This window comes from Opisthocomus hoazin, chromosome 8 (genome assembly GCF_030867145.1).
Source record: "Opisthocomus hoazin isolate bOpiHoa1 chromosome 8, bOpiHoa1.hap1, whole genome shotgun sequence".
In the NCBI taxonomy this organism is placed as follows: Eukaryota; Metazoa; Chordata; class Aves; order Opisthocomiformes; family Opisthocomidae; genus Opisthocomus; species Opisthocomus hoazin.
Window position 1 is genome coordinate 25182962 of NC_134421.1, and position 144179 is coordinate 25327140.

General features: G+C 38.7%; 3 protein-coding genes across 13 annotated transcripts; 1 reads left to right on the top strand and 2 right to left on the bottom strand.

Moving 5' to 3' along the window:
• Positions 1 to 5397: 5397 nt before the first annotated feature.
• TMTC3 (transmembrane O-mannosyltransferase targeting cadherins 3) lies at positions 5398 to 42133 on the bottom strand. Of its 3 annotated transcripts, XM_075427778.1 has the most exons (17): positions 42053 to 42128; positions 38848 to 38978; positions 34970 to 35069; positions 34024 to 34134; positions 32620 to 32836; positions 30799 to 31017; positions 26629 to 26728; positions 25830 to 25945; positions 22468 to 22640; positions 21416 to 21668; positions 16084 to 16232; positions 13610 to 13730; positions 12778 to 12889; positions 11944 to 12047; positions 10580 to 10749; positions 9264 to 9490; positions 5398 to 8205 (listed from the first exon to the last, which is right to left on the bottom strand). In XM_075427778.1, exons 5-17 carry the CDS (start codon positions 32806 to 32808, stop codon positions 7385 to 7387), a joined length of 2754 nt encoding a protein of 917 aa, XP_075283893.1. In that variant the 5' UTR covers positions 32809 to 32836; positions 34024 to 34134; positions 34970 to 35069; positions 38848 to 38978; positions 42053 to 42128; the 3' UTR covers positions 5398 to 7384. The 3 variants fall into 3 exon arrangements, with proteins under 3 accessions (XP_075283893.1, XP_075283892.1, XP_075283894.1); XM_075427777.1 differs by lacking the exon at positions 38848 to 38978 and having other exon boundaries at positions 42053 to 42133; XM_075427779.1 differs by lacking the exons at positions 25830 to 25945; positions 26629 to 26728; positions 30799 to 31017; ... (3 more) ...; positions 38848 to 38978; positions 42053 to 42128 and adding an exon at positions 22973 to 23076.
• Positions 42134 to 42296: 163 nt separating this feature from the next.
• CEP290 (centrosomal protein 290) lies at positions 42297 to 95498 on the top strand. Of its 9 annotated transcripts, none has more exons than XM_075429354.1 (57): positions 42297 to 42515; positions 43338 to 43449; positions 44731 to 44787; positions 45409 to 45529; positions 45678 to 45755; positions 46532 to 46601; positions 46814 to 46860; positions 47236 to 47379; positions 47575 to 47628; positions 48421 to 48441; positions 48591 to 48743; positions 49107 to 49289; positions 49645 to 49734; positions 49809 to 49931; positions 50861 to 50984; positions 51537 to 51709; positions 52235 to 52397; positions 53030 to 53130; positions 53220 to 53307; positions 53773 to 53885; positions 56960 to 57044; positions 58410 to 58552; positions 59132 to 59296; positions 59936 to 60085; positions 61098 to 61213; positions 63078 to 63180; positions 65890 to 66120; positions 66675 to 66848; positions 68057 to 68168; positions 68998 to 69206; positions 71155 to 71306; positions 72270 to 72381; positions 73137 to 73592; positions 74647 to 74811; positions 75050 to 75157; positions 75245 to 75379; positions 76047 to 76310; positions 77439 to 77546; positions 78134 to 78333; positions 79009 to 79222; positions 79421 to 79558; positions 79653 to 79874; positions 80422 to 80538; positions 81947 to 82092; positions 82967 to 83122; positions 83735 to 83858; positions 84393 to 85043; positions 86069 to 86203; positions 86479 to 86565; positions 87779 to 87943; positions 88283 to 88405; positions 88707 to 88870; positions 91762 to 91903; positions 93138 to 93211; positions 93356 to 93459; positions 94301 to 94404; positions 94697 to 95498. In XM_075429354.1, exons 4-57 carry the CDS (start codon positions 45428 to 45430, stop codon positions 94883 to 94885), a joined length of 8070 nt encoding a protein of 2689 aa, XP_075285469.1. In that variant the 5' UTR covers positions 42297 to 42515; positions 43338 to 43449; positions 44731 to 44787; positions 45409 to 45427; the 3' UTR covers positions 94886 to 95498. The 9 variants fall into 9 exon arrangements, with proteins under 9 accessions (XP_075285469.1, XP_075285468.1, XP_075285467.1 ...); XM_075429353.1 differs by having other exon boundaries at positions 43342 to 43449; XM_075429352.1 differs by lacking the exon at positions 43338 to 43449.
• RLIG1 (RNA 5'-phosphate and 3'-OH ligase 1) lies at positions 95467 to 104077 on the bottom strand. The gene is made up of 7 exons (XM_075429361.1): positions 103957 to 104077; positions 102597 to 102714; positions 101905 to 102000; positions 98906 to 99022; positions 98312 to 98506; positions 96990 to 97159; positions 95467 to 96399 (listed from the first exon to the last, which is right to left on the bottom strand). The coding sequence occupies exons 1-7, from the start codon at positions 104044 to 104046 to the stop codon at positions 96211 to 96213; spliced, it is 975 nt and encodes a 324-aa protein (XP_075285476.1). The 5' UTR covers positions 104047 to 104077; the 3' UTR covers positions 95467 to 96210.
• Between the last annotated feature and the right edge of the window lie 40102 nt (positions 104078 to 144179).

The following is a 144179-nucleotide window of genomic DNA, read 5'->3' on the forward strand; positions in this document are numbered from 1 at the left end:
AGAAATACAGAGACTGTACAACTGAAATTCAATCTCACCTTCAATCCCTTTATACCATTTCATCTAGAGCTGAAGAAGGAACAATATACTACTAAAAACAACTGTATGAAATGTTTTTTGAACTCTTTCGTCGAGATGGTCAGTAATCAATGAGTTAAAGTTTGCTCTGTTTTCCCTGTTCTTTAGGGGCAGAGGTTGTACAGACAGTAAGAATATCAAAAGGTAAAGGAAGTCAATGGAAACAATCTTCCTTTTGTTATTTTTATTACAAGATAAACCAGTGCAAATAATTGGAAAATCCTTATGCATCATTTTAATTTCTTAATCTTTGTAATTTCAGTGCTGCTTTTACCCTTGTGCAATGCACAATATTTTTGTTCAAATCTATACTTTTTGATGTATATTGATCAGAAGGAAGTTACTTCCAAAACTTTATAATGTTTCTTATTTTTGCTTTTCATTAATATTCTAGCAAAACAGTTCTTTTGCAATATCTGTAAAAACTGCTGAAGAAATATCTCTGGAAAGGTAAATTAAACCTAAATTTAAACCTAAATATTTGTACTAGCACCTTGACTATATTCACCCAAGTAAGGGGCAGAAATAAAATATGACTCATCCAAATAATCCTCATGCAGCTCATACTTTAAATTGATGCAAACCCACTCATATAAATACACCTAAAGATGTACTACCCATTCAGCTTCTTTTATGTTTCTGCACAGCATTTGAATTTCACAAGCTTTAGGCTTTCACACACCTTTCATTGTCTCTATCTATTTGTTTGTAGCTATTTATACTGGAAAAGTGATAAAAGTTTATGTATAGAGTTGAAGAAAACCCACCATTTCAGACCTGTTTAAAACTTGTTCAAGGGGGTAGAAAGGGTGTTCAGAAGCTCCTTTTAAACTTCTTAATTGTTGTCTTTGTTTGTTTAAACTGGATAAGACTTAATCATATTTTTGCATAGCTTCAGAGCACAGCAGTTATCACATACCTTCTATCTTATGAGATTTCAATAACATTTAACATTTCTTTTAATCTGGCTTCCCTCACTTGCTCCCTCCACAGCTTTCAGGTGGGCCCAATATCATCATGCCATCTTTGTCTGCTAATGGGGAGGCACACATTCAGAGAAATTATGGTATCTTGCAAACTGAGATAGTCATCCCTAACTTCTGATGTTCCTGTAGCTGAAACAAGCAGTGCGCCCAAACAAACAAGCCAACCTCAATTATTCCGCTTGAGGCTGAGGAGAGCTAACAACTAATCCCCCATTCCGTGATCATCAGTTGTCACCACCTCCTCTGAGCTCGCAGTACCGGGGAGTCAGCGCTACAGCATCGCCCTCGAATGATGATCACGTACAACAAAAGCACAGGACTGGGTTAACAATTGCAAATGAAATAAAGGTGAGTGCATGTGTTCAACATGGTATTTTAAAATTCAAGTTTTATGACTTCTACTTTCGGTAAGACATCCTGTAATTGTTGTATTTTCCTCCTCCACCTACCCTCATTGTGTGTGGATGAATACACATATAATTAAAAATACCTTACTATGTGTATTTAAAAAAACCCTGATAATTACATGTAAGAAAGAAATGTATATGCTGAATAGGTAGGAAGTCTGAACTACATGCTATATTTTAATGCTCACTTTTATTCTACCTGGAATCCTTCATGGCTTTACAGTCATAACAGTTACAGCATAGAAAAGACACAGTGAATTCATAACCTCATATAAAGTTGGTAAATTGTATCACCCTCCAAAACTGTATCAAATACACCAATTTGTCTGCTATGCTGACCTACCAGTAACTAAAATTTTGGAAAATATATATACAGTTTTTCACAATGCCGAGGTGTAGCCTGGCATGCAAAGCCCCACAAACACAAGCATTTCATTTCTTTCTTTTCTGTCCACATCTGGGAAAGGCTGAGCTCACCCAAACAAGCACGTAACCTCTAAACTCGCTATAAAGAAAGTTACTGCCTCTGCATGGACATTTAACAGAAGACATTTACAGTTCCGTAAGCACCGGTGAAGACACCAGCTGAACAGGGACTTATTACTTTTTTGGGATAGTATATTTCTTATACTTGTAAAGATGCAGCAGCTAATGGTTGTTTGCACTAGGCTGGAGTATTAACATTATATTAATATTTTATTTTAAACAGACTTCCTTAGTTCAGAGTGCATGGTATCCATAAAGTCCAATTCACTTTCTAGCAATTTTTGAAAATATGACACTGTGCCAGGGAAGGTTAAACATGTTTTTCTGGACCTGTTTCCTAGCCCTAGAAAGTTACATGGCTTATTATGTTGTTCCCGTCCCAGGATAATTACCTGGAAAGTTCTGTGATGTTGTCTTGTTTTGGCTTGGGGTGTTTTGTGTTTTGTTTTTGCTTCATTTTTGTCATCACTGCTTTGTTTGTTGATGTGTGTATACAATTTCTTCTGGCTGTTCGCAAAAACGACATATATCCTGCATGCAGGACCACCAGCTTGTAGACAGGCACTAAACATTAAGACTGCAGAAAGCAGGCAGTTTTTAAGCTTTCAAAGAATACTAGATGCGCTACCACTCACTGAATGCTATAAAAATAACATGATCTCTATATCAAGGATTATTTAAAATAAAAAAAAAAAGGTAGCATAGTAATGTATGCAACATAGCAAGCTATGTTATTTTGATCCCAGGCAGGAATGTCTTACCTTTTCATAAGCTATGCTGGAGGTTTGGGGGACAGATTCTTCTTGATCAGTTGAAACACTATACAAAGTGTTAGTTTTGTATGGAGAGCAAGTGAGGTGAAGGACAGGTGGAAGGAGAGGTGTCCTCCAGCCTTTCCATTCCCAAGCTTTCTGTCTAAGCAAAGCAGGATTCCTAGGCTGAAGTCGGAGAAGCATAATTTTGGTTACAGGGCAGCAGCTGAAGGAGGACTTTACAGGAGTAGCAGGTTCTGCTGCAGTTCCAGACATTTGCCAGGCAGAGGTGGGTTACAGAGCCTCTGCAAGCAGAAGCCCAGCCACATACACTCATCCAAACTGGGACTCTTCCTGGTGCTTCTGTGTGATGCAAAGTTCGCAGGAGCCTGGGGCAAGCAGCCAACTTCCCAGAATTGTTTTGATCTTGAGTCTTTCCAAGGGAAATTTCAGGAAGGAACAAATGCTTGCATATTCAGCCCAAAGCTCCACACCCTGGCAGCAGGTATATGAGCAGCTTTACAGCTACAAGGCTTGCCTCCATCTTGCAAAAACCTCGCCTGGCAATGCAGTGTCATACGGCTGGATGGTTGCACCTAAAGAGCTGCCCTCTGTGCCCCTTAGGCTTGGAATGCCCAACAGCTGTGAGCAAGGGAAAGCTGCTGAGAAGCTGTGCTGGACAACCCACATTCACAGTGCCAAAAGGTTTCAGCAGCTTTTGTTCCGGGAGAGCACTTACTCCTCTCAGCAAACTGACATTGCTCGCAGGTCAGTGCTTTGCTCTGAAGTCACACAAGGCTGCCTGCCCCACAGGCCTATGGTTCAGCCAGCTGTGCTCAATGAAGGCTGAGCAATAAACATACTGTTGTTGGCAGTTTAAACCCATTTAGGGGGAACTCTGTAACCACACTGTCACACCTCCTGGAAAACAAAGCACATACACATCTTTCGCATCCCACGGGGAACAGAACAAACCTGTGTCCCCTTCAGAGCAGGGGGAATCTTCTGAGCCCATCTGCTTCACGCCAGAGAGCCAGCAGGGAATGAGGACCTGGACGAGAAGTTGCTGTAGGTGTAACAGCTATGCAGGTATTCTTTCACAGGCTGAAGCCAAGACTCACTCACCCAAGAATTCAGCATGTAATTTTCCTTTTAAATATACTGAAATCGCTGTTATCTTCCAAGTAAGGTGCAGTTCAGCAAGTCTCACAACTGAGCAGAAACCTAAGGCTTCCTCCCTCCTTCAGTTAAAGGCTCTGGCAGCACGCTTGTTGCATGCTTTCTTGCTTTTCTTTGGATGAAACCCTCCATCCACAGCAATATTCCTGTATGTTTACTCCTAGCTCAACTTTCTCTCTTCCAGTATTGCCTAATCAAGGCACAAACTGCACTGCACACTGAAAATAATTTTTGCCCCACTTCATTATTTGTGACTTCAGTCTCCAACAGTTGGTACGTGCCTGTTTGTAGGAAAATGTTTCCTATTCTTCACAACACCTGACTATTGCCCTGACAGAGCTGATAAAAACCAACAGACTAAAAAAAAAAAGAAATCAGATCTGAACAATCATGTTTTTAACTGGTTGTAATGCAAAGAATAATACTTCGAAAATAAAGAATACTTGCAATACTTCGAAAATGAAGTCCTAGGACAGACATATTGTGCAAAACAAAAAAATTTCTATACTCAATGATTAACGTACAAATTGCACGTTGTCCTTCTGCAACTGCACAAGCCGTAAGCATCCAGTTGTCCCAACTATATGCATGCATATCCAGTTAATCCTTGTTTATCTGTATTTACCTCTAACTCTTTATGCATATACTCACCTGCAAATTACCTAAAAATTAAATCTGATAAATGCATGAGTCTTCACTGAAATTATATGCACAAATGTGTATAACACAATGCCTACTGCAGCTGTACATGTTAAGTTTGAACAATTTGTGTATGTATGCAAAGATGGTGTAAGACATCTCTAGGTTTCTTCGGCAACCACAGCAATTGCATTGTAGGAGAAGGCAGCTACACATTATTTCAGTATGCCTCTTCTTGCGTATTAGTGAAATTGGGAGTTCTGAAAAGGGATGACGTTTATGGTGTTCTTGCACATGAGGACAGCAGGGAGAGGAGAAAAGATAGGTTCAATTGAAAGGGGAAAAACACCTGTTGATTACTCTGTTCCATCTGCAAGGATACAAAGCCAACGTTATTATCTCTGATAGTTTTCCTATGAGCAAATGCTATTTTTGTTATTTTTCAGAAGTTACGCCACTTCAATTTATTGAACCATTTATCTCATGACAGTCTAATTTTAAAACGGCTGACATCCTAATAGGGTAAATACAACTCAGCACACTGAAATTAGTCAAAATACTTGTTTTTAGTAAAATTCCTTTAAAAGAGACAAAGGGGCATAGTACCTGATAGCAGACTGAAAGACATGTCCAGCATCCTTCAGTTTACATCAGTCTGCTGATCTTAGTCAGTTAAACCTGATGGCATCTCTTAGCATCAATAAATCTAAAAATTTTTGCTCATCCCTAAAGAAGAGCTACTTGGACAGTCAAGATGAGAGCAGCGTGGCAAAGGCTCAACTACATAAATCAAGAACATGCCTTTCCTCCCCTCTTCAATTCACAGACCGAATGAAAGCGGTGTGGACGGGATTCTAGGAGCTCTTAATATAAAAGTGAGGAGAGTCTTGGCCTGCTCCATTAGAAAGTACCTTTTCTTACTACTTCATTCCCTCCACTTTCAAATGAATGCTCCTTTGTATTGCCCAGAACAATGACTAATTCTTTCATAAAACAAGAGTTTGCAGGGAACACTTAATACGCACATTAAAGTTTCTACAAAGGTCAACATACCAGCTCTTTTGGCTACAAGTATCTGAGTTATTCACAGACAAGATAAAACAGCGATTTTCAAGGTGTGGTCAACAGATCCCTGGGAGCACTTCACTACAAGCAGCACTTCAAATTTTTGTATAAAGAACGGCTGCACACCACGTCCCTATTCCTGTCTGCAGCTTTTGAAATCATGCTTTTAAACCCCCACTTTTTTCCCCTCTTAATCATTACCATGCAAGCAATTGTTGTGGTAACATTACAAGAATACAGAATAAAGAAAAGTTCCATGCGAGGCCTTCAACCATTTAAGCTCCCTCCCACAGAGATAAATATTACATCTTACAACTGGATTACTGCCAAGGCAGAAAGTTGAGCAGTTACGGAAAGGATTATGTTTAAACAGTAGAGTTGCTAAGGAATACTTCCACATCATGAAATAACGAAAAAACATGAAGGGTAAGAGTTAGATTTAATGATTAATTAAATTATTACTGAACCCAGCTCTTACACTTCTTTTCTTTCTCACAATTAAGGAAAAGATCGGGTTTAGGTAATCAGTAGTACATTTAAACAAAAGTGTATGCGTTGCAAAAGGATAATAGCAACACTGAAATTGCAGAGATTTTCATTTCCTGTAAGAAATTAAAATAATCCATTAGTGGAAAAGTATAAATGGGAATATTTTAGTAGTCAAAATAAATATTTAATAAAAACCACACACCCATGAGAAAGTATCAAAACAACAGAACTCAGTATCTGGAAGGATACTATCTACATTTCCTTGTGTTAAACATTGCTAAATTCGGTGGCTTAATTATTATCACAATGCCTTCAGCAATCATTGCTTATATTAGTGTTGTAAAAAGTCATGAGAATAGAAATACCGTTCCAATAACAGAAATAATAAAGCCAGTTTGCTATAAACAAGGAAGAATTTACTACACCAAGAGTCGATCCACAGCCATTGATACAAAGTCAACAAGGACTACTGCATAGCATACTGGTTAACTGTACCAAAAGTGCATTTATCAGCATTCAATGAACTGGGGAAAAAGTGAGAAAACCACCCTTTTTTATATACTTTTTAAAAACAACCAGATGATTGACAGTTGAATAAAAAACATACATTTCCTTTAAAAGTAAAAGCATAGTCTAAAGATCTTAAGAGCACCATAAGATTTCTACCAGGTAAAATAGTACAAACCACTAGCATTGTAAGTAAAGAACAATTTAAAGGTTATTGTATCATTCCACATTTAGAACACAACTGAAAATTTTAGTGTGCTGTTGCATCGTTCCATACTACAACCAGTGGCATTTTGATGACTTTTTGTTAAGTCCTGGAAACAGATAATGCAAAGACAAACTATTTTTCATGTATAGCAGAGATCTATAAAGATTAAAACCGACGATGTGTAAACTGAAATGTAGATAATGTTAATATAAACAGTTTTATATAGGGGAGAGCAGCAGTGCCTGGCTTATCCCATTGATTGTTCATTCAGTTCTGACACTGATTCTTTGAAAGTAGCATTACTGAACATCCTTGACTATCAATGATATTTGATATTTTCTCACTATTAGGATTCTGCATTTAAGATTAACCCCGATCCTTTGATTCCCATCCAACCCCCACATCATATTTAAAAGTTGCAGTTTTCTCACATAAAGCATTGTTAATGCCTTTTGCTGCTTGCTAAGTGATACGCAGTCAATATAATTTCTGTTTTCAAAGCACTGAGACCACTTTCCATTTGGATCACATACTAAACAATAACTAAAGATAGTATCCTCCCCTTAATCTGTTGTGACATGATAAAGACTATTCACCACTTAATATACGTTCAATCTCTTCTAGTCTTTTCAAAGCAGCAACTCTCTTTTTCTCAATGTCTTTGATTTCTTTTGTAGATTTTTTGGGAGTCTCTTTGTCCATATTATTTTTCTCTGTTCGTTTCCTATTTTTTGAGTGCCCTTTATTGTTATCAACTGTTGTGTGTGGGGCGGTCTGCTTAGTTTTTACTTCTTTCAAATTCTGAAATTTTTTTTTTTTTTCTTCTGCAGCTTCAGTTGCAGTCCCATATGCTGGAAGTGATGACTGTTCCGTAGCACTGAGTGATGCAATTTTACTCCTAACTATGTTTAGATGACGATGAATATACTCTTCATGAGGTGCCAGTGCCAGCGTCTCAACCAAACATTTTTCTGCTTTTATTAAGTCTCGCTCTTCGAAGTAAACCACACAAAGATTATGTTTTCCCTGTACGTTGTTGGGATCCAGTTTCAAAATTTTTTCAAAACACATTTTTGCTCCAACGATATCCTTCTTTTGGTTCATAAGGATATCTCCTTTCAAAATCAGACCTTTGGTATGATCAGGGTAGTATCTTAGCAGGTCTTCCAGGACGGGCAAAGCCATCAATTCTTTCGCTGTCTGAGAATACAGCAGTGCCAAATTGAACAGAGCACTTCGGAAGTTTGGCTGTAACCTTATGGCTTTCTTCATCCAAGCCTCTGCTTCCGTATCTTTTTTGTCATCCATTGCCAGCATACCCAAATTGAAGTACCCATTTGCATCGTGAGGTTCTTCTTTTACATAATGTAACAGTCTTTGTTTAGCTTCAGGTCTAAGCCTAGCATCACCTAAATGACAGAAAACGCGTTTAATTCTAGATCGAAGGATTTTTAGACCAGGCCTATAAAATGCTAATTTTTATACAAATTAAAACGCAACATCTTTAACATTAACTGTAAAAGACAAAGGGTTTAAAATGCTACTTTTTATCATTGCTGTGTAACAGCCAAATTAAATGACATCTACCTTCTTTACAAAATGAAACTACTTACAGTGGACTTGTAGCCAAAGTCAACATCATTATTCTATTATCTGTTGAATTGTATTTAGGTTCGGTATAACAGATACAAAAGGTGTCTCTACAAGTTTAAGAGAAGTTATTTTCATGTATGGATGAGCAAAGGGAATGCAGAAAAGACATCTGTTCTGTCAAACTAGCTCTTACAGAGGCAAACTCGGGAGTGGAAGATCTCATTTTGTTAAAGGTAGATTGAAAGAATTTAAAGACAGGGCCACAGAGGGTGACTTCAGATGTAGCCAGGCTAAAGTATCTTCTAACATCAAAACAATAAAATCTGTAACTCCCATATTTTAATTTGCATCCAAGTTTGAAAAAGATATCTGATAATACCAGGATTAGCTAGACTGGCTTGTAGCCTGTGTTATTTTTCCAAATACCCAAATGAACGTATTTTAGTAAGGAATTCCAGGCACAGACCTGCACCTTCCAGTATGAATAACTGAATACTAGATAGCTAATGCTTCTGCTTGTTTGAAGCCTCTAAATACAAAACATAGATATTACACATATTTTACTAAATATGAATGTTTTTAATATTATATAGGCACAGTTTTGAAGATGTTTGTGTAACACTTCCTCATATGTATAAGATGTTATATTGTAAAATAGTACTTGTATTAAAGATGCTGATCAGCTAAGGTATATGTAGACTTTGCACAAACTCCATACACTACCAATAAATTACAAAGCTGGCTACTACAATAAACAGCTTCTTCTTTGATGATGCTATGAACTTCTGCTTTCCAAAAACTAAAGAGTTCATAAAAAAAAATATATATCCCATAATGCAAACACAAATATTTATATAACGGACAACTAACATACCAGATTCCTGCATTAGCAGTGCTGAGTTGAATAATGCCAGTTTATGTGTTGGGTTGAGTTCCAGCGCTCGATTGAAATTCTTTAGGGCTTCTGTTGGATCTTTCAGTTCAATGTAAACGATCGCCAAGTTGTACCACAGGTCTGCATTGGTTCTGTCTAGTTCTAGAGCTCTAAGATAAGCTTCCTTAGCTTTCAGAGGTTTGTTCATTTTTAAGAGTAATTCTCCCCTGTTGAAGAATCAAGATTCAAACTTCAACTTTTATTCACACTAGTATGAAAATAATTGACAGGTTTTTTTTCAAAATTTGCCTTCCTACAGACAGTAGATATGAGATAACATTCTTTTTTTCTCCTTTTTTTTGTTAATTTGTTTTACACACAGAACAATACAGGGCCTTTTGACATACCTTTCCCAAAGCTTTCAGCTCTCAAAAGTCTGTATACAACACACACATCAAGGACAAAAACCATAAAAGAAATTATCAAGGGTTCCTGATACTGGCTTGGTAATTACACTGCAACAGCGATAGTTCAGGCATCTTTGCACCCCATGAAGTCCCAACAGCAATCACAACTAACAAAATAGTGAACAGAAGCCTCAATACCCACAGTCACATACTCTTATCTATTTAGCTGACATTTATGTTAAGTCTTGCATTTTCTGGACCACCTTTAACAAAAAAGGAAAAGAAAGCTCCATGATTCAGACTAACCAAAAGCTTTTGAGTTCAAAATTAAACTAGGAGATTAGAAACTTGAGTTTGAGATTCATTAAGAACTCTAATGGAAGCACCCTGCTATAAAATGTCTGAATATACAGCCTATGTGGAAACACACCATTTGAAGCAGGAATTAAAAGAACAGGGCTTGTAACGAATAATTGCTTATTACAGAATCACAGAATGGTAGGGGTTGGAAGGGACCTCTGTGGGTCATCTAGTCCAACCCCCCTGCCAAAGCAGGGTCACCTACAGCAGGCTGCACAGGACCACATCTAGGCGAGTCTTGAATATCTCTACAGAAGGAGAATCCACAGCCTCCCTGGGTAACCTGTTCCAGTGCTCCGTCACCCTCACAGTGAAGAAGTTCTTCCTCATGTTCAGATGGAACTTCCTATGCTTCAATTTGTGCCCGTTGCCCCTTGTCCTGTCACTGGGCACCACTGAAAAAAGTTTGCCCCAAATCTTTACCTTCTCATTTGGAAATTCATCAATTCCAGCAGCTAATTCACCTGTATGAACTAAATACTGCTCATAGCACTGCAAATACATAAATATTTACCTAAGAGTATGTATTTCTAAAATTAGAAAAGATACCTGCTGATGTAAGCCTGCTTGAAATCTGGCCTCATACTAATTGCCTGTCGATATAATTGATCAGCTTCTTCAAGGCGAGATTCATTTGCTCGAATTAAGTTTGCAAGATTGATATAAACATTCAGATGGTTAGGAGCAACTCTTGCTGCATATTTTTTACCTGGAATAATCTGTCAAATAGAATACATGTACCAAACACAGATGAGTAAAAGTATGAAAGACAATCAGTACAGATCTCCTCTTCACTCTTCCACATTTGTTTCAGGGTATCAACGGACATTAGTGAGTAGGCTCTTAATGATTACAAATAGCAATTCTTCTTTCCCAGAAAATCATACCAAAATAAAAACAGAGTATTTTTTTCTTCTTTAATTCTATGAAGTTGTAGATAACTTTTACATTATATTTAAAATATCAGACAATTAAGCTCTGCTAATACCCAACTGGGCTAATCCAGATAGCCATTAGAAACCAAACAGACCTTGCAAAACTTCCCCCATTCAGACAAAGAATATTTCTTAAAGCCTACACTGACATTCTATGAGATATTTTCATTCCTTTTTAACCCTCCAGCCTAAGACAAGTGTAAATAAGATTTTACCAGCCACTCACACAGCAGAAGAAAAGTAGTCAGGAAAGATGAAAATGCTATAACACTGTAACTGTTGCAATGTTCATACTTTTTTTGTCTAAAACCTTCATTATGTTCCACAATACAAACTTTATAGTTTCACACTTCTACTCAACAGACTGCTGATTTTCGTGGTCAATCTTATTTTACCCACAGCTTTTGTTACCTTTGTATGTTGTCCAAAATATTCCTCTCTCTTTCTCCTAAAGTGCTAGAATAAGCAGTATTTGCTAGGTATGAATGTAACTTAACAAATGCTAAAGATAACCAAGCACATGTTTTTAAAAGTACGTTCAGGCAAAGATTTTTTTGTTGCTACTGCAACTACTTTCTCCCACCTCCAATGCTGCATTTAAGTGTTCTCTTGAGGGCTCAAACTCAGACACCATCAGTGTACTAGATGTAAATCAAAATAAACCCACTGTGACTAGAAACTGTAGATGTACATTTTTAACTGCTGCTTTCTTTTACATTCTCAATTTCAGAAAAAAAAAACCCCACAGCAGTACAAAAAGTAACTTAAAATAGCTTTAACAAAGAAGGTCCAACAAAGAAGTTTTTTAACAGACATGACTGTATACAACCCACTCTTTCAACAGGTTTTAAAAAAACCCTAACAACTTTAAAGTATACGGCAACACAGAGTTTCAGGAAAAATACAAAAAAAATATCACGAATATAGGTCTGAAAGAGTTCCCTCCTGTGGTGGTATATAAAATAAAGTTATAATTACCTGTGGCATCAATGATTTAGCAATCATATATGATTCTTCTGCTTCTTTAGTTTTGTTCAAGTTTTTGTAAGTTCTTCCTACATTCATGTGGGCACCAATATCATCTTAATAAAGAAAAGAATGAAGTTTTGAATACTTTCATGCACTGAGTATCATGAAAATAAATACCTATGCCTTCAGAGTAGTGTGAAGTACAGGTACTGCATAAAGACCACCACCACCACCAAGCAATTCTATATTACTTTTCATCTTAATTATGAAGCCAATAATTTAACCATGAACAAAAGATGGATTATAAAGTTACTTTGGAAATGGTAAAAAATTGGAGGTCACACTACTAGATATCTATCTTTAATCTCTTCCTATAGCAGAGGTGCATAAATTGAAGGTTATTTCTTAGGCTTCTGAAAGGCAAAAGGAAGGTTTTCCGGTACTACTTAGAACTTCTTTTGCAATAATATGTAAAATAGAGTAAATGTGCACTTTGATACTATCTAGATTTTTAATTTTTTTATACATCTTTAGTTTTAAATAAGAAAACTAAATAATGATTGTTTCATAAGAAATTACAGTTTAAGTTAATTCAGAAAGAATATCAACCAAATAACAGTTTTAAAATTGAAAGTCTTTTCATCTTTTTATAGACAGAAACTTTTCTGGAGGCCTTTTTGGAACTTATTTCCAAAAACAATGGATCAATTTAGCGTATGACATTGTTTGATGTTCAGCTGGAGAAAAACAGGTCATTGAGAAGACATTGTTAGGTAAGCTAAGCATACTGAAATACTAGGAGTGCGGAGACACCACTCAACGGCAACTAGTCAAAGCTTTTACCTGGTTGCACTTGTGTGGCTTGTATAAAGAACTGCAGAGCTCTTTCAAAATTCTTTTCATTTTCTAATGCATGCCCCACATTGTTCCAAAGTTTCGCATTGTTCTTATTTACCTAAAACCAGAAAAAAAGGTATTAAGTTGAAATTACCTAACAACTGATTTTCTTGTAACTGTCTTAAAGAGGTAAAACCACACAGCAAGTGACAGATTTCATCAAGCTGCTATATGTAAGGAATAACAAAAGTCTGAATACAGAATGATCACATTGAATTTGTTGCTCACCATCCATTTATTTTAGTTATTTGCCCCTAGAAATACCAAACGTTTTAAAATTCATTATAATTTTTATGGGATGTTGTACAAACTATCCTATCATGCCATATGCACACTGAAGAAGTCACAGAATCATAGAATGTTTGGGGTTGGAAGGGACCTCTGTGGGTCATCTAGTCCAACCCCCCTGCTGAAGCAGGGTCACCTACAGCAGGATGCACAGGACCTTGTCCAGGCAAAATTACTCTATGAATCAAGCTTTTTGTAGATTTATGTACTGAAACATATTGTGCCTTCATCCAGGTAAGAGAATACATTCAACTTCCTGAACACAAGAAAAAACTATCATTTATTTCTTGCACATGAATTCCCATGTGTGCATCACACTACTTTTAAAGCATTCCCAAAAGCAGTTAATAGAGGTTAATACTGTCAATGAAGAAATAAAAGTGGCAAAACAAGCAACATCTCTCTGCATTTTTATCATGCCCTACTGCAGCTTTTTGAGATGAACAGCAACACAAGCTTTCCATTATCCTTTTCAAATAGGATACAGTACCTTTAAAGCTGACATAAACAACGTGTACTCTGACTCCCAATCCCAGTTTCTGTGCAGTGTTTTTAAGGCATGAGTGAACAGTACCGCAACCAAACAAACCCAAGAAATTTTTCTTAGCACGCTATTAAATAAAACAAAGAAAGATTTGTTATAATTACACAAACAAATCTAATTCATACTATAAGAAGTATCTCATATGCTAGGGGGCAAATAAACTAAGGACCATATTAATGAATGTTATATTCCAATTTATTTGCCTCATCACCGAACAGTGCACTCCAAAATTTGACAGGAAATAATGTTCAATTTCAAGTTAATTTTGTTATTTACCTGTTTTTTTTGCTATCGCAATACACTTCACTTGAGAACAAAAGCAATCTACATAACATAATGTAAACAAAAAATACACAAAAATTATAGTTCTGTTAGAGCCTATCTGTAACTTAAGGCAATGCAAATGATCACGATGTCCAACAGTAAGGTTCTTCAAAACACTGTATAAAATGTTAAAAAATGAAAAGAGCAAATAAAATATCATCCCATCCTTTTGTCTCATATTAGACAATTCCACACAAATTCTTTACTGCACACATCACCTATATTTGCCACACTGTAGAACACATCTTGACAGAGAGGCCTGCTGTGGAGACTACCCAATCTTCCATAAGCAAATAAAATCCAAGTGCTACTGTAACATCTAAATAGGAGAAAGGTTTAGCATCTTTGTAGCAATTATACTTATAAAGCTGCAAACTGGGGCAGCAGCCACTCTGTCACAAGCTTGTCAGGAACAATCTTCTAAATTTTGTGCAGTTTATTTTTCTGGAGTTTAAACATGACTGACTTTAAATAGAACAGATATAAAACATACGCTTTAACATGCTGGTCATTGGTCTCTGAATTCCAATTTAATTATGAAAAAACATGTTAAACACTCAGCAGCCTTCCAACAATTACGAGTATTTTTTTGTTTTTAAAAATCTCCTTCCTGAGCAGACATAAAGCTGTTCACCATTGCCAGATATTTCTTATACTTGACTTACGCAACAGCTGTTCACACCTCTATGTACTTCACAGGGGTTCGCTAAAAACCGAAAGGTTTTTTTTCACCCCCTTTTTCAAGATCTACAAAATGCTGTGCAGATTTAGACTACCGTGTGCTTGGTTTTAAAAAAACAGAATTGAAAGAAATTCTAAAACATTAGCAAAGCGACTAGCGAGAACTGACATATACAGTAATCTGTATCTCCACCAGCCTTATGAAGAAGTTTATTCTTTCCACGTATTTCTAAAGCAAGGAAGCTTCTCTCTCATAACACTTCTTAGAGTGCTGATTCCCAATATTTTTGTAGTAAACGACACTGCTGCCTAATTTTACTCCCCAACCATCCTCTCCTGGTTCCTTGCTTTCTTTCATATCACTTCTGTTTTTACTGCCTCGTAGTGGGATTTGTGATAATACTTTCTCCTGACTCCCACAAGGTATCACTGATTTCTCATTATCCAGTGCTGTCAGCTTTGGCAGCACCAGTTAGCATAAGTTATACTGCAAGGCTTCACCTCTAATGATAGCAGACAACACAGACTGGGAATTGCTGCCTTTCCGTTTGTCTGAACTAGCATTAGTATTCCACCGGGCTAACAAGGGTAAAGCATCCAGGTGAGAAGGAGGTATGTGCAGTTCAATGTAGAAGACAGCAGAAAAAACAAAGGTGCACACTAAACATGCTTTTAAAGCACAATTTCCTAAGCAGAAATTGGTATCCAAAAAATTCTTTAGTTTAACAAATACTGAATGGCTCTGATGTCCATTCCTAGCATGGCATTTCTGCAAATGTAATCAGTAAAAAGATATTTTAATATGCTGCAGACTGATATACATGCATTATATAAACTTGAGTCTGTAATCACCTTTGAATAAACTACAAACCAAATCTGGCCAAGAAATTTTTTTGCCTAATCCTTAAAAACTTCTAGGATTTCAACAGAAAACATTTGTGTTTCTTTACACAAAAGAGCTGAGTTATACTACTAGGCTCATAGGTAAAGTCCATTTTGTAGTAATGTGTAATGTAAGCTACACCACATTACAAGAATGTTTGTTGCAGTCTGAGGCTTTTTTTAAATATACACACACATGCTTTTACGTACCTAAAAAATGAAAAATGTATAAAATATATGTGTATACATGTATGTGTGTGTATATGTATGTATTTTAAATAAATGTTCTAACACCCTCAGAATAATCCACTGGTCTCCTAAGAACTTCCTTGTTGTAATTTGTTCACATGAATGCCAAATGGTTTCTTGGTCATTACTCTGTGTTCATTAAGAACTTGAAACAGAATAAGAGCTATAATGTAATAAATTCATACTGGTAAAAGCTCTACTTGGAAAGCTTGCAGTTATAAATATGGTTATCTTGTATGAAATTCAGAGATGAGTTAAACCAGTCACAGGTAACACTACCTTACCTTTTACTCGATAGTTTCTTCCATCCATGTGCTACTAAAATGCAGAATCCCATGCTAGGAACATACAACACTCGTTCTGCTACTACAAATCCAACAGGAAAAAAGAGGTTTGATGCAGGAATGAATGGTAGCACTATTAAACAGAGTGCCTAGAAAAGAAATGCAAATGAATTAGTAATCAAGATTAGAGACTTAAGAACTAAACTTAAGATTTATTTCTTAACTGCTTAAGAAATAAATTATGAAGAGATTACAAAAATGAACCCAGAAAAACATACATATGTAGTAGATCTTTGGGTTTTTGTTTTGTTCTTTTAAACATTAAAACCTGTTTTACATTGAGACCACTGTAAGTGAATTTGCTTTTCTATACTACAGAAAGGAGCAGTATATGACAAAACACTAGGATCAAAGGATCAAATTCAAAACAATGTTTTAATAAAGAGTTCCACATACAAAACCATGACAGTCTGAGAACCTTGGACATTATCTTTTATAACAACTAAAAATTTATACCAGGTTGCACGATGCATAAACCAGTTATTTCTACAAAACAATGAAGTCCATTTTTAGTTTCTGTAAAAAAATGTGAAGAAATAACATGAAAGCCAGACTCAGCCAATGAATAAACATCAGCATTTAGATAGTGCAATAAGGGCACCCTGAAATATTTAAAATTACAATTAACTTAAGAACTGCATAACTGCAGCTTTTAGGTTGGTGACAGACACCTTAACAAAAGCTGTGTTTACTCAAAGACAGAGAAATCCATCTGCTGCAAAGAAAGTGGACCTGACCGTGAAGTCATAGGTGACTGTTAAGTAGCAACTTTACAATCTCTGGTACCAGAAAAGGCTTAAATAATTATTTCAAAATATCTGACCTCCAAGTTACAAAAAACAAAATCCTTACAGAAACAGAATGTTTCTTTGAAGAAAAAAAGATAAATTCTCAAGAAATTTTCAATACAGCTAGCTGTCACATTCTGTCTAGATTTAAGCATAATTATAACTGCCTTTTCCATGCTAAAATAGTTAAGACATCCAGTTTGAAAGTCAGTCTAGGATTTCATATACAAAAATGCAATACTGATTTAAACCTTCAAGTAAGGTTTTCGCTTATATTTCTAGGGGTTAACACGGTTCAGCCGATCCACAGCAATTCAGTAAGCTACACAAAAGTGCATACATAACTGAGCCTCAAAGAAATCACAAGCACAATATAGAGAATATGTTGATTACTTGGGGACAAAATTTGATTTAATGCCATTTCACATTCCTCTCCCTTTCTCCTTTACATTTTTATGGTACGTGCTCCTTATAGAGCACCTACCAATCTGTAAAAGTAAAAGCCTCAACACAGAACTCTATTACAGATTTCTGTAACCCACTTTGAAATGCAGGATTCATCATGCTATCCCCAAGCCAGTCGTCTGTATCAGTTTTTAATTTAGTTATAGCAAATACCTTCACCTTTGGAGGTGATAATGAGAAGCAAGGGTATCATTCTGTATTTCATTCTGTTTTGAGCAGCCAAAAGCATTTGTGAGTACAAAAGCAAATGCACAAAAGCACACTGAAAATGTGCTTTAGCAAACAACATGCTGTTTTGCAAATGTTTTTACTGCAATGTGAATAACCTGTATTTAGCTTTATAATGTATGTAAGGCTTGTACACAGGCTTAAATAAATTAACTTTTTTAAAAATCTTCTGCTAAACTGATTCAAAGAAATCACCTCTTATGATTGTAAAAAACTATTGTTTTATATTATTGTCCAAAAAATACAGGTTTTTTGGTTTGTTTTGATATAGCATGGCACCAATCCCACAGGCCCACAACGTCAACATATGTATAGCGAAAGCCAATTCTTTCCAATGGGCTTGAGTGGAAAGGATTCTGCAGCTGATAAAGCAAGTGCTTGGTCTCCACTAAACACTTCTGAGCTAGACATCTAATAAAAAGGTTTTTGCATGTTCTTCTCTGTGCAATTCCTCTGATGACAAACATTACACAATGTTTTGCTGAACTTCTCTTTAGATCCTTTTGCCTCTCCGTAGTACACTGTCCTTCAAATGCAATTTCTTGGGCAATAGACTCCAAGCCCTAGTGCAGATAAAAATGTAATTTCTGTTCACTTCTTCCTTCTTTTTCTCACTGTCTAAATAATATCCTGGCCAAAGCAACTGAAAAACAAAAACAAGACAGAAATCATTAAAGTATGCAGGAAGAAAAAAAATCATATGACAAAACTCTAAAATACAACCTTAAGTTACGAAGAGTGAACTGCTAAGTACCCAGTCAAAAGTTCACAAGGAAACATTTCAAGGCCTAAGTGAGGTGCAAGCACAGGGACTAGAGAGATAAATACTGTTAAATTTAGAAGTAGTGATGCCTTGGCACAACACTTAAAAAAAGCGTTAAAAGCTCACTCCAAGAAGTCTAAGGATACCTGTCTGTTCCTGACATTTGCACAGTAACAAGTCACCAAAGCTTGCGGCTGAATAGCATGAAGTGCTGTCTTCTCAGAAGGGAGGTGAAGTACCCTTGTTTGGTACACTTAGCAAATATCAAAAGACACTAAAAAGCTTTTATTAAATTTCATGATCCAACGAAGGAATGTCTATACCCAAGAAATTCCATGAACAAACAAGGGCCATGATCACAGCTTGATTCTGAAACCTACTGAAAAGCCAGTATTCTTAGTACTCAACATTTTCAATATGTATAGCATAACGTATTTATAAAGGTAACTTGACTGTTATAAGTGATCTGACTGTTCACAGGGCTAAAGTAAACAGAAAATATAAGAGAATTTAACAGCTTATACATTGTTTCCAGGGCATGTCCTTTATTAATGTAAGAATAATTGATTACTTCAAGCACCATAATGACATCAACCTGCCAAAGCATGTGTTCTGATTTACAATATACAATCCCATTTTTTGTTAGTTTAATATTGTCAGGTGCTAAAAAAATAAGAAGCAATTTATCTGTTTTGTCCTCTCCTAATTCTGTTATTTTGAAAAGACAATTTTAGAACCTATCGCAAAAATTCAAATAAGACAAAATGAAACACAATGTACCCACTTACCAAAGTTATTTTTCCTTGGAGGTGACTGGCATCAAACAGATGAAAACTGACTGAAAATGAGTCCTTCAGGTTTTTCATCTCCCAGTAATGAGTTCATCCTGTGAGACTGTGGAACGTCCACTGGCACTTGAGGAAGTGGGAGAATGAATCCCTTCTTCCGTCTTGTCCCTCAAGCAGTACAGCACCAAATCCATATCCACATCAGCAAATACAGAAAGGTATGTTCAGACATACTTGCGACCTCCTTTCTCCTTTGCATTTTCGATCCCTCTCTTTTGCATTTTTTTTTGCAAAGTCCAAATAAACATTTTTAATTCTTGCAGCAGGTCTAAAGTTGTACCTTTTCTGATCTCATAAAGAAAAGTAACTTGTATTACTAAATAAAAATTTACTTTCCTCACTTTAAAGATGGTACTATGAATTCTCTAGTCAGTCAGACTGAGAAGCCATCAGAAAGAAGTTGCTGTCTCTCCCTCTCTCCCTTGGCAGACTATCCAGTCTGCATCAGGACACTAATGGCCTACTGGAAGGCAGAAATAGGCTTTGGCCTACAGTGTCATTGCACGTTACAGTACATAACAATTAATTTTTAATATAAAATACTGCATTCTCATTTCCTAAGAAATTAGCTTCCAGGCACTTAGACATTATGTCTGAAAAAAATTAGCATCGTACTGAAGGTTATATACACAACATAGTTATATATTAAAGGAAAACAACTTCCATTAAACAAGGATTATACTGTATTAGGTGACATTAAGGCTCATATGCTGGAGTGAATGATCTCAGAACACCCCTCCTACAAAAAAAACTTGTAATAATACAAACAAATATAAAAAACCCATCCTCAAACAAAAAACAACTGACTTACAACAAGGTATGCTAACAATTCCATTAACCCTTTCCTCTTCTGCACTTTCTAGGGTACGAAGTAAACAGAAATGTAGGGAAATGAAGGGCCTTAAAGTTCAAGAGCTGTCCTATGAACAAAAGTGAACCACTCCCACACACATTTCTACTGCTATTGGTGCACTACAGAAAACTTGTTTCAGCTTAGGGAAAAAGGAAAATTTAACTACTCCCTCACATTTTTTAAATGCTGTAAAACTATAACACTTTTTTTTCTGGGTATGTCACCTTGCATATTTATTGTATGAATAAGCTAAGTTTCTTTTCTTCATACACAGTTTCCAAAAGCTGGACAAGAGGCTTAATCAGCAATACTACAGATCATTTCCACAGATTTTCTAGTGAAAGAAACTGCCTCGCTCCAGTGACAAGACAAGAAAAAACATGAGTCAGAACTATAATGTTAAGTCTCTTTGAAGCGAATCAAAGTTTGTCAGCTGATTAGCAAAGAAACCCTTAGTCTTAAATTGTGCATAAATATTCCCACCCATCTGAAACTTTTGCTGGCTAAGTTACGTATCAGTAAAATACAGTATTTCTGAAGCAGACTAAGATCTATGCATGCAGGTTTGTTGTACGCATAATTACACCACTGATTTAACAGAAAACATGGCACCAGGTAATCATTAATCTTGTGAAACTTGCAATGGAAACAATCAAAAAGACGACTGGGTTTGGACGAAAAAAATACAAGCTCATTTTCTCCTTTCCATTTGCTCCAAAATATTCTTTCCTGTTAATCCATTTCAGTTTTAAGGTCATATACTACTACTCAAAAAAAGCAACTGATCTTACAGGTTGACAAAAGCAGCTTTTCCTTAGCATATGGAAAAGACTACAGAAGAGTGCCTTTTTGTTAAAAGAACAACGAGGAAAACTTCTATTCCTAAACATGTCTTTTATACCTCTGAGAAAGAAAATCAAGTCACTTGTTAAATATGCAGCACGTACTGGCATTTAAATAAGGTAGACAGTTTGCAGGAATGGAAATGCATTCCGATCCTTAAAACATATTTAAATTCTACTGAAAACCCCCATTTGCTAGTTGAGTTCTGAATACCTGAGAAAGGCCGCAATACAGTTTGCAAATACATAACAAGGGGCATATTTCTCATCTCTTGTATATTCTTCTCCATCTCATCCCTGACAGTCACATACTTAACTACAATTTAACAGCTTTGTTGCTACAACAATTTTCCTCTTACGTGTTCATTCTAGCCCACAAGGAGACGCATGTAGTATTTCCAGATCACAGCAGACTAGACATGTGACCAAACAACCTGAGACACACTCTTAAAAAACGGAAAAAAACCCCAATGCATCATTCATACCATCAATACAGTCTTGGAGGAATCCCCAGGATATCGGAGACTGAAGACAATCAAAGATCCCAGAAAGCAAAAGAAGGTAAGGGTGGCAACATTTCTAACATCTAACAAAGACTCCACGAGAGGAATAGTTCCCATTGTCCAGTCACAGCATAACTCTGAGGGGTTGAGAAGAAGCCAAGCATTTACAGGGAGGAGGTAGTTGAAAGTCAGCTGTCTTGCTGGGGATGGACTAACAGCAGCTGGGTTATCAAACCTAAAGCAAAAGAAAGGAGAGAAAGGAGGTTTTAATGAAAAGATATAATCTTGATCCACTCTGTGCTCATAAACCAGCAAACTTTAGATTCATAGGTAGAACCACCCATTACAGACATGTAGAATATCCTAATCTTCCTGCATTTGTCAGGTGTGTAACTTGGGAACCATGCACAATGATTCATCTTAGCACGGGACGGAGCTTCCTCCAAGTTTAAGTAACTGGTTTGGTCTTTTTTCATGCTTTTAATAGTTTGCCTCATATTTCAGGGAAAATATTAGATTCCTGTATTTCTACATTGCTCACACTTTTAAGACAAACTACAGTTTTTCAGTTCAGTATTCATGTACACTCGTCTTCAAGCACTGTATCTTAAGTCAACCATGCTTTCTCCATAGTACGTACCTAAAACAAAAAAAAGTATTTTGTATGTAGAAGAGCAAAAACTTATGAAGAGGTTTGGAGTATTCAGCCAAGGTTCAAACACATAGCCACTAAAAACTACTTCAGTAACAAAACAGTTAATTTCTGAATTACTAAGATGAACGAACAACCTTAAGTTTTCAAAAAATAATGCCTGCTCAGGTAGATCAATATTTTGGACATTCTTGTCAACAGCTACTTAAATATACCATTTATCAATTTCACAAAAAATGTTATATTGTACAGTCACTGCCCACCAATATTAAAATAAGTTAATAAACACTTAAGTTGATGTATTTCTGGACATTTCACTCAGACCTCATTAAGACACATTTTATTGATCAATGTCTGTAAATAAGGCACACTTTACGATTACCTTGTAAACACCGGAAGGTGAGACTGGATAACCTGAACTCTGACAACTACAAGCAGCAGCGTACTGAACATTAGGACTATGAGCTTCAACAGTGTTTGGAGCATAGAGAAAGGAATACTGCCCTTCCCTCGAAGAATCTGTACAGCTGTGTCCAACAACACTGGCAAGGTGTACTGCAAAGGAAGAAAGTGTTTGCAATCAGACAGCGTACTTGTTAATCCTTTAGATAAATACGAGCTACTTAATCTTTTTTTTTCTCTTGGTTTTCTCTAAATGCTTGCTCCCAATAGCTACTTAACTCAGCTTCTTAGACCTTTCATGACAACCCCCAAAAAGAAGTCTACCATTCTAATGAAAATGACTTTATTCAAATATTCTTGCTAACACTATCATAGCTGAACTTGTATGTCTGCAGTTCCATATTTTGCAGACAGATTAAAAAATTTGTGCCATCTTCAGAGACTTCAATCAAGTATGACCATGAAATAAATTTTGAAGAAATCACCATTTTCTGCTGGCGGATGTCATTGCTGAGCCACTCTCCATCATCTTTGAGAGGTCCTGGAGGACAGGAGAGGTGCGCGAGGACTGGAGAAAGGCCAATGTCACTCCAATCTTCAAAAAGGGCAAGAAGGAGGACCCAGGGAACTACAGGCCGGTCAGCCTCACCTCCATCCCAGGAAAGGTGATGGAGCAGCTTATCCTGGAGGCCATCATCAAGCAAGTGGAAGAAAAGAAGGTTATCAGGAGTAGTCAGCATGGATTCACCAAGGGGAAATCATGCCTGACCAATCTGATAGCTTTCTACAATGACATGACTGGCTGGGTAGACGAAGGGAGAACCGTGGATGTTGTCTACATTGACTTCAGCAAGGCTTTCGACACAGTCTCCCATGATATCCTCCTAGGGAAGCTGAGGAAGTGTGGGCTGGATGAGTGGTCGGTGAAGTGGATAGAGAACTGGCTGAATGGCAGAACTCAGAGGGTTGTCATCAGCGGCGCTGAGTCTAGTTGGAGGCCGGTAACTAGTGGTGTCCCCCAGGGGTCAGTACTGGGCCCAGTCTTGTTTAACTTCTTCATCAATGACCTGGATGAAGAGTCAGAGTGTACCCTCAGCAAGTTTGCTGATGACACCAAACTGGGAGGCGTGGTAGATACACCAGAAGGCTGTGCTGCCATTCAGCGTGACCTGGATAGGCTGGAAAGTTGGGCAGAGAGGAACCTGATGAGGTTCAACAAGGGCAAATGCAGGGTCCTGCACCTGGGGAGGAACAAGCCCATGCACCAGTACAGGCTTGGGGTGGACCTGCTGGAGAGCAGCTCTGCGGAGAGGGACCTGGGTGTCCTGGTGGACGACAGGTTAACCATGAGCCAGCAGTGTGCCCTGGCTGCCAAGAAAGCCAATGGGATCCTGGGGTGCATCAAGAAGAGTGTGGCCAGCAGGTCGAGGGAGGTTCTCCTTCCCCTCTACACTGCCCTAGTGAGGCCTCATCTAGAGTACTGTGTCCAGTTCTGGGCTCCCCAGTTCAAGAAAGATGAAGAGCTACTGGAGAGAGTCCAGCGGAGGGCTACAAGGATGATGAGGGGACTGGAACATCTCCCCTACGAGGAGAGGTTGAGGGAACTGGGCTTGTTCAGCCTGAAGAAGAGAAGGCTGCGAGGGGACCTTATAAATGCTTACAAATATCTAAAGGGTGGGTGTCAGGAGGATGGGGCCAAGCTCTTTTCAGTGGTGCCCAGTGACAGGACAAGGGGCAATGGGCACAAACTGAGGCACAGGAAGTTCCGTCTGAACATGAGGAAGAACTTCTTGCCTCTGAGGGTGACGGAGCACTGGAACAGGCTGCCCAGGGAGGTTGTGGAGTCTCCTTCTCTGGAGATATTCAAGACCCGCCTGGACAAGGTCCTGTGCAGCTTGCTGTAGGTGACCCTGCTTCGGCAGGAGGCTTGGACTAAATGACCCACAGAGGTCCCTTCCAACCCCTACTATTCTGTGATTCTGTGATTTTTAGAATTATCAGCCCCTCTGAAACCTTATCCTATAAACAAGACTCCTTAAGAACAGCAGAAATACTACTCACTTCCAGATTAGCCCTGGATTTCTATTATATGCCTCTGCTGCAGTAACCCACTTTTCCCTGCCTCATGAACATTATGATCTTGCACAGTTCCCCCTTACATACCCTAATTTCTTCCTTGTACACTTCCTATGTCTTCATGTCTTGTGTTGGGGATGATTTATTGCTTTACATGTACTGGTGAGGTGAACTACATGTATTGATAGGTTTTTGAGAACTGGTCAAACTTAGTTCATGCTACACCTGTGCCCTCAGAAGAAGCCTCAGTTTGGATTTTATCTTTTCTACTCAGTTGACTTACACATACTTGTTAAACTTTCATGACATTGAGGATCAGATTGAAAGGTACTAAAAGAAAGAAAGAGTAGATTGAAAAGTATGGTCACACACTGCTGATTTCCTCAGAAATCCAGTTTGAAAATGATATGCTTATTCACCAGACTTGCAAACACAATAGTTCAAAACGTATGTATTTCTGCATGCACAAAAAAAAGTAATTTTGGTGTTTTCGCCTTGAATATGTATCCCCAAGACAGGCAACCTTTTGGCTTTTACTGGTGCAGTTTTTGCAAAATATTCCTTGCAGTAATTAAGGAACAGTAAAACAGAACATTTTTTTAGAATATGTAATCACACATTTTTAAATTGCATATGGTTTGACTATTAAAAAGCCAAGAATTATTTCACTGCAGGAACATCTTGATCTCTAAACAAAAGAAAATTTACTGTTAACTTAAAGTCTTATCAATGCTTAAGAAGAAACCTACCAGATTAGAAATTCAATTTAAAGGTATTGTTAGAATAACAAATTTTGTAAGAATATTACTGATTCAAATAAGACTACTCCAAAATGTCTGGTTATTCATCAGAATGTGATGAAATGCATTTGTATATAGTACGTTTTCTATTTTTACTACAGTAATCAAATAATCTCCCATCTTTATGCACCCCAGACTTTAATCAAGACTGTTACATGCTAGTCTTTGCAAACCTCAGTCAACTAAACCCTTAGGTTTCCACTAAGACATATTAACTCTTTATTGAGTATATTTGGTAACATGTCTGTATGGCATGTAAAGGACAACTTAAAAGTCATGGGATTCCCTTACCATGAACCATGTACATTAAGCATTAGTTGAGTCAAAAAAATCTGGAAAATGTAACAGAACTATGAAGTTAACCTGAACTGGCAAAAGTAACTGCTGAAATATGACACTTCAATGTACTTAATGTCTCATTACAGAATTCCTGAGAAGAAACCTCATTTACTTTTCAACAGCTTACCCCTTGAGCAATAAATACTTCATAGACACAGCATATCCCCACCACTGTTATTCCTTGTTCTTTACACAGTGTTGCAACAGCTACTAGAAAAACAGTCACTGCAATTGGAGTCCATACTGCAAATAAAGAAAACATTACTGAAAATGTTCCATCTTACAACAAACATTTATTAAATTAACTTAAAAAATGAAGACTTTGGCTCTTCATGTTTGAACGTGTTATGTCTATAAAATTATTCAGTATGCCATTTGTTATTAAAGGGAAGATTACCAATTTTACTCTGTAGAAAATAATATATATGTATCAGTTTTAAAACTGCCTCCCTTTAATTGAAAGAACTAAATGGAAGGCAAAAGACATCCATGATACGAAAACAAAAAACCCAATATTAATTCACCAGAACACTTCTTCAAATGGAACGTTTTATAGGGAGCATGAATTTTCAGGTCAATTTGACTTTGTAAAAGAGGCAAGCCTCCTACATCTCTACTAAAACTTTGCAGCGTACTTGCAACTGACTGAGGCGTCTCAGCATACTCCCACTTACTTCAGTAATAAGAGTCAGTGCAAGAGTTCCCTACTCTAGGTGTTACAAAACAACTGAAAAAGTGCTTAAGTCTTGAATAAAATAATAAAAAGGCAATTTATAATAGAAAGTACTATCACATGGGTATCTTGAGGCTGAAGGGTTTTTTTGTACACACTTGCTGAATAACCAATATACCCACATTACCATTTTAAGACCTCTATTATTACTGATACAGGAATTAAGTTATGTACATAGTCGTTGATCATTTACCTATGGTATTATCTGGCCCTTTAGATTTTGTGTATGACAAAAAAGCAGCTAGAAAAAAGATAGATGATAAAAGCTCTGCTCTGCCCACAACTCCAGTTACCTGAAAAGAAAAAGAAGAAAAAACAAGATCATTCTTCCAGTGACTATTCTAGTACTAGAGTAGTGCATTACTGATATACTACCAGGATATGGATAAACAAGATACGCAAACCAAGAAAAAAAGGGTAAGAAGAGTAAGGTTGCTTTCACTTCAGTCAGTACTGAATTCAAGAACAGGATGGTACAGGTGACTAGTGGCCACCTGTGGCTGATATACCCCTAAGTATCACCATTAACAAGACAAGTGAGAAATACTGCACTTTCTTCTATCTTTAGTAACACCAGCCACAAATAGCATTTGAAGCAGAATTTGGGCATGATAGAAACTGCTTTCTTCATAATATTTGGAAGAAGATAGCTTTCATGCACAGGAGCTTTAAGTGAAGCCTGACAAGGACTGTTGTACATATACATCCTGCAGACAGTGGCATATAGAAACCAAGGTTGCTGTTTTTGTTCACACCTTTTCTGACTGACTGAACAGATCTGAATCTGAAAGCAGCATTCCCTTGACTGGTGCTATGGCAGCTCTTAGCTGACCAGTCCAGAGTTACAAATAAATTGAGGGCAAGCTCTGCAATGGAGTTAAAGAATCACTTGGGACTTACTACAGGTCTGGCAATTTTATGAACGATAATTTGCTTGGCAATATTAAAATTGCAGGTAATGACCCCTTTGGTAGCAAGACAGAGAGGAATGGATTTTATGAAAATTTGGAGAAGTGCCAAATTCCATAGGGCACAGGTTGTTTCGGAATTCCCAGTGAAATACAGATTAATTTCCATTTCAGGAGCTCTCTTCAAAAAACCCTAAGGTGCAACCAACAACCAGAGACAGAAGACAGGTCACTATGTTAATGGTTACCGCATTACCATTTAGGATTGCCTTTCTTCCTCATCTGTCCTTCTGTAATGCCTCTGATTACATCCAGATTTTTGCAAGTAAGCCGAAAAACGGCATGCCTATCCTGAGGCAGATGGTCATATTTAGCTAAGAAAACCTCATAGCTCACTATTTAATTATGATGATGCTAAAAACTGACTTTCAGTCATCCAGACCCAGCTAGAAGTTTTTGCTGCTAGGTACATTCTTGGTCAAGCATGACTGATCCAGCACAGCATAAAAAGAGAAAGTAACTCAATATCCAAGGTCACAGTGCAAACAAGGTATTCACATCTGAATTTGAAATCATGCGCTGGCGCTTCCGTTGGGAGCAGTGTACGTTTACCAAAGAATTCACTGAATCATGCACAGACAAAGCATGTTTCACAACTGATAAGACATCAGATTTTGCGTTAATGTTTTGGATAGCATACAGGTGTTTGTTTCCAGAATGTCTTAAGATGTTTCAAGGATTACAGGTCTGGATCTCAAAACTGTCCAGTATTAGAACAGAAATTAAAGACAGCTTTGTCTGTGGATCAATTGAAAGAGATCATTAGTAAAGCAAGTGTGCTGGTGTACCTTCACAGGTACAACAAAAGAGAGATTCTATTTCTGGACACAAAGGTGACTTATGACAGAGAATTCCAGCATTCACAAGGTTAGCTCACATCCTGTAGCTGTAAAGGTGGTCAACATGCCTCTAGCCAGAACAGTAGGGAAGCAGGTAGAAAGACTGAACTGGAATTCTAAAGACAAGTACAAATGAAACTGTGATGCTGTTATTCAACCCATTTGCTCAAAAATTCTTCCTCAGAAAATTGTATCTTACCACTGCAAGAGCCTAGCTTCTCTCTGAAGTCAAGCAGAAAATTATTTTCTATTTATTCTGCTCTGCTAACTCTTCCAGGAAAAATCTGTTTGTCCTAAGATAGGTAAAGGTTGGAAACATTTATGTATTGCATCTGCTGTTTCAAGCTCTGGTGCAGGGGAGCAGTAAGTAGGAGACTAATTTGAAGAAATTCAAATCAGGTACATTTCATTTATAAGAGATATAAAAGGTACCATCAAATAATATACAAACTGGGAATGAGACCAGTTTTGGAGTTTTCATTAAAGTTTGAATAAGTTAGCACCCAAGTCACCAGTTCTAAAATACAGCTCATTATTACCTCCTCTTTTCCATGTACAGAAATTTCCAGTTGTTTTGTCTTTTATACATGTGTACAAGTCTAAACAACCAACTCTAAGAATTCTCTTGGTTGCATATTAGGCAGAATTCAGAATTCTTAATGCAAACTCTTAAAAGGATAAAATGCACTATTTCTCAAAAACAGAAGGTGGAGGGAAGAGGAAGAAAATCCCTTAACTGATTCTTCACTGAGTACCTAAGTACAACAGCAGGGGAATTCAATTACAATTGCACTAAAATCTCAGAGCCTCTAAGTGTTCGAAGTACAGCACCAAGTTCCACCAGTCCTACAGTCTCACAGTGCCCTCACGTGGCTAGTATCATAAATGACACACGTATTACTAAACTGCTTCATAACCGTACTTCATAACTTTGTAATACATTCCCTTACACAATAAGCTTTCATTACACAATGTTCTGTAGGATTTGTATGATACTTTCTGCTAACTTTGTTGCACAGTACTAAAAGCAACTGTGCTACTGTCATCTCATACAGAATATGACATTTCAAGCACGACAAAGAATCGTATTTGGAATGAAAGTAGTAAAATTGCGCAGGATGATCTAAGCCATGAACCACTTATGTAAGTCACTAGCAACTTGCTAACGGTCCTGTAAAGCTACTGTCACATTTACCACAAAGATACAAAGCCAAACTTTGAAATTTAAAGCATGCTTTTTTCAAAGAAACAGAAAAACAAATGAAATTAACAAATTATTGTTTTAACCCCTATTTTACCCAAGATTTAGTGGGGGTTTGTGCTTTCGAGCACAAAAGCAAGCAAAAAATTTAGGTGTTTAACTTTTGCATTTTTAAACATGCCACTAACTTCTAGTAAGGACACACTTGTAGCTCAAATAGCAGCCAATTATAAACCCCATGAACTTAATTCCTATAAAGATTTGCTCACAATACACAGATGCAGGGTACTGAATTGCTGCTGACAGGGAATTGTGTCTTTAGAGAGCAAGAGATGCAAAATCTTTACTCAAAAAAAGGTAAGAGCAAACCCTTCTCATTTTCTTAGTATCAAAAGACATACCCCCTCCCTCCAAAAAAACACATTAAAAAAAAAAAAAGGGGGGAGGGTAACACCTCCAAAAAAACAAAAGGTTTAAACATTTTCAGTTTTCTGAAAATCAGCTAATACTATAAGAAAAAAGAGACTGAGAATGGCTTTGTGACATGTGTCAACTGGAATCTATGAAAGCAAATTTAAGTGGTGCAGAGGTAACAGCAGAGAATTCCACAGATCTGCTTTATCAGTGTTTCTGATGGAAACAAATCTAATGAACAGTGATCACAAGACTCCTTTTACTCCACAACAATGCAAGCCTGGTTGACCATTAAAAGGTATATAATCAGACAGCTTGTATAAATAATGCTTTCCATAGCAGTGCAAAACTCCTTCAGAATCAAAGGAAAGGTAAATACGAGAGGCAAGAAATGTATTTTCTCTTTCTTGTATCGGGTGTGTTCAAAAATGGAAGGTTCAAACAGAATGGCCTTAAGCTGGATGTAGCATAGCAATACCAATCCTAGAAAAAGCCCTGTGGAGATAGATACATTGAGATAAAAGAAAGAGCACAGAACAGACCTGGTGATTAGCTACACAGGAGCGCTTAGCAATTCTGGAAATTAATTAAGCAGTATTCACAGCATTTGCAAAATATGATACTGGATTAATCATCATAGAACACAAGTACCTATGTAAGCTAAAGTAGCCATCATCATAAAAGCCAATGTTCATAGCAGAGACTGAAGTTATTTAATAATTAAATTAATGTTTCCTTAATTATTTTTCAGTTGCTGCACAGACTACCAAACAACTCTGAGCATTAAAATTTGTCACCTTCACCACTCATTGCAAAGGGCAGAGTAAGTACAAGTAAAATCACACACTTTTTGGAGTTACAATATATAAACAGATACAAAACCCATGAAATTTAAGGCTAACACAGCCTGAACAAATTAAGCACGTCACAGCTATACTTACTGCTTCAGTATGTATCGGGTGCACTGCAAAGAGCAAGGATGCAACCATGCTGCTCCTGTTGTCCAGAAAAAGCTTACAGACCTTGAGGAAGACTACACAAACCACCACGTGAAAGACCAGATTTAGGAAGTGGTAGGAAACTGCATTTAACTCGCTGAACAAGTAGTTTAAGCGAAATGTAAGAACTGTAAGAGGACGGTAAGATTTATGACTCCTCTCCTAAAAGAAAGTAAATTAATCAATTAGTCACCACCAACTGACAAAGGGACTTTTACTCCAAAATAGCTTTCTAAAAATCTATGCATACGTGATTCCCCTCTCTATTCTCAGGCATCTACCTTAAAAACAAAGACCTGAAAATCAGTACTACTAAAAAAAACCCACAAAACCCAGTGAATGAAATGAAAACTCAATTTAAAACTAAAATGTTAAACAAAGAAGTTAATTCTGACTGTTTTCTCCTACTTCCACATGGTTTTACTGTATTATTCAAGTATTTTAATTACTCTATTTCACGTTTTAGATCAGGATTTTATAAAATAAAATTTTGATGCGCTCAGCTAAATGTATTATCTACATATTTTCAGTATGTCTACCAGTCAATATGTCTATGTTGCCAGTTACTTCATCCATAAACCCTTTTAAAAACTACACTTAACACCATCTTCCTGTTGCAAAATACATTTGTCAATCCGCAGTCTGTTGATAGTTTGCTGAGTATGTCCATAAAACAAAGGAATAAAATCTAACAAAAAACTGGGAGGTGGTGGGGTAGAGGTGGGACAGGGCGCCAAATTACTCATACAGACAGAAACACAAAATAGGAAAAAATATTTTAAAAGCTGTGAAAAATCAAATTAATCTGACTTCACTTAGTTAAAATTAACCTGACTTTCAGGTGATTTTCAGTGCAAAAATCAACACTGAATGAGATGGCTTCCTGTCACTCCACATGGTTAAGGTTTCTCTGGAGTAAAAGCATGTTGAAAAATACTGCTTGAAATTTTATTGGGGTGAATTTCGGAATCCACTTACTCTCAATGACTACAGGACTAGATCGCACCTGAAAAAGAGTCTGAGCTATATTAAAATTATGTATCAAAATCTATTTGTAGAGCTAGCAATCAGTATCTCACAAGGAGCTAACCTGTATGTTATGGACATTAGAAAATAGAAGATTACAAGGCAGAATGCCTTGACAGGCAAAAAAACTGTGACCGTCAGAGAATTTTTATTCATTTGTTCAGCAATGGTCTAAACTATATGTAAATCCTTTAGCCATTGCCATTCAACAATGTTTATCAACAACTTTAATGCCAATGCAGCTTTTCAGATAAAAACATAGCCACTCTACATGGGCTACAAATCAAAAACTCTGAATTCACATAAACACAGTGACTCAAACTACAAAGCAAGGGGTTAGAGAATGCATATTGAATCCATTAAATTTGTTTAATAGTGTTAATCTTTCCTTCCAGACTGTGATTAGAAATAAATACCCTTGTATGTCAATGTCTAGCTTTTGCAGGAGGAGAAGGGAAAAATGGTCAGTTGTCCAATTTCGATACTGGAATGAGGTAACACACAGCACCTTGAAGCGTGATATATGACTTTATTTTCTTACAAATTCTTTTACTGAACAAGGTGAAAATATAAGTGACATCCATTCCTGATCTTACAGTACAAAACACTAAAACTACCAAATCTCATCAGAAACAACCTATTCTGTTAAAATCACATTAAGGAAAAAAAGTGTAGAAACTCTCTGCAAGGTTTTTTCCCATTTCCTAAATGCCTCAAAGTGTTTCGCAAACAGTTTACCTCAGACATCGGAGTGCCCCAGAAGTCATTCTGAAACAGATTTTTTAACGGTGTAGAAGGATGCAAATCTTTATTGTCCAAAATTGCTGAAACATCATCAAAAACAAAGCCACAAAAGAGACTGTTCCAGTAGCAGGCTGCCACCACACCAACTATTAGTGCTGCTTCCTTCAGGTTTACATCAGCCATCTTCTCTAAGAGTTTTCATGGAAAAAAGCTGAAATATAAGGGCAGAAACTTGAGTAGTTTTACTGACTAAAACCTAAGGTTGATAAAGTCAAATTAAGACATGCAATATTTCAGAAGTTAATGACATTATTTATCTAAAAATCAGTAAGACAAAAAGCTTTCCTCAAGTCTCATCCATCTTAGAAAATTTAGTGCTTAAAAGAAATAGTCTCATTAAAAAGTCTCACCCCTAAAAAGCCCTCCCACAAGCTGGACACACTGCTACACTTTGTGTTTTACTAAAAAAAAAAAGAAGATTGATGATAAATTGTGACATAGTTTTTAGCAGACAGTTATGCAGTTCAAGTGAATGCTGCAAACTGAAGAACTACAAAAATTAAGCTCTCTAGAACCCCAAGTAATTTTACATACTGACACAGAATACTAAGTTATCAAAAGTCAGACAGTGTGTTAATTATTCATGTTTTTTAGGTTTAAACGAGTTTCCAAAATAGTTCAAAAGCAACTAAAGAAACAAATTCCAAACATTCTCAAGAACAAACAGGAAACCTCAAGAACTTCATAAATACAGGTGTTCAAAAACAGGTAAAGAAGGACATTAGCGATAATAAAAAGTTTATGGTGAGTTGACCTTGTCTGGACACCAGGTACCCACCAACCCACTCTATCACTCCCCTCTGCAGCAGGACAGGGGGGAAGAAAATAAGATGGAAAAAACTCGTGGCTCAAGATCGAGGCAGGTAATAAAAGCAAAAGCAAAGACCACATGCGGAAGCAAAGGAAAACAAAAGATTTATTCTCTACTCCCCATCAGCAGGCCACGTCTATCCACTTCCCAGGAAGCAGGGCTTCAGTATGTGTAGCAGTGGCTCCAGAAGACAAACACTGTAAATAAATGTCGTCCCCCTTTCCCCTTTCTCCTAGCTTTTACTGCTAAGTCAACCTCATATGGTATGGAATTTCCCTTTCCTTAGTTTGTGTCAGCTGTCCTGGCTGTGTCCCCTCCCAAGATCTTGTCCACCCCCAGCCTACTGGTGAGGGGGGACTGTTGGAGAGACAGCCTGGATGTTGTGGGAGCACTGCTCTGCAGTAACCAAAACACTAGTGTGTCATCAACACCTTTCCAGCTACCAATAAAAAAAACACAGCATTCTGAGGGCTCCATGGGGAAAATTAACTCCATCTCAGCCAGACCCAATACAAAGTTAAGCTTACCATTGAAGCTCACACTTTGCTCATTTGCATTCTTCACAGAAGTTCATGAAAACGTCATTTTTTTCCCAACTCTGCCAACTGCTCCGATGTCACCGAATGTTCGAGTCCCATCTAAAGAAAAACGGCACGCAAGAAAACACTAGAAATGAACTTTATCTTACATTACTTTCTGTCATCTTGCATAAACTTCCTAAGCCCTAGAAATTATTAAACATCAGTTTTATGATTATTTTAAAAATATTATACAGGTGACCTGATCAAAAGGTGGAATTACTATGTATTGGGTTGTCTGAAAACACTGTTCTGCTTTGGATGAATAAGAAGGGAACTACAAGTCAAAGGCATTCTTTTTGACCACTGATTGACACAGTGTGGATTACTGCCAATTGCTGGCACCAAAGATACTGAAAAGCTACAGACAGTTAACACTGATCTAGTTTTGAAAAAATAGAGATATGACTGAACAAAATACACAGCATTTTCCCCAAAACTAGAGAGGGGTAACACCTGCAAGGACACAGAACAGCTAACATTAGCTGGATAATGTGGATCCATAAATACGTAAAACCATCAGCCTTATGTCTATCAGGGTTCACACAACAAAGCTGACAAGTTATTTGGAAACTATGGTCTGTTCTATTGTCCTAAACTCTGAAATGCTGGTGACTTTTTTTTTGCTTCAGTTTGTTGGGTTTTTTTAATCATGTTCAGGTTTAAGTATATTATGCTCCAAAAACAGTCTATGGAAATCTCATCGAGACAGGTAATGTCAGTTGTTTTTGCAGCCTGGGCCTGAGAGCACGACAATCACCTACCACAACTAGTGGCAAAGGAGCAATGGTACAGGAATGAATACATGTGCAACAAATGCATGTGCAATTTAACTAAAAACCAAGACAAAGATCATTTAAAAGGAATCAAAACCAATCCATTCAGTGTTACTCACATAATGGCAGTGAATGGTTTTCTTCTTTTGTAGTACTTGAAGTACTGACTATTGGCGTTACTTCAACCAAGAAATAGTCTTTCTTCAAAGCTGCCACTACCTTTGTAACAAAAAAAAAAAAAAGGGGGGGAAAAAAAACTCCAATGTTAAATGTTAAAGGATGCTGCTACGTCTTTTTGCCAGGCTGGATCAGAGTACTTTAAAACAGCGTACTTTAAGTCTGAAAATATTTATGGTCTTCTTGGCAGCCAGGGAAATCTTACTAAAATAAGAAAACAAAACATGTTGCAGGAACACAGGAAAAGAAAGCCCACTTTTGAACTTCAACTCAAAGTTTTTCAGTTCCCCCCCTCAAACAATCTGAAGAGAAGAAACTGCTGTTTATCACCCTGCTAGAAACAGAGTTTGAAACTTCTTGTTTGCAACAGCTTCTGAATTGTGCACTTCCTACTTCCTGAAGTTCACTAGTTCTACTGAAAAGCAGTGACATCTGAAAAGGACCTACAACAAACATATAGTGATTTTCCAACATAAAAGCCTACATTTTTTAAATATAGTGTTCCAACAATTAACAAGACAATATTGCCATACAGAACCAACCGTAAGATTAAAGTTTGCCCTTTAAGAAAAAGCATCACAAGCTGAGTAGGGTTTTGGTGACAGTTTTTTTGGTGACTTGGAGACAGTGTAAGTTTACTGCATTGGTTGAAGCAGTAAGCCCTTGCAGACACTGCTTTCAGTATCAAAAAGTAACTCTGAGCTAATTCTTCGACAAATCTATTTCAGAAACACCTACTGCTACACAAATAGGAAAAAAAAATACATTCCTAAGTATAGCCTCCTATCCAAAAGAAAAAGCTTAACCAATCTTAATTGCTAGCTTCTCGATAAATTTTTGTAGGTTTTTACTGTTCTTTTCCCTACACAGAATATACGTCAAGACAGTTACTTTATTCCTTAAATCCTAGGCAATTCTGATGCTTTCACAAGCCTTTCTATTTGCTCTGAATGTCTAGTATTTCCTCCACCCAGAACTCTAATTTTACACCGCTACTGACCTTGCTGTTCCCTGACAAAGCTACGCTTACCTACATGCCAACTGTAGGGAAAATACAGTTTTCATTTGAATGAAAGGGAACTCTTAGGCATAAAGAAATTAAGATTTTGGCTACATCCAACATCAGGTTTAAGCAGCTAGCCCACCAGAGAAACCTGTTTGAGAATTCCAGAAAAAATTCACCTTTAACATCACAATTTTTTAATTTGCTATTCACCCTCTGCTTTACAGCACGTTTCAATCACAGATATGACTGCAAATACATGACTATAGTTTGGTCTTTCTAGACAAGTATTTGAGCTCCAGGAAATTCTGAACAGCTTACTAAATTCACTTTAAGGGATGAACATATGCTACAAAATGCATTGTTCTGGTTTTAGCAGCAAGACACACAACACACTGCTTGAGCTGTGCCAAGCTTGGTAACCTCAAATGCATCACAACATATCCCTCTACAATTTTTGTTGCGTGCAAAAGCACTACTAGGTCTTGGCAACAAACGGGTACAATGGAAATCTGGAAAAGCCACCATTTTCCAGCAATCTGCTTCCAGGGCAAGCACAAAAATAGGAAATGCAAGGCAACATATAATCTATAGATCACACAAAACTGTAGCACAGATACTTTACTACTTCTAACTTGCATTCTGGCATTCTAAGGTCTTATTTTCCTGAAATATACTGTAAAGACACATAAAGTTAGGAAAACTACTTTTTCCACCTGGTCTGATTACAGGGTAGTTTAATGTTTTCGTTGAATTAAAGCATAAATATGGAAAAGATGTTTTTGCAGTCCTTTACGTTAGCATAACAAGGCAGATTTTCAGGAAGGCTCACCATCAGAACTACTACTTCCTATGTCTACTACAGCTGGGTCCACCACCAGACTCCAAGCTTCAAACGTGGAATGATCATCAACGTGTTGAGAACACAAGACTAAAATAGAAGGAGGCTTACAAAAGCTCATCTGTACATGGTAAGCCAGGCAAAAGCATGTCTGCCATTAATCTCAGTGCAAAACGACAATTGCAATTTGGCAGCCAACACCCATTTCACATCAACTAATCTGATGTGGGAAAGTAAGAAGCCATGTCAGCAGCATGCAAGACTGAGAACTTCATAGATCACAGATGTGCAAGAGGCTGCTGAAGGTCTGGTATGACTGGGTGCCTCAAGTGAGTCACAGTCAGTGGATACATTCCCCTTCTTGTCCAATAAACACGTTGAGATTTGCTATTAACCCAAGTACGGTCTTGAAAGTGCCAGTACTTCACCACTCCCAGTGATGGGTGTAGTGTTAAATGCCTGTAAAGCATGCTGCCTAACAACTCATTTGTTTAATACAGGCTTGCTGTGACGGAGACCCACACCACTGACTGCTCCAACACATGTAAACAGATTGACTGTTTCATCTCACTTATCCCCTACTTTCACAGCTTGTAAAACTGCCCATCAGATACCTTAACCACCCCTTTGGCTGTATGACTGCCACTTCGTGGTCTATGGAACAGCCACAGAGCACCCATTTGACTGGATGAAATCAGGACAGACACACACTTTATTTCACTTTTAGAAAAATAGGAAAACAAAATATTTCTCTACAATCACTACCAAATCCATGACACTACAGATGGTTTAGCACCGCATACTGCAAAATATAGGAGTCTGCACAGTAAAATTCAACACAAATAAAAATGCGTAATGATGTTCTAAGAATATCCTCAGTCGGGAGATTTGGGAGTGTGGAAGCCATTTTCTGCCCACATGATTTAGGAAAAATCAGGAAGCACGTATTTAGGCAGGAATACAGCTGCAACAGCTATTTAGCATTCCACAATTAGCTATCACCCAATAAACATGCTATCTGCCACCTTACACCAACAACAGACCCTTGCAGGAGCAAATATACTTGTGCTGATTAGATCAATCTTACTACCTAACTTTAGAAACTTACAACACACATTTAAATTTTTTCTTTTACTGCGTAATGGCACTTTTACATCCTGAAGGGCATTCATAACGACTTCTGTTCCAATCAATCCTAGAAAATGTTCTATGCAAGTCACTTGTGTCTTCTTTACAAAAAAAAGACATGGTTAGTGGCAGTAATAGAGAATTCGAAACCACGGCACTTCCATATGGGAAAAAGCTTGTACAAACCGCCTAATCCTGCTCAGGATTTCCACTGAAATTGAGAGGAACAAATGTGATCATTAAAATGCATCTCAAACAGATGTCACAACTTCAAAATTTCAGCCTGTTCCAGCTTCTGTATGAAAACTCTTACTACTCTTGAAAATAACACAGCATAATTGACGTATTGGTATTTGCAGCTTTTGATACAGTCAGCATTTTGAAAGTCAGGTCATGCTGTCAGAAACCTTTTTTAAAAAGTCACCTTATCCACTGTCCATAACAGAACGTTAGTTCCTACAATCTAAAGATTGATACTTTTTTTTAATCTCAAATTTGGAGAGTATTTTAATTCTTACTTCATTAAATACTCATAGCTATTAAAAATACACCTTACACTTTTCAGTCATACCAAGATGTTAGCATTTTCAACTATAATCAAACTGCAGCTGTCCTCTGGAGATGACAATGTAAGCATCAGTGAGGCAACAATCTGTAACTCCACAGAGACACTTTGATAAACAGCACTCTGCATGTGCAATGTGAAGCATAATTATTATGTAAATCTCAAGGAACTTAATTTTGTGTTATATTAATTAGGCTGCTGGAAACAAAAACAGGCAATTTGCATATGGATCAGACAGTTTCTTGAAAAGCTTTGATAAACTAATGAGCCTTTATGCACATACCTAATCGTAAAGTGTAGGCTTCCACCCTTGTAAAGCCAGTGAAGAGATAGACACACGTGAAGCAGTTGCCAAAAAATAGTCATGCATCTCATTTACTCTGGAGACACGTGCTTTGATAACCATTGAAGGTCCTGAATTATTTAAAACATATTTACAGTTCACACAGAAAACAGTCAAATTACCAAAGGTGGAAGAAAACAAAGAACAGTTAAAACCACTTCTAGATTTATTTTTATTTTTAAACAGGTGAGCAACAAGTTCATCTAAGAGCTGGTGGACAAATTGATGAATATGAGTAGAGATACACACAACAGATTACTAAACCCAGTAGTATAGTCACTTAAAAATGGCATTTTAATTCAGCTTCTGAGGCTCTGCTAACGTCCTAATTTGCTTTGTCTACTTGCTACCCTTTCTGTATTTTTATTTTTGGCTAAATTGAATATTCTTTCAGCTGACTCACGACTGGTGTTTAACGACATAAAGAAATCATTTCGTTTGTTGCGCCTTTTCAACACAGCCTTTACATTTATCTTCTTCTAAAAACATCACTCCAAGGTACAACTCCAGTATGAAACAATGCACAGCTGAGATTTAAATGATTGGGCTTGAATGTCATATAGAAGGTGGCAAGCAGTATTTGGAAAGATGGGATGAGGACGAATGCAAAACATGTCTGGATTTCCCTTTCATCTTGCTGAGATTCTAGAGCAGAATAAATATAACAAGAAAAGTTTCATTGTGACAACCTTCCTCTGGAAATACTACAGGATCAAGAGGAATGGGACTAATATGAAGTACTCTTCACTCCCCAGCAAGGCAATGGCCTCCAGCCTTCTCTTCATACAGTTCTGAAGGATCAACTAGATGAGGAATGGCCGCTCTGACGTGGAGTCAGAACACGTGCTGCAGGCCAGAGGAAAGAATTCCCTGAGTGAAGAGCGTAAAGAGCTTGCTGGCAACCAAGAAGCTGAACCAACACTTGCAACATTTTAGGGTACTCTGGTACAAACAAGGATAAAAACATAAAACAATTTAAAAAAGGGTGAGATGAAGATACCGGTTTAGCTGGTGGTTTAGCTTCAATTTGTTTAATGCAACTGGTGCAACAGTCAGTTAAAATACAAACCACACAGATATGGGTTTGTATTTTAATGAATTTTGTAGCTTCACATGATTAACAGGATCTGACACTACAAAGTCAAACCTTTAAAGGTTTTATTTTGTTGAGAGTTTTTTTCTACATTCAAACAATAACAAAATAGTACCTTTTATATTTCGAATAACTACATAAAATGTGATGTTTCCTCACAGGACACTGATGCAAAAATAGTGTCTCTAAAATAACGCTGATCAACACCCTCAATGTTCTAGAAATACAACAGTAGAAAATGCATGTTTGTTAACTCCAAAGAATAAACAAGTAAAAGCTACATGGGTGGCCTACGCTGAAAAGACAGCCTTTAGACTCTGCTATGCATGTCCTTATTTAGTACGCTTGGTCTGCGTATGACTTCTTGCGGTATTTTTTATAACAGTCCACTAGGTCTTTCATACTGCAGTTTTTCTGTTAGGTCTCCTAAATGGCATACTGTTATCAAAACCGTGGTTTAACATGAACACCTAACTCTTCTAAGAGGGTAGGTCAAGCTGTGTACTATGGAGCTAAAATGCCCTTTTGGTTCAAAACTACAAGTATGTATTCCCACTAAAAGAAGATCCACTTACACAAAGTTTGTCATGCGATTAGATGTGACAGAATCAACGAAAAACTAATTCTTTTGCTCTAAGCCATTCTGTATTTTAAACCTTTCCTATTTTGTGTGGGGTTAATATGTCCATTCTTTTCGCTTTTGGAAGTTTTCATGCCCACCTCAAAATCACTTTTAGTTCTGCATCAATCTTCTTACTAGCTGCACTACACAATTATAACAGACGTAGTTTCATTACCAGTATACATAATGGTGTATTTTCTGTTGCTTCTGTAACTCAACAACATTCAAAAAATGCTGAAACACATTAAATAAAGCACATTAAATATATTAAATAGCTACACTGGCCTTGACAGCTTGTTAGCCTCATGAAGAGGATTAAAAAAAGAGTTCCTATTCAGAAGGATCAATGCATTATTTTATTCCTGTAGCAAGGCAGCATTATTCTCTACGGATCGCTTGCTCCACCTATAAAAGTCCCTCCTGCTAAGAAATCAGTTTTACACTTAATCACAATAAATTTTATTTTTAGTAACATTCCCCATTCATGAAATATAATCTGGTCTCTTTCCCTTCCCTAACTACACAGTTTGCTTTTCTTACCAAATATGAAGCTGTAATTAATCCACCTCTGGCTGGGGTATAAAAGCCTTTATGTTCAATTAAGAACTGAGATTATGCCATGACTAGAATAAGTTACATAACTATAAGGAGTGCCAAACGTGTTGCATCTTGTCAGCCTTCGTTAAATATCAACACTAATCAACAGATAGCACAGAAAAAGAAAACGGTGAATAATCCAGAAAAAAGCAAGAGTCCTGAGATGACATTATCATCACCCTTCTCCTTCCATTAAGAAAGAAAAATCCTCTCCAGCTCTCCACCGCTGCTGAATACAAGGACATACGCCCCTCCTTTTTCCTTTTTTATTTGAAAAGACGTGTTCGCAGCCATTTAGCTAGAACACAGGATCCCAAACATTTTGGGCCACCAGACCACAGCCAACGCTCACACTTCCTCGCTGGCCACCAGCGCACAACGGATCCGAGCAGCGCACAGCCGCGACCTCTTCCCATACCGCTCCGCAAGCGACCTGCCGGGCCCCGACTACCGCGCACTCCCGCCCAGCGCACACGCGCACCGGGGCAGCGCCGCGGCCCCCCCGCCCGACGCTCCGGCGGGAAGGAGCGCGGTGCCCGCAGCCCTGGGGCGAGGCAGGGAACGGAGGGCCATGGCGGGGGGAGGGCGGAGGGGGCCGGGCGAGCGGCCGTGGGAAGCGAGCGGGCCCGGGCCTGGGCCCTGGCCCCGCTCCAGCGGCGCGGGAGCGCGACCGGAGAGAGGCCGCACCGCAGCCCGGCCCTCTGCAGGCGCGGAGGGCTCCACGGCTGAGGCACGGCCAGGAGAGAGAGGACTGCAGGCGGACCCAGCCCTCCCGCCTACCCGAATCCAATCTAAGGGGGAACGGCCCCACAGCCCGCCACTACCCGCCCTACCTGAGGCCGCTTCCTCCGCGGCCTCACCGCTACAGCCGCCGGCAGACACAGCGCATGCGCAGAGCTCATCCCCCGCCCTCCGCGCAGCAAAGGCTGTCGGGAAACCGCCCCTTCCCCCCGGGCGGCAGGCCCCGAGGCACGCCGGGAGCTGTGGTCCCGGAGGAGCCGCGCGGCACGCTGGGACGCGCAGTCCGTCGCCAGCGGCCTGGGCTCGCGGCTCGGCGCCGTTGCCCCGGGAACCGCGGCTTGGCCGGGGGGATCGCGCCCCGCGTCTCCTCGCCGCCTGGCCGAGCGGCACCTCGGAGCTGGGAGCGCCCGGCTGGCACCGCGGGGCTCGTCGTGCCGCGGGAGCGCGGACCTTCCCCGCGCCTACGAGTATCCGGGTCCCCGGGAGCTGCGCCGGCGGGAGAGTTTGATGGCGTCGCCTAGCAGCGGCATCCGCCGCCGCCGTCCTCGGGGAGCGGTGAGGGCAAGGGGCGGGGGTGCTCTGAGGAAGGAGGCCGCGACCGCTGCGCCGCGGAGAGCGGGCTGCCGGGCCGGGGCGGGCCGGGCCGGGGGCGGTGGCGGGTCCCAGGCAGAAGCGGCCGGGCGCAGGCACGGTCGCGGTGCCGGGAGGAGGTGACAGCCCGCCGTGTCGGCTCTCGGCGGGTGCCTCAGCCGGGCCCCGCGATGAAGGCAGGCGCAAGATAAAGCAGTTTGTTAATTCGGCGGAGTCAGGTGGAGCGGGAGCAGAGCCGTCCCTCAGGAGCAGCCTGGAGGGATGGCGGTCCGGCGCTGCGTCCTTCCCGGGGCCGGGATACACAAACGGGAAGTGAACAGGGACCCTCCACACGATCCCGTTTTGGCTGTGGCTTTGTAGTTACAATGTAGTGCTGCGTGGAGCTGGTAGATGAGAGCCAGTCTGGGTAATGTAGTTTTAAAATCAGAAGTAGCTTAAGCTAGGTTAGTCCTGGTAAACTAATACAAAGTTATTAGAGTGCATCTCCTGCGTGACTGTGCTGCTTCTTGATGTTGAGCCTTGCTCAAGTAGACAGCCCTCTGTGCTACACATTGAACACACCGTTACGGAAAAAGAACAGCTGTTCCTGCTGGTACTTAATCTCACTGTGGTGGTAAGGTATCTCCGTGGTAGCTTGGATGCCTCTTGACATGGTTTCCTGTAGGCAGCAGAGGACGTTATTGTTGTTCTGACAGTACTTAAACATGCCCACCAGACCTCCTTTTCTATCTGGCCTTGCTGAGCTTTGTAACACCTGCCCATTTTATGTGTGTTTGATTCCTTGAGGAAGTCAAGAAGATCTTGTGATAACTGACAAGGTCCTCCACGTCGGTCGGAGCAATCACAAGCACAAATACCAAAATAAGGTCCTTTCCAACTCAAACTACTCTATGATTCTGTGAGTCTATATTAATGTCAAATGCACATCTATTTCATGCTTTTTGTAGAGCCATGATCTCAGTGTCTCACCACACAGATCATCTGTCAAAGCACTGGTTCTAGTTGAGGGGAAGGCATCAGCTAAATTTTGTGATGAAAAGCTCCTCAATTAAATAAGTTTTTTCTTGTTGTCCTTAAGTATGTGTATACTGTGGAACATACTGCATGCTTAGGTTGTGCCCCCCAACCTTACTGTAGCTGGTCCCCCAATAAGCTAGATTACTTTGTTTATGTACAGATACCTCTCCTTTTGGATACAGTTTTTAGACTGATACTTTCTTAAGAAGTTATTTTGTAAGTTAAGAGAAAAAGAGATTTGAAAGATGGAAGGTAGGAAAAGATTGACAGTAGTAAGGTTGTGCATTATCTTTCAGAATATGTATTTTGTATATATTTTGATTGTTGGGCATTTCATACCTGTAATTCCTACATCTCATCGTTTAAGAAAAAATTTGTATTTAAAAAAACCCAACCCTTAAGCAAGTATGTGAATGGAATCAAGTAGTATTCAATTAGCTGAAGAAGTAAGAGTGCCAAAATCAGTATGTGCCTGTGTGTGTTTGTCTCATATTTTCCTTTGCCGTCTGTGACAAAGCAGAAAAGCAAAAATGTATATATGATGTCATCTTTATGAAGTTATGGATTATATGGAATGTGTGTTTTCTAAAACGTTTAGCGAACACTGAAGAAATGTTAAATAGAGGGGAACACTCAATTAGTTTATGTGTTCAAAAAAGATGAGGAAATGTTGATTTTTATGCTCCCTTAAGCATACAGCTGGATTTCAAAGTCTTAACAGCTTGTCTTTCAGACTGCTTAGGCATACTTTTTGGGAAAGTAATACCAGTTCAGCCTTTCATTAGGGAAGGAGGTTTCAGTTGTTGAGTCTTCAAACTGCTGAATGATGAACAGGGGGCATGATAGAACAGATCTCAAAATATCATGCTCAGCATAGAGCATTATTGGAGTTATTGATTGAGCTTGATTTTTTTTCTATAAAATAATCCCTGCTGTGTCATAAGTTTTTTGAATAATAATGAATTTAATATTCTAGTTAGTTTTATTTCTTTCTAAATTTTCTTAACCATTTCCATGCCATATTCAGAGTTTAGGGCAATAAGTAGATTTAAAAATGTTCGGTTTTAAACTTGGCAGAATCAAATTTTTTGAAATATTGATCATAAAGGCGTTCCAGAGAATAGACTAATCCAAGATTTCCAATGTCTTCTGCCTTTTTCAGATACTGCATTGACTTTCAGGTGTATGAGAAGTCACTGTGGCCCTGAGCAACCAGTAGGTAAGCAATAGAACAAAACTTTGCACCACTTTCTGATTAGATATTTGTCAGTTTCCAGGTTGTTTACTGTACTTTATCAGTTCAAGTATTCTGATCAAAAGGAAAGGATATTTAATAGCAAAGTTTAATATCTTAGAAATGAATGTCAAGAAATGGATGCTTATAGTATCAAACTAAAACAGGTATTGGTTGTGTTTTAAATATTAGAAAAATTGATTTTGTGACTCTAAGGAGATGTTTGTCCTACAAGGGCTGGTTCAAAGGGCATCCAGTTGTGTTTGTTCATTAACTTCAAAATACTGCGTTGAGAGGTGGGGAGAAAAAGAAGGGTGTTTAAGTTAAAACAGAGGTTTAACGTGTGTCCTGATCTTCACTGTTAGTGTCACAAATTCCTTAAGTATGCATGATCTAATTTTTAACTTAAAGAAAAACTGGTTTTACTACAGTCTTCTTGTTTGCAGTACACCAAAATATGAACACAATGTTAATCTGTGTTGCAAAATTGATGCTTATTAGAATCATCTTGTGTGGTTCAGCGGCCAGCCTCCTTTCAGTTGTTTAACATAAAATTGGTTAGCACTGATAATGCCTGATAATTGTTATTTTATTTTTTTTTTCCAGGAAAAATTATAAATTCAATATGGCACCCATTTTAGATTGGAAGAAGCTTATGAAAGTTGATCCAGATGCTCTGCCTCATCAGGAGAAACTAGCGGACAGATTGCTGGAGACCATGTCCAAGGTACTCAAGGGGAAAACAGCACCTGAGGGGTTTGTTATGCATTATGTATTCTTCCCTAAACTGTCTCTGGTCCTTCACATACGTAAATGATTTATTTTGTGGATTTCATTGATATTTGTACAAAAAAACCTGTTGTCTCTTTCATTAGGTTGATGGGAAAGACTTGAAAACTCAAACTCCGGAACAACTGATACACCTTTTTAAAATTACTCAGTCACTAATGAAGGTTTGTATTAATCCTCACTTTCTACAATTCTGCAGATGCATTTGTTTAATTTTTGTTTAAATGAAAGCATCGTTACTCTCTTCTTTTTTTTTTTTTTTTCCTTTTCCTGCATTGAACACACTGGTTACTCCTAAGACCTTTTATATGCTAAATGTATGCTTGCACCAGAGTATCTGCTTGGGGCTGTTGGGACTATGGCAGTGAGAAGTAAATAGGACTCACATAGTTGTACAGTTAAGGAGCCTTAGTTTTACAGATGGAAAATGCAAACAAATATCTCAAAAATAGATTAGAATTTTTAAGTTATTGGTAGTGATTTTAACTTTAATAGAAGTTTTTGTGATAGGTTGATGGTTTAGAGTAAATAAAAACACCACCATGAATGAAGAAACACTGCCATCCTGAAACCGATCCTATAAATCTGTCATGCTTTCTTGTACTTACTCATAAATGTGCTGAAAGCAAGAAATAACAGCAGTGTAGGTTAGCACACTGGTTTTAGAGAGGCTTTTTTACTGTTTTTGTTTCTCGGCAGTATGCTTTTCAATGTTTAGATAGCCCTGTAGAATAAATTACTGAAGAAGATATTTCAACAATCTGAACTTTTTAATTGTCAGCATGGGAAAAATGGGACTGGTTTCATTTGTTTAAAGAGAGAAAATCAGTGTTCTTTTGTAAATATTTTCATAATTTTAAACATGAGCTCTATGGAGCAGTCTTTTAATTTACGTTAATAGTAAAAATTTCGTCTTTGTTTGCTATGCTTTTTTTCGCAGATGAAAGCTCAAGAGGTGGAACTGGCACTAGAAGAAGTAGAAAAAGCTGGGGAAGAGCAAGCCAAATGTGGTAACCCAGCCTTTTTGTGCTCTTCCTGAATGGTTTGTTAAGTGTATTCTTTTTTTTTTTTTTTTAAGTTTGGGGAACTGGATAAAATACCAACTGCTCTGAAGTCAGTTGCTTCAGTGAAGCCAAATATTTAAAGACTAAGGTTAACCATTGTTGTTTTAGGTACTTTTTACCTTGTTGGGTAATTTACTGTATCTATTCTATTTTAACAGAAAATCAATTTAAAACAAAAGTGATGAAACTTGAAAATGAATTACAGGTATGTTTTAAAATTTTGTTAGTTTATAGAGTGCAGTTTGGTGGGGTTTTTAAAATGAGTTTTTTTAGGCTAGTATTTTACCCTAGTAAAGAGGTCTAATAGGCCTACATTTTAGCTACTACTTTTTATTGGCTTTTGAATATACACTAGCCCCAGGTTTGCAAAAAGCTGTATGTGCTATGAATTTTTTTTTTTACTTGAATAAATCCCATTTATTTTTAGAGATTTCTGGCTTTTGTTGAAAGAAGCTAGTGAGCCCTTCCTGTTGCTTTTCTGGACATGAGGAACGTTAGTCTTAGCATCTGCTTTTTTTTTTAGTTCTTTCTATTTTGAAGAACTCTACTATATTTATAATGTTATTTGAATGCTTTTAAGATGGCACAAAGGTCTGCTGGTGGTCCTGATACTTGTTTTTTGCGTGATGAGATCTGTCAACTGGAAAAACAATTGGAACAAAAAGAGAGACAGTTAACAGATATAGAAAAAGAATTGGAAAAAGAGAAGAAAGTCAATGAACAGGTAAGAAGGACTTGAGCTTGACATCTCCAAAAGCTATTCTGGCACATCTTTTAAAAAGAGCCTCTGAAATTAAAAAAAACAACACCGATGAAATAGGACTGCTGTGCATTTGTATTCTGTTTTGTTTCTGGAGTTCTTTGTTTTTGTAGTTTGTGGTGTTGGTGATACATATAAAGGTTTTCCATCTTGTTCTAGCTTGCTCTTCGAAATGAAGATGCCGAAAATGAAAACATCAAATTAAAGAGAGAGGTTAGTAAAGAATTATTGCTGATTTACTGTATTTTTAACTTCATTTATAAATATTTTATTAGCTTTCTGTATTTATAATCTTTGTTGTGGCATAATGTTTAATTCTGTTTTAGAACGTTTCATGGTTACTGGTACAAAGTAAATATGGAATTGTAATGACATTTAGCAAATATATAGTACATCTGCTCCAATGAAATTTAATTGAGATCAGGAAGTGTCTACATTTGAATTCATATAGTCCTACTGTGCATTAATGTTGTCTGGGCTTTGTGTTTCGAATTTTTAGTATTTTTCTTAAATACTATTGACAAATAGATTTGGTGTATATTTGGATTTGGTTTATGCTTGCTGCTTTTGCTAGGATTGTCTCATTCGTCAAAATAAAGTTATAAAATCTCAAAAGTTAATATAAGAATAAATGCAAAGATAGAGTTAACAGTCTTTATTGCTAGAAATTTTTTTATTCATTGTCTTGAAACATTTTTTCTAACTATTTTTAGGGAAAAATGCATGTTTTATAGCATTTAATACTTGTAATCTTGGCCTGTAGGAGAACAAAAACAGACAGTAAAAGTTACATTAATGTCCTGGGGGGCAACATTGAGAATCATTCCTCAAAATGCCCTTCTACTTGTGTGTGTGTTTGTATGTACATGGATGCATAGATATATAGAAAACTCTATTTTATTTTGTCTTTATGTTGATTCCCATTTAGTCTTCCTAAAGCAAAGATAATTTCTAATATTTCTCATGCTTTCTTCTTTTGGTCTTATTCTCCTTTTTAATCTGAAGAAAAAACACATAAAGAAAAAGGTGAGGCTTCTAAGTTTTTTTTTAAAAGAAGATTGTAGGAATTTGGATGGGCTTGGGCTGTTTTAGCTCTATGCTAGCTTACTAGAAAAGCAAAAACTTTGTCTTCAACTCTTCAAAATACATTTATGTTTGGATTGCTTTCTGTCTAGAATGAACAATTGCGTCAGGATGTAGTTGACTATCAGAGGCAAATAGATTCTCAGAAAGAAACAATTCTGTTTCAAAGAGGAGAGGATTTGGATCACAGATCGCAGTTGTCCAGAAAGAACTTTGAGCTTGTCCAGTATTTGGATGAAATTCAGGTAAAATCTATGCATGCTATTGAGTATTCATTAGACTGTTACTGACAGTAATGTTTTTCACAAAGCTATGTCAATTTCCAGATCAGGTCATGTGGAGTAAGGGAATTCATAGTGTAGTTGGGTTCTGTGATGCATATAGTCTGCATCTGTGAATCATGCAGAGCTAATGAAGTTACTGGCACTGGGAAGTGTGTCTTTTATTTGCTGTGAGGATTTATTGAAATTGATGATCTAGAGGCAAAATACTTTCCTCTATGCTAGTTTACACTTTCAAGTTTTGCATTTAAGGTACCTATCAATTACTGGTTATTCAGTTATTTAGATGTGCACTTTTTAAAAGCCTCTTTTTCTTTAATTTTGCAGAATTTGACTGAAGCTAATGAGAAGTTAGACATTCAAAACCAAGAAATGAGGAAGAATCTCGAGGAATCAGTGCAAGAAATGGAGAGGATGACTGATGAATATAACAAAATGAAAGTGATGGCGCAACAATCTGATATTTTTATGGATCAGTTAAGAAAAGAGAAAGAACTGTACAAATTGCAAGTAAGAACTGACTTTTATGTTACTGAATGTAATTTTTTTAGGTTTATACCGTATTATCATATTTCAGCTTAAATTAAAAAACATTCAACATATCCAGTTGAAAACACATGCTCTATACTCTCTAAAAGTAGTGTGATCTTTAAATTCGGTGCAAATTTTAAAACTGGACTGCAGATCACCAAATTTTTTTGCACAAAATGTTAGTCATGCTCCATTCTTAAGAGTCATGACCTTCCCTTGCTGCTGTAATGCTAATCTGTTAAATTGTGTGTGGTTGATGTAGTGTGTTTGTACATATACATTGGTTAAGCAAAACGTTTTCGTGATACGATGTTCATCCAAATGGCATTTCTAGGTTCAGGAGCTTTCAGACCAGCTGAAAGCAAAGAATGAGGAAGACGATCCACTCATGGCAGCTGTAAATGCAAAAGTTGAAGAATGGAAGGTACTTTTTAATACTTTTTTATTATTTTTAGGAATTATTTCAAGTGTTCTGATGGTATTTTATCTTCTTTTCAGAAAATCTTAGCTTCGAAAGATGTTGAACTCCGAGAGTATCAGCAAATGTTGTTTAACTTGAAAGAGAAAATGAAAATGGCCCAACTTGATGTAGACAAAAACAGTATGATGGCCCTTCAGCAGGTACAATCTGTGTGAGAAATTACAAACATAGAAATCGTCATTCACTACATATACCAGTGACCAAATAATTATTTAGACTGTCATAGTTTGCAAATACCACAATATGTGTTACTGATAAGCTCTAAGCTCTTTGCCTTTAGATTTGAAACATGGTTCTGTATGTCCACTAAGCAAGCCTGAGCTTTTGTTTTTCGTAACATTGGTATAAAGTAAGATTGGCAGCTCTTGAGATTTTTACATTACAGTTACTTTCTGTAACTTTTTTCCAAGTCTGTTTTTTATTTTTCCTCTTTTTTTTTGTTCATCACAATAAAAACAACATAAAGCTTTCTGTGATATGTCTACAGTTCATGTATAAGCACAGAAACAGTATAATATGAATGGAAGTTACTTTCACAGCCTGTGTGTACTTATGGATGTATACATATGCAAAAACAAGGTATTATATGAATTTTTAGAAGTTGGATGACTTGCTGAAAGGCAGTCTGCAATACAGGTGTCATGTATCATGGATTGTTAGTTCTCCCAATCTTGAAGGTGTACCTCTTGGGTCACACTGGCAATTGTTTATGAGAAAGCTGTAAGAAACCAGTATCACCTGAAACTTTTTATCATACATTGGCTTAACTTTTAGAGAACTGTTCCATTTAAAATTCATATACTAAAATACTGCTTCTCTGTTTTTTTGTTTGTTTGTTTGAATGCTTTATTTTTACTCTTTTATTTTTCTTGCTTTGCCTTTATATACTCAACTTCTAGATAATATCTGACCTCTATGTTGTAAGTACAGTATATTTGCTTGTTGTATAAATTGTTTTGTATTAGCTACTTTTAATTTCTCCATTTACTGTGTGTTGTTCTGTATTGGTAGTTTGCCTCTCAGTAAAGAAGAATTCTTTAATGGAGTTTCTTTTTTTTGGTGTGTGTAGGGAGTGCAAGAGCGAGATGCTCGGATAAGATTGCTAACTGAGCAAGTTGAAGAGTATACCAAAGAAATGGAACAAAATGCATTTATTATTGAGAAATTAAAAAATGAGCTCCAAAAAGATAAAGGTAACATGACTGTTTTGTTTTAAGGTCTATGAAAAGTAATATAAGAAACCACAATTTTACTGTGTATTCTTTATTCTCTAGAAATACAGAAGAAATATTTGCAGTATTTGAGTAATATTAGTCTCTATTTTTTTTTGTTCGTTTCCATTTATTCAACATTTGAGAAGAGTTTAAATTTATTCACAGTACTTCAGTGGGTATTGTGGGTAATAATATGCCTAATAAAACTATTCCTGGTCTGTAAAGGTTAAAGCATAACACGTAAAGTCTCATCTCTATCAAGAATTGCAAATGAGTAAATGAGTAGTAGCATGTAATCCAAAATAAATTCTGATGTCCTTTACATGCACTTATTCTTGTAAATATTGTTTGAATGAATGATTGAGAACCAAAAAAAAAACCTCTCGTAGTCTTTTGTAATTACTTTCATTAAAAAGAGAAGAAAATTAAGATCTCCTTTATAACATCATCTGAAGTATTTCTTTCTTGCTTAATGGCTGATAGCAAGAACTCCTAGTTGAACTGTAAACAGATCAAGGTTTTTCTTTCCAGGTGACTCATCTCTTGCTCAGCAGAATTGGATTGGGGAAATGCAAGAAAAGTTAAAAATGCTAGAAGAGAGAGCTAAGGAGGCTGAGAAATCAGCAGAATTAGCAGAAGCAGATGCTAGAGAAAAGGACAAAGAGCTTGTTGATGTGCTGAAACGAGTGAGAGACTATGAACTGGTAAACAATTTGTGAGAGTGGACAGGGTATTTCATCATATTTTTAGGCAATGATTTTGTCCTTCCATTTTTTGTGGACCATGTTCTAATTAGAAATGAAATTGATGACTTGTGAAGCTGAGGGTTTTTTCTTTTCTTTCACAGTAACATTTAGTGGTCACTGACTGCGTGCAGTTTGTTAGCCATACTTAACAATTTTTACAAGTTGTCAGTTTTAATATATTCGTATGGGCTTCTGAAGTCCATTGAATGGTAAGTGAACAGTCAAGACATGATTCTTCGAAGGATCATGTAGTACGAAGACTCAATTTTGAAATATGCAGAGACTCCTCTGTAGTCAAAAGATGGATTTGTAGAATCTGCTTTTTGTCAGTAACTTTTTTCACTAAGCATAATGCAGAAAGGTGATACAGGTTGAAAAGCATTTTTTTCTTATCTGTGTAATGATAAAATAGAGATTCATAATTTATTTTCTTCCATCTTCTGTTGGTTGTTTTGTTTTTAATTCCCATTTGGGTTTTTACAGGGTACGTATGGTTTGGAAGAGGCAGTTGCTGAAATAAAAGATTTTAAAAAGCAAATCAAAATACGAGATCGTGAGATTGAAACGTTAATTAAGGAAGTCAATAAACTTGAACTTAAAATGAATGATTTTCTTGATGAAAATGAAGAATTAAGAGAGCGTTTAGGTATGCTGTATCCATTATGTTTTCAGTTATTTGTTGTGTAAGAATTGTCATGGAAGTCTTCTACTATACCGAGTAACTACATGGAAATAATTTTGTACATTCTGCTAATATTTGCAAGTAGTTTTAGTTAGTTAGGACAAACTGCGTTAATGTATATGGCTAAACTTGACTTGTGGGTTGCTTTGGCTGAAGAAAGTAGGAGAATCGGTTTTGTAGTGCTTTTTTGGTTTTGATTCCTCTTTGAATGTACACTGCATAATTAATTTCATAACATGGTGTTCAGAATCCGTAACATGCTGAAGTTGTAATGCTACACTGAAAAACACAGAGAAAACTTTGGACAGGCTTATTTTTACATAGAAGAATCTAAACATAAATATAGTTAATATTAAGTATCATTTTATAGCATTTTGTTTTTTGAGTAACTGAAGTAAAATTATGCTTTCTTCTGGTGTTATTACATGGAGTATAAGATGTGTGTACATATATAGAAATACATATATTCAGCTATCAACATTTTTTTAGTTCTACTTGACTAGTCAAGTTCTTATTTAAATAAACTGCATTCTAATGATTACTAACATTAAGGTTCCTCCTTAATGAATAATTATACAGTGTATACTGTGTTTTAGGTCTTGAGCCAAAGGCAATTATTGATTTAAACAGATTGAGAAACAGCAAAGCACTGAAGCAGCAGCAACATAGAGCTGAAAACCAGATTCTTTTGCAAGAGGCAAGTGATAAATCCGATTTTTGTGTAAGGGCTACATAATAAAAATGTATTTGAATAAAATGAAATACTCATCTGTGAACAATACGCAGATTGAACGACTAGAAGAGGAAAGAATTGAACTGAAAAAACAGGTTCGTAAGTTGGCTCAGGAGAAAGGAAGAAGAGTTGCAACCATAGGTAGGATTTTTCTTGTTATAAACTGTCCTTTCAAAAACATGCTGTCTATACTTATTAATATAGCTATGTTATATTTACCCATTTGTTTAAATTAAAAGGCTAAATGCATTTCGTTGAATCTGTAGGAAGAGGTGAGTGGTTGTTTTGTTTCTGTAGTCTTACAGCCCAGTAGCTTTTTGTCTTGTGATGGTTAGTAATGCATCACGGAGAGTTGCGTCATTGGCTTGCAGATGATCTTGCCATCATTTCCAGTAAATCTGTATAATGTATGTGTTTTAAAAAGCTTATAATTTCAATTCTGTTCCACCCAGAGAAGCATAATGTGCTCAGATGGAAAGGTTTACAGCTCCTTACTTTGAAGTTAGAAAACTAGAACTCAGATATACTGAATGGAATATATTCCCTTGCTTGGAGACCAATTAAAAATTCATAATCATTTATTACTGTACATTTACTTGCAATTAGGATTGGATGCTTGTGATGTGCAGGTAACTGATAGCTTTACTGAAGAGAAGGGAATGAATGAGAGGAAGTTGGATTTCTTGCACAGACATGATATTGCTGAAGTAAAAGCAAAGGTAGGTTCATAAAGCAACTTCATAAACATTGTATTTCTCTTTCAAAATGAAAATTATTTTATTTTGTAAACACCTGTTCAAATATTTCTCTAGGTGCTTTTATTAACTGCTTTTAAAAAATAAAAAAAATCAATAATCTGTAATTTGTTTAGAAGACTAATGAATATTCTGTATTTTTTATGAATATAGGCTAGTAGCTTGCGTAACGTGGAAGGGAGAAACACACTTGCAGATACAGAAGCACCAGTTAGACTTCTGAAGTCAGAGAAAGATATAGCTGAAAACAGTAAGGCTCTGGGAAAACTACCTACAAGAACTTCTCAGGCGTGCCTGAGAATTTAGATCACTTGGAAAAAAATAGAAATACTTCTGTTGATTTAGGTTCAAAACATTTGACAACGTGGCAACTGGTTAAAGACAACTGTAATTCTGAAACTTTTAGTATAAAAAAGCTTTTTGTATCACCAGAGCTGCAATTTACACAGACATCAGGGATAACAGATTCTACAGACAATAGAGAGATGTCAAAAGACTTAAAATCAGACTACACAGGTTCGTTTTCTGCTTGTCAACAAGTGGGTCAGACCTCAGAGGTCAATAACGAAAATCACAGAAACAAACCATCTTTTCAGAATCAAGGGTCTGTAACTTTTAATTCAGACCAAACAGATCAGGAAAATTTTTGCCCAGAACTATGTCTCAGCAAAATCTCTCTGATTCCTTGTGCATCTGCTCTTGGAAAGCCAGTAATGCACAAACCACGAATAATGACATTGAAGGATAAATAAGCAAGACTATTCACAAGTAATATTTTCTGATTTAACTACCTTTCAAGAAGACAGAGAAGGGAAGAAATACCTGGCAGATTAGTTGCAAGTAAAAACTTTGGAAAGTGGACTTAAAAATGGACAGTCAGCACACTCAGGTCAGGTAGATCCTGTTGAATATCTCGTAGAGCAATTGAGGAGAGAATTAGCCCTTCTTAGATCAGTGGTGAGACACCTTTATAATATGTGTATATTTATAGCTATTGGAGTTATTTAGAAGATAAATTCAAAAAATAAAGGTGTGTTTACCTTCATCTTTATTAATTAAAGCTATAGGATAGTTCTAATAGAATTGGAAGTGTTTTCTTCTAATAAAAAAGTGCCAAGTCATTAATTTGCAGTTTATTTGTTGACATAAGATTGAAAAATGTGGCATATATTTTTACTGTCAGTGGAAAAAGTTTGCACAACACCCGTGCACACACACATAAATGGATATGGAGAACAGTTTTTATGCTAAGACCTTACACATGTCTGTGTAAGCAAAGTACTCATCACTTGTCTTATTAATGCCTACAGCCTTGCATCTCATACAAATCAATTGTTGTAACTGTATTTTGAACAACATAGTTCGAGGATTATTTTAAAAAATTGTTCTAAATAAATACAGAGAAATACAAATGGGAGTTTACAAGCGTTAGTTGAATAAAGTAGGGACTGAATCAGTCCTTTGGTATGAAACATAGAGGATGAGATTTCTGCTAAAAGACACAGATGTTATTTGACTAGAGGACATGTCCCACCTCCAGATGGTGTGAAGTTAGACTTTTGGAATGAGAAAGGCTTTTCCTTCTGGGAAACACGAAAGAAGTTCCTGAGTTGGTTCTTCTGGCCTTTTATCCATTTCCCTGCCAGCTGACAAAATAATGTATATCTGTTGTCAGAAGAAAAGATTTCAAATGAAAAAATCCATTATTTATTAAAATGATCTCCAATGATAAAATCTTTTAGGTTCTCAGAAGGGATTTTGAAAACTTTTTATAATCGGTGAAAGAAGAGGTTGATTTCTGGACGGTTGCTGTGGTTTCTTCTATTCACATGATAAATCATATAAAAAAAATTATTCACTGGTAGCTTCCTATATTGGTACCTTGAAATTCTGTATTCGGTATCTGTATAGTGGAGGACATCGCTTTGGTTGCTAGAGATACATTTGTGGCATGCATCAAGCCAGCTCCTCAGTGTCTCACAGAGTTTTGGTCTGTATCAGACTGTTGCTCCAGCTGCTACATGACCCAAGAATACATGTCTCTCTAGATAGCGTTGTATGAGATACACCTTGTGTAATTCTTCACGTGAATTCATCTCTGTTGCTGTTGCATTTCAGGCAGGAGATTTGTATGTGGTCTGGGAGATTTTCATGAAGGCATACTCTAAATTTTAAAAAAAGCTGGGACTAGAACATTAGATTGCTAAAATTAGAATCTGTGTGTTTTTTGTCTGGGAAAAACCATCTAAGAATGTGATGAGGAAACATCACAGTTACATTGTCTAAGATAAGCAAATAAATCTTTCCTGTCTCTAACTGAAATGTTTTGGAACTCATGGCGTTTCTGTTGAGCCCTTTGAGCTACATAATTGATCAATGGAAAGTACAAGTTTATATACATCAGGCTTTTTGAATTATACAACAGTTTTTCCATGCTACAGAAGTATGCTTTGCTGTTGTGATTTCTCTTAAAATACTGTGTTATCCAAGCTTTGGAATAAATAATGCCTACTAAATGCATTTTCAGTAGAAGAGAAGAAATGGTGGGTTTTTATATTTTGGAAGATAAGTCTTGGACGTATAATTTTTTTGTATGTAAGTGGAGATAGAATCCTATATTAATAACTTACTGTTGGGGTTTTTTTAGAATGAGCAGATATCCAGAGATTTGTTGATAAAGAGTATGCTAAATAGTTATACAGAATTAAATCCTGAAAGATGCAGAAGCTATGCAGTGCAGGTAGTAGGAGGTTTTAAAAAAATCAAAACAGGATAGATATTTATATAAATTTTATTCACTGTTTAAATAACTTTTTCCTGATAATTTTGTTTCTGTGAAGTTCAGGCTATTTCTTTGATTGTTGCCTTCTATATTACACTTTATTCTGATTTGCATATTATGTAATTTCGCTGTTGTATATATGGATTAGCAATGTTTTAAAGCATTTATTCTCATATAACCACAGAGTCTTAATGAAAATTCTAATACTAAAATTCCTAAATTACAATTTTTGAGTCTTCTTTGTTATTTTCTTCAGAATGAATATCTTGCAAATGAATTAAGTGTGAGAGAGAGAGATTTGGAGAAGAACAAGACTGTAATAGCCAAATTTCAGTCGAAGTGTAAGTTGCAACCTGTTTTAAAACTAGCGAATATTATCAGGTACCTGCAGATAGTTTGCTTATTTAGTTGTTCTGTTTCTGTGATTTGACCACAAATATCTGTCTTTACAGTTTCTGTTTTAAATGCAGTTTACTTTGGTATCTTTCACAAAGGTTGAATTTGCTGTGTATATAGAAGGTTATTATACAATCATTCTGATATAATTCTGAACTGTGGATATTATGGCTGTGAATTGGTCCGGGTGTGAACACAATGATTACAAAACAATGAATGTAAATGACGTTTATCAAATTGGAATTTCTTTGAATCGTCATTAATGATTTTTTTTGTTGTTTATATTAGTGTATATCTTTGGGTGCATGTGTATAAATACGTATGTAGTGTTGCTAATTTCAAACTTAAATTAGTGATAGTACATGAAACATAGTTTATTCATGCTAACTACATTAAACTAGGATCTCTCGTATTTTTTCTTCCCGAATGAGACCTAATAAGGGCTTTAAGTCTGTGACTGATTCTAATTATAACAATTATATAATCTACTTGTGTAATTGTAGTGCTTTTCTGGCTCAGAGGAAGTGTTGGGCAATTAAACCCACTGACTGCTTGCGTATATATGTATGGTAGCTGAAGCGCACCGATTGCAAATAAAAATTATGCTCATTTCTCTAGGCAAGAATCTTAATTTTTTATGTGAATTCTAAAAATTCTTTTTGACTTTTCAAAATAGACTTGGTGAAACTGCTCAAACTGCTCCAAATTTTGCAGTTCACTTCTGTCTTCAGGACAGTTAGCCATATTGTTAAGATGCAGAGAATGTCCTGATGGGTTTGTTGTTTTTTTCAAAGTTTCCAGACTTCTTGCTCTGTGCTGGAAACTCTGGAATTCCAGTGAGAAATTAATGGTGGCAGGAAAATTGTATATCTTGAGAGTCCTTACTACAGCCAAATAATTTCAATGTTCTTTTTTCCCAGTCTGCAGCAGGAATTCAGGCAGTTCCTATATACTTCATTGTTACAGCCAAACATTTCCAATGTAGCCATGTTTCTGGATCTGTGAAAGCCAGTCAGACAGGCTACTAAAGAAGTGAAAAAAGTGGCAGAAAACATTGAAGGCTGGAAGGTTCACTAAAGTCAAATGCGTTCCCATGAATCATTGTTGTTTTGTTGGCGTTTCTTCAGCAAAATACACTCTCCAGCTGTTACTAGCAGCCCTACTTTTAACTTCCTAGTTGGTTATGCCTATATATAATATGAACATTCTATTTATGTATCTCAAATTGGTAAGTATTATGATGAAATGTCCTAGGAAGTCTTAACTCATTTTTTCAGAGCTTTTAGACACATTTACAATTTTTATTACAGTAAAAGCATTATCAGAAGAAAACAAACAACTTGAACAAGGAATGAAAGAAATATTGCAAGCTGTCAAGGAAATGCAGAAGGATCCTACTGTGAAGGGTGGAGAAACAGCCTTAATAATCCCTAGTCTGGATCGTTTAGTTAATGTAAGCTTGCTTTCTAAAGTATTATTTAGCTTTATAGGATTTGCAGGCTTTTTTTTCCCTCCTCAATTATTGTGTTATTGTATAATTAAATAGTAGCTTCCTTACACATATGCTTCCTTAGTTACAAGTAGGAATACATAGTGTGATACTCCTTTAAAAATGCAAATTGAAAATGTGCAGCAACAAGAGACTGCCAATAAAAATTAAAAAAAAAAACTTCAGCTGGATAGTGTAAAACTGTCTTCGGCATGTTTAGTGTCCCAGACATAAAGCTTAGGTAAAAGTTCATTTGCATGTCTTTTATCTCTATGGAATCTGCAGGAAATGTTTAAGAAAAGTTCTTTATTCAAATATCTTACCAAAAAAATTAGTGTTTTTACAGGAAAATTTAACCATTTAAATCACAGTGTATGGCAAATATACCATTAGGAAATTGATAAGTAGATTTTAAAACATGAAAATTTCATGCTTTTTGCTAATTTCACGTAGTCTAAACTTGAGGCTTCCAGTTTATTATGAAAAAAACAAAGCTTTTCTGCACTTTTGCTCTGTTTTGTAATTAAATGTTTACTGCATTAGGCAATGGAGTTAAAGAATTCAGAGGGAGTCTTTGATGCTAGTGTGCACTTGAAAGCTCAGGCTGATCAGCTTACCGGACGAAATGAAGAATTAAGACAGGAACTGAAGCAGACTCAGAAGGAGGCAACAAATTTGTCTAATCAGCTGGCAAATGCAAATGAAAAGGTATACAGTTTATTTTATATGACTTATTTTGTACTTGAAAAGTGGCTGCTCTTATAATTTAGAACTAAACCACACAATCTATAAGATACTGAATTAACTTATGTGAACAGTGTAATTATACAAATCTTAATTTGATTTGTGTATTAGATCCACCAATTTGTCCATTTTAAGTTCAAATCTTAACTCTTCTTAATGTTACTTTATCCTTGGAATATCCTATCATGTTAAACACCAAGCATGCTTAGCATGGGGGACAGCTGTACCCAAAAACGTTCACAGATTTCTTTCGTCAAAAAAAAACGATAATCTTGCATTTCTTACTTAGAAATAAGTAACAGAGATTAAGTGTTCTAAAATTTGGAATAAAACTGTGGTGAATCCTCAGGTATGTGAAGCTGCCCTGATTGCTGGAGTAATTTGATAAATTTAGCTTAAGATACTATGCATTTAATGACTTATGGAATCACAGCATTTTTAGAGGTTACTTTAAAGAGTGTGTGAATGCTTTAGAATATAAGTGGAAGTAAATTAAGTTGTTAATAACAACTGATGTAGCACAGGAAAACAATATATTTTCCATCATTTTTTTAATTGAAGAGCAAGAGCTACTGCTGTATGGTTTTATTTCTTTTCTTTTAGATTGCACAACTGAAAAATGAAAATTGCTTATTACGTCAGTCAGAAGGTGCCAATATTTTCTTCCAAACAGTGAATCTTCCAGAAGGAATGGTTCCTTCAAGTGTTAATATGATTAATTCTCTGAATGAATATTTAATACGTCTTATACAGGTAACTAATTCTTGATATCAAGAATATTTGTAACATATAGCCAATTCCTCCAAAATCTAGTACCATGCCACATATGGACATGGGGGAGCTCATCAAAATTATTTTGAAGTTCTGACATCCAATAAACTCTCTGGGCTATTTTGTTTTTTTTGAAGCTGTAAGTATTTTGCTGTGTTGTAAACCTGGAAGGTAATACTTAATTAAATTTTTGACAACAACTCAGATTTTTTTGTTTGAAATCTGAATTTTGGTCTAAATATTTGCCCACTCTTCCTTCTGCTTCTGCAGTTGCACTCTTTCTATGAGAAATTCTCTCTTACTACTGTCTGGATTCCACACCAGAGTCTGCATGTGCAAATCCTACTCTGAACAGTTTTTCTCTATACAGCAAAGGTCTCTATTTACGTACTATATGAATTTTCATTCCATCGTTTGTCAAAAATATGTCAACATTTTTAAAAAGAGGCATAAATATGTTGAAACTGAAGCGAGTGATTCCCAAGGGAAGCATAGCAGACAAGCATAAAGAAGAACCGACTCTTTGAGAATTAGACTGAAAAGAACTTACCTTTTTATTATTATTAAATTCTTTTGTTCTGTCTTTGGTCACTTTGCTTTTGCTGGTTAGAGAATATTTTTCAACTGTATATGATTATAAAGTAGAAGAGTATTTGGGAACATGAGAAGAAAACATGCCTTTCCAGTTAGGCATTCCATTAGTATTCTTTTTGGGCTAGCAACATGTCATGGTGTTCTGAACCTTGAGCGCTGTAATCCACAGTGAAATTGTGCACTATTTCATGCCTATTAATATGAATGCCAAAATTTATTGGACTTTTTTTGATCTGTTGTTTCTAAAGAAAATACACATTTCATATCTGCAGTGCACACAGTTCATGACAGAAGCATCTATCATGAAAAACACAAGGGAGAACTGGCATTTTCTTTAATACTTTCTGTTTAAAACCTATATTAATCACTTCAATATTTTTATTTGAAAAATATTTATTAGGAACTGGAAAATAAAGAACAGTTACTTAAACAATTGGAAGATGCAGTAGAGGACTACAAGCGAAAATTTGTAGTAATTCGTCATCAGCAAGGCTTGCTGTATAAAGAATATCGAAGGTATAGTACTCTTCTGAATTACGAAAGTTCAGCTGTCTAAATATTCAAGAATTTTGAATGCAAGATTTGCTGCTGTGTTGAAGTAGTTCTTTGGTTAATGTCATAAATTCTGCTGCTCTTGGATATGGACTCCATATATTTTATTTAGTCCTGTAAAGATTCAGAAAACTCTTACAAAAACATTTTCTGCTGGACTTCTTTCTTATTATGTACTTTATAATGAGGATTGCATTGTGCTTTCTGCATCCGTTATCTTTTATTTTATTAGAACCTTGTATTATGGACTCCTCAATCTCATTTTCTTTTGCTTTCAAGTATGGGTTCTAACAGTTTTTCTGAGGGGGGAGAACTGTTATCCAAATACAGTCAGAGTTCTCTGTTTCAAGATTTCAGATTGTCAGGACTTTGTAGCTGGTTTTCTTTCAGACTCTTAGTTCTTTTATATGCTTCATTGAATCTAATTTCTATAAAGTGTTTTGTATGGTCAAAAAATCAAAGATTTTCACCTTTTAGGAGCATAGGGATGAATATGATGATTTGGGTCCTTTATTTAACAGACTGTTAGTTTTGTCCTCTCTATCTTTGGACTGGAATGAACAGTCACTGGCTTTTGGAATAAGGATGTCTTATCTTTTAGGACCTTCTGTTGGTTCTTTGAATCAGTTAAGACTTCCCAGATAACATTATCTCTGTTTAAGGCATTAAAGCTATAGCTTTTTGAAAATATTAAAGGCTATAATATGCTGCCTCATTTACTACTAGGTTACATATCTCCGGTGACAGGGATGAGATCAGTGATTCAAGGCTCCTTCTCCAAACCTGTTACAAACTGAAGTTAGGGGAGGAGATTCTTTGATTTGGCATCCTGTAATGACTCACTTTCAGAGCATTTTCTTTCATTTTCCTCTGTTTTCTTCCTTTATGGAAGAATATATAGTGCAGAATTTGGATATGGGAAACCTACGTTTAATTCTCTCCTCTTCCTGAGGGAAATTTGAATTGACATCCTTTAAAGAAAAGCCAACTACTATGCTGTGAGGGATTCTCAGAGGATCAGCGAGTAATCTTTTCCTTATGATACTGTACCATTCTGTATGATTAATTTAAAATACTTCAAAATCCACTTAGGTATTCTGTCTCTCAGGAACTGCAGAAACCTTGTTCCCCTTGCAAGCTGTCTCTCTTAGCTAATGACTGTGCAAGTGCTTCTTGCAAAGGAAACAGTTATGGAGAGAGTCATTGATTATTTGCCAGACCATTTTATCTGGCTGTAAATCTTATCAGCCAAATTTCTGGGCACAATAGTGAATACCTGCTGAAATCTGCTGGGCCTAGTCTGCTTCAAAAAGAAAAGGCCCATTTCCAGGCTCACAGCATGGTAAGTGCCAGTAGTATGATTTTTGTCTCCCTTCCTATAAAAGGGAGACCTGGATTTTCCAGAGAAGTATTTAAAGTGGAAAGTTTTTATCCACAAAGTTTTAAACTTCATCTGGTTTTACAAAGACATGTGCAAGAAAGTAATGAATTTGAAATACAAGTGTGTAATTTAGAGTAGATTAAATCCCATGTGTGTACATTTTTGGGAGTACGGCATATCTATCTTTGCACTGTAGTACACATGTCAAGAAGAGATAAGACACTTTAAATGAAGAATTGTTTTCACTGTTAAACCAGCCTCAGCCTAAACAGAGGGAACAGTTTTTCAGTAATCCATCTACAATTCATAATGTCTCTTTCAAATTACATTGCTGCTAAAAATAAGTATCTTGATTTGCAATATTTCAGGGTTGTTGTTCTAGTTACAGTTTTAAAAATCATCAAGTATTTAATCATTCTAAATGAAAATATTTAATTACTATTTTAGTCAAAAGGAAAGCTGGCAGAAAGAATCAGAAGATATGAAAGAGGAAAAGAAAAAGCTAGAAGAGCAAAAAGAACAGGATGCTACAAAAATAAAGGCATATTCTGTAAGTAATTTGGTTGCTTTCGTTTTTCAAAAAAGTTTTAATACATAGAACACATAGAGGTTTTAATACGGTACCATAATTTGTTAGGTAGAGAAAATGTTGCAGGGAAAAACTGCTCAATTCAAATCAGAAGGGAAGTGGTTTATTGATTTATTAGTGGAATGTAAATAACTGGCAGTCAATGAACTATACATTCAGAATCTGTATCAACAACACAAAAGTGAAATCACAATATTAAGACACAAACAGAATGTTACTGTAGACCTAAAAATCTTTAAGCACCATTCGGGAATTAATCCTAAATATGTCTGATCCCACACACCCACCTTTGCACAGTTATATTCACTCCCTGGTCCCTTCAGGTTACCAGCACACACCCCCTCTCCTGAGAGCACACGTTCATGTATGCACACACCGCTTGTGTATGCTCCGGGGTGCTGTGCACATATGGGGGTGCTCCGGTGTTATGTGTACACGTGCACCTCCCTGCAGTTTGCTAATCCATGCACTGGTGAGAAACCGCCCCAGGAGGTCACATGCACACACCCGAGGTGTGGGTCCCTGCTTGTTGCTCTTGTATGGCCAGTCCATCAGCTGGAGTGCCGAGGCTCATGGTGTCCAGCGGGGAGGAAGTGCTCACGTCTGCACAGAGGATGCAGGGGCAGCGGGGAAACTTCTGAAGCTGAACTAAGTTGTGAGTGCTGCATTATAACTCTCTCTGCACCCACTCTTAGAAGTTTTTGTGCTTCCTTTATACTAATTTTCAAGCTGACTACTTCTTTATTTCAAGTCTCCAATTTTATGGTTACTGTTCACTCTGATTGAAGGTTGTCTTCCTCTTTAATATTATCAGTTTTGAGCAAATGCCCTCTCAGACAGTCTCAGGTATTCTGGTCACACACACTGTGTACACTCACGGTGCTTTCTTAACAGCAGTTGTTATCCACACAGTTTCATTGAAAGGAGGAGCAGAACAGGCACCCCCATAGAATACAGATTAATTTATACTAAGAACTAAGTTTATTACTTTGAATTACATCTTGTTTATATATACATGTTAATGTATGTGTATCAGTATTTCACAAAAACAGGAAACAGAATTCATTTTTCTACTTTGATTTACTTCCACCAAGAATGAATTCAATATTCTGTTAAGAAAAGTGAAAAATAACTTTTTAAGAAGGTGGTATTTAAACATTTGTGGAATTGATGCGGGTGCCTAATCACAGGCATAGTGCAATTTTAGATGGCTTCGGGTGTCTTTGGGCAGATACCAAAAGCTGCCAAATACAACAGAAGACATATGGGGGACACATATCCTTTTAGAGAAGCAGACACAAGGCAAGGATACCACAAGGTGTTGAAAATGACTGTGGATGCCTAAGTTCAGACAGCTGAGTTCTAACCCTTTTCTTCTGCTGACGTGTGACTGTAGTGGTATGTGGTCCTCCTTATAATCATGTTCATTTGTAATTGATTTGCAAAATAATTGTATCCTGAGGCAATTAAGTCTAAATACATTTCCAGGAAAATGAAATTGAAATTGTTTTGTAGGTGTTTCTACTGTACGTTTAAAAAAATGGTGGGGAGGGTGAGCAAGTGCCATCTTACTTAATTTGTTCAGTATCTTATTCTGCATTTGCAGAGTCACAGGAGTAGATTGTAATGGAGTTTTATGATGTTAGTAGTGCTAGTTAGTATTGCTGAGATCTTCTAAGAAATTACTGTTCTCCAGTAGCTTTTGTTTCCAGAAACACATCCTATCCAAAGATAAGAAATAAGTACTATTATTTTTTGATAGTATGTAATTTTGATTAGAGTTAGGTGAACATTTTCAGATTAAATATTTCACTGAAATTAATTCACTGTGAATGATCAATGAAAATGTATTGCTTGCTCTTAAAATCTTAAGAAAAATCGGCTGCTTGATCAGAAAAGCCAAATCTTTGCCAGTTGTCACGGAACTGGATTTTTTTCATGTCTTCAGGCTTCCTGGACTCTGGAGTTTATTCTAGCTACCTGCTTGCTCTTCTTCATGAGGCTTATAGGAATCTGGGATTTTACAGGTCCAATTTGTACTCCCTGTCTCCTTGGCAATGTGTGCGACAGCAAAGCTAAAGCTCACATGCCTTCTGTGACCTGAGTTGCTGTAGTTCCCTCTCCCTGCACCTCATCCCTCCTCAGATTTATACATGCGTGCAGACACGTGTGTGCACACATACACAAACACACATATGTTTCCATAGGAGAGGTCCTGTGGTTAATTTATGAAAACTGGTTTGGTCCTCAAAGTAGGATGTTATTAGTGTTTGTTAGAAATCACAGAGTTTCTATTTGGTTTAGAAAATTGTTCGAATACATTTGTTTTGATTCTAGTAAAAGGGGAGAAGATGGATGACAATGAATGCAGAGAATTATTTTTGTATAAATTTTGAAAATGTCAGCATGAACTAAAATTCCAGTTAGTCAGATTTATTTAACTTCTGTTTCTCAGAAACTAATGATTTTTAAGATTTTTTCTTAAAATAAAATACGATATGCTTAGGTATGTGTTGACTGCATGTATATGTTTTGTTAGCAAAAAGGAATTATTTCAGACATTAGCGGAATTTTTACACCTGGATTAAAAAATGTGCAAGAAAGCTTGTCTACGTAGTTGAGTCTTACCAGGTTTCTGTACAAGGTTGTTTTAAAAAAAATGTTTTACAGAATTTACTCAGTGCACTTCAGCTGGGTCCTGATGAAACAAAAAAAGTACTTGCTGAAAATAATAGAAAAATAACTGTTTTACAAGTTAATGAAAGGTCACTAACAAGGCGGTATACCACTTTACTTGAAACGGAGCGGCATCTGAGAAAAGAAAATGAGAAGCTGAAGGGTGAAATAACACATATGGAGACTGCAGTTATAGGGAAGATTGGAAACTTGCAACGATTCAAGGTATAGTTTACAGTAGTAGTAGTACACGTTTTTATTTTTACAATTTGCCAATAAATACACTTTTTAAAATGGAGGCAGTACTAGTTTCTTGAAAGCATTACCCAACTGCTTATTAAATGCTGTTGTAAATTTTTTAAAAACATTCTTTGTATTTAAATAAGCATCGTAATATGAAACCTGTCAGTTTTCCCTTCTGAAGTTGCTGTAACAAGTTCTTGTTATTAAAAGTCATATGAAACCAAGTCTTACTTTTTGTCCTTGCAGGTTGCTAGGGCCTGTGTTAACTCATCTTTATCAAATATGTTTTTGACAGTGCCTTAAGACTGAGAGCCAACTATTGTTAAAATTACCCAGAGAGTTGGAATACCAGAGAAATTTTGTCAATTTTTATTGCAAGCAATCTATAAAGGTGGACAATAATTTAGTAAAATGAACCAGTATCAAGTTCTAAAGCATTATATTAAGTGGCATTCTTTTTCCATGGGCTAATTTTAATTTTTCTATTTAAGGATCCAGCAGACTGTAGTAACCCATTGTGTTGATTATTTTCATAGGAAATGGCTAGCTTTAAGATTGCAGCTCTGCAAAAAGCGTTGGATGGCAGCGTACCATTGTCTGAGCTAGAGCTGGCTAATAAGCAGTATAATGCATTAACTGCTAAATACAGAGATATGTTACAAAAAGATAACTTGCTCGTCCAGCGGACAACAAACATGGAACACATGGAGGTAATATTTGTGTTATGTTTGAATCCTGAGGGGGAAAAAAACCTCTTTATACATCTGTTCTGCATTGGTTTTTGTTCTTACTTAGTTAGAAAGATAGAACAGAAGTCCCAGTGCTAGAACTGCTTGTTATAACAGTTTCATAGTGGGTATGAGATGTTGGAGTCAGTGTTACTGTTTCTATCGAATTTTAATTTGCGTAACTGGTATTTTTCAGTGGATTAAGAAACATACACAAAGTCCCACATTTTGTTTCAATGGGCATACATAAAAGCATTTTGTTTAATTGTTTTGGTGGTTTTGGTTGTTTGGGTTGTTTGTTTGTTTGCTTTTTAAGTTAAGCTCTAGGTATGTTCCCTCACAAAATATTTTTAGTTCTTTGAGTACCAAAACTTGGATGGAATATTTGCCATCATCTTCAGTTTTGGAAGTCATAAGGAAGGTAGAATGAGTGTAAAAACTTTAAAAGCTCTCTCTCACAAAGTAAGTGCTCTTACTAATTCCTGATTTACAAGAATGACCTGGTCAGTTCCAAAAGACAGTATACCTTTGTAAATTTACTTCCTTCTCTATTTTTTGAAATTTTGTGTGTACAAAGACTTGCATTGGCTGTTTCAGCAATTTCATAGAGCTAGAGCATCATTTATCAATAGCAAACTAAAAACATGTTTAGAAAACTAGAAATTGAAAATTAATATGAAGTATTCACTTTGTTTTACTGGTTAATGTGGAAATTTGTGTTTCTGTTTGGAGAAGTGAAGGAACATTTACAAAACTAATGCTTGCCATCATATTAGATGCCTGAAAGAACTAAAAGAAGCATATGATCTGTTGTGAATACCTATGTGCAAGATGAAGTATCCTGTGTGGGATGAAATATCCTCCAGAAGTACTTCTTTCTTTCTGACTTTTAGTAAGGTGTTTAGTATGACAAACATAGATTTCTTCATCTAATTCTAGACACTCTAGGATTCACAGTCCTTGATGATAAATATTCACAGTGATATTAGTTGACAGTAAGATACAACATATAGAGCAAAGACTAGCACTTTTACACTTAGAAGGAAACAGGCTTTTCTGTTGCCACATGTGTAGATTATGGCTTGTGCATAGGTAAAACCTGTTAATTTCAAAGATTTTATAGATACTAAACATTAAGTCTACCACAGTTTAATAGTTTGCTGTTATGTTGCAACTTTTTTGTTATACAGCATGAGAATGAATCCTTGAAAGCACAGATAAATTTATTAAATAAGGAACTGGAGATCACGAAAGAGAAACTTCACACTGTGGAACAGGCTTGGGAACAGATGACTAAACTAGGCAAGTATAAAAGTTATACTGCAACATTAAAAATCAAATGGTATATCCTGTGTAAAAGTAATATTTAAAAATCTTTTGAAATTGATGTATCTAAAATCAAAACAAAGCAAAAGTCAAAGCTGTTTTGTATCTTTCGTTAGCAGTCTTATTTTTTGGGGGTGAAATTTTGTTGTTGGTTTCGTTTTACTTACCTATTTGACTAAAACCAAGTTTGCTGTTCTCCCCTGGGAAGTGCTCCACATTGACTTTTCTTGGGTTACTGGGTTTAAAAGCTGGAACTTGTAAAGCAACATCACCTGAATTTATTTTTTATTTTAATAAGGTGTAATGTGTTCTAACATGATTGTCAGTCAAAGTACTTCATAGGTTGTCAGGAAAGAGATTTCTTTCTCCTGGTTTCATGCTCTGTAACAAAGTATTTTTTCTTGATAGCTGGGGCTTCTTTGCGTACAGTTTACATTCCTATTATTCAAGAACTCATCCACATCTATTTCTTTTACAGATTTTAAATTAAATTCCCTGAAGATTTACTAGCTGAATTAAGGATAAAGTGAAAGGCTACATTGAAAATAGTTATCAGTCTCAATAACCATGGTTGCAGATATACCCATTTATAATTTATAATAATACTTTATTCAAATCACATACTTTTCAAACATGTAATAATGCAAGATAACCATGCCTCCAGTTTAAAAAAAAGTAATACAGGTGTTTCGATAGAGTTTATCTGACAGAGATAAACAAAACTCATGTTCTGTTTCGTGGTGCAAATTATTTTCATAGCTGAATCAGCTTGTGTATTCCCTAATTTAAATGTTTTTTAATGTAGGGGATGATGACAATGCCATGGACAAGGCCACAAAAGCAATAACCAACAGTGAGATTTTATCCATTTCTAAGAAAATCACTATGTTGGAAATGAAGGAACTAAATGAAAGACAGAGAGCAGATCATTCGCAACGAATGTATGAACATTTAAGGAATACTGTACAGCAAATAGAAGAACGTAATCTTGAATTGGAAACAAAATTTGCTGAGGTAAATCTGTTGAGATTTTACAACGTAATCTGACACATCTTAAAAGCATTTTTGAGCTTTTCAAAAAATACTAATCTGTCTTGTAATATGACTTGCAAATAAACCTATGATGCAAAATACAGCTGCCTTTGAGTGCTGCAATTTTGCATGCACAGGACTTTTGTAAAAAATATAACTAATTAATTTGTCTATTTTATTTGAAACATTAGTTAATCTCTGTAAAATACAAGGTGAACATCTTGACAGTTTGCTAGTTTTTCAGCAGACTGCTAGAAAAAAGTCTGTTCTTGACCTGTTATTTCTTATAGCTAATTCATATGATCCCTTTTCTGCTACTTTTCCTTTAATTACCAATGATTCAAAAAATGTTAAACCTCTGTATCCCTTTTGCAAATAACACTGTCATGACTGTTACAGACTGGCTATGTCCTTGGTCACATGCCAAACAATATCTGTAATACAGGAGTAGGAGAGAAGTCATGTGCTGTTGAAGCCCACGATCCTTGGTATTCCTGTCATATCAGTCTTGATCTTGTTAGATTTTTTTTGTCCCCACTATTCATGTTTGAATTTTGTTACATAAATTCATTATTTAATAGTAGGAGACTCTGTTATAATTTCCATTCTAAATTTATTTATAGGCAGTTTTACACATATGTTCTTGTGCCAATACTGGCACTATAATTTAAACACAAGGAAAGAAAAAGAATAGTTACGCTGACAGGAATGTTGATAGATTGTATTCATTCCTCCTCCTTGTGCTTTGCTAGACTTTAGCCTAGCTATTCTAGATTGCTGCTATCTGACTCCCCATTTCTCTCTTGTTTTAGTAATGTTTGTTACACTGTTTTAATTTGAATTAATTTGGGACACAGAGTAACTGAAAGTTTATAAAGCTTTTCAGCAGCAGTATTTTAAAAGCCTTTTCTGATGGCATGACTTCTTTTATTTCATTAAGAAATACATCAGGTGATGTACCCTAGGATCACATTTTCCTGTTTCTCTTTGCATATATTATTATCTGTCTTGCAATACACTTAGCTCTGTTTGTCTTCCTTCATTCTGACTTGATGAACTCCTAATGCCACAGCTTTTTTCTTATTGGTTCCTCTGTGCATCCCTTTTTGCCTCATATCTGTAGCTCCAGAACATACATTTTCTGCTTCATATACTCCTGTGGTCAGTGCCTTCTGTTTTCCAGATGGTACTGCCTCGAATATGTGAAGTGCAGATAATAAGATACACCATACTTTTTTTGTTTGTTTAGGAAATGAGTTATTTTATTAAGTAATGGTATCAGATTAGTCTGCCACAACTGTATTTATTAAAGTAATTCTTGAGGCCTCTCTATGTTGCCTGATACTTTTCAAATATCTATCTCTTATTAATGGTCTTTGATTTGAATTGAAACATTGGTTACTTGGTATTTAATAATCAACTTGAAAAATCAGGCTGCTTGAAAGAATGTCACCTAATTATGAAAGTTCTTTTTAGAAAGTATGAAACAATTACACTATCGTGAGTCTTGGCACTTATAACCTGTATTTGTGTTACTGATCCCAATATGCTATTCAGTATATTAATATATAAGTAAGTCTGTTCATTTCCTAAACATTTTACAGTCTTACTCTTTTTTCTTTTTTTTCTTATTTTAGTTTAAGAGCAAGTTATTGCAGTAATGGTTTTGAGAAAATTCACTAAAAAAACTGTGTTTAGTTTAGAACACTGTTTTGTGCCAGCCTGTGTATCTGTTTCTATGGGTATGCAATGCTGCAGACAAAAAGACGTTTAAGCAGAGAGGAACGTTTTCTGAAGGCAGCTGAATAGTGTTTTGTAATGACTAAAAAAGATAAGATACTTTTTGGCACTGCTTTTCTTTTTCAGGGTTGGGAGCAGTTGTGTGCTTAGGCCACCATTTTGTTTGTTTCTGGTTTTGTTTTTTTTTAAGCTCACCAAAATCAACCTTGAGGCCCAGAAAGTGGAACAGGAATTAAGAGATGAACTGTCAAAGAGTGTAAGTAAGGCAGTAAGTGATGCAGATAGACAACAAATCATGGACCTAGAGAAGCGTGAGATGGAGCTCAAGACTGAAGTATCAAAGTAAGTGTTGAAGTAACAAATTTCTAATGCACCATGTTCGGAAGCATGTAAAAATTTAGTCTATATAGGCTTATGTAACAAACTACTTACGTATTTCTAACAGATAATTTTCAATGCCTAGTTTTTTTGGCATTTATATAGGCCAAATTTAGAATTGAAAATGAAGCATTTAATTCGTGACTGTAAAGAAAGTAATTTGCTTCATTTTGATTTGAACAAGGAATTAAGTGCTGGCCTGGATAGATGTGGGTAAGTGTGCACTTAGATACTTATTACTAGTATTTTGTTTCTGTGCCACAATCTCCCTTAAATGTATGAAAATCTCATAAAAGAAATTGGAAAGAAATTCCTACTTTTAAAGAGTCGTAGATATCTCAAAGATTAAACTGCAGCAGGGTTTCTTGTTTTGCCATTTACTTAAAAGAGATTAACTTTGTATGCCTAAATTGAAAAACTGACCTTTTTTACATATGATGATATGGACATTTGTCTTTGAGTAAATAATGTAATCTTGTTATAGTCCTAAAATAGCAAAGTGTGTGGGGATCTATGCAGTCATTTTTGACACTGAAAATGAGTGATTAGACTTGGGGAAGCAGAAAAAGAAATTCAGAATGAAACTTTTTGTGCATTTATGTCCTGAAGTGGGAGGGAAATAGAGGACAGAGATGCTTAGTTCAGGTAAAAACCATGGCAGTGTTTTTCTGGAGTAGGTTACCGCTAGCAAGCTTCTGTATAACTTACAGGAAAGTGTCCTGTGAAAAAGCTGAGGGGCCGTACAGGAGAATTTTCATAACAAGGACTCTGAGTAGTAGTGAAGAATATGCTGAAAAGAACAAAGTCTTCAAATGTTTTGATATGAGGAAGCATACTAAGCATCTTTTCTTAGCGTCTCTGTGTAGAAAAACTTAATAGGTTATTCAGTGGTTTCAAGTAACACAGTACTCTTGTTTTCCCTGCAAGGTTGAGAGAACTGTCTGATGTAGCAAAAATGCAAGTTGAAGCTCTGGAGGCACGCCAGCAATACAGAGATAAAGAAGTGGAATCTCTTAGAATCCAAATTTTAGACTATCAGGTAAAATTCAGCCTTTATTAGCACTGCGATTTGGACTTTTTTCTCTGGAGTGAGAAGAAATTAAGTAATTTTACAGTGAATTAGGAAACTGCAAAAGCATTTCAGAAGGATCTTAGCAAGCTGGCCTGTGTAGTGGCCATATCCTTTCCAGAGTTCTCTGTTACAATAATTATTCCTTTCTCTGTTTTTTCCATTTCTACCCGTAGAGTTATTACAGATCCTGAGATTTTTTTCCATGTTTTTTAGGTAGTATTCATTTCTATATGATTAATAGCTCATTGTCAATATTTAAATATAATATCACAAAAGTTTGATCATTTTTTACAAGACAAGCAATGACTTCTAAATCTTGTAGATTTGCAGTAGACTTGTATTGCTTTGTTATTAGCTGAAAGAATTTCCTGGGATTTGTTTTCATGTCCTAGAATGGTTTGAGTCCCTAATTACAACACTTCAATCAGATTTTACATTACCATTTTTTTCTAAGTTTAGGTATACCTTTCTTCCTCATTTCCTGGTATTTTGGAAAGATATAATTTTAAAGATCAGTATCTGAAAAGGCGTACTTCTAAAATATAGAAACAGTAGTGGAAAAATAAAAAGCTGTTTTTAGAGGCTAATTCTTGCTCTTACCTATGGAATAAAATACATTCACTATATAAAATACAAAAAATAATAGGCTGTTTATATTTACATATACACTGCATTAACATTTGAAATGAAAAATTGATTTGTTTTATAAATTTTGTTCTTAGGCACAGTCAGATGAAAAAGCTGTTATTGCAAAACTGCATCAACATGTCATAGCCCTTCAAGGTAGTGAATCTGTTGCTGTAGGCAAATTGGAGACACTTATGTTGAAACTACAGAAGTTGGAGATCCATAATCTACGTTTAGAGCAGAAGCTTGATGAGAAAGAGCAAGCCTTATATTTTGCCCGCCTGGAAGGAAGAAATAGAGCCAAACACCTACAACAGACAGTTCAGTCTTTGCGGCGACAGTTTAGTGGTGCTCTGCCTTTAGCACAGCAAGAAAAGTTCTCTAAAACAATGATTCAGCTACAGAATGACAAACTGAAGGTCCTGGAAGAAGTTCAGCATGCCCAGGAGGCACGTCGAAATGCAGAAAACAGAGCATTAGAGATGAAGTTAAAACTGAGAAGTTTAGAAGAATTAGTAAGTGCATTGAAGGATACAAGAGGAGCTCAAAAGGTTTGCTTTTTTACACCTTTGAATAGCTTTGTCCATCTGATCTGCATTTAAATTACATTTCAGTTCTGCTTCTTCCCTAAATGTCTGTTTTAATGTAGAACTTAATGATTTCAAAACACACTTTGTTAAAATACGACAGCTATAATTTTTTTGTTTTCCTGTTTTAAAAAAATAATACATTATTGGTTAATTGCCCTGTAAGAGTCAGCGCAGTCAGATTTACTAGTATTTTTTTATGGCCAAATAAGTGGCATAGGAAGTAGAAGCTAACTATGAATTCAGTTATATTGAATTAAAATATATATGAAATTAAATTAAACACAGAGTAGCATTCTGAAGTTCTGTTCCATGAGCTTGCATTGAAATCTTCACAGGGGCAATAATTTAGGCAGCATGGTCAGAAATGTTTTTATATTCATGTAATTCTACTTAATCAGATTTTGCTATTGTAAACAATGTTACCTTGAAATTTGAGTAAGATTTTCTCACTTCTCTTGTAGATCACTGTGTATTACATAATATGGTTGTATCTGTCATGACTAAAGATATCTGCATGTAAGCAATGGTTGTAGTGCTCTTGGTGTGTTTTAAGCCAGTTTTCAAATATTTTTCTAGTGCATTTTGACATAAATATGTCTGTTATTCTTAGTACATGTACATTTTTTAATACATAGTTTTTAATGGTTTTGAAAATCTGCTTTTTTAGAAGAGTCAGCCAAACTTCTTCCATGCTTTTTTTGTTCAGTCTGCACAGATGCATAGGCTATAACTTAGTTAGGTCATTTGAAAATTATTTGCAATACACTTCTGTCAGCATAGGGGAAACCTGTTGTCTCTCCAGTTGTCTCCTGCACTTTTCAGTCATTCCTCCTGCAGTTTCATACTCTTGCCATGTCTCCTCACCCAAGAGAAGAGAAGAAGCTTAAAAAGACATAGCATTTTTCTTCCTGTTGGTTTGAGAAGTGCCATACTGCCTCAGAGTCAAAGAGTGTAGCCACATCTAGTTGGCCTGTGGGCTTAGTAAGTTATAATGCTGTGTGTCATTCGTTATTAGGTAGTTGAATGGCATATGAAGATGGAGGAACTCCGTCTGCAGGAACTTAAACTCAATCGAGAGTTAGTCAAGCAAAAGGAAGAGGTGAAGTATTTGCATAATATAATTTCTGAATATGAACGTACAATCAGTAATCTGGAAGAAGAAATTGTACAGCAGAACAAGGTATGTATCTCTGCATGCTATTAGAAAACCAGCCTATTCCTTATTTCACTAAGTGATTTTTAAAAGGAAGATTCTTCCTAGTAAGATTTTAACATAGATGTTTGTATCATGGTTCCATTCTTTTTAATAGCACATGTGGGTATATTCCATTTTGGTGTCTCTTTTTTTCTGTTTAAGTTGGTTGTAAAATTCCCATTGCCTTCAATAAATAAAATTCCTTTATCAAACATTGTTACAGTTTCATGAAGAAAGGCAAATGGCTTGGGACGAGAGGGAATTAGAACTGCAACGCCAATTAGACCTATATGATCACCAAAAAAATGAAATACTTAGTACAGCTGTAAAGGTGCGTGCACTGAATTAACTAAAAATAGACTCTTAAGCATGGTTTTCAGAGCTGTCACACTACATGAATATGAATCTTTCTGTGCAGTTAGAAGAGGCTACAGGATCAGTTCCAGACCCTAGTTTGCCACTCCCACAACAACTTGAATTCGCTTTGAGAAAGATTCAGGAGCACATTCAAACAATCCTGGAAACTAGGGCAACCTGCAAATCACTGGAGGAGGTAAGTACATCTATAAATTATCATATAAAGGGACAAATATTGTATTTCTATGCCCTTTAATTTTTTGTTATGTAACAAATATGCTTTTATAAATGTCGCTCATATGTGTCCAATCACTTAGAAGTATTTAACACAGAGAAAATGTAAATAATATAATCGCACCGTGACTAAAATGAAATGTTTTTTCCACTGAAAAAAATTATTGGGGAAAATTTTTTAATGTTTTAGATCATTCATTTAGTAGGATAAGATGCTCTTGCTGTACAAAACTCAGTTGACTGTAGCTAGTTAAATTTAGCAACTGTTACATTAAATTTAGCAAGTAGCATAGGAAAATCCTTGTATCTTGGGTTGCTAAATTGAAATTCTGTTACAGAAGATACTTTGTGGTTCTTGAGAAATTTGGAAAACACCAGCTTCTTAATTTGGTAGCACAAAATGAGTTGCATAAGTGTGTTGTTCCAAGCAAATAATACATAAAGACACAGTAATGACATTCTGGGATTTTTTTCATTGAATAGTAATCCCATAGAGCCAGAATCAAATGTAAAACACTTTGTGTTTATAAGTCCATTTAGACAAATCTTTCTGATACATTTTTTGAAAAGTAAAGATCTTTTTTTCAGTGTTTGTATTCTAGAAATGCAATAGTTGCCTTTTGTTGCAGAAATTAAAAGAAAAGGAAACTGCTCTGTCGAAATCTGAACAAAATGTTTTATCAAGAGACAAAGTTATAAATGAACTAAGACTTCAATTACCTGCAACAGCAGAAAGAGAGAAAATAATGGCTGAATTAGGCAAACAAGATGATCCAGAGTACCATCATGCCATAAAAATTGCTCATGAAACCATTGCAAATATGCACGCAAGATTAAATCAAAAGGAGGAAGTGTTAAAAAAATACCAACGTTTGCTTGCTAAAGCAAGAGAGGTAATTAAACTTTTTGCACAAAATTTCTTCCATTTTTAAGTTGTTTTAGTTGATTCTTTTTTTTTGTCTTTTTACTAGTGAAATCTTAAAAAGTTTCTGCTTTCAGAGGTAACAGAACAGAGAAAATCGGTAGTTTTTTTGTAGACCACTCATGTAGAATTTTTTAACTTCTGAAAGTAGCAGGTTTGCTCAGTTAAGAGGTTATGTATATGATGTCTGTGTAGGAATTCAGTTAGTATGACAGGAAGAAAATTAAAATTCCGCTGTGAGAAATGGTCTCAGTATATTGTATATTTATGTGGGGTTTTCCAGTACTTTCAACAATGATGTCTGGACTGCATCTTGTAGTGAATTTGGAAGGCACAGGAAAGACATGCATTTATGGAAAATGTGCTGCTTAAAGCATTTTTTAAATTAAAGCATATTTTAAAGCATAAACAGTGTATCTAAGCATACTTTGTATTACTAAAGCATATTTTACATTCTTTATTCTTTATGCCCTTAAGGCATATTTTAAAGCATAAACCCTGTGTCTAAAAGGTACTTTAAGACTAAATATGCATCAGTTTTAGTGTGTTTGTATCAAGATCACATTTCTGAAGCAGACTTCCTATTATCTTCACTTAGTGTTCTTTGATTAACATGTGTAGTTTTTTTTTCTGGAAGAAATCAAGTTTTTTGGTCTGGAACTAAACCACAGAATGCAGTCTAAAAATAAGCCTACTGTGCTCTGTCTGCTAACAGACATTCAATCCACGGCATCACACTACAGTCCAAATTAAACAGACCTGAAAAATACCTAGTATGGATATCACTATCCATATTCGTAGTTGGTGAGGACCAACACCAGCTGTTTTGCTCTCCAGCTCCTGTCCTGTTGCACCAAACTACTTGCTACATATCTTAAAACTGCAATAGTAGATTTTTTTCCAATAGTGTTAAAAACGGGGAAAAAAAATCTTTGATTATAGCAACACGAAAAGAATTTTTAAAAATTCCAGAATTAGAGGAAAATTTGGGGAGCAATACTGAGCAATGAGTGAGCCATCAACATGAAGGTACTGTAGTTTCATCACTTTCTGCAATAGTGTGCATCAGTAGAATGGAATTTTTATTTTGAACTAACAGGAACAAGAGGAAACAGCAAAGAAGCATGAGGAAGACCTTAGAGTTCTACACCAGAAGTTAAATTTGCATACTGACAATTCCCTTAATAAATTCAAACAGACTGCTTTGGTGAGTTACGTGTGTTTGTGGGATTAGTGAAGTTGTTACCAAATTCTTAAATTTGTTGCTCAAAAGAACAGTTTTGCAGTTAAAAATCAGTAATAAATGATGACAGGAAGAATAAATGGGTGGTTGGTACAGAATTACGGTATTATTCTTGAGACAATTTACATGAGATGGATTAGAAGTCAAGAATAAGAAATGAAAGTTACTGCCTCAGTATATATGAACATTTTTCATATCATCCTAATTTATGAAGACTTCTAGGAGAGAGAGGTGTATTTTGTTTTCTGTTCTTTTAATTCAGTCTGTGGTTATGTTAAATTATCCCATTTCAATACAAATTTTCTCTTGACACTTCATGATAAGGTAAAACCTCTATTTCACTGATTATTCTGTGGATCATTAGACGCACCAAGCTCTTTGAAACCAATGCAACTGCTTTCTCTGTGGACTGAGAATTACATCTCAGTAAATAAACATGTTAGATATTAATGCTTCGTTATGTTTAGGATTGAATTTAAAATGCATCATTAGTGCTTACCTTTGATTTAAAGCTTAAAATGTTTATCCCTTGTATTTGTTCTGTTTTACAGGAGTTAGTGACAAAGACTTCTTTATCACTTTCCAACAACAAACATTTTCTCCACTTAGCTGAAATGGAGCAAACTGTAGCAGAACAGGATAATTCTCTTGCTAGACTTATTGGAAAATTAAAGAAAACATCATCTGATTTGGAAAAACAAAAGCAAATTACTTTAATGAAAATCAAAGAGTTTGAGACTATGAGAGCCCAGTAAGTTTTCAGACTGTTAATATAAGTCACAACTGGATTGGATCAAGTCAATTATGTATTGCTGCTACAGGACTGGTCTATCAAATTGAAAATGTTTTTGCTGAATTTAAAATCTGACTGAAAAAAATAACTCAAAGGAGTTACTGTGATTGGTATTGTAAGTTATTTTTAATCTGTAGCCTTTCATCGGGGCTGATGTTGAAAAACTGGCTTGGAAAAATATCTTTCAGTTGTTAGTTTTGTGCCATTTAGTGAAAAAGAAAATATTGAAAGAGTCTTGGTATGAGAGTTGTCTAAGCTACTGTGATACTTACTGGTTTGTGTTTTGGTTTTTTTTTTTTACCCTGACACATTCATTTGGACTTGCTGCCTAACAAGTTTAAACTCATGAAAATTAAGCACCTGTTTAAAAGGAGAAAAGTGTAAGGCTTTATTTACCTGTTAGGGGCAGGAATTAGAATGAACAACGCTCTAATCTCATGTTGCTGATCTGCCTGAGTAATTTTGTTTATTAAATGGAGGCCTTCTTTGTTGAGTCAGTCTTTTTTGCTGTTTCCAAATCTGTGTCATTTGCTTTAACAATAGCAAAAAATATAACATCTTGCCCTTTGTTATTTATTTGGAGTTTGCTAACTTTATTATTGCAGTGTACCCTATTAATGCTTGTTTTTTTAGGCTTCAGGAAAAGCACACAGTTGATGTGGAACAGCTAAAAGATGAAGCAAATGAACTGAGAAGCACGTTATCTCAGATGGAGAAGGAATTAGCAAATGTGAAAGCTGAACTAGAGGTCCAAAAAGAAGCAAATAATAGAGCACCCACAGCAACACTGAAAAACCTGGTGGAACAGCTGAAGAGCCAGTTAGCCATAAAAGAAAAGCAGCAGAAAGTTAGTCAACAAAAATTAATCCCTATGTCACATGAATGTTTAATGTTGCTTAATGCTTAAGAATTCTATGTATAGTGCAGCAAGGAGGTAGAATATAATTACATAATAAAACATAGTAAAATATAATTGCCTTTTATTCTTGTAAGGTTCGTATTAGCAGCTTCTTCACTTAAAAGAACTTGAATTTATTATTTTCAGGCTTTGAGTAAAGCACTTCTGGAACTCCGAGCAGAAATGACTGCTAATGCTGAACAGCAGATTATTTCTGCTGCATCACAAAAAGAGGCGTATATGAATGTCCAGGAGATTGTTGACAGAGAAACAAAGGGGCTTATGGTGAGTACTAGGTAATTTCATGGTATTGCATTGTTGTATTGTTGATAATCCTGATTTGGGAGGTTTACTGTTTCGTTTGTTTGTTTTCTTCCAGACACAGATAGAGGAATTAAATAATCAGATTGCAAAACTTACAGATAATCTTAAAATAAGTAAAACCAAGGAAAGTTCTTTGTCTGATGAAAGGGATGAGTTGAACCAAGAACTTCAGAGGAAACAAAAAGCATTTGCTAAAATGCTGAGAGAAAAAAATGAAATGGAAAAAGAAAATGAAGAACTGAAGAAAAGGATTAGGAGGCTAAGCGGTAGCATTCAGGTAGAAGTGATTTTTAAAACCACGTTCTGACTTGGTCAAGTTTCTGCATAGATGTGCTGGTTTTGAGGGGAAAGATTAAGTACTTTTGGCAGTCTTTGAGACTTATACTTGATTTAAAATTTTAAGTTTGCTCATCAACTGAGTTGTGTGTGAGCTGTTAGCTTTTGCTGTTGGAAGCATGCTTCATGTAAAAGGAAGAGACTGAAAAATAACTTCCTCCTTGAAAAGGCTTTGACTTTCAAAGCTTCTTTGAAAAATGTGATTTTGTGATCTTCCTGGCTGTCCTTATTTCCCCTTTCAGAAGAAAAGTAAAGGATTTACAGTAGAATTGTCAAATTGTTTCTTTTTAAGTTCAGTTACTTGCTGCTGACCATTCCATTTAGAATGCAAAGTTACATTCCAATAATTTAATAATTTAAAGATAATTTTAAAAAGGTTGTTTAGGTTGTAAACTGATTCTATTGATTGGAACTAAAGTCCTTATTTTTTCAGTGGAGAAAAATACTTAGGTAGTGGTCATTAAACATGTAAGTCTGTAATTTTTCAGAGCAAAGCTGATGAACAAGATATGATAGACACACTTCAGAAGAAAATTAAAAAGTTGGAAAGTGAACTTGAGAAGAAGTGTGAAGAAACAGAAAAAAAAGGTGTAAGAGAAGACAAGGTATGTGACATTTAGATCGTGCCTTTGAAAGACATCATCAGCCTAGATCTAGGCAGTTCAGCTCTCCCTGTTGCCTCCAAAAACAACCAACCAACCTAACTTAGTCATAAGAGAAGCAGTTTCATGACTGTAAGTTCTTCATGTTTCCGTGCTCTGTGTTACTCCTTTTGTTGCTTAGTACCAGTATATTAATGTTATCCTGCCCTTTTTGTAGAATCAAAGATCCATTACAAATCTTGGAAAACTAATATTTTGTAGGTAGCAGTTAAATTGATTACATAATGTGCATTTGCGAAATCAGTGCAATGATAAAAACATGAAGTAATTAGGAGCAAAAGTGTGAATCCTAAAAGGGATGATATCTCTCTAAGTGATTATTCTTCACAGTAGTGATCTCCACCTGCAAGAGGTTCTGAGCGATTGGAGATGTGTTCATTTTACCAGTTGTTTTGTTCGTTTTTTTGCTTGGTGTTTTACTACTTCAGTAACTAATCAGTGTCCTGTCATAGTAAGCATAAAGTATACTGGAATATTACAGCATGATTGTATAATGACATTCAGACTATTTATAATATTAAATATTATTCTAGGACTGCACTTATGCTTCCAGTTATTTTCAGACTTTTTAAGTACCTGTTGCTTAGTGTCTAGAGATATTTTCCTCAAGCTTGGCATGTTTTTTCCTTTTTTCCAAGATTTTGTTTTCTGTCTGTCCCTTAGTAGCAGTAACTTTAGAACGAAGACAGAAAAGAAAGTACAGGAGCTAACTGGAGATTGGAAAAGTCCAATTAAAGAAACCAAAATTGTTTACAGGAGTATTGACTGATTTTTCAGTAGCCATTTGTGATCGCATAGATACAAGTTTTAACTGATGTATAATTTATAGCTACTGAATTTAACTTTAGAGTAGAGATTTCCATTTCTCATAGGAGAAAAACTAAAATGACCAATTGTACAACTGTGCAGCAGGGGCATAAAATTATCTAGTGAGCTGCAGAAGACAGATCGACTGTAAACTGGCATAAAAAAACACTTCTTTTTCTTTAATCTGTCTTCTTTACTAATGTGTAATTAAAAGTAAAAGGATACATTGCACTAGCACCTCTGATTCATCAAATATGTCACTCCTTTTTTAGTAAAATGACTGTTAAAACTAAGGAAGAATTTGGTAATAGGATTAAACTGCATCAGCTTTATACACTAGTCACTACAGGATAGTTATGGTATCTGGCTGGACCTGCTATTTACCTTATGGTGAATAAGGTACATAATATATGCCTGCTATGGCTTCATGTTTTAAACTGATAAATGAAGAATGTATCATTCTTGGTTTTCTAACATGTTTTCTAATTTTGCTCTAAGAAAAAAGTTAAAGAAGAAATACATAATTTGTTTGTGTGCTTCACAGACCTCCAAGGAGGAAATAATTAGATGGGAAGAAGGTAAAAAATGGCAAATCAGGATGGAAGGACTGCGGAACAAACTAAGGGAAAAGGAAAAAGAAGCAGATGCTTTAGCCAAACAGTTGAATTCATTGAAGGAAATCTATACCAAGTGAGTTGGTTTTAATAGATTCAGCTACAAAATGAAGACAGAAGGGAAATCCAAATATGTCTGCCTCGTAATAATTATAGCAGTTTGTTATGTTTATAAGATTGATATCTAGAATTTGATGTTGCTATTGAGATTAAAAGGCTTAGTTAATGTTCAAGTAGCAGGCTACTCCTCTAGTATCCTTTCACTTGTAGAAGCCAACAACCTTTATTAGAAGAAAAAGTCGCTGAATAAAACTTTATTATGCTTCTTGTATGTAGCATTCTGTTCTTCCCATGAAACAACTAACAGCTTTATGAAGACAAGCTGCTTCTCACCTCTGTGTTGTTTAATTGGATTGCTAGGACTGGATGCGGTGCTACTGTTATGTGTAGCGCTACTGCAGTACTGACGGTTCTACGATTATGAGGTGGAAGCCTGTTAAAAAACCCACACGCACAAACCCTCTGCAAATGCTACGTTTACTTCAGTACAGTAATGGCAGGGTTTTACTGATGAAAGATACAGAAGAGAAAGGAAACTGTGATGGTGATTAGAGTTGTTGTTAGATTGTGGTTTGAAACTGCATCAAAATGGTATTTACTCTTAGCAAGTCTTACATGAATTTCACATAAAATACAGGCAACACCAGCAAGTGGTTTATGAGATCCATGATACTGACTTCATTGTTTTTCCCAGGTTTGGGGTTTTTGGTTTGGTTTTTTTTTGGTAAAGCTCTGCTATCTATAAGATAACCTTATTAAACAGAAAAGGGGGTGTGGTTCAGTAAGCAAATGAATTGCAAATGTGGATTCTTTAAGATAGAAAATATTTTGTTCTAAAGAAAGCAAGTTAGCAAATAAAGTTTTAAATGTAAATTTATTGGATGTTGCAGGACTGAAAAAGAAAAAGTTGTTCTGCAGAAGAAACTGAAAACTACTGGTGTCACTGTTGACCGTGTTGTTGGAGTAAGAGCCTCAGAGACTGAACAAGAACTGGAAGAACTAAGAAAACGGAATCTAGATTTAGAAAATGAAGTTGCTTACATGAGGTGAGAGGCATTTTAAAAGTATGTATAAAAACTAAATAATCTATATGAGAAAAAAATCTGTGGAAAGGGATAGATAGTCTCTAATAGACCAACTGATTCAAAAAGGAAAGAAACAGATGGGGATTTCAAAATCCTTCTTTGAGTCTGTGTTGAGCAGACTTAAAGCTACTTGGGAGCAATTGTACATGTCCAGAGAATATTGCAGCATTGGTTCATTACGCTAAAAAGCTAAATAATACGAAAAACATCTGGCTCCTATTGTGTAAAATTATAATTACAATTTAGAGTTGGTGAAAGTTTCTGGAACTTCTAAGTTGCCATTAGGGATTGTGCTCTTGGTGTATCCACTATCACAGTGGATAGTGTATACGAGTAATAGAAGCTGTACACATCTCAAAAGAGCAGATTCCTTTTGCTGAAGTAAGTACTTTAGATTCAAGGGGATTAGTTTAAATAGAATATATGGCTAACATTGATTTAGAATAACTACCCCAGCAATACTAGAAAATCCGGTCTAGTAATCCAGAAGTTCATTGTTTTTTTACCTTAAGGGATGTTTTTCTGCTTTAATAGCCATTTTTTTGTTTTGGCTTGATTAATTTTTTGATGTAGAACACAGCAAGCAATCCCACGAGATTCTGTTGTAGAAGAATTGCATCTCAAAAATCAATACCTCCAGGAAAAGCTTCATGCATTGCAGATACAATGTTCAAGAGAGACATATTCTAGACCCTTGGTAAGTTAATAGTGTAACTATATTACTTAGAGGAAGTGCACCTACTTAACAAAGTTATTTGTTTTCCATTTGATATTCTGTGTCATTTAGCTGACTTTATTTCAAATGATAGTATTCGACAACAGGATTTAATACTCAGCCCCCCAAAACCCCAAACTTTACAGTTTTTGTGTGTGTTCTACAGGTAGAAGCTGAAATATTCAACATCCTAGCATATGTGGAGAAATAAGGTATATGTATTTTTAAATATGTGAGTCTGCAGCTGAGAGGCTTCTTCTATATGCCATATTGATTGAAAATTTGGGATACACAGAGTTTTGAGGACACACTGAACTGCATTTCAGTTACATTAGGTGTTTTTGTTGTGCTTTGATTTTTACAAGGTTCATTATATTGCAACTATTGCATTATTAGGTTATCTTAATCTTCCAAGTTATAGATTCAACTGTACATTCTAGGTTTCTTTATATCCTGTTTTGTTTTACTGTCTTCTGCTTCTCTTTCATGCTTCATTCTGTCTTCAACTTGAATCAGAGTACGTGTGACCAAACTGAACTGACCAAGTCTGTTCCTATCAGTAACAGTAAACAAAAGCATTTGAATTCCCTTCAAAATAAATCTGTTTCAAATAGGGATGAAATCAAACATCAGAGTAATGATAGCATTACTGATGCCAATGAAATAGATGAGGAAGCAGACAAGCAAACATGTGTCATGCGTACCGAAGGTCACGGGGCTACTGGGGATGCAAGCACAGAAGTGTCTCCTGAACAGCATCCCAAAGACGGTGAGAAATGCAAGGACACAGATATTTCTAGGGAAGGACTGAAAAACAAGAATATAGCTGAAGCTGATGAAGACAACTGCAGTGACAAAGAAGAAAACATAACCCAACCTGAAAATGGAAAACTTAACAAGGAATGTGAAGAAGAGGAGAGGAAGCAAGAAACACTCAAGCAATCAAATGCTGATGAAGAAGAAAGTGTAGAAGAGCCTTATACTGACACAATGAACTGCAATCAGTGTGATTCAGGGGAACCTTCTAATCAGGCTGATGACTACGAAGCAGAAAAAATCAATGTGAATAATGAAATGAATCAACACACTGCAGAAGACAAACATGAAACTTGCCGAAGTGGTACAGAGGGGCTTGAAACAACCCCAGAATTTTGTGAAATGCCCGAGGTTTGATACTAGAGCAGTCCTCTAGCATTACTTCTGTATGAATGATGTAGAAATAGAATAGTTTGATCTTGATAATGCAGTGGTTCCCTATGCATGGTCAGCAGGGATATTGAAACAGTCACCAAGTGGTCCATAAAACAAACCTTACACTTTCATGATAGGTATGCATGTCAGCTCATAAGTAAGCTGCTGTCATATCTAAAATTTCAATCCAGAAAGTTTACCAATAATCACAATGATACGTGCGGCTAGTTGATGACCTTCATTCATTAAGAGACTTTACACTAAGAAAAAAATACGCTTTATTGAAGCAAATGCTTTATTCCTAGCATTATTAGTGATGAATTAATAGATCATATGGTTAATTCCATAGTTATGGATGTAAAAACTCCTGATTATTACACCATCAAATGGTTTTACTCTTTACTAGTCAGGCATAACAATGTACAATATACTTATGATTGGAATCGGCAATATGAGGCATGCAAAGCACTCTTTGTGTAATAGGAATTACTAGCCTCCATGGGCAAGGACTTCAGACTGTAGGAACTAACAGATGAATAACTAGTTATATACTACTCTTCCTGACTTGCTCTGTGATCTGCTTGACTTCAGTGAAACTCCTTATGCCATATGTACTATTTAATAAACATATCAGAATGTGTCCTTAAAATTAGATGCTGTTCCCAGGTACAAGGTCACAGCTTACTACATTCAGTACCTTTTTGTCTTTTAGACTTTGAGGTTTATTTCTACCCAATAGTTTGAGAGTTAATTTTGGTTTGACGAAATTTTACTGGTTTATACTGATTTGTCAACTTCCCTTAAAGGTTAAGCAAGTTTAGAAAATGTAAGAGGAGGAGTTAAGGTCAGAGGTTAGATTAGATCATAACTGGTGATACAGCTGTCATCCATTTTATTTCTGTGAAAAATGCTAATGCTCTGTTGCTCTTTGTCAGCTACAACTGATACAATGACTAATGCATTACCATTTAATAATATTTTTTCCCGTCTGTTTTCTCAAGACATCAGGAATAGGATCAGATGTTCAATATCGAAGAGAACAAGAGCTTTTAAAGGAAAATTTAAGATTGTCATCTGAAAACGTTGAGCTAAGATTCCAGCTAGAGCAGGCCAATAAAGATTTGCCAAGACTAAAGGTAACCTCTATTTACCGTTAGTCCACTTTAACCTGACACAGGTTAGGGGATTGCTTAAAAAGAAATGGATATATTTTCTGTACATACTGTAAGTTTTTCATGCTTTTATGGAAGATGAGAAGGTTGAATGGCTGGTAGAAATTACAAAAAATGTCATTGCGATGGGAAATTGCTTTCTCCTTTTTTTCTTTTTTCAAAGTAAACCAACTGTCATTTTGTTACTGCTCGCTTCAATTTGAAATCTAAGTAAGTTGCTTATTTCTTTGTTTTTTTAGGACCAAGTAGGTGACTTGAAAGAAATGTGTGAACTTCTCAAAAAAGAGAAAGCAGATGTTGAACGAAAGCTGGGCAGCATTAGAGGAGTGAGTATCGTCGCAGCATTTTTCATCATAAATAAATGAAACCAAAATACAAAAGAAAGCAGTATTTTATTAAAGCTAAATTATTTGGAATCAACCAAAAGCAAACAGGAATTGTTCTTACTTGTTTATTTTATTGTCAAAGTGCTATAATAAATTAGTGAAATTCAGTTAATGGTACCATTAGAAGGACTAGAGCTACACTGTTAAATATTTGCACCATCGTGGTCTTATTTTGTCATTTGAATTAGTTATCTTCAGAAAAGTATTTGTAAAAAAAATAGGAGTTACAGCTGAAAATTATATTCAGTTATTTATGTAAATGCCTGATACAGTTACAGCTTTATGATTTAAAAGATAGAATTTTGATTTGATGCAGATGGTCGCTATATAGGTTTATGTAGGGCTCCAGGGAGCAAAATCTCCCCCATTTTCCACTGTACTGCGATCCTTGCTTCTGTAGAAACAAATGGAGGTACTTCATGGGCCCAGAACTAGAAACAGCAGTGTCTTTAAATTATTATTGCTGAGGAAAACAGTTGCTACAAAGATGATGAGAAGATAAATGTGTTGGAAAACCATTTAAACAGCTTTTCTACCTCATAAATTAACGTAACGAAAGAAGAAAATGGAGAAATTACAAGCTTCCCCCCTCTTATTTATTTATTTATTTATCACTTCGTAAGGAAAATACATGCCTTCGGAAAGGGAGAAGACTTGTCGTTCTTCTGTCATTTTAACCCAGCAGAAGTATGGTTGCTAACAAAGGGTCCTCTTTTCCTCTTTTATTTTTTTCTTTTTTCCCCCTCAGACAGTATTAGCATTCAATCAATTGCATGGTCTCTTGGATTAGGGAATTGGTCTACAAGAAAAGCTAAAAAAAAAAAAAAATATGGTAGTACTTCGATTTATTTTCATAATGTTTCAGTGTAGTTCATAAAGTACACCAGATTGTGAGACTAACTGCAGCTTTCTTGAGTAACACAGAAAGTGAAGGAGCTGTTGTGTTGACTTTGGGGGTGAATGTATCGCTAGATATTTTGTGGAGCTAAGCATGCAAGAAACTTTAGGGTTCAAATCACACCAAAACATAACATTTTTTTAATAAATATAAATTGCAGTGGGAAAATAAGCGGTAAAGTAAGATTTGGAGTATCTGAGAATGTTAAGATGAACTGTTGACTTCCTTTTACTTTTTTTTCTTCCCTCTCTGTAGGCTGGTAGAAGTGGAAAGACAGTCCCAGAATTAGAAAAAACAATTGGTTTGATGAAAAAGGTTGTAGAGAGAGTCCAAAGAGAAAATGAAGACCTGAAAAAAGCTCCAGCTGTGGTTTCTAATGAGAAATTACTTAGTCTTGAACAGGAAAATGCTAGGCTAAAGGTACTGCTTAATCTCCAATAACTACAGTTAGCTAGCAGTTCATATGCAAGTTGGTAGGAAAATGGAGCAGCAAACCTGTTGTTGACACTGATTGAAAAGTGTTTTAAAAATACCAAATATGAAATGTGGAATACGAAAGCAAAACTTAATTTGAGCATAACATACTGCATGATTTAACTAAAGGTAAAACTCAGTACCTTAAGGATATATTTAAATATGTGATAAAATGTTATGTTCACTGTGGTAGGTTGCTGTAACTATGCTGTGCTTTAAAAATGGAAATCTGAAATTTTCTGCTAAGCAATGTATATGTGTTTTGACAACCTGTTTGATATTTAGTTTGAAATGGAAAAAATGAAGCTTCATCTGGGGGGCCAGCTGAATATGCATTATGAATCTAAAACCAAAGGAATGGAAAAAGTCATTACTGAAAACGAGAGGCTGCGTAAAGAACTGAAGAAGGTATGATCATTGTAATGCATCTCTTTATTTCCATTAGTTACTGGTTGTGGTATCTTTTTTTTTTAATGGTTGACATGATATAGAATGGACACTTTTCTAAGCACTGATATTGCTATGACAGAATTCTTAATTATATGTGGAGAGGAGCTATCCAAAGAGCAGCCCAGGGCAGAATTTGGAAGTTATAGTGCACTGTTTTCCACTAAATCAGCACTGATCCTATCCTACTATCATTTTAGATAGTCCTGTGCTTTATGTGAGGTTAAGTATTCCATAAACCTTTATTTTTATTGAACAATAGGAAGCTGACAGTGGAGAGAAGCTACGAATAGCGAAGAATAACTTGGAGATATTAAATGAGAAGTTAACTGTACAGCTGGAGGAAACCATGAAGAGGCTAAGTTTGGCTGAGAGCCAGTCTGACAGAGCTGACAGCAAAAGCTGGAAGTCCGTTGTTGTGACAAGGTAGGAACCGAGAATGAAATAAGGAAGATACACAGAGGTGTTAATTCCTCTTTAAATATTACCAAACAAATTAGACTCTCAATTTCATAGTTTTTCTTTCCTCTTTTGAAAATAGTTTTATATTATCTGTATTTTATTTTCTGATTTTATATTGGTGTGTAGAATCAGTATACAGGTCTCTGATACGAACCCAGCACAGATCTAATGTCCTTAAATGGATTGTTTGTGCTTTGTGGAATAATGTCAGCATTTTTGCTGAACGTATAGAAGGTATTTCAGTACCTTACCACATGGATGACAATCTGAAACAAAAACTGGAAGCCAGCAACCTGCATTTTCCAGCTTGGCTACATTTGAATCTACATTTAACCGTGTAAACGTGCAGAGGTTGTGTTAGAAAACCCACTGGGATTTCTGTACTCCTTGGGCTGTACTCCTTGGGACAGGAGTGTAGCTAAAGATTCTTCACGTGTACTCTGAAGGCCCTGAAAGCTAACTGGACTAAGTTGATTCTGTTACCTGTAGAAGAAGGGAAAAAAAACTCAGAGACTAGCGCTGGATCATCTTTTCCAATATATAAAAGGAAGGGTGGGAATTGCCATTTCCTAGATTTTTAGATAAAACTGAGACTCTGAAATCAGCATCAAAAGTAATTTTTGGTTTGGTAGCAATAGTAAATGTTTACAGCTCATTACCAATAAGTTACCTGAAAGTTACCTACCAGTTGGTTTAAAATTCATGTATTGCTTGCATCAGTGTGGAACAAAGTAAAGAAAACAGTTCTGTGACACCAGTTTCTGCTTGGCAAGAAACATACTTTTTGAATTTATCTGTACTTCCACAAATAGTTCAGATGCTTTTTCTATTACACCTGCTTATACAGGCTGGAGATCTTGCCTCTGCAGCCTGAACACCATTCATCGCATCCTCTCCTTGCTAGAAGCAAGCTGCTTAGTTCTGTGGTTTGTGGTTTGCTTACAGAAAAGATTTTGGCAAACAGTCACCTCAAAACCACTGCCAGTCCAAAAAGCGTTCCTATTTCAATACTGAGCTACACACAGAGACGCTAGTTACATGTCACACTAGCATGTTTAATAACAGAGTGATATAGAATGTGAAGTTTGATATAAGATACATTCACATGACACATGCCTGTGATTCATCAGAGTGGACAAGGAAGGAGAATTTCACCCCTCCTGAGGCAAGAGTTTTTAATTTGGTACTGCCATATCTCAGAAAAGGACAAGAAAACGAAACAATGCTTATGCTGTTAAGAGAAATAGACAGCCTGTGTCCTGCATGAGGGTGGAAGAGAGCAAATTTCTGGGAATAAATACTTAGTCCTGGACTCCTGGAGGACCTCAGGATGAAATAAGATGACATGTTGCAAAAGGACTCTTTAATAGTTGTAAACGGAGGTGGAAGGTATCTACAAAACCAGAACCTCTGACAGCAACCTTATTAGGGCAGAAAATCAGCTGGGCAGGAGAGAGACTCGTCTGACTTTGTCTGAGGTCAGATCACCACTGAACAGTCTATCTGCTGATGTCCAAGATGTTACCTACTCCCCAGTCTTGGACTCCCGCAGGATCCCTTGGGGGAGTTCTGGCGTTTCTCTGATGTATTGCTGAGCCATTTCACTTCACTGAGACTTCAGAAAGCCATTCCTTTTTTTTAAGCTTCCCCCTAAGTAAGTTGTGAGGTAAAATGTCTTTCTGCAAGGTCAGGTGGCAGCCATATTTAGCGTAAGGAGGGAGGGCATAACCGGCTGCCAGCCACAGGAGGAGGACGCCAGGAACACGCAGTGAAGATGGGAGGCCCTTAACAGCTAGTGTATCAGCTCAGTAGTTGGAATATAGTTTTTCTTTTAGTTCTTCACCTCTTTGAAAAATATTTCTACTCAGTTCTATTTAGTTAATGTATAGGTAGTTGTGTATATATAGGTATAAAATATATGGTTGAGCTTAATTGCACTTGCCTATTTCAACAGGAGTGAATAAAAACTTCTATTTGCATTTACTTTAAAATGATTTTAAAGTAAGTGAGTAACATTAAGACTTTACTAACCTAGAGGAGCTCGTTGGGGCACTTTAACGTGCAGTCCAGCTCACCAGCGCATCTTACAAAGCTTGTATGTGGTGATGGAAAGTATTTGATAGGGCAGAACAAGGTGTCATCCAAGTGATCCTTCAGAAGGCTCTTCGGCAGGTAACGAGACGTTGGAGATTGTATTGCTATCTGAAAACCCGCTCCAGGTGGGAGATGGGACCACATGACCTCCAGAGATACCTTCCAACCAACATTTCAGTGATTCTACAAAAACCTTTTTGTAACCTTGTACAGCTCAAAGCAGAACAGAATCCTCCTCAGACTGCTGTTACTCCAGGGTAGACACAATTTCTCGTAGAACATTCTTCCCCATGGAGTCTTCATCTTCTGTATCTGTATTAGCCCTTTTATCAGTACATTAATTTATTTTCCATAAATTATTAAATCATAAGAAAAACACTGTCAAAGTTATGACGCAGAATTAAGACGTGACCAATATGCACACTGCATCAGTAACAGATGTGCGTGTTCTTAGCAGGAGGTAGTTTATATAGTGTAACACCACAGAAAGATTCCAGTCCATCTTTAATAAGTGTAGACACAAAGTAAAATCCACAAAGGTGTAACATTTGGAAAAGCCTTTATTCTAGAATTAAAAATGTATTTTTCATTATGCTTGTTCCAGCTCATTTAGAAGACCAGTGATTATTTCAAGGCCAACGCCCCAAACATATTTTAAGGTGTATTTTATGGTATTTAATCTCCTAAAGATATTTTAATCTCTATTTCTGCAAAAGAATTAGCTTTTGCTCTTATCTTTTTCTACATAAAAATACTACCAGGATGCACGAAACTAAGATGAAGGAAATGGAAATGGATATTGCTAAAAAAACCCAAAGTATTACTGACCTTAAACAGCTGCTTCAGGAAGCAACAGAACGTGAACACAATGCTGATAAAAACTTAAAAGATCTAAAAGAACAAGTGAGTAAAATTTAGCCAGATGACTCTGAGAATAGATTGCTTAATATTAATTCTTTCTAATGCCTGTATTGACAGAGTGTATTTTTTCCTCTAATCCATGCATTTATAGGTTTTTTCCAGTCCTAACTGCTGTAATTGTACATCTACATATTTTAGCTGATTAATGAGGTTTACCACATATCAATATATATTCTTGACTTGCAGTCTCAGGGGAAAATTAATTTTTTTCTACTGTATTCTTTTGTAGGGCTTTGTATTTTAGTTTCATTGATCACATGAAAGCCTGTAGGTACAGATGCTTCAGATGGTCTTAAAATCTTTTTAGCTTGTTCCACAGAGCCAGTTTGCTGCAGGGACCTCCCTCTTCCTTCCAGGTCTGTTCTGGGGGCTTGACTCTGCCATCCTAAAGGGGATCTTCATGCCTGTTCCCAGTACAGCCTCTTACATGCAGTCCCTAATAAGTCCTACAAATATTAATTCACATGTGGAAGAGTTGATGAATTTTAAAGTTAACTACACTACAAAGAAACAAGAGATGGATTGTGAAAAAACCCAAATCCGTACCATTTTAGGTAGTAACAGAACAAAAGCCTATCACTAACAGTAGCCTTATGGGAGTTCACACATTGTCATTGCAGTCCAACTGTATGCAGTCTCATAATTAGAAGTGATTTTTTACTCCCACATCTTCCGCTGAAAGGCCCTTCCAGAGGCCAGCTCCCGTTCTAGCTAGGGACCTGTTCTGACTTACGACTGCATGTCACTTCTAGGCAACATACGCTTATTTGGGTCTTCACTGCAAAATCACAGGCTTTTCATATCATGTTTAAAAAGGAACTTGGATACCTAGGTATGCAAATAATCATGTCAGTAATATTTTTAAAGTACTTAAATGAGATAGGCATGTTACTTCCTTAAGCATATGTATAAATTATGCTAATGTAGCTATGTCTCCGACTTAAAGTTTAACTTTTGCATCCTTTTTTCTTCACTCGTCATGAAATACGTAGCAATGATCTGTACTAACTTTAAAAAGGCTTTAGATACTTAGCTTTGTGGAAACCGTCAGTAGATGAGCACTTAGGGTTTTTAATCTGTGATAACCTAGTACTTGGTTACATCCTTACTATTTTTATTTTTTTTTTTAACCCTGTGTCATAGAGAACTCCATCTGAACTGTATTATCCGTGGATACTGTTTTCAAGAGTAAAACTTTCTTAATTTTTTTTTTAAGATTGAACTTCTCAAACACCTTCCTGAAGGTGCAGGGACGGAGCAAAGCCTCATCAGGGAGCTTCGGCTTTTAAGGTAATGTAATTTTAAGCAACTAAATAAATACCTCAGCTAATATACTTGAAATAAGAATGATCAGGAATGGCCATTGCGATTTATCTTTTATATTCTAAAATGTTTTATTAATTAAAATTATTCTAAAATTGTTTTATATTCCAGATTAACCAATAATCATTTAGAGAAAGAAAAAGCAGAACTAGCTCACCAGGTGGAGGATTGTAAGCACCACATACACACATATACAAGTGAAGGTCCTGCAGCCGGTAATCATTTTCAATACCTAAAATAAAGAACTTCCTGTATTTTGGGCCTAAAACTATTTTTACTTAATATGTGCGTGCAAAATGATAGTAAATCTACAGAATTATTTGAATTATATTAATGCCAGAGTAGCGAAACTGGAGCAGACTAAGGTCTCAGGATTTTTGACTACTTATAGAAGTTTTTTAGAGAGAAGTATTAGTAAAAATCTCTGTAATTAATTACCTTGAACAAGAGGCTGTAATCTTTGTAAGATTGCCCTTTCAAGAAGATGTGTAGTTCATGCCACCATCTCCTTTATAAACCTCAAAAGACTGCTTGTAACATGTCAGTCATTCACTGAAACCCTCTTGCCTACCCCTCCTGCCTTGGGTTCCAAGCTGCCAGAGAATGAGCGTCTGTTTCCAGATGCCAGCTCTGGGAATGACTTAAGACTCAGTCCCATGGCAAAGCTGCAAAGCAGCACATTGCCGAATGACTGGGGAAAAAAACCCTCTTGAAATTATGAATATAATTAACAAGATCCTTATACTACGTTAGCTTGAAGTTTCCTGCCTTTAATTCAGAGAAACAGTGCATGTTGTATTTCTCAGAAGTGTGCTAACAGGCTGGCCGCTGGAGTATTGCAGTCAGTCACAGGAACGAGACACCGCCACCTAATTTCTACAAGAACTAAAGAAAAGCCCAGACAACTTGAATTTGTGGTGGTTGTTGATCCCAGTTGGGTTTACACGCTGTAACTATTTCAGCTTTCAGCAGATGCAGAATTACTGTAACACAATTATTCATGTCATTGATTTTCATTACCTTAAATTTCATAACAAATTATCATTATTTTTGCAGGACATAATGAAACTGTAGAGGAGAAAACTCACAAGTTAATGACAGAAGTAGCTGACCTCCAGACACAGCTGAAAGCCTCAGAGTTGGAAAAACAGCAATTAAAGGTGAGTTGCAAGGATCATCCTAGGCAAGATAATGAGCAAAATTACGGTTACCTGGAAAGAGCTGTTTAATATCTAAACTAATATTTATAGACAGAGTAAATTTCTAAACATGTTTATGAAGCCTGTTTTCTTGTTAGTGAATGTGCTGTTCATGGGTAGATTTTTGTGTCTGTAGAGAACATGCTTCTTCACCCATCATTTAGCCTCTTAAGGAAAAGGCAAAAAAAGCTGTTGTTGACATATATTTCCTGCGTTCTGGATAAAGACGGTACTCTGTCATTCTTTTTATTAGGAAGAAACAAAAAAGCTGAGAAGAGAACTAGAAAACTTTGACCTCTCCTGTTTTGAAGAAATTGAGGATCTGAAATACAACTACAATGAAGAAGTAAAAAAAAATATTATCTTAGAAGAGAGATTAAAGCAGCTTTCTGAAGAGTTTGGCATTCAAGTGGATAGTCCTGGCAACGTTTCTGTTGATTAGGCTAGTGGTTAGTAGTCTCAGTATTGATACTGAAAATAAGTTCTGGGGCAGTTACATAATACCGATTTATTTGTCTGGTTTGATCTTGGAATGATACAAGTCTGTTGAAGTTACAATAGTCTGGCACATACCGAAGAGTGCAGAACTAGATTAGTCAACAGATTATGGTCAGTATTTATATACACCCGTCAAAATAAAAGTGAGCTCCCAACTCCTTTGCAATATTATATTTTAAATCAGAACAGTAATCTGGGTAATACACAGGTGTCAGGTGAAGTTGAAACCTTGGACTTACCCTAAAAGCTGAGAAACTCTTAAAATGTGCTAAATACACTAAGTTCCAGATCGATACAAATATGTAATTTGTTCCGGCTGTCTTGTACTAACGTACTTCTGTATGAACTCAGGGTCAGCGCACCGGATGTCTGTTCTTACATCTCTGGTTATTTTTACCTCAATTTTAGAAAATCTAAGAACAAAGAACTGAAAATAGTTATAGTATTTCAGCCAAACTAAGGGTATTTTTGTAGATAAATGAGTTTTCATTTTGTATATTTTACATAGCTGGATGTACACTTTTATAGCACAGATAAAATAAAGCCAACTCAAAAGATCACGCATTCTCACTTTTATTATTTATATGCCATCTTACTTAATATGCCCTTGAGGAGGTTTCCTCCTTGAGATGCAGTCTGAAAACGGGTATTATTAAGCCAAGTCATGTGTCTCTCAAACTACTAACGATCTCCAAAATAGAACTAGTATACTTTCTATTATTTACTCTTTTTGTCCCAAAATAGTGGAAATACCTGTCGAATATAGCTTAATTAGGTTTTCAAGTAATAGCATAATGCTGCAGTTTACCAGTTAAGTAATACAGTGAAAAGTTGTGACCCAAAAGAAATTGTTACAACTTGAAAACAAAACATCAAATTTCAGGACTAATTCTGGTCCCACCTGACATATGTCCTTTACTGTTAAGAAACAACTAGATTCTAAGACTGAATCCTACATGTAACAGTGTCATATTAATTTTTATTCAAGTGCAACCTATGGAATTCATTAGCTAAGCTATTAGGACCAGCCAGTGTTAGACAACATACTACTGACACTTAAACAGTTTCCAAAAATGGGTTCAAAAGTTCAAGATTTTTCAGAACTGAAAACAGACATGCTGAAAGCTAGATCTCTGCTCTGGAAGTCGGATCTCTCATTATATAAAGTTAGTCATTCTGGAAAAACTTAAAATCGAGTTTGAGAGTTCTGTGGTAGACACAGGTAAGAGGAATGCAGCACATGACAATTAACTGAAGAGAAAAATAATTTCAAGCATCAAACTTGATATCTTTGAGTCTGTCAAATCTTTGACCATCCAAGTTGGAAAAATGGTGAAACAAACTCTTTGGTTCAAAGTCACAGTCATATTTAGTCCTATTAAAAGAAATCACAACAGGCTGAGAATTCAGGTATGTCTCTGCAAGTGGCCAGCGTAAACCAAGATGATGGCGATGGAGCTAAAATAAAAAGAAATACAATCAGTTTAGAGATTTTGATATAGTAGCCCAACAGTTCCCAAGTTGGGGGGTACGGGTGTGTGTGCACTTTAATTCGAGGACCCTCTGCATTAGGGCACTTACAACCATTAATCAGTTATCTGAGTAACACGAGTAACAATGAAGCACAAAAAGCAAACCAGAACTGAGGTGTCCTCCACAGAGTCATAAACAATATAAACTTGCTAATTTATCAAAAATCACATTCTTATTAACAATACCTGTTCTAGATGTCAACATTACAAGAAGTGAAATTTTTAAATAAAAGAATTAAGCTTTAAAATGTTGAGCGATTCCTATACAGAGAGGCAAGAAAATAATATTTTATGTTCTCAATTACTTTAAGTTACTAGCATAATGTAGATAATGAAAAAATTTAATATGTTCTCATTGTAGTGATTCACTGGCTCGACTAATTCTACTGTCACCTGATTTGCTAGAACATCTACTATGAAAGAACTTGGAAAACAGGACAGAAAGTGAATACCTCACAATACTTCACATATTATGAATTATTACAGTACTTCCCACATGTCCTTCTATATACTTACCTTGATTAAACACCCATCATGGCAGTGCCACACAATTCCTTCAACTTTACCCTCACTGCAGCCTTCAAACCAAGACACTATGTCATTCTGTTTCAAAGTAGGTGGATTCTTTATTTCAAATGCTCCATGTGGTACAAGGAGATGTACAGGCTGCTTCTTGCTTCCTAATCCTACGTTAAAGAAAAAAATCTTCCTGCTAGTTACATGTGATATTTAAGGTTTTCCTCGCTTTCGTTCTTACGGCTATCTTAAAAGCACTCCATAAAGGTAGACTTTTATTAAATACTACAACACTGTCCTGCCTTTAAGAGAACAGTTAAATACACTTTTAAGTATCAAATGTAGCTGTCTCCTTCTCATGTAACTTTTTGTTTATATAAAATAAATCTGACAGAGATTTACACAGTTGTCTGCTTTGTCCTTTTGGTCACCTCCTCAGTAACCATAAAGCTACTAGCCAAGTTCTTCATGCTTCAGATCATGATCCATAGCACAAACATCTTAGTTCCTGAAAATCTGGCACATTTTCTGACGAATATGGATTAATACCTAAGCCAGGCTATTAACAAATGCGTTGCTTCTTCACTGACTGTTCAACCTAAATATTCATCTAAGAATACAGCTGTCAGATTTTTTTGTTGCAGTTCCATTACATTCTGAGAAAACGCTTAGAGCAGGTACCACTATTTTTCCTATCCATCCTTGCAAGTTACCTAACAGCAAAACTCAGAAGTTAGAACTCACTTGTGCTCATACCTAATTGGTTTTTTGTTACACAGCTTTTAAAGGGAGAAGCCACAACCAAAATTCAGCTTAAATTACATTTCCTTAAAAAAAAAAATATTTTCATAATTTAAAAATTGCAACTTATGACTAACTCTAGGAACTCAAAAAAATGGCTAAATAGAATTTTCTACTTTAATGGACTAAACAGCATCAGAAGAGCAAGTAAAAAAAAGTCGGTAAAAGGCACCAACAATCAATCTTTAAAAAAATATTTTAACATTTTAACAGTAATATTTAAAAAAAGTTTTCCAGTCAGAGTATTTTTTGAAAGACTGAGGAAAAACATTTTTATACTAACTCCTAAAGAATATGCAGGTGGAAAGAGGTTTAATAGACATAAATAGTATCATGACAACTCAGTTTTCTGAGTATTTTTGGGTGAGTGTTCTTGACCTAGCCCTTTCTCCCCTTTCTAAAAAGGTTACATTGCTACCTTAGAACTTTTAAAAAAAAATTTATACAAAGAAAAGGCATAGATTTCACTCAAAAACATCACTAAATTAAAAAGTATTTAAGAACAGATCATACAAACTTACCATATGGATTTGCATTAATATTAGTCCCAATAAGCTCCAATGTTTGTTCTAAAATTTCCGATAATGGCACTGGGCTGATTTCCAGCAGCCCTGGGTCAGCATGGTGTTTCAATACCAGCGCAATTTCAGCCTCGTAATTTACAACAGAAGAATGCCAGCAATACTGCTTACTGTTTTTCTCTACAGGCACCCAACCTATGAGAAAACACTGCATTTCACCAAAGTAAATATCTGAAGTTATCAAATGCATGCTAGAACTGTACATGCATTAAAATGAAAAACAAACAAAAGACCAAAACCACAGTTAACTACAAACAGAGTAACAACAAAAACTGTGTCGTATGTCAGAGAGACGTCAGAGGAATGGAAATGTGAGAGCTGCGCCTTCAGCTGAAGGCCTGTAAGTCTGTACAGTAAACTGCAATCATTTTCGATGTGTCAGAAGAACAAAGCCTTCCTGGATGCCGAATGGATGACATTCTGATTGTTGCCTGAATATGTGACCTACTAATTTCAACTCTGGAACTAATTCTAATTCACTTCCAAAATGGATTCCTTCCACCCCCCATTTTAGCTGTGCTGCACCGTAGCTACCTGGCATATGTCCGTTTTCATCGGGCAAAGGCCGGCCATTAGAGAACTCTATGTCCTTTGCTGGAATCCAGGTATCTGGGACAGGTTTGAAATCCTCTTCAACATTCCAAACAAATTCTAGACATATAAATGTGACATTTAGTTTCTGGCAAACTGTTAGCCACTTTTGATCATCTTTCAAGGCAGTTATTAAAATACCACTGATCTAAATCTTGTTTTAGACAGTAGTCCCAGTTACTTTGTTGAAGTGCCCAAGCAGTCTACAATTAGGATGAGTTTAAAGAAGAACAGTAGCCTTTAAGTAGTTTAAAAGTTCAAAACTAACAGGTTAAAAAATATCTACCTAAATAGCCACCGTTATATTTAAACTAGAGCAAGAGAAGTACAATAGAATAGAATACACTGCTGCAGACGGAAGGGACCTACAACAATCAATCCCCTAGTCCAACTGCCTGATCACTTCAGGGCTGACCAACAGTTAAAGCAAGTTATTGAGGACATTGTCCAAACGCTTCTTACATACTACAGGCCTGAGGCATCGACCACCTCTCTCTAGGAAGCCTGTTGCAGTGTACAAACACCCTCTCAGTAAAGAAACGCTTCCTAACATCCAGTCTAAACTTCCCCTGGTGCAGCTGTGAACCATTCCCACGCGTCCTGTCACTGGATCCCAGGGAGCACAGATCAGCACCTCCCTCTTCATGTCCCCTCCCTGGGAAGCTGTCAAGAGCAGCGAGCCCGCCCCTCAGCCTCCTGTTCTCCAAACTAGACAAACCTTAAATCGTGGGGCCCAGAACTGCACACAGTACTCCAGGTGAGGCCGCACCAACGCTGGATACAGTGGGATAATCACCCCTTTTGCCCGGCTGGTTATGTTGTGTTTGATGCACCCCAGGATGGGGTTCGCCCTCCAGGCTCCCACGGCACGCTGCTGGCTCATGTGGAGCCTGCTGCTGACCAGCACCCCAAGATCCCTTTCTGCAGGGCTGCTCTCCAGCCACTCCTCTCCCGATTTATACTTGGGCCTGGCATTACCCCATCCTAGGTGCAGAATCCGGCACTTTGACTTGTTAAATTTCATCCCATTAATCATAGCCCAACATTTGAAACTATCTAGATCCCTCTGCAAGGCCTCTTGTCCCTCAAGGTCAACAGCAACTCCCATATCGGTATCTTCAGCAAACTTCATAATGGTGCATTCAACTCCTGCATCCAGACCGTTCATTAATATATGGAACAGAACTGGCCCTGGAATTGATCCCTGAGGAACACCGCTGGTGACTGGTCGCCAGCCAGATGTAGCCCCATTCACTACAATCCTCTGAGCTCTGCCCTTCAGCCAGTTCTTCACCCAGTGCACCGTGAACCCACTCACCCCACAGGTGGACAACTCCTCCAGAAGGACGCTGTGAGCAACAGTATCAAAAGCCTTACCAAAATCCAGAAAAACTACATCCACTGCCTTCCCTTCACCCACTAGGTGGGTGACCTTATCATAGAAGGATACAAATTTGTAAACCCATGTTAACTCTGCCTGATGATCGCATTACTCTTTAAATGCCTTTCAGTAGTACATAGTATAATCTTCTCGATTATTTTTCCAGGAACTGAGGTGAGACTAACAGGTCTGTAGTTCCCTGGGTCTTCCCTCATACCGTTCTTGTAGATTGGAATAACATTGGCTAGCTTCCAGTCAGCAGGGACCTCCCCAGACTCACAAGACCTTTGGCAGGTGATTGAGAGTGGTCCTGCCATAACATCGGCTAGATCCTTCAGTACTCTGGGATGAATCCCATCAGGCCCCATGGACCTGTGAACATTCAGCTGGTTCCTTACAATTTCAGTGTCCACAAATGGAAAATCACTGTTTCCACACCCGTGGTCCTCCAACTCAGGGGACCAGGTAGCCCAAGGTCTACCAGTATTATTAAAGACTGAGGCAAAAAACACACTGAGGGCCCATGTTCTTTCTTCATCCCTATTAGTCAGATGACCACCTTCAGCAAGTATCAGTCCAATGTTTTCTTTAGACCTCCTCTTGCTATTAACATACTTTAAAAAGCCCTTCTTCCTATCTGAAGAAACACTGGCCAGTTTCAACTCTCACTGAGCTTTGGCCTTTCGTGTCTTCTCCCTGCCTATACAAACCACATTGCTCTATGTACTCTTCCTGTGAAGCACTGACCTCACTTCCAGAGATCACGCGGTTTCTTCTCCCTCTTGCACTCCATGAGGAACTTAAAGAATTTCCAAGACCTGCTTGCCACAGCAGTATGATATTGCCAGTTGATGCCTGGAAGCTGAAATCTCCCATAAGGACAAGGGCTACCAGTCCACAAATTTGTCCTAAATGCCTGTAGAATAACTCATCAGTGCTTACACCCTGGCAGGGTGATCGATAGTAGACACCCGCTACAACATCTCCTTTGTTTTCTGTCACCCTAATCCTTACCCAGAGGCTCTCAACACATCATCACTAACTGTAAGGGCCGTGCAATCAAACCTCTCCCTTATGTATAATGCAACATATCTCTACCTCACCTTCCCTGCCTACCCCTCCTGAACACCTGTGGCTCTCCACTCCAGCACTCCAACCATGGGGCTCATTCCACCACGACTCACTAGTACCAATGATGTTGTAGCTCTGGGAGCTGACAAAGCTTCCATTTCATTCTGTTTGTTTATCACACTGCGTGTGCTGGGGTACAAGCATTTCAGATGTGCTCCTGAGCCCTCCATGCCCCCAGGAGCAGTGTAAATGTTCCCACTAGAGTTGCCACCCTCTGGTGATGTCATGCCAACCCTTGGCTTACCTACTGTAATCCTGTTAGTATTCCCATCCCCCATCAATTCTACTTTAAAGCTCTCTCGAAGTAAAGTCAAGAGTAACGTTAAAAAAACTGGAGCACGATCGCTAATATTTCCTATGTTAGAATAAAGGTGATTTTCCAGCTGGATAACTTACAATGCCAGAAAGCAGGAAAGAAATCTTCACTAACCTTTGCAATCTTCCAATGAATACAAAAATCGTTTAAACCTTTTTTCAGCTTGTTTGTTGGGCTTTCGATCCAGCCTGGCCCATAGATAGGGTTGCCCTAGAGTTTCGAGAGGGATAAACCAGAGTTTAATGCGCTAACCATACCCTGCAGACTACTGAAATCAATTACATAAAAGGCAAGGTAGGAGTTCTCATTTGTCACCAGAGACATTTTATATCTAAAGACCCTATCTGAAATCATAAAGTAATTAGAGTATATGAATACAGAAACCTATCTGTAAAATCTTGCCTACTGTAATACAAAGTTTCCTTACAATTTCAGGTAAAGGCAAGAACCCAAGTGGTAAAATGAGCCATTTCCTCACAACCTCCACACTTATTGTAATCCTCCCCAAGGAAATTAAACACTCTTTATCATATAAATTCTAGTGCGCAAGGAAGACTTATTAAATTAGTTATTTGACTGGCATGTCCATTTCAAATATACTTCATGTATTTTAGAGAGTAAAATCCATAACAACTTCACAAACGTCTCCTACATTTACAGTAACTGTCATTTTGTGGGCAACAAGTCGAAGGAGAGTTGCATTCACAACAGCTGTCACCCAATAAATCACACAACAAAACTGAAAACTAAGTGAAACAAGGCTTCTAGGCAGCACGAGAAATCCGCACAGGAATTTTCCTTATTACCTTTATGGGTAGTTACATAACAGCAGGTTCCGTCCACCTTTTCAGTAGGAATTGCATTGTATATATCTGCCTCTAATGCCTTTCCGCTTACAGTTTCAGTTGCCAACACTTTAAATGGCTGAAAAGAAGACAGGTGTTTTAAACTCTCCTCATGGCTCTCTTACTGCCCTCTTCTCATATGGATTCTCGCGCCTTACAGCTGCCCTCTGTAACTCCAGTGGGACACATTATATGGCCCATTGCTAATCCTACCGAAACACACCCGTGATTCTACAAGACATGACAGTTCGGGAAACGCTCTAACACAAACGTACACAGGCAATCTATTTCCAGTCTCTCTCCCTCCTTTCCGTTCTTGATCACTATTTATAGATGACTTTGCCTTCCACTTTACATAGGGCACGGAAATTAGAAGGGTTCCAGTCCAACGCTGCCAAATTTTGAGGTGCAGTGTGCCTTCCTGTGTTACGATGGCAACAGAAATTCACCACGACTAGCTGCTGCGAGCTTGCAGGCTGGGGCTGAAAGTCAATAGCACCGTGTTAGCACAATACCCAGGCCAGCGGAATGCAAGGTGGCAAAACCATCCTGGTGTTCAATACCTTGTATCAGTCCTGTCAGCTAAACAGTTTTCCAATTGAAAAGAGCAGAGAAATAAGGGACACTGGGGTCTGAACAAATATCCAGTCACAACTAGCCCAAATTTCAAGGAGGACTTCTATAGCTAGGGCTTCTGTAACAGCTTCACTGCAAACATACAGTCACTTCTATGCGGATTACAATATTTTCCTATGTCATCATCACTCCTCTCTCCCTAGTCAGTTTTAACTTGCAAGATGGTCACTGTCTCCTGCTGGCAAAACACACAGCGCGTCCTTGTCTTGAAAAGTCCTGAGAAAAAGTCTGGGATTTCAAAAATGAGACCCTTCTACATGCTTGCCTTAAATACATGGCTGCTTTCTATTTTAGTAATTGTATTTGTAACCATAACGTATAGTATGTGCGAAGCTCTTATGAAGATCACACGAAAAAGAAAATTTTCAGGGTAGTGAGAACAGATACCTGTCTGTTTCCCCGCCCCTTCTCCCCTCGCAGTCACAACCCCCTCTACTCTCCTGGCCTGCACTTGGAAAAACGCAAAAGCAGCACACAGCAGTTCCACACCTAATTCCCTCCGGGGTTTTTCTACGTGAAGGAACAACAACTCTGGGAGCGCCCTGGGTCAACCCCGACCCCCGGGCCGGAGCCCTCCCCGCAGCCGCTCTCCCTCGGCCGGCGCTGCTGCCGCTCCCCCCGCCCCGCCGACACCGCCCGCCACCCCCTCCGCCCCCCGCCCGGCCCCGGCCCCGGCCCCGGCCACCTGGCGCTCCCGCTTGGCCGACGGCTCCTCCTTCACCTCGGTCGCGAACAGACACGGCACCTTCCGCTGCACCGCGCCCCGACGCCTCATGGCCCCCGCCGCCCGGCCCCGGCCCCGGCCCCGGCCCCGGCCCCGGCCCCGGCCCCGGCCCCGGCCCCGGCCCCGGCCCCGGCCCCGGCCGCGCCTGCGCCGCCCCGCGCCCGCCCCGCGCCACGGGACGCGGAGGCCGGCGACGCCCCTGGGCGCCGAGGACGGCGGGGCGGGGCTCGGCCGTCTCTTCCCAGCAGCCCGCGGCCCGGCGGCGGCCGACGGCGGTGCCGCTGCCCCGGCCCGGGGGCCTGCCCCCGCGCCGGCCCGGCCCGGAATGAGCTCTTCCGGGCCGCACCGGCGTCCGCGCCTCTTTTGGGCACGGCCGCATGGCTGCACGGCCGCAGGGCCCCTGCTCGGCCAGCTCTGGGCGGCGCCAGCCCTGTCTTCCCCCCGGCTGCTCCTGCCCGCTGGCAGCTCACAGACAGCTCGGCCAGCAGGGTGAGGGAGGGGGTTCTGCCCCTCTGCTCCGCTCCGCTCCGCTCCGCTCTGCTGAGAGCCCGCCTGGGGTCCCGCGACCAGCTCTGGGGCCCTCGGCCCGGGCAGGACATGGAGCTGTTGGGGCGGGTCCGAGGGCTGGAGCACCTCTGCTGTGAGGGAAGGCTGAGAGACTGGGGGCTGTTCAGCCTGGGGAAGAGGAGGCTGCGGGGAGACCTTCCAGCAGCCTACCAGTACCTGAAGGGGCCTACAGGAGAGCTGGAGAGGGGCGTGTTGCAAGGGCCTGTAGTCACAGGGCAAGGGGCGATGGCTGTAAACTGAGAGAGGGTGGATTTAGACGAGATCTAAGGAAGACATTCTTTGCTACGAGGGGGGTGAGGCACTGGCACAGGTTGCCCAGAGAAGCTGTGGATGGCCCCTCTCGGGCAATGTTGAAGCCCAGGCCGGCTGGCCGGCCAGGGCTCTGAGCAGCCTGGCCCAGTGCGAGGTGTCCCTGCCCACGGCAGGGGGTTGGAACTAGGTGAGCTTTGAGGTCCCTTCCAACCCAAACCGCTCTGTCATTCTGAGACTATTCACGGCTCTCAGCTGCTTTCCCGAATTTTCTTTCCCCCGCGCGCCCCAGACAGTTGCACGGCTTAGGGAACTGTGGGAGCCTTTCCACGTTGTTTCCCTGTTGGCAGCTCTCACCAGTACTGCGCGCCTTGATCCCAGGAGCAGTTTCATTTTGTGCTTAGGTGAAGTCGCTCCCGCAGAAATCACTTGATTCCAGTGACCAAGTCCCAGTGGTCAGGCACACGGTCCTTCCCTTTGCAGTTAGTCTTCGGCCGTCCCCCGAGACCCGAGTTACATACAAACTGACAGGCTCCTCGAGACACGAGAAGACTTCCAGCCATTTCAGTGTCTCCGTACCTCTTCCCCAGCTCGGGTGTAACCACTGCAGCACCAGCCTGGTACCACCTGTGCCCACAGAGTCACTGGCACCTGCTTTTCCCGCACACCTCTGTCCCCTTCCCACTGGCAGACCAATGGCAAACAGTACTGGTGTGCTCTGGGGATGAGTCTGTCCAGTCCAGTGGTGGTGTTGACGGTGGTGGGGTTTTTGCCAAGGAAATGATGCCGTGAAAAGCCGGAATTGAAGACTCAATAGTCGGCAGACTATTAAGCAGGTATTCTTTATTGCGGCGCCGGGCACACGGGGGATCTCTCCTCCAAACGTGTGCACCGAAGAGACACAGTTACTAGGTATTTATGCTATGTTAACATACATATTCATTACATTTCCAAGAAATGTTTATCATAGTAATGGCTTTTCCAAGAATTCATTAATATATGGTAATGTCCATCACACATGTTTGTTTGGCGTCTCTCGGCAGGGGTCTTCAGATTATCCTGCAGCCTCCTTATCTCTGTAGTTTGCATACCTGTTCTCCCAAGGCCCAGGCGCCTAAAGGGATTATTCAGGGGTCCCTTGTCTTGCAACCGTCCGAATTATTCACAAAGTACCAAGACTTGTTTCTGACCACCTGAAGTGATAACATTCCCTACATGTTACATTTGTTACATTTACAGTTATCAATCCCTCCTTTTCTTTTGAGGATTTGTAGCTAGAAAGCTATGAATCCTCACTATTCTTTTTTGTAGGTATTATTTTCAAATTCCTTTAGTCTTTCACGCCAAGGCTCTGGGAACAGTATTTTCCAGTTTCTACTTGGTGCCTAATCTTGTTCCTTTTCCAGTCACTGTACGTCTCAACTGAGCCCTGACAACACCAAAGGAAACATTTGAGACACATGCAAACAAGTATTCCCAAAACCACCAGTGTGATCATTCCCATGAATAATTGTTTCAACCACTCTAAATTGGGGAGCCAAGAGGTTAAATTTTGTTCCCCTACTTACAAGTGGGTTGGCTTCCCGTTTGGCTTGTCTCCATGATGTTCTTAATATGCCTTTAGGTATTTGGGACTGATTATATATTTGGTCCTGGCTGACTAGATGACCTATGGTACACATTCCCTTCCAACCCGCAGGGAGCTGCTTTCTGCTAATGCCATCACCACATAGCCACCAATACCCATTGGGTATATTTACAGGGCCCATCAGTGGCTGAGAGATTTGCTCTGTAAAATGTTCCGCGGTTTACCCAGCCAATTGGTACATTCCTCAAATAATCCCAGTTCAAGGGGCTATAGGTTTCTAAATGGGTTCTGTTACAAAAATCTATATATATCGCGCCTGTCCCTTTCAAATCCCAAGTTCCTACTTCTACTGTAGTTTTGTTGATCAAATAATCATTCCACCCATCTCTGCAAGTACAATTTTTGTGTGTATGGAAGGGTGTCAGCACGAACAAGTGTTGGATCTTGCTTTCCATAGGCAGCTATTATTGCTGACCAATATCTGGGTGTTGTTATCTAATATCTGTAGGTCACATTTTGGTCCAGTCATGTAGTTCGAGTTGTCATGATCGCAGTATCCTAAAAAGCCTAGGTTTAACAAAGTTACCACCGCAATCATAGTTTCAAACCGCCAACCCTTTCGACCATCCATCCTGGTTTAGGAGCCTTCTTCACTCGGGAATAATGGATCCAGGCCGGTTGTTCTCTAATCTTGATTGCAGTGAAGGTAGTCAGCAATACCTGGTAAGGTCCATTCCACTTCTCTCTCAGTGGATCACCTGAAAAATTCTCTTAACATAAACCCAATCTCCAGGGCTAAATGGATGGATCGAGTGATCTACCCCTTTAGCCCTGGTACCCAAAACATTTTTACTAATACTTTCTAATTGTTTTCCTAAGGATATAACATAATTCTGTAGGTACTGATTTCCCAACTGGTTCAAATCTTCCCCCTGATATTTAGCCTCATATGGTCTCCCATATACTATCTCAAAAGGGCTCAAATTTTCTTTGGCCCTAGGTTTTACACGTATCTGAAGTAGTGCAATAGGCAATGCTTGGTACCAATATAGATTCGCTTTTTGGCATATTTTTGCATCTTTTCTACTTGCCCACTGGCTTGTGGTCTATAGGGCGTATGTAACGGCCAATTGATTCCTAACAGTTTGCTGACCTGTTGCACTACTTCTGCACAAAAATGCGTCCCCCTATCTGAGGAGATAATTGTCGGTACCCCAAATCGAGGTATTATTTCATTTAATAATACCTTAGTTACTTCCCTTGCTTTATTTGTTCTACAAGGGAATGCTTCTGGCAAACCTGAAAAGGTATCCGTAAGTACTAATAAGTACTTGTACCCTCCTTTTCTTGGAAGTTCAGAGAAATCAATTTGCCAATGTTGTCCCGGTATACTTCCCTTCCCAATACCTCCTAATTGTACCCGGTTACCTGTATTGGGGTTATTTTTAAACATGTTTCACACTGTTGGGTTACTTGTCGGACTGTAGTATACAAATTTTTCCCTATTAATTTCTGATTTAAAAATTTGTACAGGGAGTCCGCTCTCCAGTGTGTCCTATTGTGTTCTTCTTTAACCACCCCCCATATCTGTTTAGCAGGGATTATAATTCTGCCATCACTTAAGTAGGCCCACCCCTGGGATGGAACTTGGCCCCCTAATCCCTCTATTAATTCTTCATCAGCTTTAGAATACTCAACATTTTCTTGGTCACTCAGGTTTCTATTTCTATAATCTGGAATTAAGGCTAAAATCTCTTACATTCTCTCTGCTGCCTGTTTAGCTTCAGAGTCAGCCAACCTGTTACCTCTTTCCTGGTCAGTGTTACCCTTCAGGTGTCCTCGGCAGTGCATGATGGCAACTTTTGCTGGTAGTTGAACAGCTTCTAATAGTCGAAGGATTTCCTCAGCGTATTTAATCTGCTTCCCTTGCGCAGTTAGTAGTCCTCGCTCCTTCCAAATTGTCCCATGAGCGTGGACAACTCCAAAGGCATATTTGGAATATGTCCATATATTTATCTTTTTCCTTTTGTTAACTCCAGAGCCCTAGTTAGGGCAATAGTTTCAGCCTTTTGAGCTGATGTTCTAGCAGGTAGTGATTGAGAACAAACTACTTCGGCTGCTGTTGTCACCGCATACCTGGCCTTTTGAATACCTTGTCCGACAATGCTGCTTCCATCCGTGAACCAGGAGTCCTGTGCATCTTCCAGGGGTTCCTCTTTCAGATCTGGTCTGCTGGAGTACACAGTCTCTATGGTTTCTAAGCAATCAGGTACCGATGGTTCAGAGATTAATCCGCTGAGAAAAGAAGCTGGGTTCGTAATATTAGTCCCTGGTATCGTGGAAATTGGGATGGGGAAAGCCAGTAGTTCCCTTTTTGTTGCAGTACAGCTGATATTCTGTGTGAGATTGGTACTGTGATCTTTTGCCCAAGGTGAATTTTCGGGCTTCCTGAATAGTCAAGACCACCGCCGCCACAGCTTGCAGACATCCTGGCCATCCTTTGCTTACTCCATCCAGCTGTTTAGCAAAGAAAACAGCCAGAAGGGTTTAGTAACATCAGGCAGGCCCAGAGCCGGGGCCTTCATCAGTTCCTTCTTAAGTGTCTTAAATGCATTTTGAGCTTCTTTGGACCAGATCAGTCGGGTGGGGTTGTTTTTCAAAAGTTCACATAAGGGTCTTACTGTTATCCCATAATTATAAATCCATACCCGGCACCAACCTGTCAGTCCCAGAAAGGTCCTGAGCCCTTTTACCGTCTGACGGAGGGGAGTCCTGCAGATGGCTTCATTCTGTTCTGTTCCAGACAGCTTGCATCCAAGGTAGGTTACCTGTTGCCACACCATCTGAGTTTTCTGTTGAGAGACTTGATACCCATTTAATCTCAAAAAGTTTAACAAACTGATAGTCCACTGTATACAGTCAGGTTTTGTTTCAGTTGCTATTAATGTCATCTACATACTGTAAAAGGGTTCCATCTCTGGAGGAAGGGTTCCGTGCTTCAAGTTCTCATGCTAGTTGATTTCTAAAGATCGTTGGGCTATTCTTAAAAACTTGGGGTAACACTGTCCAGGCAAGCTGGGGTTTTTTTTTTTTTACCCATGGTAGGATTTTCCCACTCAAATGCAAATAAATTTAGACTTTATTTGGCTAAAGGCAGACAGAAGAATGCATCATTTAAATTCAATACCGTAAACCATACTTACTACTACAGGGTGTATCCCCCTAACAATCTTATTCACTTCTCTTAAATCCTGTACTACCCATTAAGTTCCACCTGTTTTTTTTTTTTTTTTTTTTTTTTTTTTTTGCTGGTAACACAGGAGTATTGTATTCTGATTCACACTCCACTAGTAGTCCATACTGTAAAAAGTTACCTTGTTTCCCCTCTTTTTCATTTCATTTTTCTGTTGCTTAACTTCTAAGAACTTTGCTTTTTTTTTTTTTCTTCATTTAGAGCAGCAGCTAGCAAAGCAGCTTGTAACTTGATACCTTTCTGTTCTAATCACTTTACACAAGCTTTTGTAAAATCCAGAGGAGGTTTCCTTTTTTTTTTTTTCTTTTCAATACCGTGTTAAACTTTTCGTCTCCAATACTTTTTAATTGTCCACAAAACCGCATCAATTCTAACACCATATCATAATTCAATTAATTGTTTCCTTGTGAGGGGATCACCTCCCTCCGAAGCTCATGTTACAATAAAATAACTTCTCAACTTCTCCACCAATCAGTTAACACAACACACACACACACACACACACACACACACACAACCTAGAAGCGATCTTTTAAAATTCTTCTGTTTACAAACTGTATCACCTAACTACAACAATATATACAGGCAAACCACTTCAGTTAACATGTTTATATACATAGAGCTCTTTCAAAACAATATATACAATATATTTAATACATACCCCAAAACCAGAGTCCCTAAATGATCGATCAATGCCAAATAACTAGAGATCTTGTAACCCCACAATATATACCAACTTGTATTTTAAAACCAATCCCCAAATTCCCAACTCAATTCCTAAATCATGCCGATTTTCTTTAAGCAAATCAAACCCCATACATTATTAAGATGTTGTCAAGTAAGGAGTCTCCCCCTACTTTTCCCAATGTTGCCGTCTAGATCCTGGGAGAGGCTCTCAAAATCCCCCCCGCGGGAAGACCCTGCACTGGTACTTAAGAAATCATAAACCACGGCCCCGAAGACTCAGAGTTCAAATACAACAGTCCCAAGTCAAAAACCGGAAATCAGCAGAACATACCAAACGTACGTGGTGTTTTTTTTCTTTTTTCTTTTTTCTTTTTTCTTTTTTTTTTTTTTTTGACTTATTTGTCTTTCACACAGAGGCTTCATACACAGTCACGCAAGCTTTCCAATGTGCTAGAATACATCCTAAGGGGCTTTTCTTTAAAATACCACTGCTTTGCTGTCCCCCATTTTACTTTGTTGATTCTGTACCTCTGTTAGTCTTTATCTTAACAATTTTAATCTGTCGTCCCCTTCTGTCCCGCTCTGACCATGTTCCAAAAATGTCACAATTTATATTCTGGTCAGGAGAAAAGAGGTTCACCGTGCAAGGTTCTTTTTTTGGTTTGTTTTTTTGGTTTTACGATGCCTGATGGGTATGTTAACAAGCCAGTATCCGAGATATCTGATATCCGAGTTCAATACCAACAAACCCATATCGCCAGAAGTACAACTTAAGCGGGTTTCCTAAGCGTACCATACCGAATGTACGTTATTACAGAAGTACAAAGCTTAACCCATGCTTGTACCAACGCATAACTACCAAAAGCACGTTATTACAGAAGTGCAGAGCACAACCCGTGCCTGCACCAACGCACCAATACCCAAAAGTACGTTATTACAGAAGTACAAAGCTTAACCCATGCTTGTACCAACGCACAATTACCAAAAGCACGTTATTACAGAAGTGCAAAGCTTAACCCGTGCCTGCACCAACGTACCAAGATGTACACCCTCAGGCACTAGTAGCCTGGTGTACGGCGCTCAGCGTAGGACGTCTCCTACGACTTACGAGAACTCTCCAAATGACCGGTCTCACATACCAAAACAGAGAAAGAAAGTAAAAAAAAGAATACCTTTACTCGTTTAGATGGTCCTTGTCTGCTCCCGCAGTGATCCGAGTGAGGCGAGGAGTCCCTCCGGGAAATCCCGGGGGTACCCTAGGGAGTCCTGTTCTCAGCGGGTCCTGCAGCCGAGCAGAGTGGGTCCCATCTGGGGTGCCAGAAATGATGCAGTGAAAAGCTGGAATTGAAGACTCAATAGTCGGCAGACTATTAAGCAGGTATTCTTTATTGCGGCGCCGGGCACACGGGGGATCTCTCCTCCAAACGTGTGCACCGAAGAGACACAGTTACTAGGTATTTATGCTATGTTAACATACATATTCATTACATTTCCAAGAAATGTTTATCATAGTAATGGCTTTTCCAAGAATTCATTAATATATGGTAATGTCCATCGCACATGTTTGTTTGGCGTCTCTCGGCAGGGGTCTTCAGATTATCCTGCAGCCTCCTTATCTCTGTAGTTTGCATACCTGTTCTCCCAAGGCCCAGGCGCCTAAAGGGATTATTCAGGAGTCCCTTGTCTTGGGGATTATTCACAAAGTACCAAGACTTGTTTCTGACCACCTGAAGTGATAACATTCCCTACATGTTACATTTGTTACATTTACAGTTATCAGAACCACCAGTCACAAGCACTTCTGGTGGTGCTATGAACCACCAGTCCTCTTTCTTGAATTCTGCCTTGTGTCTCTCTCCCTTCTCGTCGGCTTTGTCTGGACCCTTATTTCTCTTTAAGCGATGGCATCCTCCTCTTTTCAGGTTGCAGCTCCTTTTCCTTTCTGCTCTTCCTTTCACAATTTAGTCTCTACTGTTGGCTTTACCATTTTGCAGGACTGAAACTTCATCTCCCCCTGCCCCCTCCAGATATTTTTTTTAATTTAGAGGCAGCCCAGGACCTGAATGGCAACAGAAGTGTTAATTAGGGACACCAGTGTACGCTGTTCTTTCTGCTTTAGCTGTGGCAGGGGACATCATGGCAGCAACAAAAAAGCAACGAACCCCAACAACGTCAGCAGTTAACAGCGAACAGCATCCTAACAGGAGGCATCGAGTTTCTCCATCCAAAGGAAGAGTTACTGTCCTGGGTTTGGCCAGGACAGGGTTAATTTTCACCAGACTCCAGGAAGGTGCACAGCCGGGGGGTGGGGGCTGACCCCACCTGGCCAAACAGAGCCCGGTATTCCATACCATGTGCCGTCACGCTGGGTTCCGGTAGGGGGGGGGTGGCGCGGCGGGGACTCACTTGCGGCTTGGGGGGGTGCGGCGCCAGTCCTGTTCGGGAGAGCGGCTGTCTGGGTCGTACGGTTCGTTCTTGTGTTTTCTCCTCATTTGTACCGTTGTTGTTCCTGTTTCCCTCTGTTTGCTGTTCTGTTAAACTGCCCTTATCCCGACCCACTGGTTTCTGCCTCTTTCCTTTCATTCTCCTCCGCACGCCGGCGGGGGGAGGGGCGGCCGCGTGGCGCTTTTGTTGCCGGCGGCAGCCGAAACCAAGACATTTAAATTGGCGCCCAGACGTGGGGCACGGATAACGGCAGGGCTGAGCAGCGGCTGTTAAAACTGCTTTCTTACATTTTGTTAAATTTTGTTATACGCATTTTTCTGTGTTAAACAGTTGCCGGTAAAAATGTTTCTGTCTTTGATCACATGGTTGTGGTTTTTGAATCCGTATTTGCTGTACTTGTTCCCTGTGGTGATGTTCATTACCTACGGGAAAAGGATCAGGATTATGATTTTACTGTACTGTACGATGTCGACTTATGACATGATAGCATCACTGTGTATGAAATTAGTCTTGTATTTGCATGCGGCACTGCGGTCATTTCCGTACCTCGGATCCTATGTCTTAGAACTTGTTAATAATCGAACCCAGCCTGTAGGGAAAACCGGAGGGGATACCTTCCCCCACTCTTTCGCCCCCCCTCTCTCCTTCAGGCTGGTCCTAACGGCTTTTGAGAATTTTGAGTACCCGTGGGATGCTCAGGTCAGCACTCTCCTTTTGTTCTGCCTCCTGAATGGGTTTTGGGTCTTGTTTAGGGTTAAGCAAGTCGTTAAGAACATCGTGCAGAGACCTGCCCCGGGGCTGGATAGCTGTGAGTGGCTGGGTGTGTGGGACAGCATGGGCAGATGTCTAGAGCAGTGGGCACCTGCGGTGTGTTTTAAACTCACCCCTGAACAAATACAGAATCCGGACAATCTGGTAAAATATCTGAAAAAAGTGTGCTGCCACCCTGGGAACTCCAGAGAGACACAGATCACCGCAACGTGCTGGGGTCTGGCTCACGCCTACCGAGCCCTGTTCAACACTGTTCAGTGCGTTAAAGGGGAAAGGGGGGGAAACAAAGCGGCAGGCGCTGCGACTGGCGCTGCCCCCCCAGCCGGCCCTGCAGCCCCTCCAGCCCAGCAGGCAGTCACAGCCCCCCCGACTGGCACTGCCACTGCCACAGCTGCAGGGTCTGCCTCGGTTTCCCCGGCGGGCACAGCAGCAGCCCCAGCTCCAGCCGCAGGCATCGCGGCTGAGCCCAATGACCAGCCTGTGCCAGTAGCAGTCGCCCCTGTAAAACTAAAGAAAGACGCAAAGAGAGCAGATCGCTCCGGGAGGGATGACGATGAGCCAGGGTCATCGCGGGAGATAGAGACAGAGATCATCACCTGGTCCCTGTCCCTGGGCGAGCTGCGAGACATGCGGAAAGATTTCAGCCGCCACCCAGGCGAGCACATTGCCACCTGGCTGCTGCGGTGCTGGGATAATGGGGCCAGCAGCTTGGAGTTAGAGGGCAAGGAGGCCAAGCAGCTGGGATCCCTGGCCAGGGATGGGGGCATTGACAAGGCCATTGGGAAAAAGGAACAAGTCCTCAGCCTCTGGAGGAGACTTCTGTCAGGCGTGAGGGAGAGGTACCCCTTCAGTGACGAGTTTGTATGTTATCCTGGTAAGTGGACCAATATGGAAAGGGGTGTTCAGTACTTGAGGGAATTAGCTGTGCGGGAGCTGGTTTACTGTGACACAGACGATGAGCAGGTACCCACAGACCCAGATGAACTCCAGTGCTCACAATCCATGTGGAGGAAGTTTGTGCGGAGCGCACCCTCCTCATACGCCAACTCACTGGCAGTAGTAAACTGGAAAGGTAAAGAGGCACCAACAGTGGATGAAGTGGCTGTCAGACTCCGCCAATATGAGGAAAGTCTCTCTTCCTCCCTTGTCTCAGCTGTGAATAAATTGTCCCGGCAGTTCCAGCAATTCAAAGAGGATATGTCCTACTCCCCACCTGTGCGGGCCCGCATCTCAGCTATTAGGGGCAAGCGTTTCTCTGCTCAGGAGAGAGAGTACAGAGCCTACACACCCCGGGGCACCCTGTGGTTTTACCTGCGTGACCACGGAGAGGACATGAAGAAGTGGGATGGAAAACCCACCTCAAGTCTAGAGGCACGAGTGCTTGAGTTGCAAGGTAAAACAATCACAAAAGGGGATTCTGTTAGGAAAAATGCTGCTCCAGTTTCCAGCAGTCAGCTCTCCAGACCACGTAGACAGTTTGACCCTGATTCCGATCCTCTGGAGGGGACCTCCAAGTCATTTTTACAGCAGGTGAGCAGCAAATTCTCTGACGAGGATTAGAGGGGCCCTGCCTCCAGCCAGGTGGAGGAAAGGGACAACCGCGTTTATTGGACGGTGTGGATTCGGTGGCCTGGCACGTCAGATCCACAAGAGTATAAAGCTCTAGTGGACACTGGTGCACAGTGTACTTTAATGCCATCAGAGTTCAAAGGGTCAGAGTCCATTTGCATTTCAGGAGTGACAGGGGGGTCCCAAGAGCTGAGTGTACTGGAGGCTGAAGTGAGCCTCACTGGGCAGGACTGGCAGAAGCACCCCATTGTAACTGGCCCCGAGGCTCCGTGCATCCTTGGGATAGACTGTCTTAGGAGAGGGTATTTCAAGGACCCAAGGGGGTATCGGTGGGCTTTTGGCATAGCTGCTTTGGAGACGGAAGAAATTAAACAGCTGTCCATCTTGCCTGGTCTCTCGGAGGATCCTTCTGTTGTGGGGTTGCTGAGGGTGGAAGAACAACAGGTGCCAGTCGCGACCACAACGGTGCACCGGCGACAATATCGTACCAACCAAGACTCCCTTCTCCCCATTCATCAGCTGATCTGTCAACTGGAGAGTCAAGGAGTGATCAGCAAAACTCGCTCACCCTTGAATAGTCCCATATGGCCAGTGAGAAAATCTACTGGAGAGTGGAGACTGACAATAGACTACCGTGGCCTGAATGAAGTCACACCACCGCTGAGTGCTGCCGTGCCAGACATGCTAGAACTTCAATATCCGCTGGAGTCAAAGGCAGCCAAGTGGTATGCTACAATTGACATCGCTAATGCATTCTTCTCCATCCCTTTGGCAGCAGAGTGCAGGCCACAGTTTGCTTTCACCTGGAGGGGCATCCAGTACACCTGGAATCGACTGCCCCAGGGGTGGAAACACAGTACCACCATTTGCCATGGACTAATCCAGACTGCACTGGAAAAGGGTGAAGCCCCAGAACATCTGCAGTACATCGACGACATCATTGTATGGGGTGGCACCGCAGAGGAAGTTTTTGAGAAAGGGGAGAAAATAGTTCAGATCCTTCTGAAAGCCGGTTTCGCCATTAAGCGAAGTAAAGTCAAGGGACCTGCGCAAGAGATCCAGTTTTTTGGAATAAAATGGCAGGATGGGCGCCGTCAAATCCCAATGGATGTCATCAACAGAATAGCAGCTATGTCTCCACCAACCAGCAAAAAGGAAGCACAGGCCTTCCTGGGTGTTGTGGGTTTTTGGAGTATGCACATCCCAAATTACAGCCAGATTGTAAGTCCTCTGTACCACGTGACCTGGAAGAAGAATGATTTTGAATGGGGCCCTGAGCAACGACAGGCATTTGAGCAGATTAAACGGGAGATAGTTCATGCCATAGCCCTTGGTCCAGTCCGGTCAGGGCAAGATGTTAAAAACGTGCTCTACACCGTAGCCGGGGAGAATGGCCCAACCTGGAGTCTCTGGCAGAAAGCACCAGGGGAGACTCGAGGTCGACCCCTGGGGTTCTGGAGCCGGGGATACAAAGGATCCGAGGCCCGCTATACTCCCACTGAAAAAGAGATTCTGGCAGCATATGAAGGCGTTTGAGCTGCTTCAGAAGTGGTCGGCACTGAAGCACAGCTCCTCCTAGCTCCACGATTGCCGGTCCTGGGCTGGATGTTCAAAGAGAGGGTCCCCTCTACGCATCATGCCACCGATGCTACGTGGAGTAAGTGGGTCGCGCTGATCACCCAGCGCGCCCGAATGGGAAACCCCAGTCGCCCAGGAATTCTGGAGGTAATCATGGACTGGCCAGAAGGCAAAGATTTTGGAGCATCGCCAGAGGAGGAGGTGACACGTGCTGAAGAGGCCCCACTGTATAACCAGCTGCCACAAGATGAGAAACAGTATGCCCTGTTCACGGATGGGTCCTGTCGCATTGTGGGGAAGCAGCGGAGGTGGAAGGCTGCTGTATGGAGCCCTACACGACAAGTCGCAGAAACGGCCGAGGGAGAAGGTGAGTCCAGCCAGTTTGCAGAGGTGAAAGCCATCCAGCTGGCTTTAGACATTGCCAGTCGAGAGAAGTGGCCAGTGCTCTATCTTTACACCGACTCCTGGATGGTGGCCAATGCCTTGTGGGGGTGGCTGCAGCAATGGAAGAAGAACAACTGGCAGCGCAGAGGCAAACCTATCTGGGCTGCCCCATTGTGGCAAGATATTGCTGCCTGGCTGGAGCAGTTGGCTGTAAAAGTCCGTCACGTGGACGCCCACGTCCCTAAGAGTCGGGCCACTGAAGAACATCAAAACAACCACCAGGTAGATCAGGCTGCTAAGATTGAAGTGGCTCAGGTGGATCTGGACTGGCAACATAAGGGTGAACTCTTTATAGCTCGGTGGGCCCATGACACCTCGGGCCACCAAGGAAGAGACACGACATACAGATGGGCTCGTGACCGAGGGGTGGACTTGACCATGGATACCATCGCACAGGTTATCCATGAATGTGAAACATGCGCTGCAATCAAGCAAGCCAAGTGGGTAAAGCCTCAGTGGTATGGAGGACGATGGCTAAAATATAAATATGGGGAGGCTTGGCAGATTGACTACATCACACTGCCACAAACCCACCAAGGCAAGCGCTATGTGCTCACAATGGTGGAGGCCACCACCGGATGGCTGGAAACCTACCCTGTGCCCCATGCCACCGCCCGGAATACCATCCTGGGCCTGGAAAAACAAGTCCTGTGGCGACATGGCACTCCCGAAAGAATCGAGTCGGACAACGGGACTCACTTTCGCAACAGCCTCATAGACACCTGGGCCAAAGAACACGGTATCGAGTGGGTGTATCACATCCCCTACCATGCACCAGCCTCTGGAAAGATCGAACGTTACAATGGGCTGCTAAAAACCACTTTGAGGGCAATGGGGGGTGGGACTTTCAAAAATTGGGATACCCGTTTAGCAAAGGCCACCTGGTTGGTCAACACCAGAGGGTCCACCAACCGGGCTGGTCCTGCCCAGTCAAAACCTCAGCGCCCCGTAGAAGGGGATAAAGTCCCTGTAGTGCACATGCGGAACATGTTAGGGAAGACAGTTTGGGTTAGTCGTGCCTCGGGCAAAGGCAAGCCCGTCCGCGGGATTGCTTTTGCTCAAGGACCTGGGTGTACCTGGTGGGTAATGCGGAAGGATGGGGAAGTCCGATGTGTACCTCATGGGGATTTAATTTTGGGCGAGAATAGTCCATAAATAAATTGTATAAAGTTTATTGTTAAATAACCCTGTCACTGTCTGTTATCACTGTTATAATTGTTATATTTTGTACCAGTAGTAGCATAGTAAGAATCATCCAGATTAAAGAAGGATGGACTTTTTTGATGAACCCTAGCAGAGCACGGCGATAATGGAACTGGACCTGGTTTTCAACAACTGGCATCCAGCAACTTCATCAAGATCAACATCTCCTGCAGAATGTGGGTACGGGCCGCACCAGATACATCAGCCGTGAGCTCTGGATGCAGCAAGTGACCGCCCATCACCACACATCACCTCTCCTGCCACGGAAGACCATTGCGACAGATGGAGCCCGAAGTCATGGATAAAATGAACTCAACGGACACTTTAGAGTGATGATCCATAGACTAAGGGAATGATATCTGAAGACAGGAGAAGTGGTGGTGATCAACTGGACAATGGGGGACCTGGGCATGACGTAGATGGTATGGAATAAGGGGTGGATAATGTCCTGGGTTTGGCCAGGACAGGGTTAATTTTCACCGGACTCCAGGAAGGTGCACAGCCGGGGGGTGGGGGCTGACCCCACCTGGCCAAACAGAGCCCGGTATTCCATACCATTTGCCGTCACGCTGGGTTCCGGTGGGGGGGGGCGGGGACTCACTCGCGGCTTGGGGGGGTGTGGCGCCGGTCCTGTTCGGCAGAGCGGCTGTCTGGGTCATACGGTTCATTGTTGTGTTTTCTCCTAATTTGTACCATTGTTGTTCCTGTTTCCCTCTGTTTGCTGTTCTGTTAAACTGCCCTTATCCCGACCCACTGGTTTCTGCCTCTTTCCTTTCATTCTCCTCCACATGCCGGTGGGGGGAGGGGCGGCCACGTGGCGCTTTTGTTGCCGGTGGCAGCCGAAACCAAGACAGTTACCCTAAGGAACACACTGGGCACCAGGACTTTGGTTTAAAAAGTAGTCAAATGCAGTATCAAAGATTTGGTTTTGAAGACCACAGGTCCTACGGCCAGAAGTTGGGCATCATTTGAGCCCCGCCAAATGGGTTTGTTCCATTTTAAGTTAAAGAAACACCAGAATGGGAAACTCTTTCCAATGGTCCTATTTTCCCTACTCCCCTTTGAAGCAATGGAGAGAAGGGAAGATGTTCAAGCTGGACAGGTCACACAGCACCAGCATGCTCATGCCACCAGATGCAAGAGCAGTTGAGAACTTTGGAAACGTAACATTCCATACTGGCATAGCAACTGCCTTTATTGGTTCAAGAAGGCTGAAGAAGGTACCACCTCCTTTGTTTCGGTGCATTTGGCTGTCCGCTGGCGCTTCGTTTCAAAAAAGCAGCAGAGCTAAGGTTCTGAAGGTCCAGGATTTGGAAGAAAAGGACTGCTTTCAGGATTAGCTTACGATTTGCCTGAATGCTGACAGCTTTAACGTTTGCATGTCCGTTCTGCCGGTATTAAAAGTGGAGGAGAAGCACAAGCGGTGAAAATGGCTGCAGGTGGGAAGGACCACCACTTCCGTTCTTATGCCCCCTGCGCACAGGTAAATGCTGTAGACTTTAGAGCGGTTGGTATCCTTGCTTTTCTCAACATATCCATGTTGAAAGGGAGGTTTACTCTGTAAAGTTAGAAGCTGATCCGTCGCTCTGTCTGGGTCATGGCTGCATCTGCAGATTAAATATCTGATTTTTGGAAGTGATGAGAAGCGCTGATATCATGCAACCTATGGACAATTTCTCCTGTGAACTGCGCTCGGATACTCGAGGAACACAGGACTTCACATCGCGCATAAAGATCACTCATCACTTTCTTATTGAATCAACCTTCTATTGACTGTGAATGAACAGGCCATGTTTATCACTTCTGCTCGTAGTGACTACTGGAATTTCTGTAAAATCAGTTATTTAAAACAAAGGCCTTCAAAATGGGTTTGTTCTTCAAGAAGTATTTAGATTCCACCTGGTGAAAATCCAGGGGTGGGTGGAGGGCTCTTTGTTGTTGCACCCATTCCAGCACTGGTGATACAGGCGATAATGCCTGGGAGACGGGCTGTGGCTCCCAGCCCCAGCGTGTCTGCAGTTTGACATCTTGAAAGCTCCCCTGACCTAACTCAAGGTATCTTTAGGGGTAGCTGGAGCTTAAGGCAACTTTAAATGTTCTGAAATATCAGAACGCCTATTAATCCATTTAGTCCATTTTTATTCTTACATCTACAATGTCTGTAGATGTAAGAAACTGTTTTCTCCGGCAGCAAAAGTACAGCGACATCCCCTGTCTGTGGGAATCACGATGCTCAGGCTGTCTGAGGATACGTTGTGCCTTCCATCACAGCAAACCTCGCTATATAAATGAACGTTTTCTGCCACCTAGTAACAGTGAGTAAATCTATGTTCTGAACCATTTGTTCATTAGGGTAAGTAAATACACAAAAATGTCCTTCCAGTGCTTAGTCCCAGTGCTTACATCATATACATGAAGGTCAAGAAATGTAACATGGCAAATCACTCAGGTATGAGCTGCCATCTCAGCAAGTTCAAGGCAAAGAAAGGAATTGTACTGGCATTTGAAGAGGGTTGCCATATGCAATTTTTAGCTGTCGTGTTACAGGTGTTCCTCACTAGGAGTGACATGAAAGATGCAGTCACAAAGGGCAGTTTAGATTGCTAAGATCCATGGAGTAAAGATGTTGCTTTACTCGGATATTTGCTAAATTAACTCCCTCTCGTAGCGAAAATGGTTAGTGGGCAGGAAATCATTGAAGAGAAATGAAAAGTAGCCTGTGGTGGGGGAGGAGGCTTGTAGGCCCACTCGTAGTGGTAGCTGTTGATAGAGCGCAACGTGTTGTAGGAATGAGACCACCCTTGTATGGATAACATCAGGTTACAGTGCTGTGTGTGCAGGTGTACTTCCAGTTCACCGTTTGGAATACGTTTTCCAGGCTTGAACGTTGGATGCAGGCTATTGCAGCACAGTACTCGTGTGTAAGGCAGTGCAGGGTCTGAAACTGAGAGTGTTTCTGGAAAACCCCACCATGACAAGCTGGGTTTTTTCCCTCATTCCTTTCTAAGCGGAGCTCTTGTCTGCCAGGAGTTCTGGTAGACGGCTGGAACCTGGAACTGGGTAAGAGCGCAGGGCAGGCAGTGAGAGCAAGTCAGCATGACTTGTCAGAGAGGCAAGGACAAGTGGACTAAAATACAGTTATTCGTGGGCCTTACCTCCAGAGCTGTAGGCAGGTGTCATAAGAGATGTCCAGGCAGACCTCTAGTCAGAAGCGAACCCCTTGTCTTCCTGAAATTCCCCTAGGAAAAGGTAGCCCGGCATACCTGGGCATGTGGAGCCTAACTAAAAAACTGACACTAAAACTGCATGTATTTATCTTAATATTTAGAAATCTTGTTAAACTAATTGAAGTTACTAATACAAGGCACAGAATCCTGATTGTATCTACAGTTGCAAACTGGTCACCTTGAACAGTATAAATAGACTCTGAATTTTTCGTCATTTTTATTGTCAGTCACTGGCATTGCCTGGCTCTCAGAAAATGCCATCCCAGGTCTGTAGGTGGGGACGCTCTTTTGCCAAGCCCCACAGAAGACTTTGCCGAAAAGACACCATCGGTCCATTTAATGATTCCCTCCACACGATAATGCTTTCAAAACTATACCTGCTGGTCTGAACCTGGATTTGGTATTCGAGTTCCCTCCTAACAAAATGAATATCATGTTCTTTTCTGCAGACGCCCCATTGCAACAGGGTGCCCAAGGAGGGATTCTGCCTCCAGCCCATCGTCAAGAATCACTCAGAATATAAGAGAATATCGTACTACCAATTCACCCTCCGCTGATTATAAACCTCAATGACGACGACGATGATGAAGAGGACGATGAAGAGGAAGAGAACTGTAAACAGTGTTTCTCTTTCTTTTACAAGGAAGTAGAATGGGTTTCTGTGGCTCTTGCTCTGTACTTCACCCCTGATTTATTATAATAACCCTTACACTTTTAGAGTGTAAGACAGGTTGTTGACACGTTTTTGAAACAGTTTCCAGCTATTCTGCAAACCATTGGAACTGGTGGTCACCAGATGTGGGTGAGGCAACATCTTCTAACTCCTGTGAAATGCCCAGTTGTGTATTTCAATAGCAGTATAATGCACATACCTGTTGTTCATGAAATAGAGTTTGAAATGTGACCCACAGTTCAGATGGCCATCAAACACTTCAAAATTTCTCAACATTCGGGGACAATAACTAGAAATGTAGCTATCTAGTCATCTTTTAAAACTATTTCCTACAGGTGTTTCTAACTGGGTGCCTAAGACTGCTGCAGATATGGAAGAGGAAAGAGCAATAAAGGAAATATGCTATAGATCTGGTAAATATGATCTTAGTCACTCTTTCCTAAACAGCAGTGCTGCCAATAGAGTAAACTTTGGGTGTCTTCTTTCCCCCTCTCGGGGTATGTTTAGGAGAGTATTACAGGATTCAGGAACCTCACAGACAGCCATCAGCAAAAGCTGTCTCTTCACCTCGGGAAAATGAGCTATCATCGCTGGAAGCTACCATGCAAGACTTGCAGAAAGGCAAGTATTTTCGTCTTCTTGGACAATGTTTACCACTTTTAAAATTACTGTTTCAGGGAGAAACAACTACATAGTTTGCCCCTCCTTCATGCTTTTTTCATTTAGGGACAATAACGGATAGCATCTTACAAACAGCTAACAATTCTGCATGCATTTTTCCTCATATATATATTTATATATATGTCTAGTGTCACACAGGTGGTGACTGCCTGCATCGATTGTAGATGGGAAAGGAAGAAATGGTCTATTAACCCTAAGTGTACTTTCCTGAGATCCACAACACAGGTCTTGCATATCATTTTTCTTTGAGATCAAGATTTATGTAGTCTAATTTTAACCATCTTAAGGTTAGGAATCTAGTTTACATTTCTCATCCAACTCTCCCTGCTGTAAATGAAGAGAGACAGGCACTCTTGTACGAGCTGGGAAAGTCACACAGAGATGGAAAGTCATGGGGTTCTGACTGACCGTTTTTGCCAGCCTAAAGTCTTCAACAGAACTGGGCAAAATTATTTAAAACTGTGTGTGGGCCCATGCTCTAAACTGTATCACTGAGGTGTCTCAGGAGTAAAGCAACCCTTTTAGAAATGGAAGGTGTTTTTCATCCCATGTCACGTTGGTTGTTCAGGTTGCAGGACAGCCCAGAGCTGAACCGGTACAACGGAGACAGAGGCAAAGCAGGCCTCATGGGCAGGGGATGAGAAAGAAGCACCGGTAGACAGGAACATGCGAAGGTTCCTGTTCTGATGCTAACTCAGTTCTCTTGTAACACCACGCAGTTCAAGCTCAGAAGTTGTCACCCTGTACTTGGGAGCCCGTTTGCACTGTGTTCCCGTTTTGATGCTACACTTTGACTTTGGAAAAGAATTTGTTCCCCCTGTGACACACACCTAAATTGCATGCAATTCTGGATTCTCAGTTATCTCTAACATGTATGTGGATTAAAGCAAACGTCTGTAGATTTAAAATGTCAACCCTAAGCAGAGTATTCCTGAAGATTTTCTCATTCATACTGAGAAATATTCTGAGCCAGAACTGGTCAAAGCAATTGTATGAGTTCCAAGTAGGATTGGTCTGTGTGTTCATAGTCAATTTTGAGACTGCATTCAAGAGTTTGTGACCGTGAACTCCACTAGAGGAAATATAGCCACTTCTCTTTCCTTTTGGGGAGTCATACTTTATAGAATTGCAAACATGTAAAATCACGTTCCACCCAAGAAGACTTGTGTATGAAGCGGGAGAAGAGGTTTTCAAAACACCATAGCGTTTTTGGAGCAGAAAATATTACGTGCTTTCTGAAAAAGTAACTATATGTTATTTTAATCCTTCAGAAATAAACCACACTGAACTGGTGAAGAACCATGGCGATAAAGAAGAAAAGGAAAAGAAATGGATTTCAGTGGAGCCAACAAATTCACCTACTACAGCAACAGGCAAAGGTATTTGGAGAAAACGGTTGGCTTACTCATTTTCCTGTACTAAAGCATTAGAGAATTTAGCACTACCTAGTTAATTTCTCTTGTTCATGTCAAACAGAAACAAACCAAATTTGGATTGTCTTATGGGATTTATTCTTTGGAAATATTTATTAAATCTCAAAATATTCCACCTTCTCCTTTTACTCCAACTAGTGATAGTAGCAGAAGTAGTTCTGCAGTAGAGTTTTTTAAAGTACCCCCTCAACAGAAGTGGAAGTCCACAATTGCAGCTGCATTCTGGCCTGAACTGAGAGGAACCAAAAGTGCTTATTTACCTTAGCGTGAGAAAAGGCAGAACAGGCAATGCCACGTCTTTCCGCAGAGCAGCCGGGGCCAGGTGAAGAGCACTGCAGCTGCTTTACACTGCCACTCACCTGGTGAAGTTCTGCTTGTAGTTTGAAGAGCGCTGCCCTGTGCTGCCCATGCCATCACACCTGTAGCCTCACCATTTCTAGGATTTTCTTATGTTCACACACTGCCCATGTCCAGGATATATCTCGATGCCACAGACAGAAGAAGCAATTCATAGTTCAGCCGGGAGGTGTCCTTCGGAGTGCACTGGTCTCCACAGGCTCAACCCTGGATAGCCCAGAGGTCCACACACCACCTGGGCAGTGCAGAGGAAGCATCTATTTGGGCACGTGGTCAGCACTTAGAGGACAATCGTGGATGAGGGGGCTGTGTTCACAGCCACACTTGAGACAGTCTGAAAATACAGATACATCCAGAGAAAAGGAGAGAGATGTTTCCCCAGATCATTTCTTCAGTTGAGTTCTCTGGGGTTTTATGTACTATGATGATGACCTGTATCTTCAAAACACCATGAACTCAGTCAGATAGGATTCACAAGGATCACTCATGCAAAGTGAGAAGCCATTTACTGTGCTTACACACAAGGGCAGCTCAAACATTCTTTCTGTTGCCTTTCCAGGTAATGGTAATACAATTCCCACAAAACCGAACAATTCAGAAAGAGGAGAGCATTCCCGAAGGAAAGGACCAGCAGACACTATTCGCAACATGGATCACAGATGCTCTGAAAATGGAGGTAACATACTTTAGCATCAGCTACTCAATGCTGAACGTCTTGTGGTAAATAAAATAACTCAATATATTTTGACTGGGCTACCCACAAAGAACATTTTTTTAACCTTGCCTTCCAGCCTCCAGTCTCCTGCAGTATGTCAAATTTAGAGTAATAGCACATTATTATTTGTTTTTTCACTTTTAGGAATTCACACTTCAAAGCCCAAAGTAAAATCACGTTACCAACAAAGGGGCGAAAGTATGGCTGATGAAACTGCTTCTTCTGCTCCTTATGTGAGAGAAACTGGAAGAAAGACTTACTTCAGTTCTTCACAGCCTCGAAGATCAGCCCGTGTCTTCTACCGCTCTGTCACCATCAGCCAAGAACAAAAGGTCCATGGATCTACAGGTGGGTTCCTGCTTATGCAGGATTCTTACAGTGCCTCAAATATGCCTGCCTGTATTGTGCTGACTGCGACTTTGTCCCTGCGGGTGAATATTAAGTTATTTATGCCCAAATATGGGCAAGATTATATTTGATCCAGCATAACTTTCATAAATAGATTGCAGCAATATCACAGACAGACATGTAAAAGTCTATAAAGCCTTACAATTAGTCAGGCAGACTATTGATGAACAATAATTCAGCCACCTTCACAGCAGGAATTCAATTCTCTGCCCGACAAAGAGGGATGAATGCAATGACGTGCCTATGTGCACGAACATATTGATCCGTACTTTCTACAGCTTCTTTTATGGGATTTCTTCTTTGCAAATATTGAATAAGCCTCTTAACAGTCCACCTTTGATCTCTCCTTTAACTGTTGATAGCAATGATAGTAGCACTAGTTTTGCAGGAGAACTTCAGTTTCCTCTCAAGAAATGTTTCTTGTCAACCTTCCTCCCAGCAGGGGAGGAAGGCATGATCTTGCTTTGCAGGGTATTTTTCCACAACTGGGATTTCACTGGAGTTTTGATTGTGGTGGATTTCTGACTATTTTCAGTGTTCAGGATTATTTTTATCTTGAATAAGTAAGGGCTTGGGTCTTCTTCAAACTTCTCTTATCGATTTAAGTGCACGGTAAAGATTTATGGTTTATAGCATTATTTTTGCACTTTATTTATGTTGGACAGAGGACTGAATTCATTCTTCCTGCCATTCATGCAGCATGATATTTTCCTCCTGGGTATTTTTCTCTGGATAACTGTGTTTTTTCATCTGTCACTTCACCAAGAAATTTAGTGGTAAAAGGAGATAAAAGCAACTGCCTTCAGACAGAGTAAGCCCTACCTGCAGATGAATAAAGTTCAGTGGCATGAATCCCAACATCACTGCTTCGACTCGGGGATGAGTAGATGTGGGTTTTTTCTTTGTTTCTTTGAACGGTTACTTTGATTAAAGGTGGACAGACTGGTATAGAGATTACAGAAAGAACATTCTTAATGTGAAGAATAGATCTCTGCAAATTTCCAGGCTGAAAAACGATAGGGCATTTGAGAAAAAAGATCAGCATGTTTGTCACAAGAGCAACCATTACCATTTTCGCTCCCTTTCTTTTCAGCAGTGCCTGAGCCATGTGGTGGGAAATGCTCCCAACAGAAGAACCGGCTTGACACAAGTAGGAGATTTTGGACCCAAACGGAACACTATGGTAATACTTACATGCTGCATATAAACTGAAAATTGTAGTATTCTTGTGGAATTAAGAGTCTGAATTAACAGAATGAAGCTGGAAGCCACAGACATCCACAGTAATAATCATACCACATTTTAACCAAATTTCACAGAAAATGCGTAGCCATAGAAGCACAGAATCATTAAGGCTGGAAAAGACCTCTAAGGTCATCAAGTCCAACCGTCACACCACCACCACATCAGGCAGCATTCTCTGACGCAAAATCCTCTGCCTAGCCCAACAACAGAATCCTGCCTTGCATCTAGTGCTTTCACAAGTAGGGATGAAAAAGTAGACTGCCTTATGCATTTGTTGAATCAAAAAGCAAATGATGCCATTGGGGAGAATTTTGACACAGGAACAGTCACTTTGTTCAAGTCAAGGACGTCTGTGGCAGAATTGTCTCATCTGGAAGATCCTGTGAGCCTGATGGAAATGCTGCAGGGTTGCAAATGATCTTTCAAGTACTAGAGAGAGAGTCTGTCTTTAATACTAGTTGCTATTTCAGAGGTGAAGTAAGATTCACCTGGTGCAATCATGGATGCTTCAGCTACTGTAATATTTAATTCACAGAGCAGACTAAGAGAGTCTTTCCCAAAATTGTAGCTGAAACAAAGAATCGATGTTTATGTTTTTTTCTACAGACAAATATACTTCAGGATCTTATAACGCACCAACTTGGCAGAAACGAAATCCACGTGCAAAAACGTTCTCCAAGTCTAAAACAACCGTTCAGGTAACTGTTTGACAGAAGTTTTTACAATTCAGTCTTTTTAGTAAAAGCAGTGACATGTCTCTCCCCACCCCGGAAATGTAAAAGTGGTCTTAAAACTTCCCCAGTCAAAACCCATCAGATTCTAAGCCATGCTGGGAAGTCTGAGATTACAGACTCTTATCTCATGTTTCCCATTGAATGTTTATTTCTTAAAATGTTTCTGAAGGAGTATATAACAGTTTTGCTCTAATAAATTATGTGCAAAATATGCTGTGTGCCTCTTTTGACAACAGAGCCAAGAAGATGTGGAAGTGAATAGCAAAGGAGAGCGATACATAGGCAGGAGAATGAGCTGATGCCTGTGCATCAATTTACAAGAAAAATATAAATAGAAATAAGAAAATTGTCAACTAGAAAATCCAAAAATGGTAAAATTGCAAACTCCTGAAAGAAGATGCTTCAAGTACACTGGTAGGTCTCAAAACTGATTAAAAATTTTTTAAAAGTATACTCTGTGTTGTCCGATATTTACTAAACTTAATCTGCGGTGAGAATCTGACAGCCCAAACGATTTTGACAGACTATGTTTGAATAAGTAATTACTAGGATGAATAAATACCATTAGTTTTATTTTGCGGTTTCAGAATACTTTTAGTGTAAATGTTAGTAGTAAAGGATTCTAGAGAGTAGCTGTTTGAGTGCGAAAGCCAGATTCTTAGGTAGTTTAACTGTTTGGCAGATGTTTGGGGGCCCAGTCTGAGTATGAGCTTGAGATTTTGCATTTTAGCAGTACGAAAGTTGGAGCATTTTCTTCATTGTGACTGTTTCCAACACGAGGATGTATCAGAGATCTTTGAGGGTGCCTTCCAGCTGAAACAGTTCTGTCATTCTATGAGTAATATAGTCATACATTTCTCTGTCCGACTTTATTAAGCATATCTTGCATAAACCTAGCGTGGCAATGGTGTAATTTTCAACCTATTTAGAAATTTTACACTTTAATCATTTAAACTGGAAAAAAAAGGCTGTAGGAACTTTAAACATGTATGCGGTTGGGCGTCACTTTCCTTAACTGAGAGAAAAATACAGAAATCCAGAGTATCCGGTTTAGCTGAGAGTTAGAAAACATACCAAGCAGACAAGAAACACCTTTCTGAAATCAAGGACTAAGTGTATTCACAATGTTTAACCCCCGCTAATTACACATGGGAGTTTCAAATTGTAGCACATGATGCTTTGTGGCAACATTTTATATGTTGTCTGCCTGATGCAACTTAAAAATCTTAATTCAGAGAGATATTGTGTCCAGTTAGATAATGCCTCCTGCCTGGCCTTGCCTTTATCTAACAGTGCAGCGAGAAGAGGTTCTGGGGGGAACATCCTTTTTGCTTGACAGCAGAAATGAGGAATAGAGTTAGCTTCTTTCGGAAAACCCTACAAGAGCTCAAGTGACTCAAATGGGGCAACTGTTCCACAGATGGGATCTGCAGGCTGTGCTGAGCCATGGTCGGATGCCCATTCGATGCCACACAGCTTGGGGTTCCCAGCATCTGAAAGGTCACAGGATTACCTATACTGTGCTCCTTTTCTTTTTAGGGTGTTCTCAAAAACCCAGAGTCTTAAGAGATGCTTTCTAGAGGGTGAGTGCCTTTGTGACTGGCAGGTCATAAAGATCGAGCACCTCCTGGTGCCATTTAGCCCACCTCCCCCTGCTGAAAGGGCAACCCCACAAGCCAAAGCCAAAGGAAGATCGTTCTCTACCAGCTTAGTGTGACGATATTCCCAGCAGAGGATCGGGCTAAGTGTCAGGCCAGCTCAAGGCAAAGACAAAGACATGCAGGAGGAGAAGGACGTGGCCATGAGGACAACACCTGGCTGATCCGGGATTGTTGCGGAACCACAGCCTCAGCACATTCCCTCTCCCTTTGCCCTGGGGCTTCCAGTAGAGAAATTACAAATACTGTTCCCAGCTCTCGGCACAGAAATGCTCTTCTCTACCCAGCAAGTCACAGATCCTAAGAAATACCTCATCACTGGAGAGTAAGTACATGGCTCCACGAGATATTAAGAGTTCCTGTGAGGTGTGAACTACTCTTGACTGGAAACAGAGGAAGGGACCGGGATCAGTGCTTTGTGTGATCAAATCCTGATTTATGATTTCCCTTTCACAGCTTCAAAGCCACCAAGATCCACTAAAACAATAAAACCACGTGCGTGTTTTCCAGATCACAGATGCACCCCCTCTTAGGTTACTTCACCCCCTTTGGCCTGGCTGTCTCTGTCATCAGGGCCCAAAGAGGACTCAAAGGAAATTGCAGATATTCGGTATTTCATGCAGTGAGGCCCTAAAGACTGCATTTCTGTGTTTTCACACACTGTCTGCATGGTGGATCACCCACACTAGTTTAAGCTAACAGTACTTGCAAAATAAGTCCTGAGTTAATGAGTCAAACATCAGAGGCAATGGGCTACTGAAGTAGCGTTGATTTCACCCCACTATTTTGTACGCATATAGAGAATATTCTTCTGATTTTAAAGGCCCATGGAAAAGAAATTGTTCAGTGCTTTCAATTTATACATGTTAAAATATGCTAATGTTTTTCCAGATGGTACTTTTTGAAGTACATCAGACTTCTAGTGTAGCTGTATTGTATTAGATAGTAAACACATCAATAGCTATATCAATTTTATTTTATATACATTTTATAAATGTTTGCAAAGCTTCGAGCCTGAAATCCTGCATTCCTGAATCAACTTATATGGCTAAACTAAACTCACTAACTCCCAGTATCTTAGCAGCACTGGTATTTTTAATAAAGTGTTTATGAATTAAGGTAGCAAAGTTCCTGTCAAGTCAACAGTCAAATGAGTAAAAAATTAGTGACAGTAAAATAAAAACTGAATGAAACTTACTTGGGAATTGTAGAGATTGCTTAAAGAAGAAGGTTTTTGACAATTTCCTCCTAATGAAGACATTTGCTGCTAAAACTGCTTTGTATAGTGATACTTTATGTAAATATATTTATTAAAAAAAAAGTCAGTAAACTATTTAACTGGCTTTGCAGTCACTAGGGGTCAGTGCAGGCACAGGAATGGGCTTGAACATCTCCTTCATTAGCCTGCCCTTGATTCCAGCTCCCCAAAGCTAAAGCCTCTTTGCAGAGTTCTGCAACGGCTTTAAATTAAGAGAAAAGGACCCCATAGTCTTGTTATGCTTCCTAAAGGCCAGCTCAGGGGAGAGGTACAACAACCTATAATCAGAATCACTAAATAGCTGTTCTTGTCTCTTAAAACATAGTGAGGAGGTAATCCTACTACTCCTTCATCCTACACACTTTCCAAAAGGCATTTCTGTTAGCTCCTGATCTGGACATCTCTCACCACAGCTTCTTCTTCAGGGACACCGTCTTTGAAAAGAGGCATTCCCAGACCGAGTGTCTCTGTTAACCTATCCAGTTTGGAAACCTTTTAGGTAATATTAAATGCCCTTTCTTTTCACATTCTGTTTGTGGTTTGGTTTTTTTTTTGTTTTTACAGGTGAAAGGAATGATAGAAGCATGCTACTGTCGTATGTAATATTTGAGGCACCTGAGGGTACACCTATTATATGTAAAATACATGGAAAGTCCTGCTGCTTCTTTCGTCTTTTTATTTCCTGAGAAAAAGACAGTTAGGCAGAACTATATTTTAAAATTTGAAGGACCTTTTGAGAAGGTAAGGTGAACATCTGGGACTTTTTGCTTGGTTTAAGAACACATATACAAAAGACAGTGTTGAGTTTTATGTGACACATTTTTCTTCCCATGCACAAAAGCAATGTCTTCAAAGCTTGGTGTCCTTGTTGTTGCTGTTCATGCATGATGAAGGCTTATTAATGAATTTCCACTGTAAGCATAGGATGTGCTTCTTAAATCTTCACAATGTCTTCTGCCCCCCAGGAGAATCTGCAGAGCAGATTTTGAAGATTATACTGCCTTACAGGAGTATGCACCAAGCACAACGTACTCTGACATGACCCATGGTAGTTGTATTGACATCAACACAATTCATACTCTTAAATTTAAGTGTATTTTGAGTGATCACAGCAGAGGACTCGGTGGCTTCCAAGGTTTTCACTGCAGTATGCATTGCAGCCTGCCGATTGATACTGCTCTTAGAGATGAATGAGGATGTAAAATCCAGCAAGACTTTAACTTCCAAAGAAAAATTTCCAAACAGGGCAAACAGAGAATTGTAGGAGCAACAACACATTACAGAAACATGACAATCATTTGCAAGTAAGATAAAACATGCCTTATACCAGCTTTTTCGTTTGGTCAGTGCTAAACAAAATCTTTGTTCTGTTGACATAGGGAGTACCTGGTGATGAAGGGAAAATGGAAGTCTTGAATAGCTTGTGTTCAAAAGTACCAGACAATTAACATTCAGAAATTATATTTTTGTTCTGGGGGATTATTCGCTTTATTCCATCATGTTTACATCTGTAGGTCTTTCTCATAGGCCAAAGCACATATCAGCAGGAATAATGTCAGTACAGCTTGGACGAATGGACTGTTGAAGTAGACACTGTTATGACTTCTTATGTGACTGCCAGCTGTCAAGAGAAGTCTTGAGGCTGTTAAAGAATTAGAACTGAATAATTTGTGGTTGTAGGTTTGTGACCAGTGTAAGGAATTGAAAAATATCATAACCAAAATATTTTGCAAATTACTAAAAATTGGGTCTTTGGGAGACAGAGTTGTTCAACATTTTGTGAAGTGACAATCATGTATTCCTGAGTGAAAAGTCCACATGACAGGAGCACTGAGATTCCTGATACACTAGCAGTAGTTTTCTTCAGGTAAGGCAGCTGCAATATTTCAAGTCTGGAAACTGGCAGATGTTTAGCATTTCTTACCTTGAGGCCACAGATACCGGCTGTTTGATTTAAGGCGTTAGAAAAACTATCAGCATGACTTGAACTGAAGTTGCAGTAGAATAAATAGTTGAAGCAGTTGAACTCTCCTAATTTCCTATTGTTCTATTTGCCCTAGAGTGCACTGCACTATTTTAAAGTGACACACTGCAGGGATTCACAGCAGACTCTCCTCCCCTTATTCCAGCATGATTTATCCAACATTTGGTTTGCTGGAAAAAGCTGTTTTAAAAGCCATTATTTTAAAATTGTTAGGAAGGTACACACTAAAGTTATTTAAAAGCCAAGAAGTAGCAGTGTAGAACATCTACTCTGACAGACTAGAAACTGCTTTTTATCAGGGTACGTAATGGAAATAGATTTTAGCATACCAGATCATATCATTCATCTCTCAAGAAACTGATATATGACTCTCATCAGAGCTGCTCTAGAGAAAACCAATCTCTTAATTCCCAGTTAAACTCCAGGCAAAGAGCAGCAAAGATCTAATGTCCTGGAAAGAATGCTTCCTGATTTTTTATATATATATATATATATATATATATGTATTTTTTTTTTTTTAATGTACACTATTTTATTGTTGCTAGAAGTACTGTTTTCCACGGTACATGGCTTGTTTCAGTGACCCCCTTGTATTGTAAATTCATAACCTGTATGTCCTTTTTCTTAGAAATCTACAAATTGCAATGCCTGCAATTTGTAGTCCCTGTGTGCGTAGGATATCTGTGCTGATTGAAACTCTACAGGATAATAAACTGTGATTTTTTCAGTCAGATTACCAATCCAGATATCCCAATAACCCAATTCCAAGAGTGACCAAAAGAGGGTGCTTTGGGGAAACTACAGGCATTTCCAAAGCAGGGAAATAATGAGCAGTACATGCATTGGAAAGTTTCTTTATTTAGTAGTGATCTTGTGGCTTGAAGTGAGCGATTTTTATTTTCTTTCCAAATATATTTTCCTCCTGTCTAATATAACTGAGGCAGTGAGTTCCACAGGTTTTTTTTTTGGTGATGTACTAAGTGCATTCTCTTTTAAAATCAGATTTCAACTTCTTGGCTTTCCTTTCTGTTAAATGATGTGCCCTTTTTCTATAAACAGGTAACTAATCTGAAGACAGACAACTGGTATTTTTATTCTGTTTAAAATTCTAACATTTCAAAAAGGTTATAATTCAATATTTTATTTTGTACAAGTTGTCAGTATGACCCCCCCTTGTCATTTTTGTACAATTAGAGCAGTATGCTGTCTTAGTTCTTAGGACCTATCTTACAATGCCGCTATGCATGTGTTCCCCCTGAATCCTGCGAGGGCAGCTTTCCACAGGCTGTTGTCAGAGAACTGGGAAATTGTAAAAATTCCATGAATTTAAGAATAAACTAAGGGATTCCCCAGATGAGGGGTAGAAAGTCGTAGTTGTGTATATTAGAGTGTTCTGGGGAAAAGATGCATTCCCAAGCACTACCAAAGGTAATTTTTTCCTACAAACCTTTGTCATCAGGACAGTGGGCTTCATGAGGATATGCTACGGTGTCCTTTCACCTGCCACACACAGAAGATGATTGCGCCTCGCTGTCCCTAGTGCCATCACCCTCAATGAAGTGTAAATTCTGTTCCTGCTCATCATTTCCAGCTTTCTTGTAGATGACATTGTGGTGCCTGCTGCCTGAATCGCTGCTGACAGCTGCAAAGGTCCAGTGAAGAGTGAGGAAATGATAGGCTTACTCACATAACTGCAGCACACCTCTGAGAGGACACCATCATGGCCTGGTCTCCACCCTCACAGATCAGGAAGATGGGTTAATAACGTTCTCAGAGTCTCTGCAGTTACTTTGCCCCTGTTGATCAGAGATTGTGTCCAAAGGATGAGGCAACATCCAACCTGTGGGGCAACATTGTCCTCAGGGCAGGGGATGACCACGAACGGATGCAGGAAGACCTTTCGATGTGGAGGGGAACACTGAATGCCTTCTGCCAAGAACTAATGCCATGACTTTGTTATTGCTCAACAGCATTTCAGGAGAGACAGTTCAAGATAGACACTATCACCCTGCATAGCATTATTACACCCAACCTGGCTACTCAGAAATGGACCATTTTGACTAGGTAAATGCAAATTAAGACAGCAAAAGCTATCATCAAGGTATACCTAGCCATCTTCCAACCCTATTCTTATGGATCGTGTTAATGGGGAACATTACTGAGGTCATCCAAGGCTTTTCTCACTGTGAATGCCTGAACTATTTGGACTCTGCAGACAACATGCACTTCCAGTCCAACATCTAAGCCTCAGGAGCAGACCTAAACTGTGAGGTCTATCACTAAGTTGCTCTTTGGGCTTTGGATGACTAATGGTGCTAATTCACTGTTGTCTTAAAAGGATTCTTGGGAAAGCACACAGTGCTTGCACCCTTTGGTTCACCTTGGATTCTGGTCTATGTGTGCCTACTCATTTCCTTTATGAAGAGGAGTATGCTAAATGAACAGTGACGGATGGTACGTACTTAAGCCATGCTCAGGAAATCCTGACAGACTCAACTTGTGGGGATTTAAAATTTCCTGTTTTTCTACAAGCACAGGGCTGTTGGATCCAAAGCTCCCAGGCCACTGGAAATTCTAAGTTGCAAGTTCTTGGTTGTCCCTAGAGTGGCTTTGCCCTGAAGTCTTGAACCTAAATAATCCCTTGTCCTGTGTCTGGGGAGGCCCATGACACAGATCTGCCACAGAAAGTTGGGATCCCAGATAAACTGCTTGGAGGAAATAAGGTGTATTTCTAATAGGAGAAAAGTCCTTGACAGGCAGAAACCTTGGCTGTGATTCCTTTGAAATAATTTTTTAAAATAATACTTTCCCACAAAATACTTCTGTTTTGACAAATTCACATTTTGTGCTGGAACTAGGCAGTTAGGAAATTCCCAGCTCTCTCTAAGTTCAATTTAGTGAATGTATTATTCATGGAACCCTAAATAGTACCTCACAAAGCTGAACTGTCCCAGCCATTTCATTCTCCACATAATGAATGCCTCCCCAAGCCTCTCTTCATTTCTGCTGCCTGTCTGCAAACTGTCTGCCACATCCTTTTTTGACAAAGTGATCAGTGCAGAACAGCGGTTCAGATGAAGCTCTCTCATTGATTTATATGATGGTGTTCGCTTTCAATATTGTTTTCAACATCACTCCGTTTGCATCCTAACATTCTGTTTGCTCTTTTGGTTGATGCCATGTATTGGGCAGAGACTGTTACTGAGTTGTTCAGAGGAGAATCCGTGTCCTTTTTTCCCCTCTGTGGTTGCAGGTAATTTAGAGCCCTGTGAGGTGCATTAGTAGGTCAGATTATTCTTCCCAATGTCTGTCATTATCTTTTCTTTCTGAGACCTGCAAAGCAGGCGGGCAGTGGTGCTGCAATCAGGTTTCCTCTGAAGGAGCACAGCTTGAAATTTGGTCTGGGACTCTGCGAGAACACTGCATCAGCAGCCGTGTGGGAGAGGCGGGGAGGTAACGACTTCCCCACAGAGACCTGTCCTCTTCGTAGTCAGTGTGACCCCGCCTTGCTCTCACAATTACACACTCCAGCTGCAAGCTACCAGAGGAGCAAATTCTAAGCAGAAGGCAACATGTCCTTAGTTTTCTCAAAGAATTGTGCCTCAGAAGCCAATGTTTTACTGCAGACTGTATGAGGTATGAAGAAATTATTTACTAGTGTTACGCTACAAGTCATCTGATACATAACTGATCAGTGCTATGGATTATGAGACATGGCAAGCTAACTTCCTTCATTTAAATTGCTGATCCCAGTCCTATAAATCTGTGTGTGACTTTTGCTTAAACGTTCTGTTTTAAAGGACCTCAAGGCTTCCTGAAGAACTAGCCTCTCATCTGCTGTGGAAATGCTCAACGTTTTGGACTTTTACTTTTTTATTATGTGCTTTTAATTGGGCTTTCTACCACCTGTCTGCAAAATATGCTGTCAGTTGAGCACCCCAACCAAACAACACAGGCTGTCTTCTACAGGCAAACACAAAGACCAAATAACACACAGGGAAAAAAATGCAAAATACATTGTAACGTGGAACAATTTTTTTTTTAGTTTTTTGCTACACACACACAGACATAAAGTTTAATATTAGAGTGGTCAGCATGAAAAGACATTTAAATGGATAAATGATCTAAATTTCATGCATGAATATTTTCTACATGTAGTACGCAACTGCTGAGAGATCAGTTTAGCCTCTTGGGCTTTTGCAGCCGAACAGTTTGCTGCTTGTAAAACAAATAACATGGATTAAACTAGATTCATTTTTCTGGCAGATTAAGCAGCTGTCTTCTGTCAAGTTCCCTGCTCAATCCTTCTTGCTAGCACTTGTTCGTAAAAGACATTTGTCAGCTACTAAAGCATCGAAGTAGAAATGATTCTTTGCATAGATTTATAGATCAATAGCTACACATAACGACAGTTATATTTCCAATTTACCTTTCAATTACTTCCTGGGGGAGTACTGTCCAGGAGAGACCCTGCTTATCATAGCTTGCTCAGTCATGTCCTGGAAGTATGATGAAAAGCAAGTGTCAGAAGAAACCCTTCCTTCTCAAGGAGGAACATTACACATACTACTGAATATTGCTCTTGCAAAGGCATATAAATATGGTATAACTGAGTGTTATCTCTGAATAATCTCCTAGTATTAATGGTCAACTCACTAAAACAAAACAAATGCAGCCCCCCCGTCTTATGAGCTGCTAGTAATAAAAACTCAGCCAGGACCCCAGAAAGAGAAAATTTTGGTTTTAGTTTTCTTTCCCAAGGAATGATCAATATTGAAAATGGGGAGGAATCAAATTGACTTCTCCATGACTTCTGTGCAAACTCCACTCTTCTGATTAATTTATCAACAGCATCTTGGCAAATGCAGGGCCTGCAGCCGGGATTGCTGAGGTAGAGCTGAGCAGAGCGTAGCAGGTAAGCTTGTTAATGAAGCATGAGAAGTGGCAGCATCCTGCTCAGCCTCTGCCGCGCTGGGGGAGAGCCCATAAGCATTGCCTATTTTGCACAGGGTTTTTTGTAGCTGAATGGAATTTAACTGCAGAAGTGTGAGAAGGATTGGGTAAATGACACCTTCCCTGTAAGGTGACACTTTTGTTATCATTAGGTGAGACAGTGCATTTCTGCTCTTCGGTTTCTCACCTCTGACCTACCCCCAGGATTTTCATTTAAAAATGTAGAACGGCATCATGGAGCACAGTTGTTTTGGTCCATATCTTAAGAGGAGACTTTTCTTTGCAGTGTGAGCTGTAAATTAGAGAGAGAGAAAACTCTAAGTAGCGTAAAAGACGGCAGCAGTTTACAGTCACTCTCCGAGGCTTTAGGCTGGCAGAAAAGAAGTGAGTTCTCAGTGAAACCTCCCACAAACTGTGAGGAGTGAGAAGTGATGAAGATCTAGCTTCATTTCTGGAATAAAAAACCCAAGGTAGCCACGTTAATTGAATTGTAACCAAGATAACCAAAGTGCTAGGTGTGGGTCATGTAGATACAGGGCATGAATCACAGAAGATATTTGGGAGATGTTGAAGGCAAAATAGCTGAGGATGACTCATCTTGGGGAAAAAATCCACTGGATAACTCAAATGATGTACTACCTGATCCCTTGGCAACTTTTTCTTTAGACAGTCCCCAAGCATGAATAGACACCTGGGCTGCCAGGTAGATACAGTGAAAATGCTTTGGGGAAAGTCCTCAGGAGCAGCTGGATGGGAAGCTGGTCAGACACAAAGTGTGAGAAACCCAGCAGAGCTTCTGTACCTATTACAGAATCTGGAGGTACCTCCTCTTTCTTGGTACTGTGAATTGCCGTTTGTATTTAGCTTTCTGTCTGTAAAGAATGGGAGCATCCTTCCCTCTCCAGCCATATTGCATAGCGCATTGCAGGTGCTCATTGTAATGGTGACCCAGTCCACTCCTGTCTACCTAGTGTGTGTCACCTGTTTGCACCCAGGGGTTTATTAACCCATTTATATTATGTTCCTGCTAGTCTTGTTAGAATAATATTTGAGACTTGCTGCTCTGACAGAGTTTATAAAACCATGTTTGCTTAAATAGGTAGGGAGAAAAACATTGAAAATGGAAGGAGGGAAAAGTCTCAAATAAGATCAAGAAACAAATAAATGAAAATATCTGCATGATTGAGATGTACAAGACAAGTACTAACAAGTGAAGAAGTTGTATGAGAACATGTCAAGGGGAGGAGCAAAAACAACATTGTGAAGTTGATGCAAATAGATGTTATTTTATGGCCATTGAGTTGGGACTAGATGCTTACGACTATGGCTTCTAGCCTACAAGTGGCTTTTATATCTTAGGAAATTAGAAGTTAGCAAAAGGATGAACAACTTCAGTTTTTTAAAGAGGTTTTTCTGGAAATGCATCCTGAGAATGAGGACTTCTGTGGGTTCTTTTATACTTAATAATAACTGAATATTTATTGTGACTTGGTAAGAGGGGGCAGAATTAGGCAAAGGATATTTGTGGGGGTTTTTTTTGTTTGTTTTCACCTTGTAGTTGGCTGCCTACTTATTCACAGCATTTATGGGAACTTTGATATTTTGTTATATTCTTGCTCTTCTTTTGTTCTACAAGTTTCTTGGCAGACAAAAACATTATTTTGCACCAAATGGAAGAAAAAAATACAAAAATATGAAGCTTATGTGGCCATTTCTTTTGGGAGCTTGTTTCTTTCTGAAAGAAGATTAAAAACTAGAACAAATCATAGAGTGTAACTATAAAATCAAACAGAAGATAACTGTTTATTTGTACTTCTGGGTCTTTGAGTTAAAATAGATCCTGCTATTATGATCGCTTCATTTGAGGTGCTAAGTAGCGATCAAAGTCTTTCTCACTATCCTCTGCCCTTGATACTCTGTACTGAAATAGAGTAAAAAAGCACTATTAAACTTCACCCAACTTCTCATAAATGTCTGCTGTCTCCACTGTGTCAGTACTTGACAAATAAGAGACCATTTTCATTTTGCTGAAAGAAAGTTCCACAACAATCAAGACATTTCTTTTGTGGCCAGTCTTCTCTGGCCTTGCCTGATCTTCTCCTTGAGACTCTGCTATATCTTTTATGAGGTTAAACTCTCAGGTCTTGCAAGGTTCTGCCTCTTGAGGTCTCACAGGCAGTCATTTTAATTATATTACTTTCTGTCCAACCTCTGCTCTACGAATGAGTCACTCACGAGCTGAATGCGGTTATATAATCTCAGCTTCAGAGTTTAAGAAGATTAAGACTTTAATTTTCATTGCATGATATCCACTGTGGGAAAAAGCATATACCGAAAATGGAACACTGGCAAATTATGGGAAAAGAAAAGAGTAACAGGCTTGTATTTGAGCCTCTGTAGAATACAGACTGAGAGAAAATAGAAGAGTAAATCTGTCAGAGTGAAGAAAACAAAAGCTATTTTGTGAAGAGATAGTCAACACAATATAGCTTCTTTGGTGAAATACAGACAGGTACAGCATAGGATTTAATTCACATTATATCAGGTAAGTACAACCCATGTATTCCTGTAAACCAGGAAGTAACTCTGCAACAGAGTGAGCTTTGTCCTCCAAGAAATAGTAGCTGAGTGGGGGCTCCACCAGGAACTCCACTGGCAAATGCTGCCTCTTAAAAGCATTGATGCAATGGACCTCTTAGTTTGCTCTTTTCCCCTTCATTGGTGTTGATTATGTTCTAGGGTGGGCCACAGACTGTGAATAATCAAAGTTAGAGCCATCCTGTACTACTACTGCTTCAATTATGACCAGGATTGATTTTTTTCACCCAGCTGCTTTAGTCTAGTTCTTTTTTTTCTTCTTCTTGTTCTTCCTAATAAACATCCATAATGAATCTATGCCAGATACTACAGTCAATTGCATTCACTTCTTAACTAAACAGGGTGGACTACAGCATAAGATCTGAATTATACATGTCTTACTATATTAACACCTTGCAATTTTTGCATGAAGGAATGTACATAAATTCCAAATATTAGGTGCAAATTGAATATTGGGTGCAAATACTGATAAGTAATGGAACATGGGAGAAATACTTTTTCCTGCTTCTCTTTCAAGCAAAGAAGTAATGTATAATTGCATACCTTTGTAACAAGGTTTGTTTTGATAATAAAGAGATTTTTGTCAACGGAATAAAGTGACGAATAGACTCAACGGTTCAGGTCAGAATAAATGCCCAGACTGTGAATATCTCTCCACCTCACTGCAGGCTTATGCACTTGTTACCAGCCCCTTTCTGTTCCCCCAGCTATTTTAATCCTTTTGGATACTGTCTGTTGTACTGGTTGGGGGTGTTCATAGGCTGGAATAGATTTACTAGGCGGTTTCTGAGAGATTCTTTCCTGCATGCTGGGTATGTCTGATGTGTCAGCTTTTCTAAGTGTGCACACATCAAAGGTAAACTTAACACTGAACTTACTACCATGTATGATTTATCTGAGGAAAACCTGTCTTTTCAGAAGTCTGATACCTCATGCTGATGGATGTCTGAAAAAAATACAAGTATCATGAAAACACAAGGAAAGTTATATCCTTGCGTTTTGTTTTACCTGAGATGGAACATAGGATTTTTATGTCTTCTGTGGGATAGCTGATGATAATGCCTTTGACTGATGGACTTTGGTAAAGAGAGCAGGGAGAGGAAAACCAGACAACAAGAGGCCTTTCTAAACACCTTATCATGGGAAGGCGGTTTTGTTTCCTAACTGAAAGAAGAATGGGAGGAAAGAGTGACAAATACAGCTTTCAAATTGAGGTCATTGTAGCATACTCCTTCTCTCAATAACTGAGTTTAAAGATCTCTGTTTTGGGAGCACATGACCTGAGAGAAATCCTTTTGAAAACTCTCTGTTGCTGTCTCTGGCAAATTCCTGTGGCAGCTGATTTAGGGATGTGTGCTTTTCAGTGGCAGTTAGGCGCTTATTTACAAAGATTAGACAAAAATCTGCATAACTTCTCCTAAAGCAAGTAAAAGGTATGATTAAAATATAAAAGTGCGAAAGTCTGAGTGAGTGTGCATGATTGAAAAGAGGAGTATGCAATGTTCTTCGGATTAATTTTAGAAGGAATATAGTGCATAAATTTAGGAGAGGAAATAACGTGAGTTGTTTACAGCACCTCCTAGGTTCTGCAGTCTGGGGCTGCAGAAGTCTCAGTCATAAGGCTTGCAAAAGGATCTGGGGTTTGGGTACCTTCTGCTCTATAGAAACAGATCTTCTTACTCCTATTGTTTTTTTGCATTGTAATACTTGTGAGTAGAATGTGTAACATGCACAAGTCGTCGTTAATGATATATGGATATTTTCCAGTTGTGTCAACATACAAACACACACACATACACACACAATTGAATTCCAAAAACATTTTTTCTCCTCCCAATCAGAAGTATATTTTTTAAAAAAGAACAAATGCTTAATATAAATAGTCTTGACATGAAAGGATACAAGTCATATGACTAAATGGCATTTAATGAAGGGTGAAGGTGAATACTGAGTATAGCATTGCCAGCAAGGATGGATTCATTAGTGAATAAACTATTAGTTTCTGGGGGATTAGCAGCTGTTAGAGATGAGCTGAACAGATCCTTTCTTAAATAATTATAGGGCTACTGAGAATGATACAGGATTTATGATGTTAGATAGCATGGATATGGTGAAATGGATAAGGTATTTGTTCAAGAAGGCAAATGCACAACAAATTTGCCTCTCCCCTATATGTTCTTCAGAACTCCTTTTATCTTCACCTTTTAAACAGTCTTTAGCCTGCCAGCCTAACTTAAACACTTCTATTTTTAAAATTTTAGATTTAACTATATTAACCATTTAAGATTTTAATAACACTTGTTGCCCAAGAATCATTGCAAATACTTTAGTGGAATCTGTTCTTTCATGTTAAGATAGGAAATCCTTGTTTTAAAAGGCCTTTAATTGATAACCACATAAATGGGGTCAAGTGATTTTTCAGTTCAGCTCTGGGTTCAGCTTGGCTAGCACTATGAACCTCTATATTTGTGCTTGGGTTCTGAGAGTTGGAATTAACTGTGTTCATGCTACTGACAAATGCTCGTAGAATAGTAAATGAAAAGAGGAAGAAATTTCAGATGCACCAGCTTAAGGTGGTAGAAATACATGAATGTGTGTTCAAGCACAGTCTGTAAGGATAAAGATATTCTGATTATCTAAATAATAACACCCATTAAATAGAAACTGTTGATGTCCTAGTTAATAAAAAAAAGCCAAAACACAAAAAGTTTATTTAATTAAACCGTGCTGACTTTTACTGTGGTTATTGTAGAATGAAGTAGAGGGATGCTAGATTAGTCACTAGTCTCTGTCGTCAGTATCTCAGTCTTGCCTTAGTTCTGCAGCACCTGTTTATCCTCTGGTTTTGGTGCAAATCAATGTATATTGTAGATTCCTGCTTTTACAGCTTCACAGGAATTTTTTTCATATCTATATTATACAGGAAATAGCATACTTGGCAATGAACTGTTTAGTTATTTGCAGTTTGTTCTCTATCTTCTACCAATGGGAGAGTAATGCGACTTATATGTGCCTATGTTTAATAAAATCATTGAAGCTTAGACAAGATTTTATACTCTAATGGTTTTTTATTGTGTTTTTCTTTATGAAAATATCGGTTTCAATAACTGTAACAGAAGATTTCACAGTTTTTGTACAGCAGTGTAATGAATTAAGAGGAAAACTCCTACTTTTTGCATACCATTAAAAAGACGCTTTATGGATCTCCTGCCCTTGCAGAACAACTGTCAGAACTGGGGTTTAAGTAATACCATCTTATTTAAATGCCTTTCTTATGCTTTTTTTTTCAGAATTAGAAATGGTCAGTGTTGACACTGCAGTTGAAACAATTTCCTTCTCTGTAAGAATACATGGGGAGCTTTTTACTGCTGGGAGGTTTTTTTCAGTCTTCTTGGGGGGGGCGGAAGGTTTTTTTTTTATTTGAACTTAGGTCTCCACAGTTTTACTCATTTACTCACAAAATGGCACTTCAGAAACCTTTAATGTGTTTTTATAAGACTCAAAAATAAGTTTACTTTCTAATGCTAACTGCTATCTCACTTGCTTTGAAGTGCTATTAATGATACCCGAACTGTATATAATCGATACTGTGACCTTTCTATAGGCCTGGTTCTGGATCATTAAAGCTGTGAAAAGCTTTGCTGTTAATTCCAGTGAGCCTCAGAAGATCCATGCTACATCATGTTTATAGTATTAATCTCCTTTGTAACAAGGCAGTATAGGTTCAAAACCGTATTTGATTAATTTTTTATAAATTTTACAGTTCTCAACTTCTTAGTTTGTTTCCACCTCCCACAATGTTTAAAGCCTTCATAACTTGTGCTGATCTGGATTTGTATTTATTAAAAGCCTTTGATATTTATAAGAGAATTGAAACATTTCTACTAATTAATTATTGATTCCCCA

What these genes read in the sequence shown, in the direction of transcription:
- CEP290 (XM_075429354.1), top strand. Translation starts at nt 45,428, where the DNA reads ATGGCACCCATTTTAGATTGGAAGAAGCTTATGAAAGTTGATCCAGAT. An exon ending in ATACAAGAGGAGCTCAAAAG is followed by an intron (nt 73,593 to 74,646) that starts GTTTGCTTTTTT and finishes ATTCGTTATTAG; the next exon opens with GTAGTTGAATGGCATATGAA. An exon ending in TAAAAGATCTAAAAGAACAA is followed by an intron (nt 91,904 to 93,137) that starts GTGAGTAAAATT and finishes TTTTTTTTTAAG; the next exon opens with ATTGAACTTCTCAAACACCT.
- RLIG1 (XM_075429361.1), bottom strand. Translation starts at nt 104,046, where the DNA reads ATGAGGCGTCGGGGCGCGGTGCAGCGGAAGGTGCCGTGTCTGTTCGCG. An exon ending in CGGCCAAGCGGGAGCGCCAG is followed by an intron (nt 102,715 to 103,956) that starts GTGGCCGGGGCC and finishes TCTTCTTTTCAG; the next exon opens with CCATTTAAAGTGTTGGCAAC. An exon ending in TTATGTAACTACCCATAAAG is followed by an intron (nt 102,001 to 102,596) that starts GTAATAAGGAAA and finishes TCGAAACTCTAG; the next exon opens with GGCAACCCTATCTATGGGCC.
- TMTC3 (XM_075427777.1), bottom strand. Translation starts at nt 32,808, where the DNA reads ATGGCTGATGTAAACCTGAAGGAAGCAGCACTAATAGTTGGTGTGGTG. An exon ending in AAGTATTTATTGCTCAAGGG is followed by an intron (nt 22,641 to 25,829) that starts GTAAGCTGTTGA and finishes CTTCCTTTGCAG; the next exon opens with TACACCTTGCCAGTGTTGTT. An exon ending in CCTCCAAGACTGTATTGATG is followed by an intron (nt 16,233 to 21,415) that starts GTATGAATGATG and finishes TTTCTTTTCTAG; the next exon opens with GCACTCTGTTTAATAGTGCT.